At 37.6% G+C, this 144,179-nt stretch overlaps 2 protein-coding genes, 2 long non-coding RNA genes and 2 other non-coding genes across 12 annotated transcripts; 4 read left to right on the top strand and 2 right to left on the bottom strand.

The window, feature by feature from the left end:
* Positions 1-44,877: 44,877 nt before the first annotated feature.
* Positions 44,878-142,835, bottom strand: LOC127097882 (uncharacterized protein At4g29660). Of its 2 annotated transcripts, none has more exons than XM_051036372.1 (2): positions 142,537-142,835; positions 44,878-45,163 (listed from the first exon to the last, which is right to left on the bottom strand). In XM_051036372.1, the coding sequence occupies exons 1-2, from the start codon at positions 142,717-142,719 to the stop codon at positions 45,056-45,058; spliced, it is 291 nt and encodes a 96-aa protein (XP_050892329.1). In that variant the 5' UTR covers positions 142,720-142,835; the 3' UTR covers positions 44,878-45,055. The 2 variants fall into 2 exon arrangements, with proteins under 2 accessions (XP_050892329.1, XP_050892330.1); XM_051036373.1 differs by lacking the exon at positions 142,537-142,835 and adding an exon at positions 48,521-48,930.
* TRNAK-UUU (transfer RNA lysine (anticodon UUU)) lies at positions 81,176-81,244 on the top strand. Its single transcript has one exon. It is a non-coding gene; the product is annotated as a tRNA-Lys (tRNA).
* Positions 109,316-109,422, top strand: LOC127099538 (small nucleolar RNA R71). Its single transcript, XR_007794030.1, has one exon. It is a non-coding gene; the product is annotated as a small nucleolar RNA R71 (small nucleolar RNA).
* LOC127097883 (uncharacterized) lies at positions 127,939-130,726 on the top strand. Of its 6 annotated transcripts, none has more exons than XR_007793226.1 (7): positions 127,939-128,772; positions 128,847-128,946; positions 129,028-129,274; positions 129,600-129,702; positions 129,815-129,981; positions 130,133-130,391; positions 130,476-130,726. It is a non-coding gene; the product is annotated as an uncharacterized LOC127097883 (long non-coding RNA). The 6 variants fall into 6 exon arrangements; XR_007793224.1 differs by having other exon boundaries at positions 129,028-129,511; XR_007793225.1 differs by having other exon boundaries at positions 129,600-129,981.
* Positions 132,830-134,536, bottom strand: LOC127097884 (uncharacterized). Its single transcript, XR_007793227.1, has 2 exons — positions 134,323-134,536; positions 132,830-133,167 (listed from the first exon to the last, which is right to left on the bottom strand). It is a non-coding gene; the product is annotated as an uncharacterized LOC127097884 (long non-coding RNA).
* On the top strand, positions 134,410-137,748 carry LOC127097881 (uncharacterized protein At4g29660). Its single transcript, XM_051036371.1, has 2 exons — positions 134,410-135,599; positions 137,463-137,748. The coding sequence occupies exons 1-2, from the start codon at positions 135,417-135,419 to the stop codon at positions 137,568-137,570; spliced, it is 291 nt and encodes a 96-aa protein (XP_050892328.1). The 5' UTR covers positions 134,410-135,416; the 3' UTR covers positions 137,571-137,748.
* Positions 142,836-144,179: the final 1,344 nt, after the last annotated feature.

Here is a 144,179-nt window from a genome sequence, read left to right as displayed (position 1 = left end):
AGAGTGAAGGAAGTGAGAATTAGAATTCACTTGAGCACTGAAAGCAATAGAGAAAGAGGAGAGGAAAAGTAAAGAGGAGTCAGAGTTTCCATCAAATTGACAAGGTAAGGGGGGAATCCTTATTATTATGGGTTAGTATAATTGGGTCAATGGGTAGGAACATGTTTTAGGTTGAAATCCTTAATTGGCATGGTTTTGGAATTATTAGGTCTTGATAAATACTCTTGAATTGTGATGATTAAATTATTCTAAAACTGTGAATTAATATATAATTGGATAAGTCATAATTTTCTGAACGTGTAGCTTTTTACGGAATCGAAATCGGAGGTTCGGAAGTCCTCCAACGATGAAAAATATGGGGAAATCTGCATTCTGTTTCGTGTTAGCGCAGGAACAGCATTCTGTTTTGCGTTAACCGGTTAACCCAGGGTGTTAACCGGTTAACACTGTTATGATATTGAAAAAATTGCATTCTGTCTTGCGTTAACCGGTTAACCCAGGGTGTTAACCGGTTAACACTGTTAAAAATTGCCAAGAAGCGCATTCTGTTTTGCGTTAACCGATTAACCCAGGGTGTTAACCGGTTAACACTGTTTGAAAAGTGAAAAATTGATATTTAAATGTTGTGTGTGTTTTGGAATGAAATTTTTATGTGTACCTATTTGATGATTGGCCTATATTGGTGAATAATATATTGTATGAATGTTTATGTATACCCTTATTGAATTGTGAATGATTTATGGTTATGGATGTGTATATGTAATCGTAGATGATGTGTTGTGACGAATGTATATATGTACCAATTGTGAGTTATGGTGATATGTGGAATGTTAAGACGGTATAGATGGTCTTAATTGCGTATGTGTTGGTATGTGTGCATTCATTCATAGCATGGTTGACTTCATTGTGGAAGTGGTGAAACTGTGGGTTCACATGAGCAGACGTTAATCCTTAATTGGGATTAGGCGTAGTATTAAGTGGTGATCCTTCATTGGAAACAGACGTAGCAGACGTTAATCCTTAATTGGGATTAGGCGTAGTATTAAGCGGTGATCCTTCATTGGAAACAGACGTAGGGCTTTGGTCTTGTCCGGATCGGAAGCGTGGCTTGGATTCTAGATATTGAATCGGAAAGCGGTGAAACTTTGAGTTCACATTGAGGTACCACATGCATGGAGTCACATTGTCTTGCATGAAGTCGTCTATAGTTATGTGATCATTGAATGTATGTATTGATGTGTATGCGATGCACGTTTAAAATATGTGAGATGATTGTTAGTTAATATTATTGACGTGATTATACCAAGTGTGACGAATTCTTAAATTGTGTTTTAATTCATTGTGCCTTATTATGCTATTCCATAATGATTTGAATTCTCACCCTTTCTGTTTGAATGTTACCTTTTCATGGGTATCGTGCAGATACTACAGAGTAGTATTGCTGGAGTAGGTGGACGGTAGCTCGCTCAAAGTTAGCTGGAGAGTTTCCATATTTAGTTTGAAATTAGGTAATGAGTCAATGCTCTGGTCATGTAACACTGGGTAGATTAGTGGTATTGAACTCGTGACTTATTTGGATATGTTTTATGTCATTACTTGTTTATCTGAATTTGAAGTGATTATTGAGAGATGATCATGGTATGGGACATGGATCATTTTATGAAATACATGAGTATTCTTTATTTTCCGCTGCGAACGCATATTGCTTGAATATTCATGATAATTGAGATGTGTTATTTTGAATGACCAGGTGTATTGTTGGTTTTTGAAAGCTTTAACTTTTGAAAACGTCGATGTGACGCCCTTTTCTTTATATGCGTGCTTATTTACTCTGATTATATGATAAATAATTTGGGGTAGAAAAAGGGGTGTTACATTAGTGGTATCAGAGCATGGTCGACCAGTTGGTCAATAGTAGTAGGTTTTCCGTGGTATTTGATTTGTGTATCTGACACGATCGATACTATTTGTTTGAAGTTTGTGAATGGCTTGAGACATGATATCAAGAAGGCCATTGGTTACCAACAAATTACTCGTTTTATAGAATTGGTTAACAAGAGCCGGATATATGACGAGGATAGTAGGGAGAGTGCTTCTGTCTACAAGAGTCTGAAGGGGAAAAACCAAGATCGGGGGAAACCATACGATGACAAGAGGAGACAATCTAGTGTTGGCAAGAAGCCAAGTAGGGGAGTATCTTCTATTCCACTTAAGTGCTTCAAATGTGGTGTGGAAGGCCATCGTGCTACGGAGTGTAGTAGAGATTCTGGGAAGTGTTTCAATTGTGGCAGGATTGGTCACAGAGCAAACCAGTGTAGAGTTGGTTCGAACGTAACTTGTTTCAACTGTGGTGAGAAAGGTCACATTAGTTCGCAATGTGATAAGCCGAAGAAGGACCAAGTGAAGGGAAAGGTGTTTGCATTGTCTGGTACGGAAACCACTACCGATGATAGACTAATCCAAGGTACATGCTTTATTAATGGTACACCTTTGATTGCCATTATTGATACCGGTGCAACACATTCTTTCATTTCTTTGGATTACGCTAAGAGGCTGAATCTCATATTATCTGATATGCGTAGAAGTATGATTATTGATACACCTGCTATGGGTTCTGTTTCTACTTCCTATGTGTGTTTGAATTGTCCGTTGAGTATATTTGGTAGGGATTTTGGAATTGATTTAGTTTGTCTTCCGTTAGAGCAACTTGACGTGATTTTGGGTATGAATTGGTTAGAAGTTAATCGGGTGTATATCAACTGTTTCGAGAAGACGGTTATTTTTCCTAAGGTTGGTGCTAAGGAAGATTGGTGTGTGTCGGCTAAGCAAGTTGATGAATCGGTGCAAGATGGGGCCGAGTTGTTTATGTTGTTGGCAACTTTGGATATTCGGGAGAAGAGGACGATCGAAGAACTGCCAATAGTTTGTGAATTTGCGGAGGTATTTCCGGAAGATATAAGTGATTTACCGTCGGAACGAGAGGTCGAGTTTTCGATTGATTTAGTTCCTGGAACTAGTCCTGTATCGATGGCTCCCTATCGAATGTCTGCTTCTGAGTTGAAAGAGTTGAAGAGTCAACTTGAAGACTTACTCGAGAAGAAGTTTATTCGTCCTAGTGTGTCGCCGTGGGGTGCACCTGTGCTATTAGTCAAGAAGAAAGAAGGTTCTATGAGATTATGTGTTGATTATAGACAACTGAATAAAGTGACGATTAAGAATAAGTATCCACTTTCGAGGATTGACGATCTGATGGATCAGCTGGTTGGAGCTTGTGTGTTTAGCAAAATTGATTTGAGGTCTGGGTATCATCAGATTCGTGTAAAGGTTGAGGATATTCAGAAGACTGCTTTCAGGATAAGGTACGGTCACTACGAGTACTCCGTGATGTCTTTTGGGGTGTTGAATGCACCTGGTGTATTTATGGAGTATATGAATAGAATCTTTCATGATTATCTGGATAAGTTTGTAGTTGTGTTCATCGATGATATATTGATTTATTCCAAGGGCGAAGAGGAGCATGCAGAGCATTTGAAAGTTGTGTTATCGGTGTTGAAAGAGAGGAAGTTGTTTGCTAAACTCTCTAAATGTGAATTTTGGTTGAGTGAAGTAAGTTTTCTTGGACATGTGATTTCAAGCGGTGGGATTTCTGTGGATCCTACGAAGATCGAAGCTGTATCTCAGTGGGAAGCTCCTAAGTCTGTTGCTGAGATTCGAAGTTTCCTTGGTTTGGCTGGTTATTATAGGAAATTCATTGAGGGATTTTCTAAGTTGTCGTTACCGTTGACGCAGTTGACTAGGAAGGGTCAAGCTTTCATTTGGACTTCGCAGTGTGAAGCGAATTTTCAAGAGCTTAAGAGAAGATTGACTACGGCTCCTATTTTGACTTTACCGGATCCGTTAGAAACCTTCGTTGTGTATTGTGATGCTTCTTTGTTGGGTTTGGGAGGTGTTCTGATGCAAAAAGGGCAAGTGGTAGCTTATGCTTCAAGGCAACTCAAAGTTCATGAGAAGAATTATCCGACGCATGATTTAGAGTTGACCGTCGTTGTGTTTGTGTTGAAGCTTTGGAGACATTACTTGTTTGGATCGAGGTTTGATGTGTTTAGTGATCACAAGAGTTTGAAGTACTTGTTCGATCAGAAAGAATTGAATATGAGGCAAAGGAGATGGTTGGAATTCTTGAAGGATTATGATTTTGGTTTGAATTATCATCCTGGGAAGGCGAATGTTGTAGCCGATGCATTGAGTAGGAAGTCATTGCATATGTCTATGTTGATGATGCGAGAGTTTGAATTGTTGGAGCAATTTAGGGATTTGAGTTTGGTTTGTGAAGCGACGTCTTCGTGTGTTAAGCTTGGGATGCTGAAGCTTGCGTGTGGAATTCTTGACGAGATTAGAGAAGGTCAGAGGTCAGATTTGAAGTTAGTCGATGTTATAACATCGATTAACCAAGGCAAAGATGGTGACTTTCGGATTGATGAGAATGGTATCCTGAAGTGTCGTGATAGAGTGTGTGTTCCGGATGTTATGGATTTGAGAAAGAGGATTCTTGAGGAAGGGCATAGAAGTGGCCTGAGTATTCATCCTGGCGCTACTAAGATGTATCAAGACTTGAGGAAGATGTTTTTATGGCAAGGTATGAAGAAGGATGTAGCGGAATTTGTGTATTCATGTTTGACTTGTCAAAAGTCAAAGATTGAACATCAAAAGCCGTCTGGTTTGATGCAATCGTTATCTATTCCCGAGTGGAAGTGGGATAGTATCTCTATGGATTTTGTTTCGGGCTTACCAAGAACGTCGAGTAATTGTGAGGCGATTTGGGTCGTTGTGGACAGACTGACGAAGTGTGCTCATTTTATTCCGATGAAGATGGATTATTCGATGGAGAGACTTGCTAAGTTGTATATCGAGAGGATTGTGTGTTTGCATGGTATACCGTCGAGTATTGTTTCGGATAGAGATCCGAGGTTCACTTCGAGATTTTGGGAAGGTTTGCAAAGTGCTTTGGGTACGAAGTTGCGTTTGAGTTCAGCATATCATCCGCAAACTGATGGTCAAACGGAGAGGACTATTCAGTCACTTGAAGATCTTTTGAGGTCTTGTGTTTTGGAACAAGGAGGAAATTGGGATAGTTTCTTGCCTTTAATCGAGTTTACATATAATAACAGTTTCCATTCGAGTATTGGAATGGCACCGTTTGAGGCCCTTTATGGCAGAAGGTGTAGAACTCCTTTATATTGGTACGAATCGGGAGAGAGTGCTGTGGTTGGACCCGAGTTGATTCAAGAGACTACAGATAAGATTAAGATGATTCAAGGGAAGATGAAGGCTTCTCAGAGTCGTCAAAAGAGTTATCATGATAAGAGGAGGAAAGCTCTTGAGTTTGAGAAAGACGAGCATGTGTTCCTTCGAGTTACGCCAATAATGGGTGTTGGTAGAGCTTTGAAGTCGCGTAAGTTGACGCCGCGTTTCATTGGTCCTTATCACATTTCCGAGAGGATAGGTGAAGTGGCATATCGGATTGCATTACCACCATCACTTTCTAATCTTCATGATGTATTCCATGTGTCTCAATTGAGGAAGTACATTGCGGATCCATCGGATGTTGTTCCGTTAGATGATGTGCAAGTACGGGATAATTTGACGGTTGATACATCACCTATGCGGATTGAAGATCGAGAAGTGAAGAAGCTTTGTGGTAAGGAGATTACTTTGGTAAAAGTGATATGGGGCGGAGTCGCCAATGGAAATATTACGTGGGAACTCGAGGATAAAATGAGGGAATCATATCCGGAATTGTTCGTTTGAGGTAAATTTTCGAGGACGAAAATCTTTTAAGTGGGGGAGAGTTGTAACAGCCCATTTTTTTTAAGTATTTATTTATTATACTATTATTATGATATTTTAATTTAATTATGTGGAGTATTAATTAAGTAATTGGTGTATTAATTTATTATCTAGTGGATATAAGAAATAAGTAAATAATTGAATTAATTAATTAAATTGGTGTGTATAGTGAGTGGTTAATTATTTAAATTTAAATAGAGGTATTTAAATATTAGGTATTATTGGGCCTAGTGATTAAATTAGATAATTTAAGTCCAACTAGAATACTATTATAAATAGTAAGAGTGAAGGAAGTGAGAATTAGAATTCACTTGAGCACTGAAAGCAATAGAGAAAGAGGAGAGGAAAAGTAAAGAGGAGTCAGGGTTTCCATCAAATTGACAAGGTAAGGGGGGAATCCTTATTATTATGGGTTAGTATGATTGGGTCAATGGGTAGGAACATGTTTTAGGTTGAAATCCTTAATTGGCATGGTTTTGGAATTATTAGGTCTTGATAAATACTCTTGAATTGTGATGATTAAATTATTCTAAAACTGTGAATTAATATATAATTGGATGAGTCATAATTTTCTGAACGTGTAGCTTTTTACGGAATCGAAATCGGAGGTCCGGAAGTCCTCCAACGATGAAAAATGCGGGGAAATCTGCATTCTGTTTCGTGTTAGCGCAGGAACAACATTCTGTTTTGTCCGGATCGGAAGCGTGACTTGGATTCTAGATATTGAATTCTAGATATTGAATCGGAAAGCGGTGAAACTTTGAGTTCACATTGAGGTACCACATGCATGGAGTCACATTGTCTTGCATGGAGTCGTCTATAGTTATGTGATCATTGAATGTATGTATTGATGTGGATGCGATGTACGTTTAAAATATGTGAGATGATTGTTGGTTAATATTATTGACGTGATTATACCAAGTGTGACGAATTCTTAAATTGTGTTTTAATTCATTGTGCCTTATTATGCTATTCCATAATGATTTGAATTCTCACCCTTTCTGTTTGAATGTTACCTTTTCATGGGTATCGTGCAGATACTACAGAGTAGTATTGCTGGAGTAGGTGGACGGTAGCTCGCTCAAAGTTAGCTGGAGAGTTTCCATATTTAGTTTGAAATTAGGTAATGAGTCAATGCTCTGGTCATGTAACACTGGGTAGATTAGTGGTATTGAACTCGTGACTTATTTGGATATGTTTTATGTCATTACTTGTTTATCTGAATTTGAAGTGATTATTGAGAGATGATCATGGTATGGGACATGGATCATTTTATGAAATACATGAGTATTCTTTATTTTCCGCTGCAAACGCATATTGCTTGAATATTCATGATAATTGAGATGTGTTATTTTGAATGACCAGGTGTATTGTTGGTTTTTGAAAGCTTTAACTTTTGAAAACGTCGATGTGACGCCTTTTTCTTTATATGCGTGCTTATTTACTCTGATTATATGATAAATAATTTGGGGTAGAAAAAGGGGTGTTACACTAGTGGTTTGTACTCATCTTTTGAGTTTTGCGTTTCAGGTTCAAGCAATTAGCAATAATGGTTGATGTGATCTCATTCCATGAGATACAAGTTACTTTGGTTAACTAACCTTACTGTTTTGTAGGTCCTTTGAATGATGAAACAACTTGAGTTGCTTGCATCTTATGCCTTGCCTTGTGTGCATATTGGTTGTAATACTATTGACTGTTTGTCTGGTTTGTCTGAATGTGAATATTGACTTGTTTGATTTTCTTACAGGTACTTTAGTAGCTTTAACTCATTGCTTGAGTTGCTTTGCGTTGCTTGTGGTTGACATACCACCTAGGTAACCATTCTATCCTCCATGTAGTCTGGAAGACCTGTCATTTCTTTTGGCAGGCACCTGCCTGAAGCCCTCCTTAAGAGGCAATGTCTGTGATTGTTTATATTTGTGCCATGTACTTCAAGTCCTCCTAAGTGAAGAGGCAATTGGCAGATAGAAGGGATGTGCAATCCATCCCCTGCTATTCAGTTGAGTCTTTCACCTTGCTCGCACCAAGTGCTGACGCATTTTGAATAAACACCCAAAATCTTGTACATAGAGTCAGTCATGGTGGAATAGAGTTCCTCATTCTGGACTCCCACACCTTCTTTGTTTCAAGCTCACCCAGGCCGGGTTAAGAGCTATGAGGTCTAACCCTCATCTCCCATTTCATCTGCTCACCCTAACGGTCAATGTTAGTGGTTAAGAGCCCTCAGACACCCCTTTCAGTGTCGGCTTGTTTGTCGAGGTTGATATGACCCCTTGACTAAAGCCCAGCCTTGTATGAGCCTCTTGTTTGCATATAGCGTGTGTGCTTGATTGCTTGTTTACTTAGCATGTTTGTTTGTTTGTTTGTGGAGTCAGATGTAAGACCAGCGATTGGCTATCTGTTTCCTGGTTTGTGGAGTCTGATGTAAGACCAGCGATTGGCATTCGGTTTCCCGCTTGTTTCCTGTTTTGTGGAGTTGGATGTAAGCCCAGCGATTGGCATTCCATTTCCAGTTTTGTTGTTCTCTCTTGAGATTTGCTTGTTATATCCCCATAGAATTGCTAGACTCCGTGTAGTCTCTCGCTTGCATGTCAGTTAAGGTAGCACGGTTCCTTCGTCTAGGACTTCCTTTCTTGCATGAGCATCCTAAAACACAGACAAACTTCATCTTCCCTTAAGGATACGTTGACTCCTTCTACTACAGGTGAGTAAGTCTCCAAAGGTCGAGCATCCGGTAGATTGCGCAGTAACGTCGTCCACTTAAAAAAACACAAAACAAATAGAAATAGATTAGCCGAGCTACGGTGCTCTGATTCTCAATCCTTCTTGAGATACGTATGCAGCAGGGTAGGGCCTGTGCGAGCAACAACTCTTTGTTTTCCCTACTTTGATTTTCTCTCTTTTGCATTGCATATAAGACTTTTATACACACTTTAGACATAGACTAGCAATCGTGGATCCTGTGGAGTACCACAGACGTGAAGGGGTGCGATAACCTTCCCTTCACGTAACCGGCCCCCTTACCCAGATTTCTTTGGTTCGAGACTTGTTTTATCCATTCCCCCTAGGTTATGCAGTACTATCTTTCCCTCCTCTTGGGATAAAAGTACATAGTTAGCGACTCTTTTCTTTTTCTTCTTCGCCGCCTCTTTTCGCGTTTGTACCTGGATTCGGGAAATCCTAGGGAGCGACACGCTTCAAGAGCTGTCGAACGGTACCATTTATGTTAAGTTCTGGAAATTTTTGTGAAGCATGTCACCGGAGTATGGCTGGAGAAGATGACCGGAGGTACTGTTCCGGTCATCTGGTTCGTGCGTTAGGGTTCGCTGTTGAAGCGCTGGTAACCACTAAGTCATGAGTTCGAGTCCTTGGCATGAGCATTGTGAGAAATCTATTTAATTTCTCAATTGAACCTGAACGCTGCGTTTCACTTTCAAACGCGCCTATGACCTATTGCTCCAAGGTTCAATCCTTCGCTCAGCAATTTTTCCAATTAATTTTCACTTAAGCGCCTATGACTTCATGAACCAGGGTTCGAATCCAGCGCTTTACATTCTTCTTTTGTTTCATTTCAAGCGCACTTTTAACCTCATGAACCTGTGTTCAACTCCTGGCTTTTGCAGTTTCCAATTCCATTTCATATTTCATTTTTTATGTGATTCACATCATTTCCATTTATTTTCATCAACTTTCAAAAATCACTAAAAATAGCAAATAAATCCAAAATGCTCCAAATTTTTTCCTACATGATTGTATGGATGTCTATTATTTTTTGATGTCATTTTCCTGATTTTAGCATTTCTGGATTTTTGATTGAGCCTGAGTATTTGAACATGGTACAAATGTGACATGTTGTACCAATTGATTTGTGAAATGATCATTGATTATCCAATTGCCTTGAAATTTGACATGCTCATTCATGACATGTAACATGATCTTTTGGCTTTTGTTTGGAATTTTTACCATTTAATCTCACTGTTTTACACACATGGACATATGTTGCAACATTTGGTGTCACATTCTTGACCTAATACTTGTTCATTTTCATTCATATGCCATTTGTTGTCTTCTGGATTTAATTTTTGGTATGATGCTTGTTCATAACATGTTTAGTGCACATAAAAATTTTCATGATCATTGGATGCTTTTCTGTTTTAATGTGGATTTTCTTATTTGTATGTCCAATTGTTGATCACATTGTGTGCCTTTGCCTTATCTTGTTCATTTGAAGCCTTTGCCTTATGATTTGTCTTTGATCCTTTTTAGGACATGTTCTGGCTTGATTAAATGTGCTTCATGTGGAATATTAGCTTCTGTTTTGACTATTTGCTTTGCCTTTGACCCTAGTCTTGGTACTAGTGGTTTGTACTCACCTTTTGAGCTTTGTATTTCAGGTTCAAGCAATTAGCTCTAGTGGTTGATGTGATCTCATTACGTGAGATGCAAATTACTTTGTCCACTAACCTTTGTTGTGTTGTAGGTCCCTTGGTGATGAAATCACTTGAGTTGTGGCTTGTATTGTGCACATATTGAAGAACCACTGTTGATTGTCTGTTTGGTTTTCTGAATATGATATTGACTGTTTGACTTTTGTACAGGTACATTAGTCGCTTTTAGCTCTTGCTTGTGCTTTGCTTTGGTTGTGGTTGGTTTACCACCTAGGTAACCACTCTAACTCCGTGTAGTCTAGAAGCCCTGTCGTTTCTTTTGGCAGGCATTTGGCTGAAGTCCTCCTTAAGAGGCAATGACTGTGTTTGTTTATATTTGTGCTCAAGACCTCCTTGTCGAGGCATGTTACTTGTTAAGTCCTCCTAAGTGAAGAGGCAATTGACAGATAGAAGGGACTAGCAATCAGTCCCCTGTTAGTCGTTGAGTCGTTCATTATGCTCGCACTACGTGCTGATGCTCTTGAACCTAACCCAAGATCTTGTATATAGAGTCAGTCAAGTGGAGTAGGGTCCCTCATTCTGGATCCCCACGTTTTCATTGATTCAAGCTCACCCAGGCCAGGGTTAAGAGCTATGAGGTCTTATCCTCATCACCTTTCATCAGCTTCACCCTAACTCTCAATGTTAGTGGTTTAGAGCTTTTGCACACCCCTACAGTTTTGGCTTGTTTGTCGAGGTTGATATGACCCCTTGACTAAAGCCCAGCCTTGTATGAGCCGCTTGTTTGCATATAGAGTGTGTTGCTTGATTGCTTGTTTGATTATCTGTGAATCTTTCATATGTTTGCTTTCCATGCATGTTTGTTTGTTTGAGGAGTTAGATGTAAGACCATTGATTGGCTATCTGTTTCCTGTTTTGTTTATGGAGTTAGATGTAAGACCATTGATTGGCTTTCTGTTTCCCCTTTGTTTTTGGAGTTGGATGTGAGCCCATTGATTGGCATTCCATTTCCAGTTTCGTTGTTCTCTCTTGAGACTTGCTTATCGTATCCCCATAGGTTTGCTAGACTTCGTATAGTCTCTCGTTTGCATGTCAATTAAGGTAGCACGGTTCCTTCGTCTAGGACTTCCTTTCTTGCATGAGCATTCCTAAAACACAAACAAACTCTATCTTCTCTTAAGGACATGTTAACTCCTTCTACTACAGGTGAGTAAGCCTCCAAAGGTCGAGCATCCGGTAGATTGCGTAGTAGCGTCGTTCACCTAAAAAACACAAAACAAACAGAAATAGTTTAGCCGAACTACGGCAACTCTGATTCTCATGTTCAGATGAGATACGTAGGTACAAGATGCGATGTCTTGTCGAGTTTGACTGACGACTAACATTTAATCCTTGCTGGTTTTCGCCCTAGTTGCGATTCTTTTCTCTCGCCCTCGTTGCGATTGAGACCTTCCTTTGCTCTTGCCCTAGTTGCAATCGAGACCCTTCTTCCTGTTTGTGTTTATTTGTTAGGAGTTGGATGTAAGTCCATTTATTGACATTCTGTTTCCTGTTGTGCGTTTGTTTTGACGTCTCAGCGTCTGCTTAGTGTTTTGTTTCGGCATGCGTTAGTCGAGCTACGAGTGCTCTGATTCTTTCTCTGGTTAGAGAAGATATGTATGCATAGGATGCGATGTCCTAGCGAGCACGTTTCCTATTTCCCCGAACTACGTCGACTCTGATGTTTATTTCTGACAAACTACGTAGGCCCAGGATGCGACATCCTGCTGAGTCCCCTTCTTCTGTCTTCTCTCGCCTGTGTTTTATTCTAGTGTGTGTGCATTCTTTGAGCAGTTATTCAGCAACCTTTTCCTATCCTTTTGAGCGTGGATCCCGTCGAGTACGACGGACGTGAGGGGTGCTAATACCTTCCCCTTGCGTAACCGACTCCCGTACCTAGCAATCTCTGGTCGTAAGACCATTCCTTTCCCTTTTTCAGGTTTACTTCGAGCGTTTCCTTTCCCTCCTTTGGGATAAATAACGCACGGTGGCGGCTCTGTGTCTTTTCCCGCCGGTTGTTTTTCGCGTATGCGACACTTACATCACTAGAAGATAGTCTTCTTCCATGTTCTAGTCATAATCCAAGTTATATGGTCTCCGTGTGAATAATTATATCATGTCTACTCGCAGGCCTTGATCCCTTAAAGATAATGCCTACGTGAAATAATTGAGGAAGACCAAGTCATATTCTGTCAATGACCATAACAACAGTGATTTAAAAGTCTATATGAACTCTAAAATAATTCCCCAAAGAAAACTTCAAGTATAAGAGCCTGGTGTTCAAAGCACATATCCACCCCCTCCCGAAGGCCTTAACTATTACAATCAACATTGAAGAATTGACCTTGTTTTTTTAATTTTCATTGCATTTGTATATTACATAAAGTAATGCATACAAGTTTATAACAGGAAGAGGAATCTGTTGGAGAGGTTGAGGTTCATGTCTTTCAATCACTTGCCATTTTTCATGTTTTCTTTTCTTTTTTTCCATTTTTACAAACCACCATATATTATATATTTATGAAGGTAGTTATTTATCAATAATATAATTATATGGGAATGGTTGAAGTTTCATGCCTCATGTTCCCATGTCTTGGGTTCAACCCCTTGTTGTCATTTTCCCTATTTTTTCATCCTTTTTCAACCCTTATTTTTTTTTCTTTCACATTTTTTTAACCATTCAAATAGTGTTTTCTTTCTGACTTTTTGACACATACTTCTTATTTGTGACATTATCTTTACAATTTAATTTTTATTTTTATTTTTTCCATTTATTTTATCCCGATTACGGTCATTGCAAAAGTGCCCCGTGAATGTTTCTAAAAAATGTGATGCTTGTTGGATTTATCCTAGTTTTTCTTGAATCTTTTCATTGTTAACCATCGAATTTTAATCCATGGATTTGACACTTCTCATCTCGTTATTCCCCGATTATTTTATCAATACATTGATGGTATTTCGCCGTGTTATGACCCTTTATATACGACGTCTCTTATGTGGTCGATATGTACAAATTGGCTTTGAGCACATTACCTACGGTTTTGCTTACACCTCTCAATTTCATTTTTTTTGCACGTTCTTGTGTTATGTGACTTTGATTCGCATCCTTGCATCCTGATTTTAATCCGTGTACGCTTTGATTTTACTTCTTTCGATTTAATTTTTGAATGTGTTGTAAATATAACTTGTGTGTTTGCTATTTTCTTCACATGACTTACTCTTGAGCCTTCTTACATGATATCATCCTCTTGCACTTACATTTATTCATTGTTGTTTGTTGATTGGGTTTGATTTAATCGTTTCATTCTCTTGTATTCTCATTCGATAAAATGTACCCCCACTCCTATGACGTGTAATAATTTTACTGCTTTTATTTCTTTATTTGCTTGGTTGTTTATCTAGTTACTAACACAAGAATAAAATCAACCCTTTCTTAAAAAAGATCAAAAATAAAAACTCGACCCAACCTCGTGTATTTTCCCAATAACAACTCAATCCATTTCTTTCTATTCCATCTTCTTGCAAGTCATTTCATTCAAACCTTTCTCAATCGATCATCAAATGTTTGATCCAACGTCAAGTCATTTTCACAATAAAAATAAAAAACAGTTAACAGTTATTCAACACTTTTTCAATAAGAGAGATGAAAGGAACAGGGTGTAGTCGACGAGCTCCTGAGAGTTAGATTTGAGATGTAGTTCTCATCAATTCAAACTCTCATCATCCTTAAATTAATTCCGCAACGCTTAATAAACCTCGACTAGTTTCGAGTGTGCTTTCTCAAGCAAACTTCAAAAACACCTAAAAATATCAAAACTCTTTTGCAAATAAGATTTAAAAGGAATGTGGTGTAGTCCACGAATTCCTGAGAGTTAGGAACCGAGATGTAGTTCTCGTCACTCCAAACTCTCTCATCATCCCAAAATACTTCAAGCCAATCAAACTCTTTTCTCGTTGTCGTGCGATTGACCCTTAAACCATTTTCTCAAACGAAAGATATTTTGTTTCAAGACGATGTAAAACAATGTTTCGTCCACTTGAACGTGTGAGTAAGCTTGAGACATTACCCACAAATGTTGATTTGTTAGTCCATTCGGCAGTGATGCAAATGTCTCCTTCTCTACTTGTTCTAGGTAGTCCAACAATATTTTCATCGATTGACCCAAAGTAGTTTTCGCTAAAATCAACCAACAAACATTTTCTACCCAGAACTACATAAGCCTTGAGTTCTCTATTGCACCTGGAGATACGTAAGAGCAGGATTTGTAAATCTTGTCAGGCTCATTAATAAAAAAACTTAGGATTAGTCCCATTTGTTGATAAAATTTCAAAAACCTTTTCTATTTTCTTTTATTCTTTCCCCTCATAATTACTCGAGAAGTCTATCATTTATAAGCTAACACTAACGCGCACAACTAACTTAATGGTTCCTGTTGAGTACAACGGACGTGACGGGTGCTAATACCTCCCCCTTGTATAATCGACTCTTGAACCCTGATTTGGTTGTGAAGATCAATATCATTGTCGTTGTTTCTTGGGTTTAACCGATATCCCCCTTTCTTTTTTAGGAATAAATAAAGTTCGGTGGCGACTTTGTTCAATCCATCATTACGAGCGTGTGATTGCGTTTCGCTAAGTCATGTTCTCATTTTTTTTTCGAGGTGCGAAAGATGGCGACTCTGCTGGGGAATTATCATGTTCCCTAAGTGAGTCAAGCCTAGTTAGGTCATCTATGTGCCTTTTATTTGTTTACTTGTGTGGATTTTCTTTATTTGTTGCTTATGTTATCCTTATGGTCATATTGATATTATCTTTTGTATATGGTTCCATTATGTTGTGTACTTGGATACTTTGATTGCAAACCTTGTGGGGAAGACTCTCTACCCGAGTCTAGAGTGAAAACATAAGATATGACGAGGTTGAGTAGTGTGCGTCCCCGAGATGTAGTACTCGTAAGGGTGGGCACGAGAATCTCACTTAGAGTAGATCCTTTGAAAATATTATCGTCCGAGATGTAGTTGCTGACAGCTTCGATGTTTTCATGAGGATCCATGACTCTAAGGACCTTTGTAGAACATTGAACCATTTAGCCAACTAAGAATGATGGTCACGTAGTACGAATCCCCGAGATGTAGTTTATGTAAGGATCAGTACGAAGAACTCGCTCATAATAGATTCTCTTGATGGAGTTGACGTTCAGCATGCAGTTGTCGTAAGCGGCAAACATTCAAGTGAATCCATAACTCTGAGAACCATGTTTTCACATCCGCGAAAAACAACCGGCGGGCTAAAACAAAAAACAACACAGAGCCGCCACCGTGCGTTATTTATCCCAAAGAGGGAAAGGAAACGCTCGAAGTAAACCTGGGAAAAGCATGGTCTCGCGACCAAAGAGAATGGGATCGGGAGTCGGTTATGCGAAGGGAAGGTATTAGCACCCCTACGCATCCGTCGTACTCGACGGGATCCACGCTCAAAAGATAGAACAAGGTTGCTAAAACAAAACATCACACACACACACACTGAAAATAACACAGGTGGAGGAAGAGGGGAGAGGGCTCGCTAGGATATCGCATCCTATGCCTACGTATCTTATCTGGAATGAGAATCAGAGCTACCGTAGTTCGGCTCACGCACGCCGAACAAAACAAAACACAAAAAGGCAAACATGGAACCCGAACGCCAATAGCTGGACTTACATCAACTTCCGAACCAAACAAACCCACACTGGAAACCAGATGCCACTTGATGGACTTATACCGGACTCCAAGCATACAACAAGAGGATACGGAATGCCAATGGTTGGGCTTACATCCGTCTCCTAACACACACAAGAAGAAACAAGCAACAACAAGTTACTAAGGAGTCGGGAACTCGAGCCTAGCAACTGTCAAGCAAACACACACAAAAAGAAAAAGGGTGCCCGGAGAGATCTCACACGGTCTCCTGCCTACGTACCTCATCTGGTATGAGGATCAGGGCGACGTAGTTCCCCTGAACGGGAAAGAAATTCTAACCAGATACAAAGGGAGACACACTACTAGGGAGTTGTACTCGAGCCTAGATGTTATCATGCATATCATCCCTAAGTTATGGTTTCTATCCTAACTTGCACAGGCAGCAAGCTGATCCTAAACAGGCAAAGCAATCAAAGCAAACAATCACAAATAGCACACACTATATACACACCAAGTGGGGCTCAAACAAAGGTTAGGCTGCAAGAGCAAGCCAACTGTATCAGGGTGGTGTTTAGCTCTTAACCCTGACATTGAGAGTCAGGGTGAAGCAGATGAAATGGGAGTGAGGGGTGTGCCTCACAGCTCTTATCCCTGGCCAAGGAGAGCTTCAGACAAAGGAAGTGTGGGTCCAGAAAGTGGGAACCCTTCTACACTTATGACACTGACTCAACTGTACAACTGTACATGGATCTTGGGTTAGGATCCACAAGGCATCAACATGTAATGTGAGCCAAGGGAAGACACACAGAATAGCAGGAGGTGGACTACACACCTCTTGTGTCTGCCAATTGCCTTCACAAAGGTCTTTTCCTGCTTGGGGACAAAGATAAACAAGCACAAGCATTGCCTCTTAAGGAGGACTTCAGACAGGTGCCTGGCCAAGTAACATGCCAGGTCTTCCAGACTACATGGAGTTAGTGATTCTACCTCAATTGGTTAACACAACCAAGCAGCGGCACAAGCAAGTTCACAATGAACTATAGCAACTAATGTACCTGAAATCAATCTAACATAATCAGTATACCAGACAAACAAAAGTCAAACAGAAAATTACAAGTCCACAGCACAAACAGATAACAAGCATCAATGCACATAGGTGCAAGCCACAAGGCCTAAGCATAAATCTCAATGCCTACAAAACAAACTCAAGTTAGTCATAAACAAGCAATAAACCAATCCTAATTGAGTGCACATCATCAAGTATAAGCAATTGTGCTCTTGGACCTGAAACAAAGCTCAAATGTGAGAACACAAACCACTAGTACAAGACTAGGGTCAAAATAGGATCAATAAGTCATAACAGAACATGAAACTTATCCAAAATCAAAATCAATCAATTAATAATCAAATCCAATTGGTCTCATGTGCATATCATCAACCATTATCATTTCATGAGGCAAAGAGTACAAAACATGCAATTTAGAACCTCAAAGGACCAAACAGAAAGATCCAATTCAAATCAACTCACAAACATTTCAATAAATTCCCAAAAAAATTCATGTCTAAACAGTATTAACAACATGATCTACACACCAAATTTCAGGCCATTTGGACAAAGGGAAGCAAGTCAATTAAATTCATAAAGTCAAGGCATGTTCAAACAAGCTCATACAAGGAACCAAATCATGTATCCACTTCAAGCAAGCATAAAACAGAAACTACACATGATAAATGAACCAAATTAAAGCCATGACAAACTTCCAGATGTCTACAATACACATGCCAAATTTCAAGTCCATCCAATAAACCACCAGAATTTCACAAAACATATGAGATCATGACTCTCAAAAGGTTCACAATTGGACAAACAGAGGAGAAATTCTCCAACAAATAGGAAATGAATTCAAAAATTCCAGGAAAATTCACAAGACATCCTAACATCCCCAAGCATCATCATGCAAAAACTCAGCTCAATTTAAATTCAATAGGCATGGCAACAAAAATCAGGAAGTTGGACATGAAATGGTGTGACACAAATTGTCACACCTCTAAAGATCATAGCATATCTCACAATCCAGAAACTCAAAAATCACAAACCATATACAAAAATGCTCCTTAAGGTGTCTAGAATATGCATACAAAATTTCAGGAATTTCCAATTAAGCATCATCATTTCATGATCAAAATACCAAGCAATGTGCAAGAAAGAATACATGTGAACAAACCCTAGGCCATTCCAAAAACCACACGTGCACAATTTCCACAAAAATCACCAAAAAATACTAGAGCTTACAAGGATCATGGTGGAAAAAATTTCAGTCAATTTGGATTAATGGTTTGTGAGTTATGGAATTTTTCATGTTGAAGAAAAATAAAAAAACAATGAAACAAGCATGTGAAATACATGAAGCATATGAAAATAAATTGCAAAGGCCAAAGGTGGAATCTGCTGGTGGCCAGGATCGATCGCTACAGTAACCTAAATCCAGCGTGCACTAACGCCAATAATCATGTACAGTAGCGAAGTTTTGGATCTAAGCACGATTCTGGAAAATTATTTCAAGTGTTCATCATGTTCATCATACATTCATCACTCAAGAACTTTTTGTCACCAAATCACACAAACCTTATATCAATGGAAAGGTCTCACAACGTACATCAACAATATCACATTCATTAAGTCTAATTCATCCTAATTTAAGAGAATCGAATCAAAACATATTTGAGCACAAAACTTCAAATCAACATAACTTGTTCGTTTCTCAACCAAATTTAGTGGTTCAAAGTGCAGAATTACCTACTCTCAAAGATCTACAAGAAGCATCAAACAATTTCATGAATAGTTAAACTCGAAAACTCACCTCCTTTGGATGACAGTTGCAAATTTGATGTTGTTTGGCCTTGGAACACGAAAATAGATGTGCTTTGATGATGTGGAAGATGAATGGAACAAAGTTTGTTGCTCAATTACGCACGATCTAGCTCAAATCTTGAATTGCCATTGATGCACCTCTCTTTAACAGTCCATGAATTGGCTTGATAGTGATGATTCCTTGCTTCAATTAGCTTCAACAATGATTGTAGATGATGAAACAATGAAGATCTTGGCTAGGCTTGTGAAGAAATTGTAAAAAAAGTGAAGATGAAAAGTTGAGAGAATTGTGCAATTTTTGGATCTAGATCTGAGATGAATGAATGTTAATTTGATTTTCTGTTATGATTAACCATTTATATGATTCACTAATCCATTTTGTTAATCAAGTTTAGCCAAATGTGAGTGATTAGTGAAAATGCACTTTTATGCTAAATGGTAATTAGCCAATCCACCCTCACTTATGCAAATCCAATGTAACAGTGCCAATTTCTGGTTTGAGCAAGTTTCAAATGGTATTTGTGAGCTATTGCAAGTGGAATCATGTGAAAACAAGGCTTATTTCTCAAAAACATCTTTTTTCCCTCCAAATTTCAAAATTGGTTCACTTGAAAAATGGACTTTTTATGTGATGAGTTTTCATGACAGGTAATGCTTGTTTTGGATAGAGGGGATCAAAAGAATTTTTCTCAAAAAAGTCTCACTCCATTTGGCCTTGTGAATCAAAAGTTATGCAACTTTGAAATTCAACTTTTTTGGACAATGATCAATCCATAACTTGCCAACCACACATGAGAAATCCATGTTCTTGGACTTTTTGGAAAGGTGAGAGAAAGATCTTCAACTTTCATGTTGAAAAATATTTCATTTGAAGCATTTTTGGACATGTAATTTTGAGGAGAAAAACTTTCCATTTTCGGCAATTTTCAATTACAAGTCACTTTCTATTTTTGGAAAGTTTCCATCTGACTTTATTTTCTTCATTCTTGATGTTTGAAATGTCAAATGAAACTTTTTTGGACATGAATGAAGTGTCTCTAACCCTCTCCCACCTCCAAATCCATCAGTTGACCACAGTTGACTTTTTCTGACTGATAGATGAACTGGCTATGCATAGATGAAATTGAGCTTCAAACTCCTGATAAAATGGCTCAATGATGAAACCCTAGCTTCCATAAGCTCAATATAACCATATGATGATCCCCATATCCATTGAAAACCTCATCTCCTTGACAAGCCCTGATTGGCACAATGCAGATGATTAGGGTTGACCAGAGGTCAAAACCCTAATCTCAAGGTATCTGATCAAGCATAATGAATCTCTGGTGATAACAAAACCATGATGATGATGATGTATCATTTCAACCAAGATGAAGCTCAATCCCCTTGAGGAACCAAGAAACCCTAATTTGAAGCACAAACCATCAAATGGTTAGTGATCCATTCATACAACCCTCAGCTTGCATCTTAACCTCTTTACCTTCTGATCAAGACCTAGAAGGATGACTTTCTTGTTGTGGCCATATGATGTGCAAATATGAAATGCCTAATGACCTAAAAATGAAATGCAATATGCTAAGCTAGTCCCAAGAGAGGAGGGCAAATTTTGAGGTGTTACAGCTGCCCCTATTCAATCCACTGTGAACCTGTCGATATGAACAGCCTCGGCTTTCAGATGATCAGGATGAAGAGTGATTGAATACCAAGAACAGACGAACAATTTGCACTCTGATGGGAAATAATTAACAATGCCTGTCAGAATCGGCAAAGAAGCAATCTTGATAGAAGAATCCGTCTGGTACGGAGAAAGTCGGTCTGAATACCGGAACAGAAATGTCGACCGGTATACCAAAATAAATGGTAACGCAGGGATAACCATGGCCTGAACACCACATATCCGCTGGGGATTATGATCTCTTTTTGTTTTTCTTGAACCCCGAAAATTTTCTCTCTTTTCGTTTTCTTGAACCCCGAAACTTTTCTTTCGCGCGACTGATCCCGGATCACCGCATTTGAACCCCGACATCTTGTTTGCCAAAATAATGAACCCCATTCTCCATTTGAACCCCAGTCGCCTGACGATAACTTGTGATCGCCATTGTGAATCCCATTCTCCAGAAAACACCTCGTGTCTCCCTTTCTCCATTTGAACCCCGCTCTCCAGAAAAAGCCTCAACACTTCCTTTTCTCCGTTTGAACCCCGTTCTCCAAAAACTTGTGATAATTCCGCTGGCAACGTCGGAAATAACACCAAACACCACTCTGAGGGCGACATATCAGAGGGTACACCTTCACAAAAGGAAGGTAACATGTGCATCTCTTCCTCAGAAGACACCCATAACGACCTCCATTGGCCTCAGCCAAAGTCTAAGGTGACACATGAACAGAAGACAATCCTGAGGACCTCATCCCGGATATAATCTTCAACTCCAATCTCCATTTGATCCCCGCTCTCCAGAAAATGCCTCAACACTTCCTTTTCTCCAATTGAACCCCGATCTCCAGAAAATGCCGCAACACTTCCTTTTCTCTGATTGAAATGCATGTTCGCGCTGATCGCGTAACGTCCTTTGATTTTGTTTCCATCTCCGTCCGACGGAAAAATTTCCTCCAATATCGCACTACTGGGGAACATTGCTGATCTGACGTCATGATGCTAAACTCCTCAGAGTAACACCTTCAACCAGACACTGACTAATGACTGGGAAGAAACTCGACGTTTACTGGACATCGAACAATGATGTTTACTGACACCAAAGAAAACTCGACCAGACATATACTGATGACTGGGAGGAAACTCGACGTTTACTGGACATCGAACAATGATGTTTACTTGACACCAAAGAAAACTCGACCAGACATATACTGATGACTGGGAGGAAACTCGACGTTTACTAGACATCGAACAATGATGTTTACTGACACCAAAGAATACTCGACCAGACATATACTGATGACTGGGAGGAAACTCGACGTTTACTGGACATCGAACAATGATGTTTACTGACACCAAAGAATACTCGACCTTACGGGGATCGACACGACACTTACTGGTATCGCCAGGATGACATCCACATATGTCAAAACCAGGCAGACACTTGCCGGGGACTAACTGGGAAATACTGTTGCTCTAAAATCACGATGCTGAACTCCTCAGAGTGACACCTTCACCCTCCGGCGAAACCAAATCTCAAACGGTAACCACGACTCGAGTCGCGCTGATCGCGATCTTCACTTCCATCTCTGCCCGACGGAAAAGCTTCCTCCAGTATCGCATTACTGGGGAACATTGCTGACGTGACGTCATGATGCTAAACTCCTCAGAGTAACATCTTCACTGACCGGCAAAACCCATTCTTGGATGGTAACCACGGCTCGTGGTTAAGTTATGCTTGCAATGCTGATGTTGATCTTCCAACCAGCGAAACCACCTCTCAAATGGTAACCACAGCTTGAGTAACACCTTCACCCACTGGTGAAACATAAATCTCAAACGCCGACCTCGGCTTGAGACTAGCTGATGCTTGCAATGATGATGCATGATGATTTTTAGCGCAATGCTCCATAATTATGGAAATGCTACGCAGTTTATTATGCAATATGCTATGATCTCCTAAATAATGCATGCATAAAAAAGCATCCCCCTCAAGGGACTCTTCTGGGGAGCTCGAGACACTCTGCTGAGGAACTCGCCATTGCTCCATCTCCACCCTGCCGGAGAAATAGCACTACTGCTGGGAAATAGGCAACCCTTGCTGAATAATCCCCTCTGCACCCGATCCGTTTGGGGACTTCACTGGGGAAGAAATCACCAATGCATTCTGTGGGGATACAACAGTCTTTGACTTGCTGGGGATATAACAATCCTGAATCTGCTTGAGAAACCCTCACAGATACCTCCGCTGGGAATGAGCAACCTCCAGACCTGGCGACTGGGGCAACATCAATCTGAAACCTGCTGGGGATAACCATCCTGACCCTGCTAGGGAAGCCACAGACCTTGGATCTGCTGGGGAATTAGTCCTCCCGACTCTGCTTGGGAAGATGAGGAAATTCTGGTACTGAACACCCGTCGACTCGTCGAACCTTGGTATTCATATCCCACTCCCATGTCAGCTTTCCAATTTTGAGAACTCCCAGACTCGTCTGGACCTTTTCTGCTCCATCATCTTATATTCCCGATTGTTCCGCACTCGACGGAGAGTGAACTCCTTGGATTGACACATACTTTTCAATCTTCAGACTTTGAAGAGTCTTCTTGATTAACTCTCAAGGATCGTCGTACGTCTCGTCGTCGTCTCTTCACCGTTCTTCTATCCATTCGTCCCTGATTAGACTCCATGGGGACTGTTTTGTCAACAGCTTCCACATCACAACCTGCAAGTGAGTGAAAATACCTAACAGTACCTGCAAAAGAGATCGTTAGATAAAACCATGCCCCAGGCGTGTCAAGATTTCAACACTTGGGTCGCTCAACCTTCCGAATAAGATTTCAAATTTTCAATCTTATAAGCATGCATTGGAAGGGACCTGTATGTCTTAAAATGCAAGCTTCTTTATCACAATAATTGGATGTTTTTGCAATCAAAGTGGTAATGAAAAATAAAAACAAAATTATTTGACTGAATATGCATTCTATTGATTGAAAAAGTGTGGCTCAAATTGAGCAATACAAAGGAAGCAATTCTTGAAAAGAGGTAATTGCGTGCAAAAAGAAAAATCTATCCTAATGGCAATGTGAAACCCGTGATCTCACTGAGTTCCAACTTAGTTACACCCCATATGTCCTCAGACTTTCCGTGCTTTCTGCCTTCTGAACAAGACGATTCTGATTGATCCCTACCGGGTATTATCCATGTGCCTTAACCAAAGCGCAAACGATCATGCCAGACGCAGTTGTTCGTTTCAATCCCTTTTTTGCCTGGACCGCCCTTTCGGGTTTTCAGTCCACCGGGATACCCTTTTTTTCCCAAGTCGCCTTTTCAGGTTTTCGACTCGCCGGGTGTACAGTTTTTCTTTTTATCCCTAATTTTTGCCCGAACCTTTTCTTTCTGTTTTTTGGTTCGCCGGGATGCCCATTTTTGCCTGGACTATTCTATTCTTTTCGTCCAACGGGTCTCTTTATACGAAGTATTTTTTAACTGCGTCCGCATTCACAGGGGATGGAAAATCCTCGCCATCCATGGTCGTTAACAACAAGGCTCTGCCAGAGAAAACCTTCTTGACCACGAATGGGATCCATAATTGGGTGTCCACTTGCCCCTACGATCGTTTTGAGGAGGAAGGATCCTTTTCAGCACCATATCACCTACGCGATATACCCGAGGTCGTACCTTTCTGTCAAAAGCACGTTTCATCCGCTGCTGATACAACCGCCCATGACAGATGGTCGCCAGCCTCTTTTCCTCGATCAGGCTTAACTCTTCGTACCGGGTTTTTACCCATTCAGCCTCTTGCAATTTCACGTCCATCAGGACTCTCAAAGAGGGAATCTGAACCTCAACCGGTAGCACGACTTCCATTCCATATACAAGTGAGAACGGCGTTGCCCCAGTAAATGTACGCACCGAAGTTCGGTACCCAGGATACAGGCCTCATACTCAGCCACCCTTGCTGGTGCTTTCAAATGTTATCCGGGCAACAAAAGGAATATGAGGATCTCTTTGGCGTCACCAAAGCAGCACCAACTCCGTTTCCATTCATGTTAATGGCCACATCAGACATCAGAATCCGTTCGGATTCGGGGTCAGGCCCCTCCTCCGGGATCGGTTACTCTCAATCTTTCGATTTGAGCACCTCGAGATGTCCTTATCAGGGAACTCAAACTTCCTCGGTTGATAATCCTCAATAGGTTGCTGGGCGAGGTAATCAGACAATACACTCCCCTTGATGGCCTTCTGATAGCATCACAAATCAGTCAACATTCTTTTGCTCTCTCGCAACCCGTCCGGTCACTGCTGGCTTCTCAGAAATGTACTTGATCAGATCCATCTCGAAATCCACAAAGTGGTATGAACCAGCATACACTGTCTCGGTCGGCGAGCAGCCTATGCCAAAGTACATCAAGTTTTCTCGAACAGTGAATGTATTGTTTCACAGTCGGTAAACTTTTTGCTAAGGTAAATTGCATGCTCTTTTCGACAAGACTCGTTACGCTGACCCAATACACCTCATAGACCCCTCGAAGGCCGTCAAGTACAAAATTAACAATTGCTCCTTCCACAGGAGGCATCAGAATCAGAGGTTCCTGCAACTCATTCTTTTATTTCTCAATGCCCCTTGGCAATCATTATTTCACCTGACCGTTTGATCTCTTTTTCTCAACAGCTTGAGTATAGGTTCACACGTGGCTGTTAGAGGAGATGTGAACCATGACATGTAGTTCAATCTACCTAATAGACCACGAACCTCTTTTTTGTTCTCGGTTCAGGCACTTCTTGTTTTTCTTTCTATTTTTCTTTTCTTTTTTTTTAGCAGGATCAACCTCGATTCCTCTTTTACTTATAATGAACCCCAGCAGCTTACCGGACCGCACTCTGATAGTGCACTTATCTGAATTCAACCTCAGTTTGAATTGTCTCAACCAGTTGACCAACTTGGCCAGATCCACCAAATGCCCCTCTTCCGTTTGGGACTTTGCTATCATGTCATCAACATATCATTCAGTTTCATGATGAATCATATCATGAAACAAATTCACCATGGCTCTCTGATAAGTAGCACCGGCATTCGGCTTCTCTAGAGGACAGTCTTCTCTCCATGGTAGCTTATGCACAACGACATCGGTATCCGACCCTGGCTTATCCTGACACGACCAGGCGAAGGTATCCACATGCTCTTTCAACAAGGCTACCATTCTGCTTTCGACTCGCCTCTGAAGCGGCCTCAATTTTCATTTCTTTTCTGACCTCGGCAGTATACCGGTTAACAAGTTCAACTTGCTCTTCGCGCAGCTGAATCACCTTCTCCTCTTGTTTAAACAACCTGGCTAATTCCAGTAGATCACAATCTTCCTCGCCTTCTCCTCCAGCATGATAGATCGGATTGTCGAAGTCATATGAGGTGTAACAGGATTGTTATCAACGAGATCCGGGGAATGATTTTTTGAAGTTGAAACGAGACAAATCAAAAGGAAAGAAAATGAAAACAAACATTGCCATTTTTATTTGTTTTTAAAACTGCACAAATAAATGAAAAACAGGGAACGCCGCTTTTAATTGAAAAACATCCATTTATTTATGATGCAAAATGCTGCAAAATGAAACATATGAGGTGGCCCTTACAATGAACCACTACGTTTCGGGCAAAACGTACGGCTTTCATGCAAATAAAACTGAAAATAGGAAAATATTACTCTTCGAGCAGAGTGACCGTGCTGATCTTTTTTAGGCCTTCCAGGTCCCTGGTACGCACGATTTTATCCACGACTCCAGCTCGCGGTCGCTGTCAATCTCTTCACCCACTGTATAGGCGTGACCTGGATCCAGCACTCCAGCACTGACAAATGTGAACGGTGGATAACGTCTTCTGTTCTGCTCAGACGAGTCTTGGCCTTCCTGATAGCCAATCCCAAACATATCCGCCTTTACCACGATATCTATGATTTTTCCCAGCCTGGGATCCCTCCATTTCTCACCACTTCCACACCCTGTTTATAAGAAGAAATGGACGGCTTTTTCTCTTTCTCAACACCAATGGCATTTTCCACCTTGACGGTTTCAACTGCCAGACTGGGTGCTTTACATCTTGCATCGTCCATTTCTACTTTCATCATTCTCTGGATCGTTTCCCCAATCACTACACACCCCTTTGTGGCGACGGTCGCACAACAATCATCAACACTAGGGAAAGCTCCACTCTTCCTCAGATGCTTCTGAACCACAGACATTGGAATTTTTATCTGATCATCCTCAGTCACCTTTATCCCTCTCTTGTCCTTCGACATCATTTCCACTTTTACAGGACCATACCTTGTCGCGGGGTTAGCACTATCATCTGTCGTCGGTGCAAAGTTGATTGCCTTAGAATCCACCAAGTCTTGGACCACATGCTTAAAAGCTTTGCAATCCTCAATGTGATGTCCGGGCGCCCCAGCATGGAACTCACACCTGACATTCTCATCGTAACTGGCAACCCTCTGATCCGGTTTCCCTGGAACCAATATCCTCGGCTACACCAACCCAATATCCTTCAACCTTTTAAATAGCGAGGCGTAAGTCACAGGCGGCCTATTGAAATGACGGTCTGTCGTCCTTCTTCTCACTTGGCCCCCAGCTCTTTGTGTTCTCAATTGAGGTGGTGGTTGTTGCTGTTGTGCAGATTGATTACTAGTAGGGATCGTTGCCGTATCAGCATATGGGTGGTAACGATCCTTACCGCGTTCTCTTTTGGCCTGCACACCACCTGCTTCAACTTCCTTCTTAAGCTGAATACTGCCAGAAGGCTTCTTTATTACGGAGGACGGAGCCTTTCCCTGGATTTCCCCCATTCTCAGCCACTGTTCAATCCTCTCCAACCTCTCAGCGATTGCCTTCTGCCCTAAGGCGAGCCCCTGCACGACTTTGAACAACTCTCTCATCATCTCTTTCAGTTCGAGCAGGTCGGCGTTGGGCGGATTCATCATTCCTGTGTCAATCAAACATGTTAGAGACTGACACCTGCAAAATAGCAAACAGGTTAATATACATGAATGCAACGTCTATCCATACGAGGAAGCTTCTGTCTTTTGATCCTGGTTTCATCGAGACAGATAATATTTCGACAATAACATTCTAACATCAGGATGTCTCTCAACCAGAATCTTAACCGAGAATGTACCCTGAGTATGGATAGACATGAGTTAGATGTCGATGAATGCAAAATATGGATGATGCTGATGCGTGAATGCAATGCATTATGCCATCCTCCAAGTCATCTGAACATTTGTTGTGCTGAGTTACGGCCTCTGAACTGATCACCACCATCTGAGGGAATATGTAACCACAAATCCGACTTGGGGGTTCCGAAATAAACGGAACGGAATGATACATCACCATCATCATCTGACAATCTCTGAGCAGACAACCACAATAACCTTTGAATCGGCCCGGGGAATCCTGAAATAAATGGATCCCCACTGATAAATACCACGGACAGCACTCCGGCGTCTCAGAAATAAATGGACATAAATCCGACTTATAAATATGACTCTGATCAACGGAACCAAAAGTCACCATCTGAACATGCCTCTGCAAGAATCACCCTCCCCTCACAGGTAAATTCTAATCAGGTCATCCTAAGGCGGATAATAGTCTCGACAATCGGGCAGAGATACTCAATGGGTTTGCCCTTTCGGGTGTGCCATTGTAGCTCTCCTGAGATTGTCTAAACCAAAGATCTGGGAAAGATCGGTCACCGAAGTCAACAGTCCAAAAGAGGTAACTAGACCAAAGTGGAGTACTCCACAATGGAAGAGCTCTCAGATGAACCTCGTCCGGCTTGTGGTATGTCACGTTGCAACAATATGCTGATAAAGCAAATGAGGAACGTGAGACCACACTAATCCTAGGTGTATACTCGGGCCTGGGTTTTAGCCCCACTCAGAACACCCACCCCACAACAGAGGAACCACCTGTACAGAGGACAACAACATGATAGTATGATGCATGCAAGTATCTATGCAAATATATACACAATCAGAATAATAAATGCAATAAATAAAGCGGCACAAGCAACCTAAACTATCCTAGCACGCTAGGAGAGACTCGCTTAGGGAAGATGGACCAGCAATAGGTCAACTTCTATGTCCCCAGCAGAGTCGCCAGCTGTCGCATCCGCGAAAAACAACCGGCGGGCTAAAACAAAAAACAACACAGAGCCGCCACCGTGTGTTATTTATCCCAAAGAGGGAAAGGAAACGCTCGAAGTAAACCTGGGAAAAGCATGGTCTCGCGACCAAAGAGAATGGGATCGGGAGTCGGTTATGTGAAGGGAAGGTATTAGCACCCCTACGCATCCTTCGTACTCGACGGGATCCACGCTCAAAAGATAGAACAAGGTTGCTAAAACAAAACATCACACACACACACTGAAAACAACATAGGTGGAGGAAGAGGGGAGAGGGCTCGCTAGGATATCGCATCATATGCCTACGTATCTCATCTGGAATGAGAATCAGAGCTACCGTAGTTCGGCTCACGCACGCCGAACAAAACAAAACACAAAAAGGCAAACATGGAACCCGAACGCCAATAGCTGGACTTACATCAGCTTCCGAACCAAACAAACCCACACTGGAAACCAGATGCCACTTGATGGACTTATACCGGACTCCAAGCACACAACAAGAGGATACGAAATGCCAATGGCTGGGCTTACATCCGTCTCCTAACACACACAAGAAGAAACAAGCAACAACAAGTTACTAAGGAGTCGGGAACTCGAGCCTTGCAACTGTCAAGCAAACACACACAAAAAGAAAAAGGGTGCCCGGAGAGATCTCACACGGTCTCCTGCCTACGTACCTCATCTGGTATGAGGATCAGGGCGACGTAGTTCCTCTGAACGGGAAAGAAATTCTAACCAGATACAAAGGGAGACACACTACTAGGGAGCTGTACTCGAGCCTAGATGTTATCATGCATATCATCCCTAAGTTATGGTTTCTATCCTAACTTGCACAGGCAGCAAGCTGATCCTAAACAGGCAAAGCAATCAAAGCAAACAATCACAAATAGCACACACTATATACACACCAAGTGGGGCTCAAACAAAGGTTAGGCTGCAAGAGCAAGCCAACTGTATCAGGGTGGTGTTTAGCTCTTAACCCTGACATTGAGAGTCAGGATGAAGCAGATGAAATGGGAGTGAGGGGTGTGCCTCACAGCTCTTATCCCTGGCCAGGGAGAGCTTCAGACAAAGGAAGTGTGGGTCCAGAAAGTGGGAACCCTTCTACACTTATGACACTGACTCAACTGTACAACTGTACATGGATCTTGGGTTAGGATCCACAAGGCATCAACATGTAATGTGAGCCAAGGGAAGACACACAGAATAGCAGGAGGTGGACTACACACCTCTTGTGTCTGCCAATTGCCTTAACAAAGGTCTTTTCCTGCTTGGGGACAAAGATAAACAAGCACAAGCATTGCCTCTTAAGGAGGACTTCAGACAGGTGCCTGGCCAAGTAACAAGCCAGGTCTTCCAGACTACATGGAGTTAGTGATTCTACCTCAATTGGTTAACACAACCAAGCAGCGGCACAAGCAAGTTCACAATGAACTATAGCAACTAATGTACCTGAAATCAATCTAACATAATCAGTATACCAGACAAACAAAAGTCAAACAGAAAATTACAAGTCCACAGCACAAACAGATAACAAGCATCAATGCACATAGGTGCAAGCCACAAGGCCTAAGCATAAATCTCAATGCCTACAAAACAAACTCAAGTTAGTCATAAACAAGCAATAAACCAATCCTAATTGAGTGCACATCATCAAGTATAAGCAATTGTGCTCTTGGACCTGAAACAAAGCTCAAATGTGAGAACACAAACCACTAGTACAAGACTAGGGTCAAAATAGGATCAATAAGTCATAACAGAACATGAAACTTATCCAAAATCAAAATCAATCAATTAATAATCAAATCCAATTGGTCTCATGTGCATATCATCAACCATTATCATTTCATGAGGCAAAGAGTACAAAACATGCAATTTAGAACCTCAAAGGACCAAACAGAAAGATCCAATTCAAATCAACTCACAAACATTTCAATAAATTCCCAAAAAATTCATGTCTAAACAGTATTAACAACATGATCTACACACCAAATTTCAGGCCATTTGGACAAAGGGAAGCAAGTCAATTAAATTCATAAAGTCAAGGCATGTTCAAACAAGCTCATACAAGGAACCAAATCATGTATCCACTTCAAGCAAGCATAAAACAGAAACTACACATGATAAATGAACCAAATTAAAGCCATGACAAACTTCCAGATGTCTACAATACACATGCCAAATTTCAAGTCCATCCAATAAACCACCAGAATTTCACAAAACATATGAGATCATGACTCTCAAAAGGTTCACAATTGGACAAACAGAGGAGAAATTCTCCAACAAATAGGAAATGAATTCAAAAATTCCAGGAAAATTCACAAGACATCCTAACATCCCCAAGCATCATCATGCAAAAACTCAGCTCAATTTAAATTCAATAGGCATGGCAACAAAAATCAGGAAGTTGGACATGAAATGGTGTGACACAAATTGTCACACCTCTAAAGATCATAGCATATCTCACAATCCAGAAACTCAAAAATCACAAACCATATACAAAAATGCTCCTTAAGGTGTCTAGAATATGCATACAAAATTTCAGGAATTTCCAATTAAGCATCATCATTTCATGATCAAAATACCAAGCAATGTGCAAGAAAGAATACATGTGAACAAACCCTAGGCCATTCCAAAAACCACACGTGCACAATTTCCACAAAAATCACCAAAAAATACTAGAGCTTACAAGGATCATGGTGGAAAAAATTTCAGTCAATTTGGATTAATGGTTTGTGAGTTATGGAATTTTTCATGTTGAAGAAAAATAAAAAAACAATGAAACAAGCATGTGAAATACATGAAGCATATGAAAATAAATTGCAAAGGCCAAAGGTGGAATCTGCTGGTGGCCAGGATCGATCGCTACAGTAACCTAAATCCAGCGTGCACTAACGCCAATAATCATGTACAGTAGCGAAGTTTTGGATCTAAGCACGATTCTGGAAAATTATTTCAAGTGTTCATCATGTTCATCATACATTCATCACTCAAGAACTTTTTGTCACCAAATCACACAAACCTTATATCAATGGAAAGGTCTCACAACGTACATCAACAATATCACATTCATTAAGTCTAATTCATCCTAATTTAAGAGAATCGAATCAAAACATATTTGAGCACAAAACTTCAAATCAACATAACTTGTTCGTTTCTCAACCAAATTTAGTGGTTCAAAGTGCAGAATTACCTACTCTCAAAGATCTACAAGAAGCATCAAACAATTTCATGAATAGTTAAAACTCGAAAACTCACCTCCTTTGGATGACAGTTGCAAATTTGATGTTGTTTGGCCTTGGAACACGAAAATAGATGTGCTTTGATGATGTGGAAGATGAATGGAACAAAGTTTGTTGCTCAATTACGCACGATCTAGCTCAAATCTTGAATTGCCATTGATGCACCTCTCTTTAACAGTCCATGAATTGGCTTGATAGTGATGATTCCTTGCTTCAATTAGCTTCAACAATGATTGTAGATGATGAAACAATGAAGATCTTGGCTAGGCTTGTGAAGAAATTGTAAAAAAAGTGAAGATGAAAAGTTGAGAGAATTGTGCAATTTTTGGATCTAGATCTGAGATGAATGAATGTTAATTTGATTTTCTGTTATGATTAACCATTTATATGATTCACTAATCCATTTTGTTAATCAAGTTTAGCCAAATGTGAGTGATTAGTGAAAATGCACTTTTATGCTAAATGGTAATTAGCCAATCCACCCTCACTTATGCAAATCCAATGTAACAGTGCCAATTTCTGGTTTGAGCAAGTTTCAAATGGTATTTGTGAGCTATTGCAAGTGGAATCATGTGAAAACAAGGCTTATTTCTCAAAAACATCTTTTTTCCCTCCAAATTTCAAAATTGGTTCACTTGAAAAATGGACTTTTTATGTGATGAGTTTTCATGACAGGTAATGCTTGTTTTGGATAGAGGGGATCAAAAGAATTTTTCTCAAAAAAGTCTCACTCCATTTGGCCTTGTGAATCAAAAGTTATGCAACTTTGAAATTCAACTTTTTTGGACAATGATCAATCCATAACTTGCCAACCACACATGAGAAATCCATGTTCTTGGACTTTTTGGAAAGGTGAGAGAAAGATCTTCAACTTTCATGTTGAACAAAATTTCATTTGAAGCATTTTTGGACATGTAATTTTGAGGAGAAAAACTTTCCATTTTCGGCAATTTTCAATTACAAGTCACTTTCTATTTTTGGAAAGTTTCCATCTGACTTTATTTTCTTCATTCTTGATGTTTGAAATGTCAAATGAAACTTTTTTGGACATGAATGAAGTGTCTCTAACCCTCTCCCACCTCCAAATCCATCAGTTGACCACAGTTGACTTTTTCTGACTGATAGATGAACTGGCTATGCATAGATGAAATTGAGCTTCAAACTCCTGATGAAATGGCTCAATGATGAAACCCTAGCTTCCATAAGCTCAATATAACCATATGATGATCCCCATATCCATTGAAAACCTCATCTCCTTGACAAGCCCTGATTGGCACAATGCAGATGATTAGGGTTGACCAGAGGTCAAAACCCTAATCTCAAGGTATCTGATCAAGCATAATGAATCTCTGGTGATAACAAAACCATGATGATGATGATGTATCATTTCAACCAAGATGAAGCTCAATCCCCTTGAGGAACCAAGAAACCCTAATTTGAAGCACAAACCATCAGATGGTTAGTGATCCATTCATACAACCCTCAGCTTGCATCTTAACCTCTTTACCTTCTGATCAAGACCTAGAATGATGACTTTCTTGTTGTGGCCATATGATGTGCAAATATGCAATGCCTAATGACCTAAAAATGAAATGCAATATGCTAAGCTAGTCCCAAGAGAGGAGGGCAAATTTTGAGGTGTTACACATGTCTACAACCAAAGTTGACGGTTGCATAGTGAGGGTCCCCGAGATGTAGTTCTCATAAGTGTCGTTACAAAGACTTCAACCAGAATAGATTTCCTTGATGGAGTTGACGATCGACATGTAGTTTTCGTAAGCGGCAAACATTCTTGTGGATCTATGACTCTGGGTCTTTTTCCCGTTTATCAAAAGCCTTAGACCATACTCGGTGAAAACTCCGTTTTGGAAAGCAATCAGATTCATTTATACATCGGACCTTTGAACCTGTCCCAAAAAAACATTGCATTCATCCATTCATTGCATATGCATAGGAAAAAGAAAAACTCTTAATTTGTTTCACATTTGTTTCAGGAATTCAAGACTTGTTAGCAAAATGAATCCGGAGAGAAGAAGCACTTACTTATTTGAATTCAAGAAGTTGGATGTTGATAGCCTAAAAAGGTTGAGCTCAAGGTTGAATCATTCCACAATATATGACTTCGGGAAGGACCATGGAAGAATCCTAAGTCTTCTAACTGAAAAGGTGGATCAGTTTGACATTGTTACCCTAGCTCGTTTTTATGACCCTCATCTTCGTTGTTTTACTTTCACTTATTTCGAATTGGCGTCTACATTGGAAGAATTTGAAAGGATTGTGGGTCGAAGCTTGAAGAAACATAACCATTTTCCCAAGCTTAATGAAGTTGTAACTCCAAAGAAGATAGCATTGGCTTTGAGTATCGATGTCCAATTGGTGTTGAATAATTGGGATATCAAGGACCTTAAAAGGTTTTTCAAGAAGATTTATAGAAGTCCTGGCTTTGGAGTTTGAGAAGGCAGATAATTGGAAGGCCTTCAATGTTGTTCTGGCTCTTCTAATTCATGGGATTGTTCTTTTCCCTAACATTGACAATTTTATGGATTAGATAGTTGTGGAGATCTTCCTTTCTGGTAACCCGGTACCTTTCCTCCTAGCTGACATCTATTATTCCCTTCATGAGCATCACGAGAAGAAGGGGGGCACATTATTGTGTTGTACTCCTCTCTCTCATGCATGGCTCATGACACATCTGAAGGAGGAAGGTTTGATCTTGTCTAAGGATCTCAAATGGTCACAAAAGTTAGGATCTATTACCACTAGCAACATCAAGTGGTATATTAGAGATTGGGATACCGAAGACATCATCACTAGCTGTGAGGATTTCTTAATGTCCCATTATGTGTAACTAAGGGATGCATCAACCATAATCCTATTCTATCCCTCAGACAACATGGTTACCTTGTGAATAGTCCTCCATAAATTAGAGCTTTGGAACCATTCATCCTACATGACTTAGAGGTAAGTAACCCGACTATGAAAAAGGTTAGGAAAGCTTGGCTTACTTTTGTCAAAAAAGGCAAGGAGTTGGAAAAAAGGAACACCCTTGTTAAGGAACGTTATACACAATGAGTGAGAGAGAGAGAGCCCAAGAGGTCAAGCTTCCATATCTTTTTTATCCTTCCATCTTTCCTTTGGTTCCTAAACCAGAACTCATCTTGCCTGAAGATATGGAGAAACTTAATGTCGGAATTAAGGAGCTTGAAGTGGAGAATACTGAGTTGAGGACTAAGCTCAACCGAGTTACCTTGGAGAATGAAAATATGAAGGATAATCAACAAAACCAAGACAAAGAGCTTGAAGCCTCCAATAAAAGGGCTAGAGAGTATGATGAAGGAGAGAAAATTTTGGTCATGCACTCAAAGGTACCAAATCTGTATTCAAAACTAAGAACCAAGAGTTGGATCGAGTTGTACTCAAGATTCAAGAGTTGAATAAAATGGTGGAAACAACCCTTGAGATGAAGAGGGAAGTCTGGTTGATCTCTAAGATCTTCTCGTGAGCTTGAGAACACTATTCAGAGGTACAAGGATACTTTAGCTCGTGAGTAATTGTGTATCGAAGAGTCTGGAAGAGCTTGTATCTGTTTGAACTATCAGCTGGAGCAAGTTAATCTAAGGATCCAACCACTTGAGAGTATGGATCAGGATGCTGCTTATATGTTGTTGTCGAACGAGTGCAGATTGGAGAAACCTCTATAGAGGTGACCAAGGCTGAAGACATGCGTATCATTCAAGACCTCCAAGGACACTATGTTGAGTGGAAGGGCAAATTTATGAGGTTGTCCAGATTTGAAAATTACATCATCCAAGAGTTACCCGGAAAATTACAAGAAGTTTATTGGTGCATGTCTCCATAGAATACTCTGCATCAAGTTTTTAATTTCATTAAGTTCTGTAAAATGATGTTAGAATGGTTAACCACCGACCTTGATACGGTTTGGAGGGCCCGTATGCCATAGGCTTTTGTTTGTATTTGAACCTTATTTTGAATTAATGAAAAAGTTACTTTTGGATTCATTTCATTATGTTTTATTGCTTTATTGCTTTAAATACTTGCGAACAAATGTTTTAACATTGCTGAAATGAATGATTGAAGCTAACCAAGAGTTTTGCAAACAAAAAAAATGTATCCATACGTGCATTCATGCATTTTCAAGATAAAATCTCACTTCGTCCTTTCTTCCTCTAGTTCCACACTAAATCTTTAAAATCCATACAACACTCGAGCCCGAGCTAGGTAAAGGATGGTTGAACAGGAACAAGAAAGCGCTCGAGTTAGAGCCGAGCTAGACGACATCAAGGGAGGCATGTCCCATATGCGAGAAATGCTTCAAGCTCTGACTGCTTGATTTGAAGCTCCCCAAGTGACCGTGATTTCAGAGATCATGGGCCCGGTAGTTGAAGTCCAACCTCTAAGGTCCGCCTTCAACCTTAACTCCATTTGGTTTACCCTATGACTTCATCCCTCGAGCAAAGGTAGTTCCTAGGATAAGGCATTCTTTCTAACAAGTTGTGCAGTTACCAGTCTATATTGATGCATGCCCAATTATCCATATTGTTTCTCCACCAGTTGCCTATACTAGGCATGTTCCACACTCTGATGATCAACATCAGCTGTATCATACTGTTGAATCAACAATTAGCGGTGATGAAGTAAGATATGAGTATTTCAGAGAAGTGAAGGAAGACATGCAACTCCTCGAGAAGAAATTTTGAGCAATTGAGGGAGATCATGTTTTCGGCGCTGCTTCCAAGGAGATGTGCCTTGTATATGGATTGGTAATTTTGGCCAAGTTTAAAACTTTGTATTTTGTACTATAGTTATAGCTCGAAGAGCCATCTCATTATGTATTATCATAAAATGGATGCCCATGTGGAGGATGACAGGCTGATGATCCACTATTTTCAAGATAGTTTGAGTGGAGCTCCCTCTAAATGGTATTTAAGCTTGGATAGAATAGGATCAGATGTTTTCAAGACCTACCAAACGCATTCATTAAACACTATAAGTACAATATGGATATGGCATCTGATAGAAGATAGTTGCAAAGCATGTTCCAAAGAGATAAATAATCCTTCAAAGAATATGCCCAAACATGGAGAGAACTGGCTTCTCAAGTGGAACCACTTCATGCTGAGAAGGAGCTCGCTGAATTGTTCATCGATATTGTCCAACCCCAATTCTATGAGAAGATGGTTGGAAGTGTCTCTTTGGGTTTCTCTGAGCTTATTGTTGTAGGAGCCCGTGTTGAACATGGTTTGAGGAATGGTAAGCTTGTAGCTGTTGTCGGAACTTCAAATGCTAATCCGAAGAAGTTCTATGGAGGGTTTCCCAAGAAGAAGGAAGGTGAGACCAATGCAGTTTCTAGTGGCCAAGGAAGAGGTTATTCAAGAAGAAGATAGCAGCTATAGTATTCACAATAGCAATATGTTCAATAACTTATTCCTTATCAACATCCTGTGTATCTTGCTCAGTACATCCAGCAACTATACATAGCCGTTATGGATCCCGCTTTCAATCAACAGCCTGCTCAGGCTTATCAACCAGCTCTAGCTTAGCAACGTGCTTCGGCTCCTCCAGCTTATCAACAAGCACCAGCAGCTCCTTCCTATCATAGCCGAGAGCTCAAGCTCTACAAAAAATACTCATAATTAGAATAGGAGACAAGAGGATAGAGCCCACTTCAATCCAATTCCAATGTCATATACTGAGCCTTACCAATCTTTGTTGAAGAAAGGATTGATGGTTCTTAGACCTATGGTACATCCACCTGATTTTTTTCCTCCATGGTACAACCCTAGTGCACACTATCATTTCCACAAAGGTACCCCCGAGCATGATCTAGAAGGTTGGTATGCTTTGAAGCATAGAGTTTGTGAGCTGATTCATAGCAAGATCCTGTCTTTTAGGGATATGGGACCAAACATGAAGAATAATCCTCTTCTCGTCCATGGAAACTTTGCAGTGAACGTAATTCAAGATGTCTCTGATGGCTTTGTGATTAAGAAGGTTGATGATGTTAAAACTTTGTTGGCAACATTCCATGTCCGATTGGTGGAAGTTGGTTTGATTGATGTTCGTCATGACAATTGTGAAGAGTGTGTCATACATTCAAGAGGATGTCAGATGCTACGTGATAATATCCAAGACTTGATGAACCAATGAGTACTGCAAGTCTCCAATGTTGCAAGAAATGAAGATGTGTTAGTAATTGAACCTTGTTTCAATTTATCCTAGCTAGTTGAAATCCCTTACTATATAGTAGGGAGGTTATGCACTCAGATAGTCATATGTCACCTGTTATCATTTGTATGCCTATGCCGTTTCCATATGAGAACACCAAGTTTGTGCCTTGGAAATATGAGATTACTGTTGTGGATAAGGTCTTTGAAGGAAATGAATGTGGTAAAGGTTTAGAAGTTGTGAATAAAGACGTCACTAATATTGCAAGAATGAGTAGAATGACCGGTAATGGTCGAATTTATACTCCTGAATTCAACGTGACTCCTCAAGTACCAACCAAGGAAGCTATAGTCATAGCTCCTATCAAAGAACCTAAAGTGGTCCAATCTGAAGACACTGTAGAATTCTTGAAGTTGATCAAGAAAAGTGATTACAAAGTTGTGGATCAGTTGCATCAAAGACCACCTAAAATCTCTATTTTGTCTCTGCTACTGAACTCCCATGTCCATAAGGAGGCTTTGTTGAAGGTGATTTACCAAGTACATGTAACACAAAGCATAATAGTAGACCAGTTTGATGGGGTGGTTGCAAACATCACAACCTGCAATACTTTGAGCTTTAGTGCAAAGGAACTACCTGAAGAAGGGCAGAATCACAATCGTGCTCTCTACATCTCAGTAAAGTGCAAAGATAATGCATTGGCAAGTGTTTTGGTTGATACCAAATCTTCTTTGAATGTGATTCCGAAGAGGATGATTGCTAATTTGTCTTATCATGGACCAGCCATGAAGCCTAGTGTCGTGATAGTAAAAGCTTTTGATGGTTCTTGGAGAACCGTGATTTAAGAGGTAGAACTACCCATACTAATTGGCCCTCATATATTCCCGATTACTTTCCAAGTCATGGATATTAATCTGGCATAGAGTTTCTTATTGGGGCATCCCTGGATCCATGCTGCATGGGCAGTTACCTTTACTTTGCATCCAAAGATGAAGTTCGTGGTGGATAATCAACTGATCATCATTTCTGAAGAGGAGGACTTTGTGGTCAGTCACCTTTCATCCTTCAGATATATCGAAGTTGATTAAGACGCTTTGAAAACAACTTACCAACCTCTAGAAATAGCCAATGCCACTTCTGTGGAGATGAAGGACCATGTTGGGAAAGCTTGTTCATCTTTCACTTCTCTGAAAAGTGCAAAGTCTAGCATTGAAGGAGGGAGCCCTGAAGGTCGAGGTCAACTTTTTGATGTTCACGAGAAGAATGATTGCTTTGGTTTGGGATATGTGTCTTCCGCAACAAAAGGAGCCATTGTCCCTACAAAGGACAATAATTGAAGCATCCATGAAGTTTTCCTCAGTATAAGATTCATCCATGGAGGTCAAGTCAGCGTAATTGAGGACAACACCGAAGACGAAGATATGCCATGTTTGGTTTACCGATGTAAAACAACTTTGAACAATTGGAAGGCGGTTGAGATCCTTGAGATTTTTCCTTTGTCAAAGTAATAATTGTTGTTTTTCCTTTCAAAAATCCTTAGCTTTACCCAAGGCTAATGGATCATGTTGTAGGGCTCCTTTTAATTTTTAGATAATCATTATTTATGAGTGAAGGACATTTTGTTAAATTCTTATTGTTAGTTTTCTTGCTTCTCAGAAAATGGAAATCTTTTCAAAAAAAAAACTTTTTCCATTTATGAATCTTTTATTTTTACTTTTTTAAAAAATCAATCATTCAAACATGCAGAATAAGTGATAAACATGTGGAATCCAATGACTCTACTTCTCTCATAACTTTGAATCCCCTATCTACCATGCGGAAGAAGAAGGTGAGGAAGATTGTAACATCCCTGATGAATTGGTAAGGCTTCTCGAGCACGAGTCCAAAGCCCTCAAGCCATATCAAGAACTGGTGGAGACAATCAACTTTGGCAAAGAGGAAGAGAAAAAAGAAGCCAAGGTCGGAACCACACTTGAAGCAAGCATCAAAGAGAGATCGGTCAAGTTGTTACAAGAATATGTGGATGTATTCGCATGGCCATACCTGAAGCTAGCTGAAATATGCCCACCAAATGCATCGCATGCTCGAATGTATAACAGAGTCTCCATCGAACTTTACTTATCCCAAAAGAGGGGGAAGGGAAACATCGATAAAACCCAAGGGAAAATAGAGAAACGTGTAAGGAAGTCGATTATGCAAGGGGAATGTATTAGCACCCCTCACATCCATGGTACTCCATGGGAACCATTTTGAATGCTCTTGCTTGGATGGGTGTTATAATCTTCATGTACCTGCAGAAAAGAAATGGGTTAGGGAAAGAGTGCTCAAGGAGGATTGTGGCCCTCATGCCTACGTACTCTCATAGTGCAACGAGAATGTTAGAGTCTCATAGTTCACGGGACAATGACTAAAAAGGGGGGAGAGGAAAGAATGGTGGAGAAGTGTGCTCGCCAAGGATTCGCATCCTCGTGCCTACGTATCCTTATAGTGCAATAAGGAAGTCAGAGCTCCGTAGTTTGGAGGACAAAGATTGAGAAAAGAGATTATTCGGGGGGTGTTTAAATCGGAAAGAAAATGGGCTTACCAAAGCACAGGGACTGACATAGTAAGTAAGGAAAGCAGGAACCTATCAAAGCGCAGGGATTGGCATGACAAGGGTCTTACCAAAGAACTGGGTCTAACATGGTAAGGGAGAAAAACAGGAACTTGTCAAAGCACATGAATTGACATGACAAGGGTCTTACCAAAACACAGGGAATTATATGGTAAGGAAGAAAACAGAAACTTGTCAAAGCGCAGGGACTGACATGACATGGATTTTACCAAAGCACAAGGATTGATATGGTAATGAAGAAAACATGAACTTGTCCAAGCGCATGGACTGACATGACAGGGGTTTTACCAAGGCGTTGAGACTGATATGGTTATGAGGAAATCAGGAACTTGTCAAAGCATATGGATTGCTATGACAAGGGTCTTACCAAGGCGCATGGATTGATATGGTAAGGAGGAAAATAGGAACTTGTCAAAGCACATGGGTTGACATGACAAGGATCTTACCAAGGCATACTGACTTATATGGTAAGGAGGAAAACACGAACTTGTAAAAGCACAGGGGCTTACATGATAAGGATCTTACCAAGGCACAAGGACTGATACGGTAAGGAAATGTGTTTAAGCCAATAAAGGGGAATAACGATAAATGTGTCAACACCGGGAATAACCATGAAGGTGTCAACCCAAATAGAAAGGATATGGGGTTAACCATAAAATAAGTGTCCCTAAGAAAGTTGATTACAATGGTGTTAAAACCAAAATGAGAGATAAGAGAGCCATTGGGCTAGTTGCAAATTTGTTAGTGGATTAACTAGAATTGCACTAAAGTCTATGAATAGAAATGAACACTCTAAGCAACTATAGTCTACATCCTGTGCATAGAGGTACTCTAGACAAGGGTAGGGAAGATCCCATCTCATTATTTTCTATTGCTTAAGGCTCATGGCATACAAGCCTAGTCCAGGACTGTCAAGTGGTTGATGCAGATTCCCAAAGATGCTTTGAGGAAAGTTGTAGTCCACTGAGGGCCTTGAACTTGTTGGGAGGTTGAAGCTCCAAAGTGATAAAGGAAAGTCCAATCAAGTGACCAAAGGACTTATCTTCACTTGGAAAAGACAAAGGGAAATGTAACTGATGAAGGGATTTAGCTTATCAAATGGGAATTTGATCAAACCAAATTAAAGAAAAGGGTTGATGAACAAACAAGGATACATGATCATACAACACTAGCCTAAGGCCCCATTGTTAGGTAGCCCAAGAGAAAGTCATGTTTGTGCAAAGTGTATTGTCATATGTCTCATTTTTAGGTAGTCCAAGAGTAAGACATGTGTGTGAAAAAGTGTGTTAAGCCTAAGTAGATGAATGCAATAAGCAAGAAGCATAAAGCAGATGGAATAAAACACAAGCTCAAAGGCTCAAAAGGAACAAAGGCAAGTCAAAGTGTCCACAAGATCCATGGATCCAAGGTCACTCCAAGTCAAACAAGTGGCCTAAATCCTAAGTCAAAGTCCAAAGTCCAAAGAGGTCTTCAACACTCCAAGTCAAGCATAGGGTTAAGATTAAGTCCAACTCACTTTATCATGTTTTGATTCATTAAGATTAACAAGCAAATCAATCAAACAGTATAAGAAGCAACAGATGAATAAGGAAAGATGAATAGAGTATGAAATTATATTATGATTAATGGGACATGAAATTAAAATGCATTAAGTAAATGACATAAAATTAAATCACATAAACTAAAAGAGTTGATTTAAATGGCAAGAATTAAATAGCAATAATGTAAAGAACATAAAGTAATGTTATGAGTTAGTGATCAATTGATTGTGTCAGGACAATTTAGCGTTATATTAAGCAATCGTAAGTATGCTTATATAGAAGCCATACCTATCTGAGGTCGGTCAATAACAATGTATGTGTCAGACGTGTTAGAGAGTTAACACAAAGTTAATCTCCTACAACATGTAACACATTGATTAAAAAGAAGAGAAGAGATGAAATGAAAATATAAAGAATGAAGAGGGGAGTCAAGGCAATCACATAGGGATTATTCTATCCACAAATCAAAGGACTCAAAATATGACGTGTCGAGGGTTAACCTATCATTAATGCGAAGTATTGAAGATGATTCATGATCATCTATCAATAGGTTTTTTATCAAAGAAGGTTGAATCAACCTCAAATTCATCTATCAATGATTTGAGATGTGGAAGAAGTCATCAACCAAGCAACCAACTCAATTCAAAACAACAAGTGAATATCAAAAAGAAAATAAAAATGATTAATAATGATCATTAAAAGGAAAATAAAAGAGAAAATGTCAAAGAGGTATCAAAACACAAAATAAATGTCTAAGAAAAATGGAGAAGGACAACAAAATTACAAATGACTTGACCTCAAAAGTTGGTATAACCAATGTTAAAAAATGATTAAAATAAAAAATGTTAAAGGAAAATTAAATGGAAAATAAAATAAAATATGAATTAAATGCAAAAAAATGATTTTAAAAATGATTTGAGAATAAATATACATTATTGAAGATCAAAATATAGTCAAAATTACAATATTTTGAGATACAATTTTTTTAAAATATTGTAATTTTGACTATATTTTGATCTTCAATAATGTATATTTATGTTATAGAATGAACAATTCAATCTTTTAATTTATAAAAAATAAATTTAAAAAAAATTATAATATTTTTAAAAACATTTTTGTAGAATCCATTTTTAAAAATACAAAGAAAAAATTCATTTTTTTAAATACCAAAATAAACACTCAAAAATATACTATTATCACGGTTAAAACGATGACCGTGGTAAAATTAGTGTTATGAAATGTCTATTTTGTAGCCGTGAAAATTGAAATAAAAAAATTGTATTTAATTTAAACATCAAGGTTAGAACCGTGGAAGCTCTTAAATCTGAATATATATATGAAACAAAGGAAGAAAAATAAAATGAACTTTATGAAAGAAAAAAAAGTGGAAGCTAAGAAAATGGGTTACCAACTTACCATCATAGTGTTCGACTTGTTTAGTGAGCTTGGTGATGTAGACGAAGTTTTCACGTTCTTTGCAGAAGACTGTGAAAAAAGATTTTCTGAAACCGAAACAACAATTTACAAATCTTAAAATGTTTCAAATTTGACAAAGGGCTTAAATATGAAAAATACAGAAAGGAAAAGGATTAGAGTATGAAAAGTACATTTTTCTGCGCAACTAAAGGATGGGGAGCACTGAATGATAAGCAAGAGAAGATAAGTAAAAAATTGGAAATGTAAAGAGTAAAGAAGATGGGAATAAATAGAGTGTGAAAGGAAGAAGAAAAAGTTTGGTCTTCAAATACCTTGAAAGAAGAATTTGAGACTATCAGTATTAATTAGTAGAAATGGATGAAAAAATATAATTAAGATTATGAAATTAGTTCCCAACAAGTTCTATCAAATGTTAAACGGTAATTTTGATAGTAGTTTATTTTTAAAATAGATGAACTTTTTTATTTTATTTTGACACTTAGGTTACACCCTTTGTGTGTAAATAAATATTTTTTCAACTTTTTTAAATCCACAAAGTGTTTCGCCATATCATTAATTAATTAATTAATTTTATCATTAAGTAATTAATTTCTTAAAAAAATCATGTTTCATACAAATCCAGAAGAAAAAAACTCATAAACCCAATCTTTATATCTCTAATCTTCATACAAACCTAGAAAAAAATTCATAAATCCTAGAAAAAAAATTCCATAATTCATAAATCCTAGGAAAAACTTCCATTGCATATGATACAAAATCATAATCTACTATGGTGCCAGAAAAAACTTAGAAATAGTTTTAATGATAAATTCAAACCCAAAAATAACAAATTCAAATCAAATAACACAACTAAAAAACAAAATTCTAACCAAGAAACAAAATCAACCCAAAAAATTCAAATAAAAAAGACATTTCCCTCAAAATTACATAAGAATATTATCATCTCCTCATCTTCAACAAATAGAAAAACCTGTCGCAAAACACTGATGGCATTAACTCTGAACATCATCACAAGAACAAACACAATAGCAATAGTTGTATTCTGCAGAACAAGTATTGAATCAGCAGTGGGAATAGGAAGGAGAATGGGGTTTCTGATGTCGAATGTCCATTACAAACAATGCCCATTAATCGATGGGTGAAGTCTCGCTCAGTCCGAGACCCACGTGATGTATCAATGGCAGAGCATACAAAACAACTTCATGTATATTGGAATAAAATCATTTTATTTTCCAGCAAAGTCATGAGCCAGGAGAAGAGAAAACACGCTCTGGATTACATATGCAGTAGTGCATTTTCATTGACACCAAACAGTCCTTAATTATAAACAGTACTAAGATATGGTGAATCGGAGCTAAGCATGAAACATGCCTCAAGAACTTTTTACTCATATCTGGGAATCTCACCCCCCATTACCCTCCACGGACCACCATAAAACTTTGGTTTCATGAGAGGAACTGCTTTCCCAGGGTGCTCTTCCCAGTACTTTTCCTGTGAGAAAGCAAGATTCATTATAAAGATCAGAATTTCACACCAACATGATTTTGATAAAAGATAATCAGCAATTGATGGTTACACCATTTAACTTTCAAACATAAGTTCTCTTTGTCATAAGGTGATAAAAAGCAAGGTAAACAAAAAGGCTCAAAACCAAAAAGTGAAAATGTTTTCCCTTTGAATGAGATTTTAGCCTTTCCAATTTCTATACTAGTAGACTATAAGCAAACATACAATAGAGAACTAGCAATGAAAAGGTGCATAGTAATTTTTATCATTAACCGACAATAATTAACTTGAAGCAAGAACACGGAACATTTTACACACAAACCTATTTTCAAATAGAGTACGAGCATAGAAGAATACAAACAGTCTGAATTATTTTCTCCTCATCCCTATTTTGTTTGGTTGCTTGTTTATAATGATGAACCGTACGGAAGCAGATAACACAGTTAAACAAACATTATAAACAAACTAAACAGTGTCATTTATTGGTAATGTGGATTACATGTTGCACTTCAGATATAAGTCCAAAACAAATAATACTACTAGTCTAAAAATGTAGAATGATATACAACTCTTCAGATACCAAAAGAAATAAAACATGAATCCCTCTAATCCCTAATCCTTTACATCTCACGTTGGGGAACAAGCATGTGCAACCCAAGATGCTAAAAAATGCTCAAATTCACAAACCAGAAAGGAAAAAAGAGGTGAGGTTCATTGAATCATTTACAGTTCTGTTTTCTTATTGCAGATTACAAGTATGTCATTCCCTCTCTACACATTTTAGATTTAGACCTTTCACACAGAGAATGGAGTAGCACCCTTCCCAACAGCAGATAAAGTCTCCCCATGACACCTCTTTATGTTCCACAACATAATGAACTTGTATATTCTTAGAGTACTACAACGTAAACAGTGTCGACGTATCAGTGTCTGTGTTGTGTTTCCATACGGTTCTCTGTAAGGGAATTCCCTCAAATAAACAAATCCAAATCGCTCAACATAATTCAAAACTGCGGTCTTTTTTTTCTCTATTCTCAATTTCTAGTGTCAAAATACTCTACCTCTACAATTTCATGGGAATTAGAGATTTTAATTAGTACGAATAAATACCATTAAACAAAATAATGATATTAAAAAAAATGAAATGGAAATGGAAAAAGAACCTAGAGTTGTTTAGTGATGGTGGCACCGATGACTCCGGTATAGAAAGCGGCGATATAAGTAACAACAATGGGAGTGAATGATTTAGGTCTTGTATAAGGTTCAACCATGTCCCGTAGAAAGGTTTTCTCCCATTTTGTGTATAAATAATCTACATATTTTCTCAATACATAGCTTGCCATTTCAACAAATTATGAATTCAGAATCTAATGAGAAGAGTGTAAACTCAGAGAGAGATGAACAGTCATGGATTTGGATTCGATCGGAAAGAAAGCGGTTGGTTGTGGTGGTACAGAGCCGTAGGATCAGAGTGTCGTGTGTTCTCTATGGCCACTCTCCTCCACTTAAATTTATGGGCTAAAAAAATGAAAATTTAGTTTATTTTGTTAAAAAGCAATTAAATTAATTTTAACAAAGAATTGCTTGGCAAGCTTGGAATAGAAACATGCAGAAAGTGTGGTTTAACAATATGGAATCAACTTTAGCCAAACCCAATCCCCTACTACAAATTGATGATCCTGTAGGTGTGCATCTGCCAAAGAACGCGTGCACATGAGTTTTGGCCAAATTTGACTTTAGTAGTAGGAGAACTTGTTGTCAACTCTAGTGTCACTGGAAGTGTAGGATCAAATGGAAGGTGGGGTGCGACCATAGAGGGCCTCAATGTGGGTCATCTGTATTGAAAATTATTATGCCGTATTGTGCCAATACTATGCAAGAGCTAGGAAATTCACCCACATCATGGAGTATGACTTTGAAAGCATCTGAGATATGTCTCCAGTATTGCCTCCCCGTTAGTTTCTGGATGGTAGGCGCTATTGTAGGCCAACAACTCCTTTTTAACCGATGAATAGATGGACCCAATCGCTAACAATAGTTTGTGGCGTGCCATGAAATTCATAAACTTCAGTCAGAAAGAGTGAAGCTATCGTGGTTGATAAAAATGACAATATTTTGAGAGTCTGTCCACAATCACACAATTTTTTTTTCATGTGACGGCAACACATGCATAATGAAGTTCAAGAAGACGAAGATGTTGGAGATCTAACAACTAAAGAACAAGGAATCCAAGATAAATTTAAGAAACAAATGCTTGGATCTTACATCACTAGAAGATAGTCTTCTTCCATGTTCTAGTCATAATCCAAGTTATATGGTCTCCGTGTGAATAATTATATCACGCCTACTTGCAAGCCTTGATCCCTTAAATATAATGCCTACGTGAAATAATTAAGGAAGACCAAGTCATATTCTGGCAATGACCATAACAACAGTGATTTAAAAGTCTATCTGAACTCTAAAATAATTCCCCAAAGAAAACTTCAAGTATAAGAGCCTGGTGTTCAAAGCACATATCCACCCCCTCCCGAAGGCCTTAACTATTACAATCAACATTGAAGAATTGACCTTGTTTGGAGATGTTTGTCTACAAAGTCATGCCCTAGCTTCACCGATTCAGACTTGGGGGCTAGTATTTCGGTATGGGTCAACTTCCAACCCACTTGAATTCGAGTCATTCAAAGACAGTTGTTTGACATTGTCTAGAAGATACAACTTCCCTAAAGGTGCACCAGATCAATGTTACCCAACTATCATGGGTAGTTAGATAACAATGCCATATAATCTAAGTACAAATGTCTTGAAACTTAGTATAGCACTACAAAGTATAAGAGGTTAATCTCAAATCTCAACACCTAAATATAAACTCAATGAAACAGCATATAACTGAAACCTTGTATTTCCATTCGGAACCTACATTCTACATTGCAATTGCAAGTTTACACCTATCAAAATCCATATTTTGATATGTCTTATGAGAAAACATGTTAGTCAAGTGTTTCAGAATTTAACCATGAGTAAAATTCAATCAAAAGAGGAATGTTGAACCACACAACCGACAGTGACAAGTCGACACAGGTAATAATTTAAAGAAAAAATTAAATTAAATTAAAGTAGCCCTAAATCTCAATTGAACACTAAATTCCCTCAAATAAACAAATCCAACCCGCTCAACAAAATTCAAAACTGCAATCTTTTTTTTCTCTATTCTCAAACTCTAGTGTCTAAATACTCTACCTCTACAATTTCATGGGAAATGGCGATTTTAATTGGTACGAATAAATAGCATTAAACAGAATAATAACGAAAAAAAGAAAGAGAAAATTGAAATGGAAAAAGAACCTTGTAGAGTTGTTCAGTGACGGCGGCACCGATGACTCTAGTATAGAAAGCGGCGACATAAGTAACAACAACGGGAGTGAATGATTTAGGTCTTCTGTAAGGTTCAACCATGTCCCATAGAAAGGTTTTCTCACATTTTGTGTACAAATAATCTGCATATTTTCTCCATACATAACTCGCCATTGAAAAATTATGAATTCAGAATCTAATAAGAAGAGTGAAAACTCAGAAAGAGATGAACAACGTGGCGTATTTGGGCTCGATCGAAAAGAAAGCGGTTGGTTGCGGCGGAACGGAGAACCGTAGAATTAGAGTGTCGTTATTTGGGCTCGATCGGAAAGAAAGCGGTTGGATCAAGAACGAGTTCGGCGTGGTTCTTGGGGCATGGCCGACGATTCTGATTTTGTTTGCGTGATACTTGAGTGAACTGGCTGAACTTGCGTTTTTCTGGAGGCGTGCAGATGGATCTTGGTTCTTCATGGAACCTGGATTTGAGTTGGAGACTTGGGCCTTTGGCCCAAGCGATTTCAAACTCTACACCTCCCTCTGTCTTACATACCCCCAGACCCATGATCGGATTCCTTAATCCTCATTAATCCATGATCGAGGTTCTTAATTTATTTTAACTCCAATTTTAATTTCATTGATAAATCTTGATACTGATTTTTTTCTTGTTATGATATAGGGATTAGCATATTTTTGTTGGTAATTAGATTAGCATAGTTCTTTATTAATTAGATTAATTGGAAATTAGGATCTGGATTAGAGTTAGAAATTAGGTTTAATCGTTTTTAGATTAGATTTAGTTTTAGGATTTTTCAGAATTAATTCAACATTATTTTAACCATGCCATAAGTAGAATTTAGTCATTAGGTTTTGATATTTCTTTCTTGTGGATGTTTGTAGAGATTAATATGGTTAGATTTTGATTTTACCATGATTTCCCCATTAGGTTAATTCTCATTCATTTGGACTATTGTGTGATTGATTTGTATAATCATGTAGTTTAGATTCAATTCTTGAATTTGGATTGTGAATTTCACATTTGATTAATTTCGATTTTAATTCATGTTTAGGTATCCTTTTAATCCTTAGAATTAATGTTCACTTTAATTGTCTATTTAATCGATTCGTTGGTTTATGATCATTTTGAATAAATTGAAAATCCCATTTCAATTTAGGCAATGAATGTATTGTATATCTAACTTCATTTGCCATGATCATAGGATAGATCTTCGATTACTTTTCATTGATTAATCCATTACCATTCGAATTGATTCTAACCATATTGTATATGCTTACATATTGTTGCATCATTCTCATCCATTTTATTACTGCATACTAACCATTGTTGTTTCTTTGGTGGCATGTGGGTGAGAGATCCAAACCATCCAAGTTATCCCTATTATTTTACTTATTAGTTTGTATTGTTTGAAGTGTCATGCCACTTGTATGCTTTAGGCATGGCACATGAGTTATAAATTGTATTTTCCTTTCATGCCTTCATGTTGTATTGTGTGGATCCCCCCTTTATGGGTTAAATGTTCCCCCACCCCCTAGTCATGTAATAGCTTAGATTTATTTCTTTCTAGTTAGTTCATTATGCATGTTAATAACCAAGATAGAATACAAAACGATAAATAAAGCATTTCAAAAGAAATAAAAGGTACTTCATTCAATGTCAAGTTATTTTCTGAATAAAACTCACACCATTGCAATGTGAATGCTTGATCCAACGTCAAGTATTCCCCATTTATTCCATGATCCACTATTCACATATCTTCTCCATTCGCTTCTCAACCTTATTCTATTAACCTCTCCTCCATTCTTCACACACTTTTTCATAATAAATTCAACACTTGATCCAACGTCAAGTTCCTTTTTTTAAACCATTTTCATAACAAATTGGAATGCAAAATGGGGTGTACGTATTTGTACACAACATTCAAGTACTTGGGTTGTTGGTCGTACCTAGCTTGAGGACCCGACACTTTACTTTCCCCCTTAAAACATCTAATAATTAAAACAAGTTAGATCTAGGTGCTATGATGGAGAAAAAGAGTAGTTAGGACTCTATGGTCCTCTCAATTCCCAAGTACTATGATTGTTGACCGTACTTAGTCAAGGGTCAGATACTTTTCTCCCTCTAAGTTCCAATGATTAGACTTGCCAAACTCTTTTCACAATTCAAATCTCTTTTTTGGATGAAAAAAAGTGGTTAGGATAACATTGTCCTCTCAAGTCCCGAGTTCTTGGACCGTTGACTGTATCTAGCTAAGGGTTTGGTGCTTGTCTCCATACATAAAATAAACCCCAACAAATCAAATCATCTTTTACCTTAGTGCACTCATCAAAACCTTTCAATAAGAACATATTACTTTCGTTCTACAGTGAACGAAGCTTAAGCATCCACGTGCGAGTAAGTAATGTTCAACTGCTAGAGTGCGAACCAAGCATATCCACTTTACCGCAAACAAGCAAATACTTTCCGCTCCCATGACAGAGTATACAAGCAAGTGAACAGTAGCACACGAACTTCAATATTGTTCAGTAAAAACAACCAAACAAATACTCTATTTTTGAGCCAAACTACGAAGCTCTGACTTCCTTATTACACGTATGAGGATACGTAGGCACAAGGGCCCAAATCCTTGGCGAGCACACTAACTTACAACTTATTTTCTCCCCCACCTTATTCTCTCATCTCATTCCCAATAGCAAGTAACTTACAGATAAATAAACATCCATACGCATTTGATACGAGCAAGTGGTTCCCATGGAGTACCATGGATGTGAGGGGTGCTAATACCTTCCCCTTGCATAACCGACTTTCGAATCCTCTCTTGGTTGCGAGACCATTTATCTCATTTGGGGTTTTATCGCTATTTTCCCTTTCCGTTGGAATAAATATAATCCGGTGGCGACTGTAGCGGTAAATTCATGACCATTAAGCTATGGGTAAACTTAACATCGATAAAACTAGAGTCGCCACTGCGCTTTTATTTTTTCCAAAGGAAAAGGGAAAACTACAAACAAGACCCAAAGATAAGAAGTTTTCAAACCAAAACTAATAAAATGCCATAGATTACAGGTAAGGGGGTTGGTTACGCAGAGGAAAGGTGTTAGCACCCAAAGTGTCCTAGGTACTCCTAGGGAGCCCTTTTTTAGTTGTGCATGTATTTTAGTATAAAATATATTTGCAATAAATAGAGTGTGGGGATGAGAAAAGAATTCATTAATTATATTTTTATGTTTGACAAGACCTTCAGACTTGTGCCTACGTACCAACATAAAAATGAGGGATCAAAACATCGTAGTTCATGGTATCAATTTCAAAGTGAGTGAATTGCTTTTAATCAAAAGTTTAAATTTAGAGGAGGCACAAAGGGCCTAAGAGAGTTTGAAAGAGTGTTAGTTCTTTTTGTCTTTGGAAATTTTAAGTCAATATGATTAGATTCATTTACAAGTTTGATTAAGAAAAGAGTTTTAAAAATTCAATGGCATAAGGCCAAAGTTTCTAATTTGCAATAAAGAATAAGTTTAGAAATCATAAGCAAAGAATATTTTTTTTAAAAGGGGAGAGATTTTGAAATTTAAGAAAATGGGAGGAGATGAAGAGACTAATCCTAAGAATAAAATTAAAAGTTAAGAGTTGAAAAGATCTGACCGATGGGATGCAATCCAATAGACAAGAATGTCATATAGAAGCCCACTTTTCCTTTGGACTTTTAGAATCAAGCAATATCAATAAGCAAATAGCAAAATGAAGAACAAGATATCAAATAAAGATATCCACATCCAAGCAAGAAACTTCACAGTCTTCTTCTTTATCTTCCCATGTATCAGATGACATACTCCTTGATTGGCTCATAATAAGGCATTAGACACAGGTTCAAAGTAACATTTGCATCAAGACCATGTAGCAGATGAAGTCATGTGGGTCCCAATACTTGCATCATATGAAAGCTCAAATCACAATAACTTGGTTTTGGAAAGTGTTGGCATTGGCCAAGTCCTTTTGCATAGGGAATGTTGCCGAATTCTAAGTCAAAAGCTCAGATCAAATCCAATAGTCCACACAAACACTTTTTAGGTTTTTTGTTGTTTATTAAGTATTTTAAGGTCCTAAGACCACAAACACAAACAAGGTACACAAACAAATATATACAAACACAATATATGGCTCAAGTGAGCAAAGTGAAAATGACATAAACATAAACAAGTTAAATGATATGTAAAATGGAAAATGAAATGGTAAATAACTTGAATTTAAATGACATAAAGTAAATGACTTGAAATTAAAAGCAAATAATAATAACAGTTAGTCAAATGTTAGTTGATTAGATGTTAGTGAAGCTTTGCTTTTCAATTGTTTAAGTCATTCTTTGGAGAACACTCAATCCTCTATTCACAAGCATGGATCCTTGAACCAAGACATCTTCCAAAGGAAGGGAAAAAGACCATGTTTCCACATAATACCATGAAAGGGGGGAGACTTACAATCTCACTTACTAGAATGTTATGCCTTTGGATCAAAATTTAGCGCTATGTTAAGCAATCGTAATTGGACTTATGTAGAAGTCACAACTATCTGAGGTCGGGCAATATAAATTTTGGTGTTAATTCATGTTAGAGATATGGTATAATGAACCATACTCCTAAAACATACCACACACAAAAAGAAAATGATCAAAGGGATGAACCTAATCTCATCCATACTTGTATTGGTTCATCTAACACAAAATTATTGATGAACCAATTAGCCTTAGTATATTGAGACTTCATTGGTCAATGAAAGGGGTGGGATAGAATGGGATTGAAGATGAAGAGGGAGGGGAGATGAGACAAACACAAATTGGTCATGGGAGGAATTTTATCAAATTAAAATCATTCATTCATTTTGGGAGATGAAATGTACATTTCATCAATCCCCTAAATCCAATGATTTTAATCCAGCAAAAGTCAAATCAACCTTGATCAAGGCCCAAACACATAGTCAAACTTCATAAGTCAATAAAAATGGCTCAACATAATTTCTACACAGTTAATCAATTAAAAGTCAAATTAAAATGCATTTAAATTAAATTATGTTTGGTCAAAAACCTAAAACCTCTTCAAAACACCAAATAAATGGCTAGGAGATTTATCATAGGTCAAACAAGGTCAAAGGACCTTGGACAGAAAATGTCTTAATTTTTGAAAAGTCAGAAGTATTTTTAAACAATTAAAAATATGCACAAAAACAATTAAATCATGAAAAATATCAAAGTTAATCCAAAAAATAATTTTAATTCAGAAAATGAAAGATGAAAATATTAGAAAATTTTTGGTGAAAATCCCATATTTTTTAGATTAAAAATGAAATTAATATGAATTAATCAAAATAAATGGATTAAATGAAAAAACAAAAAATAAAATATAAATAAAAAAACAAGAGCCATCAGGTCTCCCTTATTAATGAGGTGGCAGATCTGATGGACAAAATGTGCGCTCCATCATGTTCCCAAGTCAATGCGTGTACACACATGGTAATCAGAAGCAAAGGCCAGGATTAGAAGATGGAGAGGAGATTTGATGGATAGGAACATGCCACCACGCCACCGGAGCTAGGGCTCCGGTTGTCTTCTCTGGTGGACCTCACCCGACTAGTCCACCACCAACCTCCACTAAAATAAAAAACAAAGACATGGATTCAAAGAAAAAATGTCCAGGAGCTCGAATCTGACCTCAATTTTGTCCAATTCCAAGTATATAAAAAGATACAGGGATTTGAATTTTGAGGATCATGAACTGGGTTGCTTCGATTTGACCTCATAGCAACTCAATCTTCTTGCCTATATTGATAGGACTTCAGACAACCAAAAATCAACAAGAATGGTGAAGACTTGAGGGAGAATCAAAGAGATGAAAATTCTGAAAATTCACCTTCAATGGAGCTTCATATTGGCACAATCTTGCTTTTAATTATGCTTGGCCTTGCTTCAGATGCTTGACGGAAGTGAAATGGAATAAGGAGAGGGATGGACTCTTGGAGTTTCAATCTTAAAATAGATGGAGAATTAAAACTCGATTTTCAAAGAAAATCCTCAAGTTTATCCTTCAATGGTGAGGGTTTATGGTTGCAGGTTCAAATCTTGGGCATGAGGTCCTTAATTCTGAGCAATGAGGGTCTTATTTATAGGCCATGAGATTGATTTTTGCACACTTCCAAATTTGGAAAATTTTGAAATTCTCCTTTGCATGGGTGTGTGCTAGGCTCATGAAATGATGTAATCTGATCCAAAAATGAGTGTGCATCATGTTGAGTTCATGTTGAATTCATGTTGGAAGGCCATGCAATTGTGTATGAGAAGTGGAGGTGGAAAACATCCAAATGGTCCTTCAACTTACACCCATGCGCAAGTCCTTCATACTTTGGCCAAATGATATGATTTTGACTTTTTAGAAAGGTGAGATCAAGGGGAACAACTTTCATGTTGAACACTTTTTCATTTGAAGCTTGAATCGTGATGAATTTTAGGGTGGAAGTTTGGGGAATCAAACATATTTGAAAATTTTCTAAGTCCCAAGTCAAATGTTCACTTCTTCCACCTTGAATAACTTTTTCTATGGACTTCAAATGAGAAAGGTTCCTTCATCAAAGTTTTAGCTCTTTCAAACACCTTCAATTTGGTCATAAATTTTACCTTATTTGGATTTGGCATGAAGGAGTTATGCATTTTAGAAGTTGAGGAAAATCACTTGTTCAATGGTATTGGCCCAAAATGACCTATAATGTTTCCTCTTGGCACATGCATTTGCAATATGAATTTTCACTTCCTCCAAACATAAAAGTTGAAGAAGATATCTTAAAATGGATCATGTAATTTGAATGGATTTCATATCATAAAAATTGAGCAAGTTATGGTCTTGGGAAGTTGACCTCCAAAGTAGGGTTCAGACAAAATGACCTATAATCGTTCACCCTAAAAAATGACTTTACAAGCAAAAATAGCTCTAGACCTAAAAATTAAAGTTGTTTGTAATGTCATTTTCAGTAACTTTTATCTTGGAATCATTTTCATATGACAAACATTGTAGGAGATAGGGTCTAGGGAACCCTAGTTTTGACTAGTTGACTTTCTTTGGTCAACCACCATGAACCATCTTGCTAGCTTGACATTATCTTGATTTTTGGGGCTCATGGAGGATCAGATATGTGTAAGATGATGTAATATGAAGTATCCCTTGAAGTATTTGATCACTTGTTGAGGAAACTTGTTGAAGAAGTTACACAAGATACCTAGATGAATTTGGGTTTCCAAGGCAAACAAAACTCCAAACTCTTGATGATTTCTTGATCAAAATGGTATGTGAAGATCATGGGGATCCATATATGATGCCTAGAACGAATGTGAACCATTTCTTGATTGCACTCCTTGCAGGGTCTTAAACCCTAGAGGTGAGCTTGATATAGCATAGGTGAGCATGCACACTACCTACAAAAGCAACAAATTATACATTGACATATTTTTGGTATTTTGGTTAGTAAACAATGAAAAACAAAGTATGATACAATCAAATGTGCTTGGTGATCTCTCCCAATGCAAACCCAATGAATGAGGGGTAAGAAGGATGCCAAGGTGTGATCCCAATGCCAATGCATATGGTGAGATAGAATAATGGATCTTATGGTCAAAATTGGGGTCTTACAGCTGCCCCTATTTAAGGACGTTCTAGCTGAGGAGATGAAGGTTAAAATCTTCGTATCGACTCAGTAGAACGGACTTAAATAACAACATATAGAAAAAAAATTGGTCCCCAAGAGACCTCATGATGCATATGATATGAATGTTAAAACTAATCTCTATGGGGGAATATGTTGCCACAAAGGAAAAGAATCTGGAGAGGCTGAAAGTCCGCAGGAGCATTCCATAAGGAAAACTCACTAGGGAGACAGAGACTCTGGGGATAAAAGGTTGTGTGCAGGCCAGGCTACGACTTAAAACTACTGGGGGACACAAGGGATTCCATGAAAATAAATCAATGGAAGGACTCATCCGTGGATAAAGAAGGAAATCTGCAGGTGAAACGGGTAGATCAAGACAAAACTGAAATACTCACTCAAACTCAACTAGGGAAGAAATGATCTTCAATGCATGAGTAACATAAGTATATTATCCATTACCAATTATTGGGTAGGAAGATAACATAATCTGACAGAGAGGACATATGTTACCAGTTAGGGTAAACATATCAAGGATGACTCGCTGAGAAAAAAAGAGAGGAGGTGTATTCATTACCAGTTACTGGGTAAGAAACAACTTGCTGGTAAAAAAACCAAATAGGATTTACAACTATCGGTTACTGGGCAGAAGACCAAAAGGAAGAGAATATCTGTCACTGGTTAAAATGAACATATAAAGGATAAACTCAAAGGGAAGAATGTCTATCATCGGTTAAGATGAACATATCAAGGATAAACTGTCGGGGGAAAGCAGGAATTACATCTATCAGTTACTGAATAGAATACTGAAAAGAGAATATCCGTCACCGGTTAGGATGAACATATCAAGGATAGACTCAGAGGGGAGAAATAGGAATTATATATATCAGTTACTAGATATAATACCAAAAAGAGAATATTTGTCACCGGTTAGGATGAACATATCAAGGATAGGCTCAGTAGGGGAAAGCAGGGTTTACAACTACCGGTTACTGGGAAGAAGACCGTAAAGAGGAGGAAACTCGTCATCGGTTAAGATGAACATATCAAGGATTAACCCTCTAGGGAATGGAATAGGGATTGCGAATACCTTTTACTGGGTAGAAAACCAAATAGAGAATATCCATCACCGGTTAGGATGAACATATCAAGGATAAACTCAACAGGAAAGAATATTCGTCATCGGTTAAGATGAACATATCAAGGATAGACTACCTAGGGAAACGTAAAACGAATCCGCTGCGGAAAAAAGAGGAAGTAGATTACTGTTACTGGGTATTAGGTAAGAGTAAAGTACTCACAAATTGAGAAGAATATTACCAATTACTGGGTAATATATTCTCAGGGGACCAAAAGCATCTATCTAGGTAAGAGCTAGAAAGAAACGGTTAATCAAAGACTCGACCCGGTGAGGATATAACTCAAGGGGATTGGTTCCATCCAGATAATCGACTGGGGAGGAAGTTAAAATAATAATCATCCACCAGGAAATAACTCAGTGGAGAATGAGAACGGTTAAATTCTTTCTGCTTAAGGGGCCGACACTCTACAATTAAGGGAGGACAGACACACCAGATCTTCATGGGGAAAAGGATACTACCATAGAAGAGGATCAGAAAGATAATGAATCACGAAGTGAAAAAATAATGCAATAATGAAATCTGTGAATGTATATGTATATGTATATGTATATATGTATATATGATGATTATGCTGACAAAACAATCACGAAGGATACAAATGTCAACTGAATCATCGTTATAACACTCAGCCAATCTCAACAGGATGGAGGCATCTACTGGAGAAAGAGATGTACATGATGAACATGAATCATTCTTCTCAAAGGCTCGACCCTACCTGGGGAAAGAGACCATATTTGCTGAGGATCTGCGCCATCAACTCTACAAGGAATTTTAGGTCGACACCACATCAAATGGGAGACAACGTCGCAGGGGATACTACCAATAATGCTTAAGAATCAGTGTTGACGGGGGATTAGGGGTGAAATCCATTGGCGACTTGAGGGGAGAAACAATCTGTACTGAACCTATGCAAACCACTGAGAAAATGTGCCTAAAACTCCAAAATAGGGAGGCAATTACAAACTCAGCTGGGGAAACCAACAAAACTCGACCAGAGATGTTGAGTTGCCGCTGGGGAGGAAAAAGTGATCAAGCCAACTGCTTGGGGGAAAACCAACAATGCTTCTCGTTTTAAGACTTACCTGTTCTCAGACTGTTGTTGATATTCCTTAATGAAATCGACTGCTCTTAAAAAGCAATTGCTTTTATTATTTTAAGAAAACATGATCTTGATTTTTTTTAATTCAATTTAAAAAATGATCATCATAAAATTATATTCTATTTGGCTGAAAAATAAATAAGAGTAGAAACAATTGGATAAAAAGAGAAGAGAAGATCCTAATAGCATTCACATCCACAAACTTGTCGATGTTGGGGAATAACACTAGCCCATAGATGAGAAGTAAAAATATGGCCTCAAAGGCGTCCTCACTCATGGCCTTCCCATACATAGTAGCTTGAGCGATGAGGAACTCAGAAGGGAGACCTTGAACTCCACCTTCGGTAGTCATATGAGCACCAACCAGAGATTCATCTATATGCAACATATCAGCTATCTCTTGAGAAGTAGGAACCCTCTCTAAGCCACTGAACGGCAACTGATCTAGGATAGGTATGCCCACAAGATAGGCATACTCCTCAAGTGTGGGCAAGAGCTGGAAATTCGGAAATGTAAAGCAACGGTACAAGGGATTATAGAACTTCACCAATACACTCATCAATCCTTCGTCCACTTGAGTAGCCAGAATAGATAGAAGCTTCCCATGACGAGCCTTGAAATCCAAGGGATCTAATACATAGGATGTCAAATTCCTTAGCTCTTTCAAGTCGGGTTGTCTGAAACTGTACTTCTTCGTATTCCTTCTTTGTTTATCCATGTCTGAAAATTTGCAAATAGACCTCTTAAGTTCCTTTGAAAATTTTCTCATTATTGATGATATGGATGCAAATGGGTGCATGAATGCATGGATGCAACAATCACACTCAAGGATCAAGCAAAGCACACCACACAAAGGTCATGGGATGGATCATGTCATCCTTAATATCAATCATCCATTTTGGTGGATTATGGTATACACCTTATCAACACCCAAGTTCCATTGATATTAAGGATGCACAAGAATGGATCAACCACGAATCAAGGGTTTGTTGCAAGTCACGAGCATGGAGTCTCGGTTAAGGACCACCCAAAGGGAGTGTACTAGGGTTAAACCTGCCAGACATGTTCTACAAGAGGTTCCCATAGTCATCATCCCATCTTTCGGATATTATCGGATAAACGACTACTCGTATTCCAAAAATATTCTCAAGAGAGACTCTTATGAGTGTAGTATCGCGTAACAATCGTATCAAATCTTACATTTGAACGACCTTCACACTACGTCCTAAGAATAGGCCAAGATGGGCTTGGTAAACTAAGGTCCTTGGCTTCTAAGGTCTATATTGGAAAGAGTAATGCCTAACCACGACTACTCGTGTGACATTATTGATCCCAACATGACCTCCACCAAGTGAATGGGCTTGCAAGTCAACTTGCTAAGGAATAACTCCACACAAGTTGACAAGACTATGCCATTCTCTTATCCTAAGTGCACTCGAGTTCGGGTATAGAACTCATCTCACAAAGATCACCAAGCATACAAAGAATTAATATTCAAGCAATTCAATCATTACATACAATAAGTAATCCCAAATTGCACAAAAATATGTCACAAAATAATATACAATATAATACAGCAAATGTGAAAAGTAGGCAAAACCCACTAGGCAAATGTCCCCAGCAGAGTCGCCACTTTTCTGTAGCGGGGTATTCGTTACCTTTAGATTTATTGACTAAATCAAAAGTAAGCCATACAAGTCAAGTCGCCACCGCACTTCTATTTATCCAAAGGAATGGTTAGAAAGCGAACAAAAACCAAATAGTTTTATCGAATCAAAAACTAGTAAAAAATGTCAGAGATCAGGGTAAGGGGGTTGGTTATGTAATGGGAAGGTTTTAAGCACCCAAAACATCCTAGGTACTCCTAGGGAGCCCTTTTCACACTTGTTGTAAGGTTGGTATTTTTGTGAAAAATTTGTTTGTGCAAACATGATTGAAGAGATGAGAAGAGAATATACAAGTTATTTACAATTTGTGTTTGGATGGATAAACCCATTGCCTACGTACCATCTTAAAAAAGATTAGGATCAAAACCTCATAGTTCGGGGTAAAAATCTCAAAAACAAGTTGGTGAATTGATTGGTCCAAAAGCCTTAAGGTCTTTTGTTATCCAAGGGAGAAAACTCAACCTAAAAACCACAAATCCACCATGTGAGGATAGCTTCAACATGCTAGTGAGGGGTTAACCCTATAATAAGCATGGGAGACTCATTGCCCATCACTAAGGATATAGGTGAGCATTATATCTACCTCAAGGATAACTCAAACCTAATAGCTAAAGGTTATGAAAGGTTTTTGATAAGAAATGGCCATTGAAACCAAAAAAGTATTTGAATGAGTTATATTTACCAATGAAAAGTATTTACAAAATATGGTCAAAGTTGACTTAAAGATCCAATTCAAAATAAGTGTTATGAAAAGAAAGTTTGAAAATCAAAAGCATAATGCTTAGGTTTCTAATGTTTGAAAACAAGTGTTAAATGTTTGCACAAAAGTTTTGGCTTGGGTTAGAGTGGAGGGAAGAAGAAGAATGGCTAAAGTCTTAATCATACAAGAGATGAAGGAGAAGAAACAAGACCATAAATGGAGTTCCTCTCTTGAGATCATATTGATGATCCAAGTAGCTCCCATCCTTTGGAATAAGCAAGCAAATAAGTGTATACTCAAGCTATCAATCAAGCAAGCAAAGCTCTTAGGAATCTTCCAATGGCTCTTGTATCTCTCACTTTGGAAGCACATGACAATGGTTCTTCAAATTGGATCAAATAGGATTCCCTAGCACAAAAGCACACACATCAAAAAGTTCCATGAAGTAAATCAAGAATGGACAAGAGTGAGTTTAGAGGTTTGGTCCTTCTAATCCATCTTCAACATTAAGACCTTTTTACTCCATTTTGCATAGGGAATGTCCTAGAATCTAAGTCCATTTGTCCATTTTTTGCATTTGGTCCACAACAATCAAAACAAAAGCACAAGCACAATAATATATACACAATTATATGCTCAAGTGAGCAAAAGGCAAATTGCATTAACATAAACATATGCTCAAATGAGCAAAGGGCAAAAGCAAATGAATAATATGTACAAGAATAGTAAATTGCATAAATGTAAAGAGCAAGAATTAAATGTTAATGGTTAATGGTTAGTGTTAGAGTTAGTGTGCCATAAGGCAATTTAGCGCTATGTTAAGCAATCGTAATTGGACTTATGTAGAAGTCACAACTATCTGAGGCCGGTCAATAATAATGTAGGCAATAACACAAGTTAGAGATTTTGATTAGTGAATCAAACTCCTACAACTTGCCATGCCAAAAAGAAGATGAGAAATGATCTTGTATTGATTTAGGTTCTTTGCTTGATTAGGAAGCAACATATCCTTAATGCAAAGTCATTCACTTGATCCATGATCAAGATGAATTAGATTTGAATCAAGGAAGGTTAGACCTCCCATACATCAAGGCTAACCACCAATCTTTAACTCATTGATCAAAAAAGAAAAAGAAGAAGAAGAAGAAAATGAATATTAAAGTTCATTAATGGAAATGAAATGAAATAATCAACAAGCATTGACCAAAGATAGAGAAGATCAAGGTCAAACAATTGTAAACAAAAGCAAGATGAAAATTAGAAGTCAAGAAACAAATAAAATATTTTTGGGATTTTCAAAATTAAAATAATACTTGAATTAAAATAATAAAGAAAGGTCAAACTTCAAACTCACTTCAAATCAACTTTGAAAAGTCCAAGTGAATTATCCTAAGTTCAACAAGGTCAAACAAAGTTTTACAAAAAAAATCAGCATTTTAGAGGTCAGAAACTATTTTTAATCAATTAAAAATGCATAAAAATAACCTAATTGAATTAAAATCTCAAATCAATTAATAAATTGATGAGAATATTTTTCATAGATCTATCATCACTCAACGAGGTTGCAAAAATATTTTTGTATTTTTTTAATATCGAAAACTATTTTAAATGAATTAAAAATAACCAGAAAAGAGAAAATTCCTAAAAAATATCAAATGATAAAATAAAAAATATTAAAAATCATTTTTAGAAACTAGAAATTAAAAGAAGAAAAATGCAATTGGTCTCACATATTTTGGACCAATAATGAAGGAGATATGAATTTTTAAAATGAAATAGAATTAAAAGAAATAAAAGAAAATTAAATTCAGAATTTCAAAATTGCAAAAAACGTGGAGCGTTGGATGCAGAGCTCATTAATTGAGCTGGCAAATCGCTTGGTCCGCACGTGTGCGCCTACCATACGCTTCAGTCAAATGAATCATACGCTGCCATTAAATAAGTCATATCATTGGACGACTATGATCAAATCTGGAAATAGAAACGCATGGCTCAGATTTAATCTGGAGACTGGACAGTGGTATGCACCACCGTCTTCTCCGGCCAACTTCCGGCACCGGTCAAATTTGCAGAGAAATAAATGTTCATGAAAAGCCACGATCCAGGTACCAAATGAAAGCTAGGGTGATGTACATCACCCCTGTGCCAACCAAATCCACTCTAGATTCCTATTGAGAGAGAAATCAGAGGTTGAATTTCATGGAGTTTAACTGAAACTTGTTGGATTTTGAAAATTCAAAGCTCAAAAAGATTGCCTCTATGAAGAGGATTTCAGACAACACAGCAACAACAAGAAACAAGCAATATATAAGTGGATTCGAAGAAAATAAAATCTGAAGTAAACCTCTGATTTGTAGAGTTTGAGAGCATGATTTCTTGGTGATTAAGCTTGCAGTGTGATCTATGGATTAAAGAGAGCAAGGCTGGGGAACTTTAGATCTAAAAATCAATCAATGAAATTGAAGTTAAGATCTGAAAAAATTGAGAGAAAATGGTGAGTTCCTTTGAGTATGGGTGAGGAATCAATCGTGCAGCATGTAAGGCGCCTTCAGGTTACTGAAATGAGGAGCATAAGGTACCTATTTATAGCAAAAGGCATGGCTGAAAGCATGATCAATTCATTGCATGGATGGAAAGGGCCTCCATGCATAGGCCTGTACAGGCGCATGGAGAACCCAATTCCGCTTGGATTTGCAAGATAATCATCAGCAGATGTAAATTGGGCGTGCAGATGGTGTATGTTTGGCTCATGCAATGCAAATTTAATTGATTTTAAAAAATGCACCAATATGTTCATGCTTTCGAAAATGCCATTTCTATAATTGAAACACAACCTTATGAGTAATGGTTGGAAATATTTTTGCATGAGGATCATTTTTTATGTTGATCAAAACTTCATTTGAAACTTAGAAATTGGTGAAAAGTGATCATGAAGTGTAGGGTGCAAAACATGTACATGTGAGAATTTCAAAAATGGCCAAACTTTAAGCACTTCTGTTTCAATGATGCAAGCTCCAAATGACAAAATCTTCAACATCAAAGTTGTAGATCTTTTCAAGGCAATAAATTTGGACTTAAATGTTGTATCATTTGGATTTTTTATGAAGACGTTATCAGCACTTGAAGTTGAACTTTTTCACATTTCAATGCCTTAGGTCCAAAGTGACCTATAATGTTTTGCATTATCACATGTATTTCTTTTAGGATTTTGAAAATTTGTTCAATATAACAATTGAATTAGACATCTTAAACTTTCCAATTAATTTTATCCCATCTCAAAATCATGAAAAATGAAGGAGTTATGTCTTTGGGAAGTTGACCCAAAATTAGGGTTTCAGTCAAAATGACCTATAATGTTTTGAAATGGATGATGACCTTCCAAGCTTCAAATCAATTTTTGATGAACATGAAAGTTGTTCATATGGCTCTTAAGAACATGTTTTCTCTTGGGGTCATCTCTCTTTGACAAACACATAAAAAGTTAGGTCTCAGTGTACTTCAAAATAGTTAGATGAATTGACTGATCAACTTCTTAAGTCCAAAACTCATATCTTGATGAATTGATGAATGAGGGCACTCAAATAAGTTCAAATATGCATGAAATGATGAATTAAAGAACTTCCCTTGATTTCATTTGATCATGGGTTGAGGTTGCTTCATGAGCAAGGCACAGTTGATGAACAGGTGAATTAGGGTTTCCTTGGGAAACAAGCCTCAAACCCTTTGATTTGCTTTGATCAAAATGATGAATTGAGACACTTGGGATGCATATTTGATGGATGAGAGATTTGGGAACCATTGCCATGCTTGCTTTCATCTTCTCTTGGCCATATCAATGCACATAGGATCTCCTAGAAGCTTTGGATCTTGTGACTGCTCAAGCTACAAACAAAAGATGTTAGTGACATATTTTTGTGCTTTTGGTTAGTGGATAAAATGAGAAAAGAAATAATATACAATTCAAGCATGCTTGGTGGTCTCAGACCAACTCACACAAGTCCCAACCCAAGGGTAAGAAACCAAGATGATATGATCCTTGAGGCAAATGCAAAGTGCAATGATATGATGCCATGAGGGATCTTAGGGTCAAAATTAGGGTCTTACACTCTGCAACTGGTGTCCGGATTCTGTTGACTCGCCGGAGAAGACGGTGGTTTCCACCACCACCACTACGTGTCTTGTCTCCTGGCCATTAGATTTGGATACCACGTTCTAATCTTGATCCTCGATTATGTTTACTTCATTTAATACATGTTGCTACACGTTTGACTTGGTTGCACCGTATTCTCCATGATCTGGACCATCTATCCATGCCACGTCAATTAATGAGTTTCATCCTGTGGCGCTGGTTTTTTCCATTTATTCTATTTTCTTTTATTTTCAGTTAATTCCTTTTATTTTCAAAAATTCATAAAAAATTCATTTGAAGTCATAAAAATATGAGACCAACTCCAAAATTCTTCTTGAGAAATCTAGTTTCATATTTTGATTTTTAATTATTTTTGTGACTTCATTTGATATTTTTCATGGATTATTTGATTTTTAATAGTTTTAATTCATTTTAAAATACTTTCTGACTTTTCAAAAATCCAAAAATATTTTCCTAGCATTTGTGGATCATGATAAATCAATGAAAAATAGACTCATCAATTTCTTATTTGATTTGAGATTTATTTGAGATTTTAATCCATTTTGTGCTATTTTTTAATTGTTTTTAATTGTTTATAAATACTTTCTGATTTCAAAAATTGATGAGAAAATTAGTCAAAGCTTGTTTGACTATGTTGAACCTATGAGAATTTAATTGGACTTTTTGAAGTTGATTTAATTGAATTTGAGGTTTGACCTTGTTTGTTTATTTTTTTATTTGCATTTTATTTTAATTCAAAAAATACCAAAAAAAAATTGTTGACTCTTTGACTTGTTATTTTCATTTCTCTTATGTTTGGTGTTGATTGATGATGATTTGATTCACATTTGATCAATTGGATTTGGTTGTGTTCTTCTTTTTCCCTCCCTTTCTTTTCATCAATGACCAATGAGTTAAAGTCTTATGGTTGGTTGATCAGTCACCATTTATGCTAGACATTCCACTATTTAACCGTAAATAAGTCAGGTAAACTGTGTAAACTGAAGCATTTTTAGTTAGATATAAGCTCAATTCTATAATATTAAGTGTGTTGTTACTTATGAGTTTCTTGAGGATATTTTACACTTTTTGGTATGTTAGCAGGTAAAAAACTAGTTTGGAAGCTCAGGGAATCAAACGTCAGATGCGAAATTAAGCCTGAGCAAGAAAACGGAAGAAAAAATCATTTTTTGGAGAACCTGTTGTCCATACGCGTATGGCCTTACATGATACGCGTATGGACCTGCCAAGTACGCGTAGCATACGCATATGACCAGAGGGATGGAAAATCAAGCAAAATAGCAAGCCTCTGGTGATACGCGTATGGGACTGGGCAGTACGCGTACCAGCCTGGGCAATACGCGTACCAGCCTGGGCAATACGCATATCAGAGGCTGTCTTACGTGCAGTACGCGTATGGGATAACTCAGTACGCGTATGGAGCACAAAATCAGGAAAAGTCCAAATGAATAGCTATTAAGAGGGCAGAACATGATTTTCCGGGGGTTGGACGATTTGGAGAGAAAAGGGACGCGTTTTGAGAGCTGGAGACTCTACGATTATCAAAGGATTCATATGTTCAAGAGTTTTCCGACGATTGAAGATTGATTCCTCACGAAATTCTGTAATGACAACAATGTTAATCTTTGTTTTTATTTCGATTATGAGTAGCTAAACCCCCCATTGCTAGGGGTGGCGGCCCTGATTCTGAATGTGACAGATTTGATGTTTATGAATGCATTGATTATTTCTTCTTTTCCATTGATTTGTTCTTATTACTGTTCTTTATGCTTTATTCGTCGGACCAACGAATGATGATTAATATGAATAGTTTAAGCTGGACAGCGATTATTCATTGATCTGGATAAGAACTTTGGATAGTAAAAATAACCTAGGACTAGGGATTTTCTATCTGACCGGTAATTCTTGATATTTGAATGCTTGAGTATGAACTTAATTATTTATGGACATAGTAATTAGGTTACATAATCAAAGGTCTTTTCACTAAGGAATTAGGAATAGATAATCTTGAGGACCGGAATTAATTGGACAGGAATATTGTCTAAACCTTCATAAATTATATCTGTTACAAGAAGTTTTATTCACCAAACCCTAGCAATCTTCTCTCATTTGTATCTCGCTCAACCTTTTTACTTGTTTTATTTATCTGCAATTGGTAGTATAATTAATCACAACACAAAAACCAAAGGCTTTTGTCTAATTGAAACAATCTATAAACTCTGTGTCGTCAAGCAGTCCTTGAGATCGACAAACGGGGAATTTCCCTTTTATTTCTACAGTGAGAAAAATAGTACACTTGCTATTTTCCCATCAAGTTTTTGGCGCCGTTGCCGGGGACTGCCAAAGATAATAGAGTTTATTAATTTATTTTCAATTAGAATTTTGTTGCTCTGCATCCAAATTTTATTTACTGCTAATTTTATTTTTTATTTTTATTGTTACTATAACTAATTTCTTTCTAATCTGTGTATGCGAGGTAAGGCCTCAGCTGATTTTCATTTTGATGCAGAACCAGAGAGAACATTGCGTGCAAAGCTCAGAGAAGCTAGAAGAAAGAAACTGGCAAACTCTGACACCGAAGAATCGGTCACACCTGGCACACCAGTCTCTGTTCACTCCGAAAAATCTGAGTCAGACACAGATTCACATCCAGACACTGTAAACATGGCTGCAGACCCACCCCCAGCGGAAAGACTTTTAGGTGACTATGGCAGACAGAATAACCCAACAGTGCGGTTGACCATTGTTAACCAACCTGTTAATGTTGCTCACTTCCAGTTACACCCCTCAACTATCCGTCAGTTAGAAAGCAAACCTTTTGCAGGAAAGATCAATGAGGATGCAAACAAGCATCTGCAGAGGTTTCTGACTATGACTACATCATTAAAAATTGATGGGCATTCTGAAGAGGCAAAGAGATTGGTCATGTTCCCATTCACGTTATCTGAGGACGCTGAGGAATGGTTCTATTCCCTACCCGCATGAAGCATTACTACTTGGCAACAAATGGAAACAACATTCTTGAACGAGTATTTTCCTGCTTCTGTGTATATCCGTAAGAGGTATGACATTGTGAATTTTAAACAGAAAGACGGAGAGACACTTGGAGATGCATACAAAAGATTCAAGAGATGTTTAGTTGCATGTTCTACACATAATCTAGATGAAACTGAACAAATGCATAATTTTGTAAACGGGCTGAAGATGAAGACTAAGCAACTCATTGATACAGCTGCTGGTGGCTCATCTAATTTTTCAACAGCAACCGGTATCAAAAAGATCATCGAAGCTATTGCAGCGAATGAGCATTTGGAATTATATGACCGTACTGTAAATCAGCCGGAGGGAAAAATTGACTTGAAATTAGCAAATCAGGTAGTGAAAATGGAAGACCAGGTTGCTGCTGAGGTTGAAAGAAGATTGAAAGCTATGAATTTAGGTACCCAGACTGTTGCTCAAGTGCAACCGGTTCCGACCATGAGTTGTGAGATTTTTAGTGGACCACACTTTACCATGCATTGTGTTGCAACCGCAGAACAGGTGCAAGCAATAAATTACCTGAGGCAGAATAATCCCTACTCAAATACTTATAATCCGGGGTGGAAAAATCATCCTAATTTCTCTTGGAAAGATCAGCAAGGTAATATTCAGAACCAAGGACCTCCACAACAACAACCACCGTACCAACAGCAACCTTATCAGCAACAAGTACCTAAGAAAGCGGATTGGGAGATTGCTATAGAGAAGATGGCAACTCAGAGTATGCAATTTCAGGAAGAAACCAGGAATAATCAGAAGAGCACCAATGCATCCATTAAAAATCTGGAGATTCAATTGGGTCAGATAGCACAACAGATAACAAATTCCTAAACACCAGGCGCATTACCTAGTGCAACAGTGACAAATCCGAGGGAGCACAATAATGTGAGTGCGGTAACAACAAGAAGCGGGAAATCTGTTGAAGATCTTAAGAAGAAGGATGAAGAATAAGATCAATTGCTTGAAGTGGACCTAGAAATCTTAGAAAACAAGACACCACCTGAGGAAGAAAGTGTGACACTACCGGTGGTACAAGAAAAGCTACCTGAACCAAAATCCATCATTAAGCTTCCATTCCCACAAAGAAACAAAAAGAAGAAGCAAGATGAGAAAAATTTTCAGAAATTCATGGAGTTGTTCAGGAAATTAGAAATCAATATTCCATTCTCTGAGGCACTCGAGCAGATGCCTATCTATGCGAAGTTCATGAAAGACATCATCTCCAAGAAGCGCACCACTGACACTGACCCTGTTATATTAACTGAAACTTGTAGTGCTATTTTGCAGGGTATGAAGATTCCAGTAAAGAAGCCAGATAGAGGTTCTGTGACCATCCCGTGTACCATTGGAGATAGGTCTTTTAAAAGGGCGCTGATTGATTTGGGGGCTAGTGTTAGCCTTATGCCTTTGTCTATTTACAAGAAGCTAGGAATTGGAAATGTTCAAGATACCAGAATGACACTTCAATTTGCTGACCACTCAGTGAAGAGACCTTTTGGGGTAGTTGAGGATGTTCTGGTCAAAGTTGATAAATTTGTTTTTCCTGTTGATTTTGTAATTTTGGAAATGCCAGAAGATGAAGAGATACCTCTGATTCTGGGCAGACCTTTCTTAGAAATAGGTAGATGCATGATAGACATTGAGGGAGGTACCTTGACCCTAAAGGTATATGATGAAGAGCTCAGAATTGATGTCCGAGATACTATGAAACATAAAGAGGATATGTGTACAAACCACTCTGTGGAAGTAATTGATCAAATGGTAACTAGCACAATGCAAAGGAAGTTTCCTGAATTACCATTGGAAAGAGTTCTTAGTCTGTCGGTCAGAGAGATTGAAGAGAATGATGATGAAAAAGAAAAGAAGTGCTTGCCATGCTGGATACACAACCTCTTTGGATGAAATCCAAACCACGCCGGTGGGAGGATCTGAGATCTTCACCAGAATCAGAAAATGAAAAGGTAAGTAAACCAGGTATAAATTTTGAATTAAAACAATTACCTGTAAATCTGAAATATGTCTTTCTAGGATCTGGAACAAATTATCCTGCTATTATCAGTTCTGAACTAAATGCAATAGATGAGGAAAAGTTGATATAGGTACTAAAGAAACATAAAAGTGCTATTGGGTGGACTATTGAGGATTTAAAAGGTATTAGCCCCACAGTATGCATGCATAAGATACTGATGGAGGATAATCAGAAACCAGTAGTACAACCACAAAGGAGGTTAAACCCAGCAATGAAAGAAGTGGTAAGGAAAGAGGTTGTAAAGTTGTTAGATTCGGGAATGATTTACCCCATTTCTGACAGCTCGTGGGTAAGTCCAGTGCACGTGGTACCAAAGAAAGGAGGAACCACAGTAATTTTAAATGAAAAGAATGAACTGATCCCAACTCGCACAGTGACAGGGTGGCGAGTATGTATCGATTACAGAAGACTGAACACAGCAACAAGAAAGGATCATTTTCCTCTCCCTTTTATTGATCAAATGTTAGAAAGACTTACAGGTCATGAGTATTATTGCTTTCTGGATGGATATTCGGGATGCAATCAAATTGCTGTAGCCCCGGAAGATCAGGAAAAAACGGCATTTACATGTCCTTATGGTATTTTTGCTTACAGACGGATGCCATTTGGGCTATGTAATGCCCCAGCTACTTTTCAGAGGTGTATGACATCTATATTCTCCGACATGCTTGAAAAGTATATGGAGGTGTTTATGGATGATTTCTCTGTGTTTGGTTCTTCTTTTGATAATTGTTTAGCTAACTTGTCTCTTATTTTGCAAAGATGTCAGGAAACTAACCTTATTCTCAATTGGGAGAAATGTCATTTCATGGTGCAGGAAGGAATTGTGCTAGGACACAAAATTTCCCACAAAGGAATTGAAGTGGACAAAGCCAAAGTGGAGGTTATAGCTAACCTCCCACCTCCGGTGAATGAAAAAGGGATAAGGAGTTTTTTGGGTCATGCAGGTTTTTATCGGAGGTTTATCAGAGACTTCTCAAAAGTTGCCAAACCATTGACTGATTTGCTAGTCAAGGACAATCAATTTAATTTTGATAAAAACTGCATGGTAGCTTTCGAAACTTTAAAGAGTAAGTTGATCAGTGCACCTGTTGTAATCGCCCCCGATTGGTCCTTGCCTTTCGAAATAATGTGTGATGCAAGTGACCTTGTTGTGGGGGCTGTCCTAGGACAGAGAAAGGACAAATTATTGCATGTGATTTATTATGCTAGTCATGTCCTTAACCCGGCCCAAATGAATTATGCAACTACCGAAAAGGAGTTGTTGGTCGTGGTTTATGCTTTTGACAAATTTCGATCATATTTGCTTGGTTCAAAAGTCATTGTGTATACTGATCATGCTGCTTTAAAGTATTTGTTTGCTAAACAGGAATCAAAGCCGAGACTTTTGAGATGGATCCTCCTCCTTCAGGAGTTTGATTTGGAAATCAAAGACAAAAAGGGGTGCGAGAACACGGTTGCGGACCACTTATCTCGCATGTCCCCAATCAAAGAAACAGAGGAAGAACATCCTATTCAGGACACATTCGCTGATGAGCAAATACTTGCTGTTCAGGAGATACCATGGTTTGCTGACTATGCGAACTATGTGGTAGGTGGGGTGATACCTGATGACTTTAATTCTCACCAAAAGAAAAAGTTTCTTTATGATTGCAGGTTATACCTATGGGATGATCCATTTCTCTATAAAAAGGGAGTGGATGGTTTGATCAGAAGATGTGTTCCAGAAAGAGAGCAAGCCGACATTCTGAAAGCTTGTCATAATTCGGAGTATGGTGGACATTTCAGTGGAGATAGAACTGCAGCAAAAGTCCTCCAATCGGGTTTGTATTGGTCGTCGCTCTTCAAGGATGCAAATTCTATAGTCCGAGAATGTGATAGGTGCCAACGAATAGGTAACATTACAAAGCGGAATCAGATGCCGCAAAACTCCATGCTAGAAGTGGAGCTGTTTGATGTTTGGGGTATTGATTTTATGGGACCGTTTCCGCCATCATCTGGTAAGAATTACATATTGGTTGCGGTCGATTATGTGTCAAAGTGGGTAGAGGCTGTGGCTTTACCAACAAATGATGCTAAAGTGGTGGTGAAGTTCTTGAGGCATAACATCTTCTTTAGGTTTGGGGTACCACGGGCTTTAATTAGTGACCAAGGTACGCATTTTATAAATAAACTCTTGGAGAATCTATTGAAGAAGTATAATGTCAAACATAAGATAGCCACACCATATCACCCCCAGACGAGTGGGCAAGTGGAAGTATCCAACCGTCAAATAAAGCAGATCTTAGAAAAGACGGTAAGTGCTTCTCGGAAAGATTGGTCAGTAAAGCTGGATGATGCATTATGGGCATACATGACTGCATTTAAAACACCAATAGGTATGTCCCCCTATCAATTAGTTTACGGTAAGGCTTGTCATTTACCACTCGAACTCGAGCACAGAGCCTTCTGGGCCTCCAAATTCCTTAACTGTGATCTTTTCAAAGCTGGTGAATCCCGAATTCTTCAACTTCATGAGTTGGAAGAATTCAGGAATCAAGCTTATGAAAATGCCAAAATTTACAAAGAACAAACAAAAAAGTGGCATGATCAAAAGATCCAGAAGAGGGAATTTTGGGAGGGACAACTTGTACTGTTGTTTAATTCCAAGTTGAAGCTGTTCCAAGGGAAATTGAGGTCAAGATGGTCTGGACCGTTTGTCATTAACAAAGTACTTCCTTATGGAGCAATAGAGCTTAAAAATGAGAAGAATGGCGACACCTTCAAAATTAATGGTCATAGGTTGAAACCATACAATCCCGGTGAAGGGGGACCAATTGAAACTGTTAAACTCATCTGAGTATGAGGTGTCCCGTCGAGCCATGCGACGTTAAACGAAGCGCTGCTTGGGAGGCAACCCAAGGGAGGTTTGATTGGTTTTGTCATTTTATTTTTTGCTTGAGTCAGTTTTTTTTTAAGAAAAGAAATTTTTTTATTAAAATAGAAAAAAAAAATTTGAAAATGAAAAAGGGAAACTGCCAATACGCGTATGGATCTCATGATACGCGTATTGGACAACAAAAATGCGCTCCTCTGGTGAAACGCGTATGATACGCGTAAAAGAGAAGAATACGCGTATGATACGCGTAAGGGACCAGGCCATACGCGTATCACATTCTGATACGTGATCTGTTACGCAGATCACTTTTTGCACTGGTTTAAGCAACGTATCATACGCGTATGACAGATTCATACGCGTATGGTACGCGTATGGGAGCCAGATACGCGTATTGGCTGCGTATCATACGCGTATCATTTTGTGGGCATGCTTATACAGTTTTTGTCCATACGGACTTCATTTTCTCACTGTTTTCGTTACGTGTTTTGTGCGTATTGCTTTGATTTTTTCTCTGCTTTCTTCTCTTTCATTCAGTCTGCAGATCCATATCATGTCTCAATCACCAAACGATGTCAACCCATTCCGTACCACATACCATGAAGATAGATATGAGCAAATCAAGAGTCGAAGCATGGTCGAAGAAAAACACTGGATGTATCAGAATGATACGTTTCCAGAGGTCACTAATATTCTCAAAAAGCAGAAGTTAATCTACTTCAATGACAAAATCCAACCGGTTTCACTGGATCTGATCTGGGAGTTCTACGCTAATGCACTAAGGGTAACATCTGATGAAGAAGACCCCACAGGGAATGCAGCGTTCGTTTCATGGGTAAGGGGCAAAGTGATCAAATATGATGGGAAGACGATTAACAGTGTGCTGAAATGCAAATTCTATGATTCCGTTTGCCCGTTTACCGAAATGAAACGGTCTGACAAGAACTACTGGCCATACACTGATATGAAAAACTCACTGATTAGGCCAGGTCACGATTGGGCACCCACTTCAAAAATCTCTCCGACGAAGATTATGGTAGTTGATCTAGCTCCGATTCCTAAGGCATTGGCGTATTTCATTCGTCATAATTTGAGCACTAATCGGAGCGGGTCGGAATTGATATCAGAGCGTGCCCTACTTCTTCATCATATCCTGCATCAGAAACAAGTGAATATTGGACAGATCATCGCTGCTGATATGGATGACATCGCTCAGTCGCCAAAGAAATCCTTAGGCCATGCGACTGTGATTTACCTGCTGTGCAAGAAAGCTGGTGTTCCGGATTTCTCTGATTCACTGATGTTGCGACCGGCTGCACCGCTGAACGCCCATTGGATGAAGGAGAGGACGGTCTCAGATGATCCGCCCCGACCTCTGAGGCGACCACGAGACAGGGAGGGAAGCACCAGTGCTCCGCACCAGGAGGCTCAGCCGACTGCAGCAGAGACACAACCTCCTCAGCCTCCTCCGATTGATGAGAACCCCAGAGAGTACCGGATGCAGATGTCACAATTTTGTGTTATGCAGGACTTCTGCTTTCAGTATGGACTGTTAGGGAGAGTTCTTACTCATCAGACAGATCTGTGGGAGGAGGCACAGCGCTTTAGAGATAGATTCTCCGGACCGCCTCCAGCACCTCACTTTGGCCAGTTCACCTTTCCTTGGTGGAACCAGCCAGTTCAGATAGGGGGAGAGATTCCGCAGAAGCCACCGCACCAGACACCACCTCAGCAGCAGCATACTCCGTCGGGTCACACAGAGACGTTGACGCCTATCTCTGCCTTCGCACGAGGGCACACTATGTTGGATCCGACAGATGAGATTGACTTTGATACCCATATGCAGGACGGTGGACTGGGTGATTGACTTTGATTATGTTTTTTTTGTACTTTTGGTTTTCTTTGTGTAATTTTTGTTTTTTTTATTTATTCAGTTTTTAATTTCTGTTGCTTTGATGTAATCACCTATTATGGGTTGCCTTATTCTAATGAATTTGATTTGGTTTACCTTCATTTTCCTGTTTATTTCGTTAGATACGTGATTATGTCTGGCTATTGGTTTTCTTGATCACTTACACCAACTACTTGGGCGTCCTCTCTTTCAGTCCCCTGACTATAGATACTGTTGTTTATGATTGGACGCACTGGTTAAGATTAACATCAGAACCACGAGCATGAGCTTTGAACTCAGAGGTATGATCGAACAAGTCAGCTTAACCCGTCCTGGTGAGATCCTAAAAAGCCAAACACTTATCATCATATGAGAGATATCAGGTATGTCTTTATCAATCTTGGTTTACGTATGTTCTTTTGTTAGTATTAGTTGTACGAATACACACATTGAGGCATGTTTTTTTTGTTTATCACCTAGAGCCTTTCTAGCCATCCCATTATTATTGTTATCCATTGTTTTACCCTGTTGAGCCTGTTAATCATTTATTTTTGATATACCCGTTTTTTTTCTAAAGCCATGACCTTGTACCTATCCTACCCTGTTCAGAGTATGTGAGAATTGATTTCATCTCTACGTTTCTATCTAAGTTTGGGGTTGCTGTTGGAATAGCAACCTTTAAGTTTGGGGTAGCTTTGCAGTACATGAATAGTAAGTGAATGTCGTATAAAAGAAGAAAAAAAAGGAGAAAAAAGAAAAAAAAAAAAACAACAACATGAAAAAGAAAAGAGAAAAGCGAAAAACAATAAAAGAACAGCTTTTGAAAGATGCTACATTCACTATAGATAAAAGGAAAAGAGATTGCATAACCCTACAGGAATAATAGAAAAGAAACGTAGTGAGAGAATGATTTCATGTACTCTGAACCAAAAACCTTTGTTCAAATTTCATAGCCTACCTAAACCGAAACCCTGTTACAACCCAAAAAAAAAAAAAAAAAAACCTTGTTCCAATTTCATACCCTACCTAAACCAAAGCCCCGTTACAACCCTAAAAGACCTCAAATAGTGTGTGTGATTGTACATGTTGATAGGATGAGAGAATTTATTCAAACTTCTGATTTGATATTGCATATTGTGATTTGAGAGTGATAACACTTTAACCCAGAGAGACTTGGTGAGAGTGTGATATAAGCTGACAGGTAAAGTCATATCTCTGAGGGAAAGAGTTTCTATCTCGTTGGCTATGTGGAAGAATCAGAAAACCTGAAAAACATCGAGAGGTCCAGTGCGAAAGATTTCAGCAGTATTGTGGTAAGAACTGTTTTACAGTAAGTTTTGGGTGACATGATCTTTGATGGTAATAAAATGTTACTTGAGGATAAGCAACAAGCTAAGTTTGGGGTTGTGATCAGTCACCATTTATGCTAGACATTCCACTATTTAACCGTAAATAAGTCAGGTAAACTATGTAAACTGAAGCATTTTTAGTTAGATATAAGCTCAATTCTATAATATTAAGTGTGTTGTTACTTATGAGTTTCTTGAGGATATTTTACACTTTTTGGTATGTTAGCAGGTAAAAAACTAGTTTGGAAGCTCAGGGAATCAAACGTCAGATGCGAAATTAAGCCCGAGCAAGAAAACGGAAGAAAAAATCATTTTTTGGAGAACCTGCTGTCCATACGCGTATGGCCTTACATGATACGCGTATGGACCTGCCCAGTACGCGTAGCATACGCATATGACCAGAGGGATGGAAAATCAAGCAAAATAGCAAGCCTCTGGTGATACGCGTATGGGACTGGGCAGTACGCGTACCAGCCTGGGCAATACGCGTACCAGCCTGGGCAATACGCGTATCAGAGGCTGTCTTCGTGCAGTACGCGTATGGGACAGCTCAGTACGCGTATGGAGCACAAAATCAGGAAAAGTCCAACTGAATAGCTATTAAGAGGGCAGAACACGATTTTCCGGGGGTTGGACGATTTGGAGAGAAAAGACGCGTTTTGAGAGCTGGAGACTCTACGATTATCAAAGGATTCATATGTTCAAGAGTTTTCCGACGATTGAAGATTGATTCCTCACGAAATTCTGTAATGACAACAATGTTAATCTTTGTTTTTATTTCGATTATGAGTAGCTAAACCCCCCATTGCTAGGGGGGTGACCCTGATTCTGAATGTGACAGATTTGATGTTTATGAATGCATTGATTATTTCTTCTTTTCCATTGATTTGTTCTTATTACTGTTCTTTATGCTTTATTCGTCGGACCAACGAATGATGATTAATATGAATAGTTTAAGCTGGACAGCGATTATTCATTGATCTGGATAAGAACTTTGGATAGTAAAAATAACCTAGGACTAGGGATTTTCTATCTGACCGGTAATTCTTGATATTTGAATGCTTGAGTATGAACTTAATTATTTATGGACATAGTAATTAGGTTACATAATCAAAGGTCTTTTCACTAAGGAATTAGGAATAGATAATCTTGAGGACCGGAATTAATTGGACAGGAATATTGTCTAAACCTTCATAAATTATATCTGTTACAAGAAGTTTCATTCACCAAACCCTAGCAATCTTCTCTCATTTGTATCTCGCTCAACCTTTTTACTTGTTTTATTTATCTGCAATTGGTAGTATAATTAATCACAACACAAAAACCAAAGGCTTTTATCTAATTGAAACAATCTATAAACTCTGTGTCGTCAAGCAGTCCTTGAGATCGACAAACCGGGAATTTCCCTTTTATTTCTACAGTGAGAAAAATAGTACACTTGCTATTTTCCCATCATTGGTCTTGACAAATGAGAGGTTTAACCTTCTTTGATCCAAACCAAACTCAACTTGATCCATGATCAAGTGAGTTGTTTTGTGTCCAAGATAGGTTGCTTCTTGGTCAAGCAAGAAACTTAAAGTCAATACAAGGCCCTTCCCCTTTTGTTTGGCATGACAAGTTTATGGAGCTTGACTTACTAGTCATGATATCTAACTTGTGTTCTTTGCCTATATTTTTATTGACCGGCCTCAGATAGGTGTGACTACTACATTAGTCCACTTACGATTGCTTAACATAGCGCTACATTGTCTTATGACAAGCTAACATAACCTCACTAATTACTAACTTTAATTTGGGCATTTAATTTCTTGTCATTTACTTTTAATGCCATTTATTTCTTGCTCATTATTCATATTGATTTTCCCTTTGTTCACTTGAACACATATTTTATGTTTATGTTATTTTTCTTTTGCTCATTTGAGCCCATTATTGTATATAAATATATTGTTATCTTGTGTTTGCTTTGTGTTTGTTTTGTGTGAACCAAATGCAAAAGGATAAAGGACTTAGAATTAGGACTTACCTATGCTTAAAGGAGTTCAAGAGCAACTAGGCCTCATGCCTTTAGAATGCAAAAACTTGTTGAAGAGCAACTAGGCCTCATGCCTTTAGAATGCTAAAACTCAAAGTTGACCTCAAAGGACTTCTCCATCAAACTTATTCTTTGTCCATTCCCTTTGTTGTGTTGTGAACTTATTGATGTTTGCTTTTGTGTGATAGGGATCCCACCTTGAGATTGTGAAAAGAGGACCATTGTCATGAATAGCCAAGTTAAGAGATAAGTCAAATGGAGATCCTAGGAGATTGAATTCAATTGTTTGATTGCTTGTTTGTTTTCTAAGTCCAAAGGAAATGAGCATCTTGAGTCATCTCTATGACTTCAAGAAAAGGAACTCCAAGGGTTTATCTTTCCCCTCTTATCTTTGTATTCTTTAGGACTAGCCCTTCTCTTCTTCTCCCCACTCTAACCAAGCCAAAAATCTTTTTCTTCAAACTTTGACTTTGTTTCAAATTAGAAACCTAGGCCTTAAGCCTTTGACTTTTCAAAACCATTTTCATCAATACTCATTGTGAATAAATCTTAATCCAACTTTGACTTTATTTTGTAAATAAATTTAACTTGTAAATACAACTCACTTCAAGTTGTTTTGTGGTTCCAATGGCCACTTTGTTAAAACCTTTTCATAAACATTAGTCATAGGTTTGAGTTATCATAGTGGTTGATGTAAATCTCACCTCATTCTTAGTGGTTGGATTATAAGTCTTCCATGCTTATTATAGGGTTAACCCCTCACTAGCATGTTGAAGCCTTCCTCACATGGTGGATTGCTGGTTTAGGTTGAGTTTTCTCCCTCTGATAACAAAAGACCTTAAGGCTTTTGATCAAATCAATTCACCAATCTTTGAGATTTTTACCCCGAACTACGAGGTTTTGATCCTCCTTTGTGATGGTACGTAGGCAATGGGTTCATCCATTCAAACAAAAAAATTTGTAAATATAATCTATTCTCTTCTCATCCCTCCAATCTTTTGCTCAAATATTTTCACAAATACCAACCTACAACACATATTTACAAAAAGGGTTCCCTTAGAGTACTAAGGATGTTTTGGGTGCGTAAAACCTTCCCATTTCATAACCAACCCCCTTACCTAGATCTCTGACATTTTTATTAGTTTTTTATTTGAAAAACTTCTTACCTTGGCTTTTGTTCGCTTTTTAGTCTTTCCTTTGGACAAATAAAAGTGCGTGGTGACTCGAATTGTATGTTGACTTTTGGTTTAGTCAATAAACCTAAAGGTAACGAAAACCCCGCTACACATATCCAATAATTTTCTCATTCACAAAGGTTTCTGTTGAGTTTTACTATCAATAAAGAGTTCTTATACATCAATTTTTTTATATTGATACTTATATTTTTATTCCTTATAACAAAAATATTGTTATGATATGAACAGCGAGAACATTTGATGTAGGTGACATAGCACAACATGTCTTCATGAATGAGGTGTAGGAGATCAACTCTTTGATTAGGCATAACTAGTCTCTTATGGTACATATTATAGTTCTTGCCTTTAGGTCTACATGGTAACATTGTCTTGTATTGATGTTAAACCTTGTTTACTTGAGCACATATGACAATTTCCTTCCTTCTTGTTTAGATTATTCTTTCTTCTATTTGAGGTAAAATGATCGGATTTTAAGTTTCGTTGAATCTGGTGTAGATCATAATATGTCTTCCTCTATGGAGATATGATCATTTCTTTGTCGCGGGGCATTTGACCTTTTAGAATTGAGGTATATATGGTAAAACTTGTTGACTAAGGCATAAATGATCATTTCTTCTATAGATGATCAAGTCTTTATTTTTTTGTAGATGTTTACAAATATTATATATGCAAAAACAAAAACATTCAAATATTAATTTTTCACAATTATATTTTTCTCATTGAAAGTCTACAAATTAAAGTCATTGTTCTTCATAACAAATCTGGTTCAACATTTAAAATTAGTACATATTAAGTTATTTAACATTTAAAAATTTTCTTCCAAATAAATAACTATTCTAATTTTAGTAATTACATATATAAAAATTAGGATGCCCCTCTAATTACTCAATCATCCCATTTTTATTGACTTTGCTATCAAATGTATGACTGATACCTTTAATATGAGATCACAAACATTATAGTTACGTGTTTTTAAACAGTTATATAAATGTATAATTATGAATGTTTGTGAACTTAATAGGTGTAAAAAAATTGTGCTAAAGATTTTGGAAAGATTTGAAATGTTCATTGTAAAAATAAATTTGCGGTTGGATATATTTCATCAATGTTTCACTTCTCATGATATAATGCTATAAATGTGTTTTTGTAACAAAAATCAATCCTTGAAGTTTGGTGGATTAAATTATTTGTTAATGTAATAAGCCACTACCTATGTTTTTTATTATAAGTCATTTTGCAAAAATATTTTGTACCACAATATAAGTCGTTTTATAATATTAATGAATCATTAATGTTATTTTTCCTATTATACCCTTAAATATTTATTATTCTCCCTCCTTTCAATTATGTCAATTTTTTTCCAATATAGTTAATGAAGGACAATTTTGTAAAATACTTCATAATTTCTATTTTTCATACTATAATTATTACATTTCTTAATATGTGCGAAAAGTAAAAAACGGCTTATAATAAAAAACGGGGGGAGTATTAATTATAGTGTTATGAAATAAATGTTTTAAGATTTTTATAACGTATATGACAAGTTTCTAAAATTGGTTTTGTAGAGATAAGATTTAAATTATTCCTAAAATGCATGAAACTTTTATGGTTTAAGTTATACTATATTTGTTTATTTTGATTATGCTTTATATGTAAGTTAAGGCGCTACAAATTTTCTACAACTATATATAATAAATATCATATAAATTTTATGATTTAAATTTTATTGATACAAAACTAAGTCATAATTCCATTTTTTTAATAAACCATAAAAATTAGCCGACTTAGCTCAGTGGTAGAGCGCGTGGCTTTTAACCACGTGGTCATGGGTTTGATCCCCACATTCTATTATTCAATAATAGTCTCGTTTGGAAAGGTTTATTTTGAGGTTTACTATCAATAAAGAGTTCTGAAGGTGAGAAAAACAAGAAAGGGGGGGTTTGAATTGTTTGAAAAATAAGCGCTTTTGCAAAATGAAAATCACACAATGATTTTATACTGGTTCGCTTATAACACAAAGCTACTCCAGATGAAAATCACACAATGATTTTATACTGGTTCGCTTATAACACAAAGCTACTCCAGTCCACCCGGCCAAGGTGATTTCGCCTTCAACAAGGACTTAATCCACTAATCTTGAAAGATTACAAACAACCCCTAAGAGAGAAGAAAATCTCTTAGTCCTCTCAAGTCTACAGACTACAAAGAGTCACTTGAGGAAATCAAATAAAAATTAGATACAAGATGTGTAATCTAGAGTGCTTCTAAGAAAGCAAATATTACAAACTTAAGAACAAATTTTTCACTTGATAAGCAAAAGCTTAGTGAAATTCTTTGAAGAACAAAGATGTTTTTCTTGAGCGTGATATAATTTCAGTATAGTTTTGGCTAGTGATTTCTTATTACTGAATGTTGATTTCTTCTCTATTTATAGGAGTTGAAGTAGAGTTGAAGTAGCGTTGAATCTGTTGGATATTGAGATGTAGTTACGCCATTCCATTAATAGCTTCTGCAGTAGACTTTTTCTCTTAGAAGTGACTACTTACCACAATTAGTATCTTTTCTCTTGGAAGTGGAGATTAACGTCTCTTTCTAATTGAGGAAATCCATTTGCAGAACTTTAACTTGGCTTAAACGTTACTTCATCATGATTAACAATTCTGATTAGAGTCTTTGTGTATCTGGAGAAACTGGCTTCTGATGTTATCTCTTGAAAGTTCAGATGGCGCTGATAACTTCAGAATTTACAGAGGGCATTTGTTCAGAGTCAGAGCTTCTAGACTTTACTTCATGTTCAGATGCTTCTGATACTTTGTAGTTTTGTCCAGAGTCAGAGCTTCTTGAAACGAGATTCCTCTTTAGATGCTTCTGATACTTGATAATTTGTATCTGATCTTGTTGTGCATCTGATGACATCATCAGATTTATTTCTTCTTTCTTTAGAACCCTGCACACTTAGAAACTTTTCGTTAGGGTGCCATTTTTGGTTTCATCCTTTGTTATCATCAAAATCATGGAGTCTGTTGTAGAACACTTTTTGTTCTTACAATCTCCCCCTTTTTGATGATGACAAAACAAATAAAATTATCAGATGAAACATGAAAAATATTAGATCAGATAGACAAAAGCTCCCCCTGAGTTAGTACTAGGGAGTTCAGAAGTTCTTACCAGAGCTTTCCAAGTAATTAAGTTTCTGAAAACTTTCTGCAATTTCTTAATTTTAATGTTAGAGTTATTTAATCAGAGCTATTTATATCAGAACTATTTCTATAATTGTTGCAGAATGCTTAAGGTTTTAGACATAATTTTCATCAGAGCTATTTAATAATTTCTCCCCCTTTTTGGCATAATCAAAAAGGCATAAAAAATAAAAGAGTAATAAAGAAAAAACAATTCATTAAAAAGCACAAAGGCAAACACAGTCACAACATCAGATTCAAAGACGAATATCAGAGCTAAAAAGAAGACAGAAGCAAAAACATTAGGCAAGCAAACAAAATAAATCCTAAGTGCCTAAGGGTTTGGAGGTTGAGGAAGTCTCTGAAGCAACATGGCAAACATGTTCTGGATGTTTTCATTCAAAGCATCTTGCTTGTCCATCCTGGCACGAAGCTCATTCTGATCTTTCTTGATCTCTTGCTGATCTTGCTTTATCTCTTTCAGAGTGTTAAGAATCAGAGGGATCGCAGAGGAAGACTCCCCCTGAATCAGGGCTTGCTGAGCTTCAGCTTCAGCAGCAGCTTGGGCTTCTGCATCTGCCTGAGCCTTGGCTTCAGCTTCCTTAATCCTTAGAAGTTCTGCTTCCTTTGTCAGTCGTTCTTCTTCCAACCTCTTTGCTTCTTCAGCTTCTTTTGCCAATCTTTCCTCCTCTAATCTTCTGGCCTCAGCTTCTCTAGCCAGTCTCTCTTGGAGTCTTTCCTCAGAGTCTCTGATATAGCCATTTCTGACTTGTTCAGAGATACTCTTCAGCCTATAAGACTCAGAGGTCATCCAACTAATGACTCTGTTCCAGTGTGTCCTAACAGATTTAGGATCATCACTAACTTCAGAGTTTTTAGCCAGAGACTTGATCTTCTGGACTGAAGCTTCTGCAACCTGTATAATGGCCTCCTCAAGGGTAGGTATGGTAAGTTCAGGTTCAGGTTCAGGTGAATGAGGTGGAGAGTTTTGAGGGCTGAGATTTAGAGAGGGAGGTTCAGTTTGTTGAGGTTCAGATTCTGCTTGAAGTTCAGAATCTGCGTCTGGTTGAAGACTAGGAGATGAAGCATATAATGGATTTAGGTCTAAAGGGTCAGAGTCTGGTCCAGGTACAGCGGGAATAAATGGTGGAGTGATATTAGAGGTGAAGGGATCAGATGGTTGAGTTTCAGAGGGTAAGGTTGTTGTTTGTTATGGTGGAAGTGAAGTTTGGAGGGGAGAGGTTACTTCAGATTGTCGTGTGGGTTGTGGAGCGAAATTTTTAGCATAAATTTCAGCTATTGTTGGGGAGTTAGGGTCAGAGTGTTCTTGGTCAGAGGACTCTTGTTCAGAGAACTCTTGGTCAGAAGAAGGGGAAAGGTAAGGGGGTGATTCATATTCAGAGGATGAGGAAGAGCTGTGGTGATATAGTTGATTAGGGTCAGAGGTTGTTGTGAAATTACGAGCAATTTTTAGAACAGGTGGAGGTTGAGAGGTTCTGATGGTTGAAGGAGGGATTTCAGAGGTTGTAAATGTGGGAGGTGTTGGGAGAGGAGTAGAAGAGGCCATCATAGGTATTACAGAAGTAACAGGAGGAATAGACTTACCAGAAGAAGAGATTTTCAGAGGAGCTTTGGTTCCAGAAGATTCTCCAAGTCTGGGTTTCTTTGCCTTCCTTGCTTCCTCAGCTATCTTCTTCTCAGAAAGACCTCTTTTGTATCTGACCAAATCTTCTACAGAGTCCAGACAGTCTTCAAGGCGGAAATCAGAAATATCAATGCCTTCATCCAGACGATCCTGAAGGTAGATAGCAATGGCATCTCTGGGTTCATTCTTGAAGAACCTTTCAAGGCCATGAGGCATCTTCCTCTGATCTTTCAGAGCTTCCCAGGTCACATCCATAGTGGGCTTGACTCTAATGTCTTTGATGATTCCCATGCTCCTCAGGTTTTTGGCATTCAGAGGCTTTCCAACGTCAATTGCCAGATCATCCATACATCTGGTCTTCTCCAGAGCATCTACCAAGCCATGCTCAATGAAGACATCAGAGAGCAATCTTCCCAGAGGAATGTAGGATCTGGGCTTCATATTATTCCTGGTTTCTCTGACTGAATCCCTCAGATATCTGAAGAGGAGAACAGGGAGGTTGATCTGGATACCCTTCTGAATACAGTAAAGGATGCATTTCTGATCAGCATTTATGTAATCTGAAGAGTTGGAGGCTGGACGATGATGGATTGTTCCCAGAATAATCTTCAGCCAAACTCGGAGGTTCTGATGAAGCTCCTTGTTCTTAGAGGGATTTCCCTCAGCGTTTGCTTTGAAGATTGTAGGGTTAATGACTTCTGTGATGCGCTTGGACCTTGGAGGAATATTGTAAATCCTTTTACCTCCAGCTTTCTCCATGTTTAGCAAGGAAGCAATTGATGCTTCAGTGATGACAATCTTCACACCCAGAACAAACGAGACAATGAACTGGTCATCAGCATCTGCACATCTCCAGAACTCCTTCACCAGAAGAGGATAGATTGGACCATACAATCTGTTGAAGTAGTTTTCCCAACCTTGCTTGCGAAGATCTTCAGTGAGATCAACGCCATTTCTTCTTAAATTCTCAAAATCTACCAGCGATTCACACAGTACATCTAAATCTTCAAAGGGAGTTGAAAGGTTTATGTGTTGTTCACGTTCAAGAATGTGAGGTTCTTTGTAGACTGGGGTTGTGGTGACGTCTATAACCATGGGTGTTTGAGTGTTTGAGGTTTGGGGATTAGAAGCGGCTTCCATTTGTTGGGAGAAGTTAAAAACTTCTTGCTCTTGAGGATTCATGAAGAAAATTGATGAAGAAGATGAAGAACTGAAGGAGTTGCAGAGAAAACTTCGAGAGAGGGTTTAGGGTTTAAGAGTGAGTGAAAGTGATAAGTGTGTGAAATGTGAGAAAAGTGTTTATATACCTAAGTAAAAACACATGTAAAACGACACACATACCAGCGTTAGCACAAAAACCAAAATAGCACGTTTGGGGGAAAAATGATTACAGCTCATTAATGAATGTCTAATCCCAACAGTAAGCACACTGCTCGAGGAGATTTCAAGCGTTCTGACCTTTGATTTCTTTTGACAGCTGTCTAGAAGTTCTAGGGTTAGACGCATGTTCCCCACGTGTTGATGTATCTGATCTTCAGGAATACCAAAGGATTTCTGAAGATTTCTAACTCAGATATCTTCTTAACTTGGTAGAAGTATCAGAGTCAGAGGCAGAAGTGTATTTGTTTTTATCAGAGTCTCATTTTACATGTTCAGAGCCAAATTTTACTCAGGGCACTTTTTAATGTTCAGATTTTCTAAGATAAAAAGAAATCTATCTTCAGCTAGAGGCTTAGTAAAGATATCTGCCCATTGATGTTCTGTATCAATGAACTTCAGCGTTACTATCCCTTTCTGAACATAGTCTCTAATAAAATGATGTTTTATTTCTATGTGTTTGGCTCTGGAATGTAGAATGGGATTCTTACTTAAACAAATAGCAGCAGTATTATCACAAAAGATAGGAATGTTACTCTCAAATATCTGAAGATCTTCTAGCTGATGCTTCATCCAGAGCATCTGAGTTGTGCACAGTGACGCTGAGATGTATTCTGCTTCTGCAGTTGATAGAGCGATAGTTGACTGTCTTTTGCTAGCCCAGGAGATTAGATTGTTTCCCAGAAGCTGGCAATTTCCAGATGTGCTTTTTCGTTCTATTCTATCTCCTGCATAATCTGCATCACAATAACCAGAAAGCCTATACTCTGATGTTTTCTCATACATCAGGCCCAGGTTAGGAGTTCCTTTCAGATACTTAAGAATTCTCTTAACAGCTGTTAAATGAGATTCTCTAGGATCTGATTGGAATCTGGCACAAAGACAGACACTAAAGAGAATATCAGGACGAGTAGCAGTCAGATAGAGAAGAGAGCCTATCATACCTCGATAGAGCTTCTGACAAACCTTGTTGCTTACCTCTTCCTTCTCCAGAATGCAAGTTGGGTGCATAGGAGTCCTTGCAGAGTTGCATTCAGTCATGTCAAACTTCTTCAGAACATCTTTAATGTACTTGCTTTGATGAATGTACGTGACTTCTGGAGTTTGATTGATTTGAATTCCCAGAAAGAACTTTAGTTCTTGCATTAGACTCATTTCAAATTCTGCCTGCATTAGCTTAGAAAATTCTTGGCAAACAGAGATATTAGCAGAACCAAAAATAATATCATCAACATAAATTTGGCATATCATGAGATCATTATTAATGTTTTTACAGAAGAGTGTAGAATCAACTTTCCCTCTGATAAAATTTTGTTCCAGAAGAAAATTGCTCAGACGTTCATACCAAGCTCTGGGGCTTGTTTTAGTCCATATAAAGTTTTTTAAGTTTGAAAACATGTTCTGGAAAGTTTGAATTTTCAAAACCAGGAGGTTGATTAACATACACTTCTTCTGAAATATAACCATTAAGAAATGCACTCTTGACATCCATTTGGTATAATTTGATAGAATGATTAATAGCAAAAGATACAAGGAGACGAATAGACTCTAACCTTGCGACTGGAGCAAAAGTTTCATTATAATCAATACCTTCTTGTTGACTATAACCTTGAGCTACCAGTCGTGCTTTGTTTCTGACAACTTCTCCTTTCTCGTTCAGTTTGTTTCTGAAAACCCATCTGGTTCCAATGACATGAGTGCCTCTGGGTTTAGGAACGAGATCCCAGACATCATTCTTGGAGAATTGATCTAACTCTTCTTGCATAGCTGCCACCCAATCGTTATCTTGAAGAGCTTCATCACAGGACGTAGGCTCAATCAGAGACACTAGTCCCAGAGGAATATCTTCAGAAGTTCTGAAGGTAGATCTGGTTCTAACAGGTTCATCTTTGTTTCCCAAAATCAAATCTTCAGATACGTTGCTACGACTCTTGACTTTCCTTGGAATTTCTGGAGATTTAATTTCTTCAGAGTCTGGAGTGACAGTTGCTTCTGGAGTTTTCTCAGATTCTACCAGAGTGATCTCTAAATCTGCAAACTTTTCAACTAGCTTTGACTTTTCAGGGTCAAGCTTATCATCAAATCTAACATGAATTGATTCCTCCACAATTTTGGTTTCTGTGTTGTATACTCTGTAGCCTTTAGAGCGTTCTGAGTATCCTAACATAATACCTTTCTGTGCTTTGGAATCAAACTTGTTCAGATGTTCTTTAGTATTTAATATAAAGCAAATGCATCCAAAAGGATGAAAATATGAAATGTTGGGTTTTCTTCCCTTACACAGTTCATAGGGAGTCTTATCCAGAATAGGTCTAATAGAGATTCTATTCTGAATGTAACACGCTGTATTTACAGCTTCTGCCCAAAAGTGCTTTGCTACATTTGTTTCATTGATCATGGTTCTGGCCATTTCTTGGAGTGTCCTATTCTTCCTCTCTACAACTCCATTTTGTTGTGGAGTTCTAGGGCAGGAGAAATCATGGGATATTCCATTAGAATCAAATAATTCTTCAAAATCTTTATTTTCAAATTCTCCACCATGATCACTTCTGACTCTAACAATTTTAGAGTCAAATTCTTTTTGCACTTTAGAACAGAAACTGGTGAATACAGAGTGAGACTCACTCTTGTGCCTTAGGAATTTTACCCATGTCCAGCGGCTGTAATCATCAACGATTACAAGTCCATACTTCTTTCCATTGACTGATGCTGTTTTCACAGGACCAAATAAGTCAATGTGAAGAAGCTCCAGAGGCTTGGAGGTAGAAACAACATTTTTCTTTTTAAAAGATGTTTTTGAAAACTTTCCTTTCTGACAAGCTTCACACAGAGCATCTGAAGAAAACTTCAGTTTAGGTAAGCCTCTGACTAACTCAAGTTTAGTTAGCTGAGAAAGTCTTCTCATGCTAATGTGGCCTAAGCGTCTATGCCATACCCATTGCTCTTTGTGAACTGACATTAAACATTTAACATTTTGATCTTTTAAATCAGAAAGATTTATTTTATAAATGTTGTTTTTCCTCTTGCCTGTGAAAAGGACAGAGCCATCGTTCTGACTAATGGCTTTACACGTTTTTTGATTAAAGATTACATCATAACCGTTATCACTTAATTGACTTATGGATAACAAGTTATGCATTAATCCTTCTACATAAAGAACATCAGATATAGAGGGAAGAGTACCGTTACCAATAGTTCCGGAGCCTCTGATCCTTCCTTTCTGATCTCCTCCAAAGCCTACGAAGCCAGCGTCTTTAAGTTCCAGGCTTTGGAACATAGACTTTCTTCCCGTCATATGTCGCGAGCATCCAGAGTCCAGGTACCATGACTGGTGTCTGAACTTTGCTGCATAGGATATCTGCAACATAGATGATCTTATCTTTCGGTACCCAGAATCTCTTGGGTCCTTTCAGATTAGTTTTCCCAGAGTTTCTTACAACTTTGGATCTTCTAGCATTTTTAAATTTGTGTTCTTGTGTGTGTGTGTAGTGGTATGAAAAAGGCGATTTAATTTGGTTACTGGTAGAAGTTTTATCAGAATCAGAATCATACCCAATTCCCCTTTTATTATTCTGACCTACTCCATAAATCATGGATGCCATAATACTCCTATTTATCCCATTCTTCAGAAATTGTTGAAAGGCTTCTTCATATTTATAAATAATTTCATTTGAAGTTTGTGGTGCTTGAGACAACACTTCTTCTAATTCTAAGCTTTTCGTTTTAGCTTCATCTCTTTCTAACGTTAAAGATATGATTGTATCATTTCTTGTTAGAATTGTTGTCTCAAGTTTACTACACTCTTCAGATTTTGCTTTAAGAAGACCTTTAATGTTTTTAACTTTTTGTTTTAATTTCTGAAGAGAGGTAAGAGTTTCTGATAAACATGATTCTAAGTCAGATCTAGAAAGTTCAGAAAATACCTCTTCAGATTCTTCATCTGAGCTGCTGGATGTGGTAGCCATAAGAGCTACGTTGGCCTGTTCATCAGCAAGTCAGATTCTGATGATTCGGATTCACTATCGTCCCAGGTGGCCATTAATCCCTTCTTTGTTCTGAAGGCATTTTTCTTGAAGCTTTCTTTCTTAGAGTTATCTTTCTTCAGCTTGGGGCATTCATTTCTATAATGACCTGTTTCTTTACATTCAAAACAGGTAATATCTTTATTAGGTTTACCTTTTGAAGTTGACTCTGATCTATCCCCTCTGGGTCTTGATCTTCTGAAGTTGTTGTTGTTCCTTCTTTTCCAGAGTTGCTTAACTCTTCTGGTTAGTAAGGACAGTTCTTCTTCATCATCAGAGTCTTCAGGTTCAGAGTCGTCAGTATCTGCAGTTTCTGCCTGGAGAGCTTTGGTTCTGTCTGACTTCCGTCTTTCAGGTCTGGACTTCAGCGCCACTGACTTGTTCCTTTTCTGAGGCTCATCCTCCTCTAGTTCTATCTCATGGCTTCTGAGAGAACTAACAAGTTCTTCAAGGCTGATATTGTTCAGATCCTTTGATAACTTCAGAGCAGTAACCATTGGTCTCCATTTCTTTGGCAGACTTCTGACTATCTTCTTAACATGATCTGCAGTCGTGTATCCTTTGTCTAGCACTTTAAGACCTGCAATAAGAGTTTGGAATCTGGAAAACATAGCTTCTATAGCTTCGTCATCTTCCATCTTGAAGGCTTCATATTTCTGGATCAACGCCAGAGCCTTCGTCTCCTTGACTTGGGAGTTTCCTTCATGGGTCATCTTCAGAGAGTCAAGTATATCTTTAGCCGTCTCTCTGTTGGTGATCTTTTCGTATTCGTTGTATGATATAGCATTTAGAAGTATTGTTCTGGCCTTGTGATGATTTTTGAACTCACGTTTCTGATCTTCTGACATTTTGCTTCTGGGAACTTCAGCTCCATTTAAGGTTGGAGGTTTGTATCCATCTGTGACAATGTCCCAGAGGTCAGCATCATAACCCAGAAAGAAACTTTCGATTCTATCTTTCCAGTAATCAAACTTTTCTCCATCAAAAACAGGAGGCTTGGCATTGTAAGAATCTTTCTCATTTGAGTGGGCCATTTGTTTTTCTCGCACTGGATCTCTCTACACGGTTAAGTGTTTGATTTGAAAATCAATAACAGAGCCGGAGCTCTGATACCAATTGAAGGTGAGAAAAACAAGAAAGGGGGGGTTTGAATTGTTTGAAAAATAAGCGCTTTTGCAAAATGAAATCACACAATGATTTTATACTGGTTCGCTTATAACACAAAGCTACTCCAGTCCACCCGGCCAAGGTGATTTCGCCTTCAACAAGGACTTAATCCACTAATCTTGAAAGATTACAAACAACCCCTAAGAGAGAAGAAAATCTCTTAGTCCTCTCAAGTCTACAGACTACAAAGAGTCACTTGAGGAAATCAAATAAAATTAGATACAAGATGTGTAATCTAGAGTGCTTCTAAGAAAGCAAATATTACAAACTTAAGAACAAATTTTTCACTTGATAAGCAAAAGCTTAGTGAAATTCTTTGAAGAACAAAGATGTTTTTCTTGAGCGTGATATAATTTCAGTATAGTTTTGGCTAGTGATTTCTTATTACTGAATGTTGATTTCTTCTCTATTTATAGGAGTTGAAGTAGAGTTGAAGTAGCGTTGAATCTGTTGGATATTGAGATGTAGTTACGCCATTCCATTAATAGCTTCTGCAGTAGACTTTTTCTCTTAGAAGTGACTACTTACCACAATTAGTATCTTTTCTCTTGGAAGTGGAGATTAACGTCTCTTTCTAATTGAGGAAATCCATTTGCAGAACTTTAACTTGGCTTAAACGTTACTTCATCATGATTAACAATTCTGATTAGAGTCTTTGTGTATCTGGAGAAACTGGCTTCTGATGTTATCTCTTGAAAGTTCAGATGGCGCTGATAACTTCAGAATTTACAGAGGGCATTTGTTCAGAGTCAGAGCTTCTAGACTTTACTTCATGTTCAGATGCTTCTGATACTTTGTAGTTTTGTCCAGAGTCAGAGCTTCTTGAAACGAGATTCCTCTTTAGATGCTTCTGATACTTGATAATTTGTATCTGATCTTGTTGTGCATCTGATGACATCATCAGATTTATTTCTTCTTTCTTTAGAACCCTGCACACTTAGAAACTTTTCGTTAGGGTGCCATTTTTGGTTTCATCCTTTGTTATCATCAAAATCATGGAGTCTGTTGTAGAACACTTTTTGTTCTTACAAGTTCTTATACATTACTTTTTTTATATTGATACTTATATTTCTATTCCTTATAATAAATATATTGTTATAATATGAACAACGAGAATATTTGATGTAGGTGACATAGCACAATATGTCTTTATGAATGAGGGGTAGGAGATCAACTCTTTGATTAGGCAAAACTAGTTACTTACATTGAGTATGTATAATCATGTCTCTTAGGGTACATATTATCATTCTTGCCTTTAGGTGTACATGGTAACACTATCTTGTAGTGATGTTAAACCTTGTTTACTAGAGCACATATGACAATTTCTTTCCTTCTTGTTTAGATTATTCTTTCTTCTAGTTGAGGTAAAATGATCAGATTTTAAGTTTCGTTGAATCTTGTGTAGATGACAATTTTTTCTTCCTATAGGGAGATATGATCATTTCTTTGTTGCGGTGCATTTGACCATTTAGAATTGAGGTCTAGATGGTAAAACGTGTCGACTAAGGCATAGATGATCATTTCTTGTATAGATGATCAAGTCTTTATTTTTTTGTAGATGTTTACAAATATTCTATATGCAAAAACAAAAACATTCAAATATTAATTTTTCATAATTATATTTTTCTTATTGAAACTCTACAAATTAAAGTTATTGTTCTTCATAACAAATCTGGTTCAACACATTCTAATCATGCAACTACTATACTAGTCTTTCCTTATTATTAGTCAATTGGTACTGGAAGATAAAATATCAATTGAGATATTTTCATTACTACTTGATATTATATATATTATATATGTATATTGTGTGGTGAGGATTAAAAAGAAAGAAGAAGTGGATAGGAATGAAAGATAGAAAGAAAGAGTCGGTAGGAGAGGTAAAGAGTTATCAAAAAGGAAGAAAAGAAAGGAAATAGGAAGAGAAGATAAAAGAGGAAGAGAAAGAATGGGAAAAAGAAGAACTATCGAGAATTCTCTCAATCAATCGATTGACATGAATTAATTCCTTGATAAATTAAAATATGTCACCAATGGGGGTAGAACCCGAGACCTCCTTAGTATGGTACAAGCCTTACCATTAGGCCAAGGATTTTATTCTTGTATACTTATGCAATGAATAAATGTTAACCTAAATCTTGATTAGGATAAATTGATGAATTAATTGAGTGTAATAACTTGACTACGTTTACTGTACCATGTTATAATTACTTTGTGTATACCTTATGAATATTATGAATCATATTATGATATATACTAAGTACTGTTATTGTGTGTGTGCATCAATGGTTAAAAACATATGATGATTAGTGAGGAAACCTTAGGAGTATAACTTAATTAATAACTTAGAAAGATAACCTAGGTTATGGAAATGAGTATACGGTGATGCTTGGAAGCAACGGTACTTAGGTGTGCATCATGGACAAGTATTCACTTGGTAAACCAATCAATATGCTTTGTATGAAACATGTGTGATTTATGTATGAGAATGGATCATGTTATGATTGAAGGAGAAGGACGATTCAAAACGCATTGGAATTTACAAAAATTCTCCTTTAGTGATCCTTACGAATGGGCATGATCAGTGATAAAATCGTTACCTCTTGTGGCGATTGAAACCTTTGATGCAGATCTACGGAGCGATCACGAACGTTAAATGGTGACAACGCCTCTACTCAGTCCACACGAACGGATTCCTTCAATCTTAGTGCTAGCTGCTACGAATGAAGGCTTTGTGTGTGTGTGTGTGTGTGTGTATGTGTGTGTGTGTGTGTATGTGTGTGTGTGTGTGTGTGTGAGAGAGAGAGAGAGAGAGAGAAATGAAATTACAACTACACAAATGCTTTTGCACAAGGGTTATATTTATAGAACCACTTGTGTGGGCTGCAAGCTAAAAAGCCCACTTAAGTGCATGTGGCCCATATCTTATGATATGCCAAAATCACTTAAGTGTGTGGTACCTTACCATATTTCGTATTCTACTTAAGTACACCGTACCTTACGATGTTCTACAATTCACTTAAGTGCGTCGTACCTTATGGTGTTCCTTAGTTACTCCATCTCTCATCAATCCATCCTTTTGTGTGTGACCCTGTAGGTTTTCGCGACATTAGCAATTATATTAAATCACGTAATTAACATAATAAACAGTGAGCGGTATCTAGCAACACATCACTGCTACCCAAGACACGAAAATGTCATGTGATCTGACAAATCCTTTTGTGATAATACTTATGTGTATAATTACCCTTTTGCCCTTATGTCTATATTGAACACAAGGCATAGACCGTGTCATCCTTGTCCAGTTCAATATTGGGCCCGTAGACATATATCCTGTTACGCAGGATGGGCAAATTCCATCTAGGTCACTCATGTCCCTCAGCATGCTTCGTGGAGTACCCATCAACTGTCTTTATGGTCATCCAGTTACGGACAACGTTTGATCAGCAATAAGGCACTCGACTCTACATATAAGGTACATATTGGTTTCAGGTCAAAGGATGGTATACACCATTATTACCATGAGAATAACTTATTAGCATAACATTATATATAGTATTCTCATAGCGGGTCAATCACGTATAAATATTAATCTCAATATTCATACTTATGTTTAAGACTTGATAACTCCTTATCCATGATCCATGAGATGTGATCATCAGTCTATATACATAATAGTCTTAATGCTTTAATGTTATCCCACTTCGCAACAAAGCTCGACTATGGATACTTTAAGAATAGTTTCCTTATGTTTAATGGGATCTCATGATTAAGTCACACTTGATACATTAAATGGACTAGCTATTCTAGGGACTTTATTAAACAAACGTAATAAAGAAAAATCCTTTTATTATTAATAAATAATTTGATACAAGTACCAAAAGTATTGGCCTCTAGGGCTTACACCAACAATCTCCCACTAGCACTAGAGCCAATCAAGCATACCCCTAATGCCCATAGATCTAGTATGGCCATCATGCTTCTGCTGCGCAAGAGGCTTTGTCAGTGGGTCAGCAATATTTTCAAGTGTAGGTACTCTGCATATTTTCACATCTCCTATATCTAATATCTCTCGAATGAGGTGATAACGCCTAAGTATGTGTGTGGATCGTTACTGAGATCTATGCTCCTTAGCTTGTGCGATAGCACCATTGTTATCACAATAGAGACCAATGGGATCCACAATGCTAGGAACTATGCCAAGTTCACTAATGAACTTTTTGATCCAAACAGCTTCCTTTGCTTCACTTGAGGCAGCAACATACTCGGCCTCAGTTGTAGAATCAACAGCTGTATCTTGCTTTGAACTTTTCTAGCTCACAGCGCCACTGTATAAGAAAAACACATAACCAGATTGTGATCTAAAGTCATCCTTATCTGTCTGGAAGCTAGCAATGGTGTATCCAATTACAGCAAGCTCTTCCTGACCTCCATATATCAAGAATGAGTCCTTAGTCCTTCTCAAATACTTAAGGATATTCTTGACGGCTACCTAATGAGCATCACCAGGATCAGATCGGTACCTACTCGTTGCACTTAAAGCATACGAGATATCTGGTCGAGTACATCACATGGCATACATGATAGATCCTATTGCAGATGCATATGGAATCTTATTCATGCGATCCCTTTCTTCCTTAGATGAAGGGGAATGTGTTTTTGATAGACACATGCCATGTTGCATAGGTATGAATCCTTTCTTGGAATCATGCATATTAAAGCATATCAGCACTTTGTCTATGTATGTACTCTGACTTAGGCCAAACAGTTTTTGTGATCTATCTCTATAGATCCTGATGCCTAATATATAGGCTGCTTCACCTAGGTCCTTCAAAGAAAAGCATTTCCCCAATCAATACTTTACTTGTTGTAGGGTAGGGATATCGTTTCCAATGAGTAATATGTCATCTACATATAATACCAGGAAAACGATCATGCTCCCACTAACCTTCTTGTAGACACAAGGCTCATCTTCTTTCTTGATGAATCCATATTGTTTTACTGTTTCATCAAAACGAAGATTCTAGCTTCTGGAAGCTTACTTCAATCCATAGATTGATCTTTGTAACTTATATATCTTTTGGGCTTTTTCTGGTATGTCAAATCCTTCAGGCTGTGTCATGTACACATCCTCAAGAAGATTCCCATTAAGGAAAGCAGTTTTGACATCCATCTGCCATATTTCATAATCATGATATGCAGCTATAGCAAGTAAAATCCGAACAGATTTAAGCATTGCAACTGGTGAAAAGGTTTTATCATAGTCAACCCCATGAATCTGCTTATATCCTTTTGCAACCAGTCTTGCCTTATAGGTATGTACCTTACCATCCATGACAGTCTTCCTTTTGAAGACCCACTTGCATCCTATAGGGTTAACTCCTACAGGAGGCTCTACCAAGGTCCAAACTTGGTTTGTGTACATGGAATCCATTTCAGATTTCATGGCTTCTATCCACTTCTCATACTCGGGACCAGTTATGGCCTCTTGGTAGGTCACAAGCTCATCTTGATCCATGATTAATACATCACCTTGATCAGTTATGAGATATCCATATCTTTCAGGTAGGTGACGTATCCTGCTTGACCTATGTTGGTCTTATTCTACTTGAGCAGGTTGCTCTTCCACAACTACTTGTGTTTCCTGCTCTAATTCCTCTATAGGTGTATCAATGCTTTGTGATTCTTGAATTTCTTCAAGCTCTACTTTCCTCCCAGTGATTCCTTTGGAAATAAAATCTTTTTCTAGGAAAACTCCAGTTCAAGCGACAAACACTTTGCCCTTAGAAGGATTATAGAAGTAATACCCTCTTGTTTCTTTAGGATACCCCACAAATAAGCATTTGTCAGATTTGGGCTCAAGCTTTGTTGAAATTTGTCGTTTCACATAAACTTCACAACCCCAAATCTTCATGTAAGACATATGTGGTTTCTTACCACTCCATATCTCATATGGTGTCTTTTGAACCTTTTTGGATGGAACACAGTTAAGTGTGTAAGCTGCTGTCAATAGTGCATGTCCCCAAAAGGAGTTTGGAAGGCGTGACTCATCATGGATCAGGCCATGTCTAACAAGGTTCGATTTCTTCTCTCAGATACACCGTTCCATTGGGGTGTTCCAGGAGGAGTAAGTTGGGATAGGATCCCACACTCTTTCAGATGGTCATCAAACTCTAGGCTTAAATACTCACCACCTCGATCTGATCGAAGAGTTTTAATATTCTTACCTAGTTGGTTTTGTACTTCATTCTTGGATTCCTTGAACTTTTCAAAGGACTCTGATTGTGTTTCATTAAATACACATAACCATATCTACTGAAATCATCAGTAAATGTGATGAAGTACTGAAAACCTCATCTGGCTGGTATGTTTAGTGGTCCACATACATCAGTATGTATGAGGGCCAAAAGATCATTAGCTCTTTCACCTTTTCCTGTGAATGGAGACTTTGTCATCTTTCCAATAAAACAAGATTTGCATGTCTCATATGATTCATAATCAAAAGAGTCCAAGAGTCCATCTTTATGGAGTTTGGAAATGTGTTTCTCATTTATGTGGCCTAATCGACAATACCAAAGGTAAGTTGGATTTAACTCATTAGGTTTCATCCTTTTAGTATTAATGTTATAAATTGGCATTTCAAGATCAAGGACATATAGTCCATTGTTCATTTGTGCAGTAGCATAGAATATATCATTCAAATAAATGGAGCAACAATTGTTCTTTATTATAAATGAAAAACCAAACTTGTTGTAAACAAGAAACGGAAATAATATTCCTACTAATTGCAGGTACATAATAACAGTTCTCTAACTGAATTATTAAACCACTAGGTAAAGTTAATACATAAGTTCATACGGCTAAAGCAGCAACATTTGCTCCATTGGCAACTCGTAGGTCAACTTCACCTTTTGCCAAACCTTTACTCCTTTTTAGCCCCTGCACATTGGTACAAATGTGAGAACCGCATCCAGTATCTAATACCCATGATGCAGAAGTAGATAAATTAATTTCAATAACAAAAATACCTGAAGTTGAAGTCTCTACTCCATTCTTCTTATCTTCCAGGTACTTTGGGTAGTTTCTCTTCCAGTGTCCGGTCTTACCGCAATGGAAGCAGGTGCCTTCCTTTGTTATGCCTCCACTAGGCTTCAAAGTAGCAACAGTGGGTTTGGCAACTTCCTTACCTTTCCCTTTATCATCCTGCTTGGTGGGTCTTTTGTTCTGTCTCTTTCCATTTCCGATCATCAGAATGGACTTCTCTTTTGACTTCAGATTCTGCTCAGCAGTTCTTAACATGGCTAGCAGTTCAGGAAGAGATTTGTCCATATCATTCATATTGAAATTAATGACAAATTGACTGAATCTATCTGGCAACGATTGCAAGATCAAATAAAAGTCCCCGGCAACGGCGCCAAAAACTTGATCGCGACTTTATAAGTCTATTGGGGTACTAACTGCAAGTGCACAGTTCTATCGCGTAGTTTTAAAAGATGTCGATCCCATAGGGACTTATGAATCGATATACCGTTTTTCTAAGGTTACTTCGTAAAGCTAAGGCGGGTGATACTTTTGATGATTAGGGGGAAAAGTAAAACTAAAATTGGATCTAATTTAAATATCAATTAAGCGGATATCGGTATGTAGTTCATCGTAATTAGGGAATCAAATCTTCGTTGGTTTCTTGGTTTTTAAAATAAATCTTTTCAGTAGACACTATTGATTTAAAAGTCTTATCTCAAACTCTCGCTCTGTTAAATAGACTATGACTTTATGTTAACGTAGCTGTCACTTATTAGTTAAGTCCAAAATCACTTTTTGAAAACAACAGAATCTATAGAAACTCTTTTCATTAAAATAATAACCGTTTAAACACCCTCGTCTCAAACTCTCGCTCTATTTACTTAGATTATATAATTAAACCTAAATGCTTAACTCTCGTCCTCACATTTAACCTTTAAAAATACTTTTTGAAAAAGATTAGAATTTAATTAACTCTAAAAATTGCTTTCGCCCTGATTTAGAATTAATGTCCAATTTACACTGTCCAGTTAAAAACTCAAACCGTCGTTCTATTGATTTTAACTTCTTTATGTCTTTTACTTTCGTACAAAACCTTGGTATTAACTCTGTAAATTGAGACCATAAAAAGAGTGACTTTAATTTTAAATAAAATTAAACCAACTTAGTTTTGATTCCTTATTCCGCTTACTTTACATACCGATATCTAAATTAATTAGCCGGACATGCTAAACAGGTCTGAACAATTATCATGCTTAAATAAAACCATATCAGGCAAACAATATAAATAAACAGTAATGCAGAGCATATATAAATTAAAACAATAAATTAAAGAACCTGAATAATTAATAGGAATCTTGAACACTCCACCACAGACCGGTTGGATTTGTTCTTGCAATTTTCAATCGGACAGGAAAATAAAAGCAAAGGAATAAAATACTATGATCTAACGTAAAGTTAGATCCAGTAAAAGATACACAATAATTTCCGGTGTAGAAACTATTGTGTGAAAAATTAATTAAGTGCTCTGAAAATTGACTGGAAAAGAAAAGGAAATAAAAATTGCTAATAATAGAAAGCTGTAGAAAATTAATGCTGTAAATGCTTGCACGGCGGAAAAAGAAGCGAGACCGAGAGAGGGAGCTGTAGGGTTGGATCTTTGGCTCTATTTATATTACTCTCATTTGTAACCGTTTCCAAAAGTGCATTCCGTAAGTAACTTGCACGCTTCAACGAGTCAAGCGGAAGAATAGGCTTCAACGTGCCTCTGTTGCGCGTTAAAAGCCAAAAATATAGGAGTGGGGTGTGACGTTCGTCACACCATGTGTTACGCTCGTAACACAAAGTAGCAGGGCGTGACGCTCGTCACACCTTGTGTGGCGGTCGTCACAGCTTCAACGCTCCTGGCTTGTAATTGTGGGCTGGGCTTTAGTGGAATTTGCTTTCATCCTCTTTTTCACCCCCCTTTTCTTCCTTTTTCACTTATGCTTCAAATAAGTTACCTGAGACAAATAGAAGGGAAAATACCACGTAATATCGAATAATATGAAATAAATTGAAACAAATAATAATATAATTTAATTAAATCGAGTCCAAAAATGTGATATTATTTCATGTTATCAAACTCCCCCATACTTAGACCTTTGCTTGTCCTCAAGCAAGATACAGTATATAAATCGTTTTAAAATTTTGGCCAGATGAAATTTCAAAACACACATCAATTCGTACTAGGTTGCATGTAAACCTTGTTTAGAAGTAACTTGAGTTTAATCTTGACATCAACAACCACCGTCACAACCTCAGATAACCCCACCTTATGCAAACCAGTTCGAGTAATGCTATTATAGCTATCCTAGTTCCTTTACTCTTATTTCACCCGTTTTTATTCTAGCGAAATCACATTAAGCCCTTTATCTTTTCGCGCGCATAGTGGAGTAACCGGTTAGTGATTCTGATCCCCTTTTTAGCTTGAAGTTCTGGTATATAAGTTGGATAACTTCGTTATTTAGTCCATTGCAGATTGCGGGGGATCGGACCGTAGTCCGCCCTACCAAGTTCAGCACCAGATACCTGCTGAACCAACTCATAATGGATCTTTCGTATTATGCTTTTGTATGATCTGCAACCTTTAGATTAAATGATCTGGTAAGTATCACCTAACTTAATTAGTGCATTTCCTGATATATATATTTTTTTGTTATTTTGGGAATCATTCACTTATATTCATCGGCTCTCCACGTAGTTTGCTATTAAGATGGTGCTGACTTCTTGTATAAACTACTCGGGGTTACTATAAAACTAAAAGTTCAAGGGATTGGTATAATAGGTACTTTTCTGATCTAACATGTTGAGGTTTGTTTAGAGCATTGGTATGGTAATAATTTTGTCTTGATTTCACTCAAGTTTGATAAAATAAGCAACCTTTATATTTACTGAGTGTGTTGAATTTTTGTTATGGCTCAAGAAAATTGAGGGGAATAGATAATAGAAATTTTTCACACTAGGGACTTAACTTAAAATAAATATATATTATAATAATTTTTATTTTTTTTTTCATAATAAGGAAGGGAAATAACAATGAAAGGGAAAATAACATACTTGAAAAGGGAAGGTTGAAAGAACAAGGTTTTCCCCCCCACACTTAAATGAAACATTGTCCCCAATGTTTTAAAGAAAACAAAAGAAGTAGAAAAAAGAAAAAGAAACTAAAGTCAATGCTGCCTGCCGCCTCTTGTTCTTGGACCTGGTGATCGTTGACGTACTCCTAAGTCGTCAAACCTGCTGAGCAACTCAGTGAACCGCTGGTCGGTTATTGCATTCCTCGCTTCCTGTTGTTGTTGCATCTGGCGCATCATTTGCATCACTTCGAGATTCTGCGCTTGCATACCATCAATAGCATCCATGATGTCTTCGTTGGTTGCTGGCCTTCTTCGTCGACGATGTCGTGAGGATGGACCAGTTGCATTATCGGAAGGGTTGAGCGGGATTGATTGTTGCTCAGGACCTTGATCACCTTGCTCCATTTCTTCAAACTCATCTGGAGGCGGGTTTGCGTGTGTAGGCTCTGTAGCTTCGGGAGCATTAAGGTCGTAGATGAAGCGATTGGGGTTGGTGACATCTGTGAGGGCAATGTTGGGTAAAACAACGCTTGGGACTTCGTGGTTATTCACCATAAGATAATACCTTCCGCCTACCCTGTTTTTGATTAGGCGGCTGGACCGACAATAGCTTATATCCATAAATAGGGGTGGGAGAGCTTGTAAATTTTGAAGTCGGTCCCCTAGATTCAAACCAAGTGCTATGGAGGTTATTAATCCTCCAATCACGAAAGGTTGGCGGCCTCTAGCACATAGGGTGCGGATATGATAAAATAAGAAAGAAGCAGCGTTTACCTTTGTATCCATTTCAAAGACGCAGTGGAGGAAGAATAATTCCTTGGCGTTGACTTTGCTGTTGTTCGGTCTTCCAAAAACTGTGTTTTGCAGGATGCGGATAAAATACCGGATGGTTGGGTTATGTATATGGGAAGCAAGTAGTGCATCCCAATTATCAGTTTCCACACCGGATATTTTTCTAAAGAGGTCGAAGGCGTGTATGTGCCACTGGGAGTTCGGAGGGATTCTTGGGTGGACTCGGTCTCCTACAGGGAACTGTAGCATGGCACTCAACTGATCCTGGGATAGTGAGTATTCGGTGTTGAACATGTGGAAGGTTGCAGTACCGGTTAAGTACTCGTCTTCACCGGTAGGAGTGTTGTACGAATAAGAACTTAAAAATTCTAAGGTGAGAGATGGGTAGGTAGGTTGATTGTGTGTGCACAGAAAAGTTAAATCAGCAAGGCGGAGCATCCATTGTATACCCTGAAGTAATCCTAATTCTTGTAAACAATTTAAATCAGGATACCTGGTAGATACGACACCTCGCTGTTGGAAACGCTCGAACTGCTCCCTTTGATAATTATCATCTTCGGATCGGAAGATGATATTTCCGAATTGTTGGTTTCCTGCCATACTGATAAGTGGGTTGAAAGGAGGAGAAGGGATGAAAAAGGATTTTGTATGGAGAAATGTATGTTGGGATGATGTAGAAAGAAAGGTATGGTGGGTATTTATAGGAAAAGTTTTGGAAGTTGGAAAGGGAGTGGGTGAAAAATAATTAAATGTGGGTAAATGTGAGTAAATGGGTAAGTGAATGGGGAATGTAAAAAGTGGGGTGGTGTAACAGTCGTGTCCCCAACGGTTACTAACGTTCACCTAGTCTGAAGGTGTCACGCTCGTGACAGGGGTGTTACGGGCATCACAGGCACTTGGTGTGACGACCGTGATGGCGTGTGTGACGCTCGTCACACAGTCAGCTTGCAACGGTCACTTGCGTGGGTGCTTCATAATTTGTTTTTATTATTATATTTTATTTTTGTTATTTTGTTTTGCTTATGCTTATTTTATTTTGCTATTGTAATGCTTTTAAATTGCCTTGCATGCTATTCTACTACCATAATATATGTATTTCTTTAACAGGCATAGTAATTATTAACATATAGTGGATATCATTACTTGTAATTATAGAAATTGCATAGATCAAAATAAAATAAACCAATAATGCAATAGCTTCATAAAATAATCATAATGTAACATTGGAAAACAAAAGCAAACATGCGAAAGAAAAACAAATACTAATATTAAAAATAATGTGAAACAAAACTAATAAATAGCCTAAACTAAAACTAAGTAACTAAGAAAAACAACTTCTAGCCACTTGCAGGATCTCTGGCCGGAGGAGCGAATGAGTTAACACGGTTTAGCAACTCGTGAAATTGATTTGTCATGCTGCTCATGTATCCCAGAAATTCTTGTCCCATATTAGCTAACTCTTCTCTGAGGGCGTCTTGTTCTGACATCAAAGCTTGAATGGTGGTGTTATAATTAGCTCCGGGCATATGATGTCTAAGATCTGGTATTGCCGACTCTTCGGTCGGGATAGGTTGAGGTGGAGGGTCAATATCATAATAACCAGATGGTGTCTAAGGGTCAGACTCAGCATAAGGAATCTGGTCGTCACAAATCTCATAGTCCTGGATGGATTCAGTAGATCTAGCAGGAGAAGGTGTTCCGTTCAGGTTGTAGAGCCAGTTATTGCGGTTATGAACACTAGTCCTCGGACTAGGCAAGGTGAATAGGCAAAGAACTTGGTTGTCAATTATTAGTTCGAACTCTTCAGGCCCGAGGTTTGCTATAAACATAATATTGAAAAGGAAGGGTATACTCATAGTCGCAATGCCACAAAAAGGGCTTAGGTCAAGCATAGGTTGACGTAATCCGATAGCATTACCAATCATGGTTATCAATCCGCCTATTTGAATCGGTGCTCGTTCATCTTGGATAAGGCGGTCAAAGTTCGCCAACATAAAAGTGGCACCATTCACTGGACGGTTCTGGGAAGCACAAAATATGATGAAGAGTTCATCACGTGATACTGTAGTAGTATTTGACTTCTTCCCAAAAAGGGTGTGGGCCAGGATCTTATGGAAATAATGAAAGGTCAGGTTATGTATGTTTCCAGAAAGAAACTCATGTTCCTCGGGGTCGTCATTTCCAGTCAAACTTCCCCAAAAATGTTCAAGTTCTCTATATTCAAAAAGGTCTTCTTGGCTCACTGTGAATGTATCAAAAGAGGTAGGGAAACCTAAAAGGTTAGTAAAGTCTTGAATGTTAAATTGATACTCCATGTTGAACATTCTGAATTGAATGAAATCTCTGCTTATTCCTTTTCCATGACTTGGTAGATAGATCAGAGAGCTAAGGAATTCTAGAGTCAGTCTCCAGTAAGTGACGAATTGTCTTCGAATAGGAGTGGTTTCCCACCCTATTTGACTCAGCAAATACATGAAACTTTCTCTTAGTCCAAGGGCAGTCATTGCCCAGTCATCAGCATACAAGCTAGGTAGCATCTCTCTCTACTAGTTCCTCAAACTTTTGTTTCTGAGCTTTCCCTCTGAATTTGATACCCATATGATCAATTTGTCCCATCAGGTTAGTGTTAGCTAGAGAAAAGAAAAACAAGAGTTTTAGTCAGGATTTGGCCAAATGCCGAAAGAAGAAAAGAAGAAATTTTTTATAAATTAAAATAAATGAAGAATGAATACTAAATAAAATTTAAAAGAATAGTCAAAGAAGAAATAAAAATAAAAAATATTTGTGGGTTGTCTCCCACGAAGCGCTTTGTTTAATGTCGCAAGCTCGACATAAAAACTATCAAATATAATCTATAAATTCTGGAGGCATTACGTCTAAGTGCAGGACTTGCGAATCTTCATTGTTCTTAGCATAATGATAATGTTTTAGACGCTGCCCATTTACGATAAATGGTTCAATAGATTTTCCTTTAATTTCCATCGCTCCACTTGGAAAGACATTGGTGATTTGGAAAGGGCCTGACCATCTAGAACGTAGTTTTCCTGGGAATAACTTAAGTCTAGAGTTGAACAAAAGAACTATATCGCCTTGTTTTAAGATTTTTTTTTATATACGTTTATCATGCCATTTTTTCGTTCTTTCTTTGTAGATTCTGGCATTTTCGTAGGCGTCTTGTCGAAGTTCCTCTAATTCGTTTATATCAAGAATTCGCTTTTCACCAGCGGCCTTATAGTTTAAATTTAGATTTTTAATAGCCCAGTAGGCCTTATGTTCTAATTCTACCGGGAGGTGGCAAGATTTTCCATAAATAAGCTTAAATGGGGTTGTTCCTATGGGAGTTTTGTGGGCGGTTCGATATGCCCATAAAGCTTCGGATAGTTTTGATGACCAGTATTTCCTTGAGGTGGCGACTGTTTTTTCTAATATTTGTTTAATTTCTCTGTTAGACACTTCCACTTGTCCACTGGTTTGAGGATGGTAAGGTGTTGCTACTCGATGCTTTACACCATACTTAAACAGTAGTTTTTCGAGTACCTTAGATATGAAATGCGATCCTCCATCACTGACTACTATTCTTGGGACACCAAGTCTTGGGAAAATTATATTCTTAAAGAGTCTAGTTACTACTCGTGTGTCGTTTGTTGGAGAAGCTATAGCTTCAATCCATTTTGATACGTAGTCAACTGCTACGAGTATGTACTTGTTACCAAAAGAAGGCGGAAAAGGTCCCATGAAATCTATTCCCCACACGTCGAAAATCTCTACTTCCAAAATGCCCTTTTGTGGTATCTCGTCACGTCTAGATATGTTTCCTGTGCGTTGACATCTATCACATTTCTTGATGGCATTATGTACATCTTTCCATATGTTTGGCCAATAAAGACCGGCTTGTAGGATTTTAGAACAGGTCTTGGATGTACTTGCATGTCCACCATAAGGAGCGGAGTGACAGTGTTGGATTATATTTTCTATCTCTTCTTCAGGTATACACCGACGGAAAATACCATCGGGGCCTCTTTTGAAAAGTAAAGGGTCATCCCAGTAATAATGTTTTATGTCATGGAAGAATCGTTTCTTTTGTTGGTAAGATAGATTAGGTGGAACTATTCCGGCAGCTAAATAATTGACGAGATTGGCGTACCATGGTGTAACACATATAGTTAGGGTGGTCTCTACCTGTTTATCAACTTTATTTTCTTCCAAAGTAGCTATAAGTTTATCTTACGAGAAATCATCGTTGATCGATGTTCTTTCCGGTTCCAGGTTTTCAAGTCTAGAGAGGTGATCTGCTACTACGTTTTCAGTTCCTTTCTTATCTTTGATATCCAAATCGAATTCTTGTAGCAACAAAATCCATCTTAGGAGTCTAGGTTTAGCGTCCTTTTTTGTTAAGAGGTACTTAATGGCGGCGTGGTCAGTGTAAACGATTATTTTAGCTCCGACCAAGTAAGAACGAAATTTATCTAGTGCAAATACTACTGCTAAAAGTTCTTTCTCGGTCGTGGCGTAATTCATTTGTGCTTCGTCTAGGGTTCTACTTGCGTAATATATGACGTGAAGCTTTTTATCCTTTCGTTGTCCTAAAACAGCGCCTACGGCGTAGTCACTTGCGTCACACATTATTTCGAATGGTTCATTCCAATCTGGAGCCTGCATTATGGGCGCGGAGATCAATGCTTGTTTAAGCGTTTGAAATGCTTCTAAACATTTATTGTCGAAGATGAATTCAACAAATTTCATCAATAATCCGGTTAAAGGTTTAGTTATTTTAGAGAAATCTTTAATGAATCGTCGGTAAAAACCGGCATGTCCTAAGAAGCTTCGTACTTCTCTCACAATTTTCGGAGGTTGAAGGTTTTCGATTACTTCTATTTTGGCTTTGTCTACTTCAATTCCTCTATTTGATATGATGTGTCCTAAAACAATTCCTTCTTGTACCATAAAGTGACATTTTTCCCAATTAAGTACTAGGTTTACTTTTATACATCGTTCTAGAACTCTTTCTAGGTTTTCAAGACATTCTTCAAAGCTTTGTCCGCATACGGAAAAATCATCCATAAATACTTCCATGATGTTTTTGAGAAAATCGACGAATATTGCCATCATGCACCTTTGGAAGGTTGCAGGAGCATTGCACAAGCCGAACGGCATTCGTCGATAAGCGAAGGTACCAAAAGGACATGTGAATGTTGTCTTTTCTTGGTCATCAGGATGAATTGGTATTTTAAAGAAGCCTGAGTATCCGTCTAGATAGCAGAAATGAGAATGTTTTGCTAATCGTTCTAACATCTGGTCAATGAATGGTAAAGGGAAATGATCTTTTCGGGTTGCTTTGTTTAGTTTCCTATAGTCAATGCATATTCTCCATCCCGATTCGATTCGTTTGGTTATAGTTTCTCCTTTTTCATTTTCAATAACTGTTATACCTCCTTTCTTTGGTACTACGTGTACAGGACTAACCCATTTGCTATCAGATATAGGATATAGGATACCTGCCTCTAATAACTTTGTTACTTCCTTTTTCACTACCTCACTCAGGATCGGGTTTAGTCTCCTCTAATGTTCCCTAGAAGTTTTACAGTCTTCTTCTAGCATGATGCGGTGCATACAAATAGAAGGACTTATCCCTTTAAGATCGGTGATGTTGTATCCTAGTGCGGTTGGGTATTTTCTTAAGATATGTAGGAGTTTTTCGGTTTCGAGTTTTCCTAGGTCTGCATTAACTATCACTGGTCGTTCAAGTTCTAAGTCTAGGAATTCATATCTCAGATTTTTGGGAAGTGTTTTCAGGTCGAGGTTTGGTTTCTTAAGGCATTGCGTAGGATCCGATGTCATTGCTAAACATTGGTTAAGTCTGTCTTCTACACGATAGTCAGACAATTTGTCATTTTCTAACTTTGTTTCTTTTATGCATTCATCAATGATATCCATGAAGTAACATGTGTCGTCTATTGCAGGTGCTTTCAAAAATTGGGAAAGAATGAACTCAATTTTCTCTTCTCCTACTTCGAAAGTGAGTCGTCCTCGTTTTACGTCTATGATAGCACCAGCGGTTGCTAAGAATGGTCTTCCCAATATAATGGGTGTAACTTCATCTTCTCTTATGTCCATAATTATAAAATCGGTTGGAATGTAGAATTGACCTATGCACACGGGAACCTTTTCAAGAATTCCTATAGGATATCTAACGGAACGATCTGCTAATTGCACAGACATTTTAGTTGGTCTTAATTCTCCCATTTCCAGTTTCTTGCATATGGATAAAGGCATAACACTGATACCGGCTCCTAAATCGCATAGAGCTTTGTCTATGACAAATTTTCCTATGTGACAGGGTATAGAGAAACTACCAGGATCTTTAAGTTTAGGAGGCATATTCTGGATTATAGCGCTGCATTCAGCAGTGAGTGTAACGGTTTCGCTCTCTTCAAGTTTCCTTTTATTAGAAAGAATTTCTTTTAAGAACTTAGCATATGAGGGCATATGCGTAATAGCTTCTGTAAAAGGAATTGTGACGTTTAATTGTTTCAGTAAGTCAACAAATTTTTTAAATTGGCTCGCATCTTTGGTTTTAATAAGCCTTTGAGGGTAAGGAATAGGTGGTTTATAAGGTGGTGGAGGTACATAAGGTTCTTTCTTTTCTACGGTTTCCTTATTACTCTCCTCCTTTTCCTTAGATTTATTTTCTTCCTCAGTTGACTTTTTAGAGTTTTGGTTTTCAATTCTTGGATCAGACGGTCCTTCTACCTCTGTTCCACTTCTCAATATGATTGCATGAGCGTGGCTTTTCGGATTAGGTTGGGGCTGTCCAGGAAATGTACCAGTTGGGACAGCGTTAGGCGCTTGTTGTTGAGCTACTTGTGATATTTGTGTTTCCAGCATTTTGTTATAGGTAGCCAGGGCATCTACTTTACGTGCTAGTTGTTTAATTTGTTCGCTAGTGTGTACATTCTGGTTTAAGAAATCTTTATTGGTTTGCTGTTGAGAAGCTATGAAGTTCTCCATCATGATTTCCAAGTTGGATTTCCTAGGAACATTATTGTTAGGTGTAGATGGGGTCGGCTTTTGATATCCAGGGGGTATAGCTGGGGCTTGACTGGGAGCTTGTCCTGGTGCGTATAAAGCATTATTGCTCTTATATGAAAAATTAGGATGGTTCTTCCAGTTTGAGTTATAGGTATGCGAGTAGGGATTTCCTTGAGCATAATTCACTTGCTCTGCTTGGATTCCTGTTAGGAGTTGACAATCTACAGGAGTATGACCTTGGATTCCACAGACTTCACAATTTTGAGCTGCGGCAACCACGGTGGCTGGAGGTGATACATTTAAACTTTCAATTTTCTGGGCCAGAGCATCCACTTTTGCATTAACATGATCAAGGCTACTTATCTCGTACATGCCACTTTTCGTTTGAGGTTTTTCTACCATTGTTCGGTCACTTCCCCACATATAATGGTTTTGGGCCATGCTCTCGATAAGTTGATAAGCATCGGAATAAGGTTTACCCATAAGCGCACCACCTGCGGCGGCGTCTATTGTTAACCTTGTGTTGTATAAGAGACCATTATAGAAGGTATGAATTACTAACCAGTCCTCTAAACCATGGTGTGGACAAAGTCTCATCATGTCTTTGTATCTTTCCCATGCTTCGAAAAGGGACTCGTTATCTTTCTGTTTAAATCCATTTATCTGGGCTCTCAACATAGCTGTTTTGCTTGGAGGAAAATATCGGGCAAGAAAGACTTTCTTCAACTCATTCCATGTGGTGACCGAGTTGGAAGGAAGAGACTGAAGCCATCTTCTAGCTTTATCTCTTAACGAGAAGGGAAAAAGACGAAGTCGAATCGCCTCTAAAGTGACACCATTAGCTTTAACAGTATCAGCGTATTGGACAAATACGGATAAATGAAGGTTTGGATCCTCGGTAGGATTTCCAGAGAATTGATTTTGTTGCACTGCTTGTAACAACGAAGGTTTAAGTTCGAAGTTGTTTGCTTCGATTGCGGGTGGAGCAATACTCGAATGCGGCTCATCTTGCGATGGAGCGGCGTAATCTCGAAGAGCACGAGCTGGTTCTGCTATCTCGGGTATCGGCGAAGGAAGAAGATTTTTGAGGTCGGGCACTTCGATAGGAGGGAGATTGTTTGCAGCACGATATTCCCGAATTCGTCGTAAGACTCGGAGATATAGTTCAATGTCGTTGATTCGTAAGTAAAACGGCTCGCCTTGTGAGCGAGTGCGTGGCATACAAATCAACAAAAGAAAGAAAGAAAAAAAATGCCTTAGTCTCTACAGCGTAACAGAAGGGTTACGACATCAACTAAATAAAAGTCCCCGGCAACGGCGCCAAAAACTTGATCGCGACTTTATAAGTATATTGGGGTACTAACTGCAAGTGCACAGTTCTATCGCGTAGTTTTAAAAGATGTCGATCCCACAGGGACTTATGAATCGATATACCGTTTTTCTAAGGTTACTTCGTAAAGCTAAGGCAGGTGATACTTTTGATGATTAGGGGGAAAAGTAAAACTAAAATTGGATCTAATTTAAATATCAATTAAGCGGATATCGGTATGTAGTTCATCGTAATTAGGGAATCAAATCTTCGTTGGTTTCTTGGTTTTTAAAATAAATCTTTTCAGTAGACACTATTGATTTAAAAGTCTTATCTCAAACTCTCGCTCTGTTGAATAGACTATGACTTTATGTTAACGTAGCTGTCACTTATTAGTTAAGTCCAAAATCACTTTTTGAAAACAACAGAATCTATAGAAACTCTTTTCATTAAAATAATAACCGTTTAAACACCCTCGTCTCAAACTCTCGCTCTATTTACTTAGATTATATAATTAAACCTAAATGCTTAACTCTCGTCCTCACATTTAACCTTTAAAAATACTTTTTGAAAAAGATTAGAATTTAATTAACTCTAAAAATTGCTTTCGCCCTGATTTAGAATTAATGTCCAATTTACACTGTCCAGTTAAAAACTCAAACCGTCGTTCTATTGATTTTAACTTCTTTATGTCTTTTACTTTCGTACAAAAACCTTGGTATTAACTCTGTAAATTGAGACCATAAAAAGAGTGACTTTAATTTTAAATAAAATTAAACCAACTTAGTTTTGATTCCTTATTCCACTTACTTTACATACCGATATCTAAATTAATTAGCCGGACATGCTAAACAGGTCTGAACAATTATCATGCTTAAATAAAACCATATCAGGCAAACAATATAAATAAACAGTAATGCAAAGCATATATAAATCAAAATAATAAATTAAAGAACCTGAATAATTAATAGGAATCTTGAACATTCCACCACAGACCGGTTGGATTTGTTCTTGCAATTTTCAATCGGACAGGAAAATAAAAGCAAAGGAATAAAATACTATGATCTAACGTAAGGTTAGATCCAGTAAAAGATACACAATAATTTCTGGTGTAGAAACTATTGTGTGAAAAATTAATTAAGTGCTCTGAAAATTGACTGGAAAAGAAAAGGAAATAAAAATTGCTAATAATAGAAAGATGTAGAAAATTAATGCTGTAAATGCTTGCACGGCGGAAAAAGAAGCGAGACCGAGAGATGGAGCTGCAGGGTTGGATCTTTGACTTTATTTATATTACTCTCATTTGTAACCGTTTCCAAAAGTGCATTCCGTAAGTAACTTGCACGCTTCAACGAGTCAAGCGGAAGAATAGACTTCAACGTGCCTCTGTTGCGCGTTAAAAGCCAAAAATATAGGAGTGGGGTGTGACGTTCATCACACCATGTGTTACGCTCGTAACACAAAGTAGCAGGGCGTGACGCTCGTCACACCTTGTGTGGCGGTCGTCACAGCTTCAGCGCTCCTGGCTTGTAATTGTGGGTTGGGCTTTAGTGGAATTTGCTTTCATCCTCTTTTTCACCCCCCCTTTTCTTCCTTTTTCACTTATGCTTCAAATAAGTTACCTGAGACAAATAGAAGGGAAAATACCACGTAATATCGAATAATATAAAATAAATTGAAACAAATAATAATATAATTTAATTAAATCGAGTCCAAAAATGTGATATTATTTCATGTTATCATCCTCCTTTGATATTGTATTCTTCTCTTTCTTCATAACATTACATTACATAAAAGAAACTCGTTTTACATACGAGGGAGTGAGATGAGAAAATAAGTTACATTAAGAGATTAAAAGAGAGACACGACATGCAAGTCGTATTTTAAAATCCCAAAACAAAATAAAGGAAAACTAAGGTCATAACCGATCACCACAAAACAATAATAATAAACACATTATTATTATTAATTTAAATTATGTTAATTAATTAAAACCAAATTAAATTTCAGCGACCGATCACACTACGCAGAGTTAGCCGGGGGTTCCGAAGCATTCATTTGAAATCGACGTCGTTTTTTGCATTAACATTTGATACTTTAAAGCACAACTCTTGCGCAGTCACAACCCTAATCCGCATAAATCTTTGACATCACAACCCTTGTGCCGTCATTAACCCTAACGCACCAATTTCATACTGTCAAACACACCTCAATTGTTAATTCAATATAATTGATCAACACGTCATTGCTTCACCATACTAATGTCAGATCAAGAAGCAAATGACCATTGATCATTCAAAGGAAAACAACCATTAAGTGTTTGAATGAACGAAACAGAAACAGTATATCATATAAACTGTATTTTGCATCAGGATTACTTATATCATATATATAACTTTATCAATCTCAATTGTGTAACCTATGGACGATCGATGTATCGTTGCTTCACCATACTAACATCGGATTCCGAAGCATAGTCAACATCAATCATCCAAATCGTACACACATGATGCCAGATTTAATTACTCGATTATTCTTTGATTCATTCTGTCTTTTAATCGTATTAATACAGAAAATAAATGAAAATAAAAAACTATCAGATGCATGGTTTCGTAAGAGGCTCTAGTACCACTGAAGGAGAAGGGAGATCCAAAATGCAGTGGAATTTAAAAACTTTCTCCTTTAGTGATCCTTACGAATGGGCATGATCAGTGATAGAATCGTTACCGCTTGTGGTGATTGAAACCTTTGATGCAGATCTACGGAGCGATCACGAACGTTGAATGGTGACAACGCCTTTACTCAGTCCACACGAACGAATTCCTTCAATCTCAGTGCAAGTTGCTACGAATGAAGGCTTTGAGTGAGAGAGAGAGAGAGAGAAACGAAATTGCAACTACACAAATGCTTCTGCATAAGGGTTCTATTTATAGAACCACTTGTGTGGGCTGCAAGCTAAAAAAAGCCTACTTAAGTGTATGTGGCCCATATCTTATGATATGCCAAAATCACTTAAGCGTGTGGTACCTTACCATATTTCGTATTCTACTTAAGTACACCGTACCTTACGATGTTCTACAATTCACTTAAGTGCACGGTACCTTACGATGTTCCTTAGTTACTCTATCTCTCATCAATCCGTCCTTTTGTGTGTGACCCTGTAGGTTTTTACGACATTAGCAATTATATTAAATCATGTATTTAACATAATAAATAGTGAGCGGTATCTAGCAACACATCACTGCTACCCAAGACACGAAAATGTCATGTGATCTGACAAATCCTTTTGTGATAATACTTATGTGTATAATTACCCTTTTGCCCTTATGTCTATATTGAACACAAGGCATAGACCGTGTCATCCTTGTCCATTTCAATATTGGGCCCGTAGACATTTATCATGTTACGCAGGATGGGCAAATTCCATCTAGGTCACTCATGTCCCTCAGCATGCTTCGTGGAGTACCCATCAACTGTCTTTATGGCCATCCAGTTATGGACAACGTTTGATCAGCAATAAGGCACTCGACTTTACATCTAGGGTACATAGTGGTTTCAGGTCAAAGGGTGGTATACATCATTATCACCATGAGGATAACTTATGACACTTAGCATAACACTCTATATAGTATTCTCATAGCGGATCAATCCAGTATAAATATTACTCTCAATATTCATACTTATGTTTAAGACTTGATAACTCCTTATCCATGATCCATGAGATGTGATCATCAGTCTATATACATAATAGTCTTAATGTTTTAATGTTATCCCACTTCACAACAAAGTTCGACTACGGATACTTTAAGAATGGTGTCCTTATGTTTAATGGGATCTCATGATTAAGTCACACTTGATACATTAAACGGACTAGCTATTCTAGGGACTTTATTAAACAAACATAATAAATAAAAAGCCTTTTATTATTAATAAATAATTCGATACAAGTACCAAAAGTATTGGCCTCTAGGGCTTACACCAACAATGATGCCATGAGAATTTATTTGATATTTTTGGTGAGGAACTTTTGTTCCAAAAGCCCTACTTTGGTGAGGAGCGTTGCTCCAAAAGTCCTATTTGTTATTGTGAATTAATCATGTATTTGGAATTAGTTTTGATGGTGCATATACCACTTCAAAGGCTTAGGTAAAGTGGTAAGTGGGGATGTGGCACCAATGATTCGTTCCTCAATTGGGTTTGAGCCCCAACCATGGCGGACATGGGGGAAAGGTGGACACCTAAGTGGGTTAGAGTCACATATGGTGAAAGATACCCTAAGTGGGTTAGAGTCCCATACGGGTGACGGTCGCTTGAAATGAGTTTGGAACTCATAGAGGATCCGTTATACACCGTGAAAGTCGAATCATACGAGCATGCGTGAGTCGGGTCTGGCTTAGACGTAAGTCCGCTCGGGGATAGATGTTTTGTGAATATGAATAGTGATTTGTTGAGTGAATGCACTCAAGTGACATGTTTTCATACATTGTGAATATCCCTTATATACTGAGTCTTAGTTATCTTGTGTGCATGATACATAAGTAACGAGAGATGAAGACTCGAGTTAGGATTTGATTAGAAAACCATGTAGAGTCGAGTGGACCCATAGGATAGGAGAACTCAATGAGATTATTATCACATCCCTTTATTGTTGTTATTTTCAGGTATTCCTTGCAGGTTGAATCCAAGAGAAGTTGTCTATGGATGTTTCAAGGGATGCAGTTATTTTGATCTTCCGTTGTGGAGTTGTGTACAATGAAGACGTTCTACATAGTTATTAGATATTTTATATTTAGGCACTATTGTATAACATGTTCCATTGATGTTTTTAGTTTGGACATGTGTATATACTGATGCCATTAGGCACTTATGTTGGATCAATACCAATTAATAACACATGTATGATATTATTCTAGATATATATTATACGGTTTATTACAGTTGGTATGAGAGCTGGTCGATTCTCGACCTAGCCTTGAAACATCATAAGTAAATCTAGTCCTGCCTCATATGTGTGTTTACCCAACATGATTCTTAATATCACTGTATGTAGTGTTGGGGCTGATCAACCTAAAGCTATGTGCGTGGTAGGTAGGATCATGGTTGAGTGACCACGAGGACTCCAAAGTGTTGGTAGAACTTGTGCTTTGAGGGTAGGCTCAAGACAAGAGTTAGAAAGTAAGGCGTACCAGATGGCTCAGTTAAAGTTTCAGTAGGACTTGTGATTCGGGTAATGTTGAATTGAAGAGTAGTGTATGGTTTAAGCAATCTTGTAGTGCTAATGGAGTCGAGAAGTTAAGGATTTATATTGGATAAATTGTTAGAGCTTTGAGAAAGATGTGAATTTGATAGTGGAATAAGATATACCCACTGATATGAAATAAGCATTATAAGAAATTCCATATGGTGAAGGAGAAAGTATGGACATGTTGCTTGTATGTCATAAGGTCTAGAAGTGAGATAGTGCGTCGGCGTTTCAATTTATAAGGTCACTAGAGTATCTTGAAAGAATGAGAGTACTTCGTGGAGTATATGTGGAATGGTACCTTGCAAGTGGTTAAGAACTTGAGAGATATGGATGTTCAGTTTTGTTGGGAGCCTAAGCTAATGGTAAAGTCTAAGGAGACTCTAAAGGACATGGATGCCTATTCAAAGTGAAATAGGTATGCACCAAATGAAGGTTAGAAGATAAATCAAGTATATTCAATCTTAGAAGGGAGATCGGATTCAGAATAGTTCGTCGGGGATTCAGTGTTAGTAAGAGACCATTATGGAATGTTGAGTTACCTAAGGATCAACTAAAATTTTATGTTGGAGAGAGAACACACATTATATAGTAATGGAAGCTCTAGTCAGTTTTGGTTGTAGAAGATCTGGTAGAGGAAAATAGGAAGTAAGTTGGATTTAAGGAATTCTAGTTGAATGGTTATGTAATTGGAGTAAAGACATAGACCTCAGTTGGTCTCTATCAGGCGCCATATCAACATTGTACTTGTACTGCTTGACAAAGGCCTCGCCCAAGTCGTTGAAAGTACAAACGCTTGCACTGTCCAAACCCATATACCACCTTAAAGCAGCTCTAGTCAAATTGTGTTGGAAATAGTGAATTAGAAACTGGTCATTATCAGTCTGAGTAGACATTTTTCTGGCATACATCACAAGATGGCTCAACGAACAAGTATTCCCTTTGTACTTTTCAAAGTCGGGGACCTTGAACTTCATCAGAATTTTAACATTGGGGACCAGGCAGAGCTCAGCAACACTCTTCCCAAACAATTTTTTTCCTTTTAAAGTCTTCAACTCTTTGCGCAGCTCGAGGATCTAATCTTTCATCTCATCCATTTTCTCATATACGTTTGGGCCCTTAAACGACTCAGAATGGTAGATAGTGTCCTTAACACGAGGCATAATATGAACAACAGGAGGTGGCACTGACATGACCGGGCTAGATGTCGGCAGAGAGATAAAGGGGGTGCATATCCTTCTGGCATAAAGTTGGATGGCATCCCCCAAGGGAATTCAGCAGGCATGGAAGGACCGGATTAGCTGGTAGCAGCAAGGGGAATAGTTGAGGTAGCAACCTCAGAAATAGCAGTCCTCTAGGGAGGAGTTGCGGGAGTTGGTGAAGACTGATTCTATGTAGCAATGACAAATTCCATCAACGTCGTTAACCTGACAATCTCGTCCTTCAGCTCTCTGTTCTCTTGCTCTAGATGCTCCATGATCCTTTGTTGCTTAGCACGAGTGTTATAACGGTGAGTCAGCTTGGCTGAAGCACAGAAGAAGAACTGATAAGACATCTGGCGGAAGAAAACCTGCTATGCAAATGATGCATGGAATGCAATGTTTTTGGTTGTTTAATTTCAAGGAACATATGAAGTTTTATTTGCAAATATATAATAATAATAATAACAATTTAACAATAAAATCTCTTTTTATTCATGAAACTCTGAAGGATTACACTGAGTACAATTTCAGAAACCAAAGTACAAATACAAGACAAAAGGAAACTATCATTTTAAGGATCCCTTAGCAACTGTATCAGATGATCGGGTTGTGGGCGCGTACTTCCTTCGGATGCGTCGAATCTCGGACTCAAAGGATGCCTTCATCTGAGCCTTCTCAAGAACTAGCTGATCAATAATCTTCTTCCAAGCACCAGAAGGCTAAGGCATACTAGAGGAAGGTAGACCCTCTTGCTCTCTCTGTCTCTTCACTGCTCGGTCTTCAAGAATCTCAATAAGCGCATCCTTGTCTTTCGACTCAAGCTACAATTCTTCATGCTTTCGGCTCAAAGCATGGAACTTCTCTTTCCACATATCTCTCTCTTGCTTCATCTTGACGAGTGTGTCTTCCAACTCCTCTATATCTTGGTTAGGGAGAGTTGGTGGCTCATCCATAACCAAAGGCATAGGTTTTTCACAAGCATACGGCATCTTCAACTCCAAAGCTCTCTTTTTCACCCAAATAGTGTACGCTTCCAAAGCTACACAGTTGCATAGACCGAGCTCAGATCTTCCTTTCCTATGCACATTATTTCAAGCATGTATTATCTTCTGCTTTAAATGTTGGGAATCTTTACCCTCTTGATAGAAAAGACCTTCTAACTGAGTGTTATTAGGTTTATCTCTCAAGGGGAACCCAAGTCGACGACGAGCCAAAGCATGGTTGTAGTTTATTCCTCCTTGTGTACCAATAGAGGCATATTAGAGGATTCACCACAACTATCAACAATATCCACATCACTCAATGCAGAGTCATACCAAATAATATCATCATTAGTGAGAGACATAAGTCTCTGAGACCACCGTAGACATTGCTTGTTCTCCAAGAAAGCAGGTGTCTGAGGCAAGTACGAAATAAACCACTTGTACAAAAGAGGAACGCAACACACAATAGTCCCACCACCTTTAGAGTTCCTTAAATGCAAAGATAAATACATGTCACCCAACATAGTAGGAACAAGATTCCTAATTAAGAAGATTCTAATGGCGTTAACATCAACAAAACCGTCAATGTTAGGGAACAAAGCTAAACCATAGATGAGCAATACAAAGATGACTTCAAAAGCATTTATACTACCGACTTGAGCAAATACAATAGCTTTACCAATGAGGAACTCAGAAGTCAACCCAAGAATACCTCATTTCTTCACTAAATGAGTATCAACCTCAGATTTCTTCAGATGTAGAGCTTCAGTTATGATATAAGATCTGGGAATCTCCTCCAATCCACTAAAAGGTACCTTGTCAGATACAGGTATTCCCAAGAGATGGGCATACTTCTCTAACGTAGGAACAAGCTGATAATCAGGAAAAGTGAAGCACCGGTAGAGAGGGTCATAGAACTGAACCAAAACACTCAGAAGTCCTTCAACCACATCAGTAGATAACACAGTCAAAAGTTTCCCATGACTTTGCTTGAAGTCCAAGGGATCTAATACAAAGAATGATGACTTCCCTAGCTCTTTCAAATCAGGACATCTGAAATTTTAGTTCTTAGTGTTCCTTTGTCCATAATCCAAGGTATGAAAATATTTGCAAACAAGACCTCAGTTCCTTGAAATTTATTTTTCTATGATGAATGTTATAATGTGCATGTATGCATGAATGCAATAATCACAAACAAGGGATTACACACAAGGCAAACACAAACAAAGGTCAAGGGATGGATCCAGTCATCATCAATATTAATCATCCATTTTGGTGGATTATGGTTTTCACCTTATCAACACCCAAGTTCCATTGATATTGACAAGACTTGATCGGATCAACCACCAAAGGGTTTGTTGTGAGTCACGAGCATGGAGTCAGGTTAAGAACCATCCCAAAGAAGTGCACTAAGGATAAAAACTTATAGATCATGTTCTAAGAAGTTCCGAGAGTCTTAATCCCATCTATCGGATATTATATGTTAGGATGACTGACTCATCAACCCATAATATTCTCAAGAGAAACTCGTCTGAGTGTAGTATCGTGTAACAACTATTATCAGGTCTACACCTGAACAGCCTCCGCACTACATCCTAAATAGGCCAAAGTTGGGTTAAATGTTCTACTGTCCTCAGCTTCTCGGACCCCAAATTAGAGAAAGTAATGCCTAACCACAAATAACTTGTGTGACATTAGTAACTCCAAAAGGGTCTCCACTTAGTAGATGGGTCTCAAGCCAACTTGTTAAGGACTACTTCACGCAAGTTGAACATGACTATATCATCCTCTTATCTTAATTGCACTCAAATTCGGGTTAGAACTTACCTCACCACTCAGAGATCACCATACACAACAGACAGAGTATATCACAAACAAATGCACAAACATCAAATATACAAATATATACACATAAAAAAGTAGGCTAAACCCACTGAGGACTACTCCCCAGCAGAGTTGCCACTTAATTTATGTAGTGGTAAATTCATGACCATCAAGTTATGGATAAGCTTAACATCAATAAAACTAGATTCGCCACCGCACATTTATTGTTTCCAAAGGAAAAGGGAAAAGTACGAACAAAACCCAAAGATAAGAAGTTTTCAAATCAAAACTAATAAAATGCCAGAGATTACAGATAAGGGGGTTGGTTACACAGAGGGAAGGTGTTAGCACCCAAAGTGTCTTAGGTACTCCTAGGGAGCCCTTTTTTATATGTGTATGTGTTTTTGGTATAAATGATGTTTGAGAAAAATATAGTGTGGGGATGATAAAAGAATTCATTTATTATATTTATGTGTTTGACAAGACCTTCGGACTTGTGCCTACGTACCAACATAAAAATGAGGGATCAAAACCTCGTAGTTCGTGGTAACAATTTCAAATTTGGTGAATTGCTTTTAACAAAAGTTTAATAAGAAATAGGCACAAAAGGCCCCAAAATTTTGAATGGAGTTGTTAGTTCTTTTTGTCTTTTGAAATTTAAGTCAATATGATTAAGTTTATTTATAAATTTGATTTAAGAAAAAGTTTGAAAATCCATTAGCATAAGGCCAAAGTTTCTATTAAAATAAGGTCTAAGTTTGAAATCACAAGCAAAGAAAGTTTTTTGAAAAGGGGGAGAGATTTTGAAATTTAAGAAGTGGGAGGAGATGAAGAGGCTATCCTAAGCATAAAAATTAAAAGTTGAGAGTTGAAAAAAATCTGACCAATGGGATGCAATCCAACAGACAAGAATGTCATATAGAAAACCCACTTTCCATTTGGACTTTAAATCAAGCAATAATAAACAAGCAATTAGTAATATCCAAACACTATTAAGATCAAGGCACCAAATAAAGATAGCCACATCCAAGCAAGCAATCCCCATAGCTAGTAGTTTTCTTTGCCTTCTCATGTATCAGATGATATACTCCTTGATCAACTCAGAACAAAGCATCAGACACAAGATCAAAATAACAATTAGCACCAAGACAAAGTAGCAGATGAATTTAAACAAAGTCCAAGGCTTGCATCAGATGAAGGCTCAGTTCACAATAACTTGATCTCAAAATGTTGGCATTGGCAAAGTCTTTTTTGCACAGGGAATGTTGCTTAATCCTAAGTCCAATAGTTCAGATCAAGATCAACAGTCCACCAAACATTTTTTAGGGTTTTTGTTATTATTAAGTATTTTTAGGTCCTAAGACCACAAACAAAATCAAAATGCACAAATAATATATATAATCATAAGACATGGCTCAAATGAGCAAAGTGAAAATGACATAAACATAAATAAGTTAAATGGAATGTAAATGGAAATGAATGATAAATGACTAAAATTTAAATTGCATAAAGTAAATGACTTGAAAGTAAAGCAATATTAACAAGAATTAGTCAAATGTTAGTCAATGGTTAGTCAAGTGTTAGTGGTTTTTTTTAATTGATTAAGTCATTCTTTGGAGAACGCTCAACCATTCTTTCACAAGTATGAATCCTTAAACCAAGACATCTTCCATGAGAAGGGCTCCAACTTGGATAATTCAACAAGTATGCCACTAGCTCTCATGAAAGGAAAAAAGGTCAAGTTTCCACACAATACCATGAAGAATGGGAGACTTACAATCTCACTTACTAGAATGATATGCCTTTAGGGTCAAATTTAGATCTACGTTAAGCAATCGTAATTGGACGTATGTAAAAGTCACAACTATCTGAGGCCGGACAATAAAAATTTAGGTGTTAATGCATGTTAGAGATTTGGTATGAAGAACCAAACTCCTAAAATATACCACACACTAAAAGAGAAGATCAAGAGGGATGGACCTATCTCATTCATACTTGTATTGATTCATCTGACACAAGGTCATTGATGAACCAATTAGCCTTAAGACATTAGAGATTTCATTGGTCAAATGAGGGAATGAGGGAAGAATAGGGATGAAGGTGAAGAGGGACGGGGAGATAGATACACAAATTGACCAAGGGATAAATTTCATCAAATCAAAACCATCCATTCATTTTGGGAGATGAAATGTACATTTCATCAATCCCCTAAATCCAATGGTTTTGATCCAACAAAAGTCAAATCAACCTTGACCAAGGCCTAAACAGAAACTCAAACATCACAAGACAATAAAAATGGCTCAACATAATTTTTACACATTTAATCAATTAAAAATCAATTTAAAAATGAATTAAAATACATTTTAATTTGGTTAAAACCTAAAATCTCTTCAAAACACCAAATAAATGGCCAAGAGATATATCCTAGGTCAAACAAGGTTAAAGGACCTTAGATAAAAAAAATCATGATTTTTGAAAAGTCAGAAGTATTTTTAAACAATCAAAAATATGCAGAAAAACATTTAATTCATGAAAAATATCAAAATCAATCCAAAAAACAATTTTAATTCATAAAATGTAAGATAAAAATATTTAAAGATTTTTGGTGAAAGTCCCATATTTTATAAAAATGAAATTAATATGAATTAAACAAAATAAAAGGATTAAACATAAAATCAGAAATAAAAATAAAAATAGAAAAAACAAGGGCCATCAGTTATCCCTCATTAGCTGAGGTGGCAGATCTGATGGCCACATGCGCGTGTTCCGTGGTGGTCTTGAGTCAAAGAGATGTACGCGTAGTAATCAAAAGCAATAGTCTAGATTATAACATCCAATCATGATGAGATGGCCAGGAGGTGTGCCAACACACCACCGGAGCTAGGGCTTCGGTCATCCTCTCCAGTGACCTCCACCGGACTGGTCCAACTTCATCTCAATGGAAAATGAAAAACAAGGAAACTATTTCAAAGAGAAAATGCTCAGGATCACAAATCTGACCTCAATTTTCTCCAATTCCAAGTATATAAAAATATACAGGGATTTGAATTTTGAGGATCATGAACTGAGTTGCTTCAATTTTACCTCAAAGAAACTCAATCTTGTTGCCTACATTGGTAGGACCTCAGCCAACCAAAAATCACAAATAATAGTGAGGAATTCAGAGAGAATCGAAGAGATGAAAATTCTGGAAAATCACCTTCGAGGGAGCTTGAAACTTGGTTGATCTTGCTTCCAATTGGCCTTGGCTTGACTTTAGAAGCTTGTAGAAGTTGAATTGGATCAAGGAAAGGCTTGGATTCTTGGAGTTTCAATCTCAAAACAGAAGGAGATTTGAAACTCGATTTTCAAAAGAAAACCTTCAAGATTGTCCTCTAATGGTGAGGGTTTGGATTGCAGGTTCAAAGCTTAGGCAAGGTATCCTTAATTCCTAGCAATGAGGGTCTTATTTATAGGCAAGGCAATTGCTTTCCACATATTTCAAAAATTGGCCAAAAATAGCAATTTCTCTTGAATGCTTTGCATAGGCGTGTGATAGGCCCGTGAAATGATGCAATCAGGTCCAAAATTCTTCATATGCAATGCTGAAAGCATGTCATGTGATCATGCAATGGAAATTGAAATGTGAATGTGAATTTCATCCAAATTAACCCTTGAAGAGAAACCATGCGCAAGTCCTCCAATTATTGGCCAAATGAGATGATCTTGGACTTTGTGAAAAGGTGAGACCAAGGAGAAAAACTTTCATGTTGAACACTTTTGCATTTGAAGCTTGGATCATTATGAATTTTGAGGTGGAAGTTTGTGAAATCAAACATATTTGAAAATTTTCTAAGTACCAAGTCAAATGTTCACTTCTTCCACCTTGAATAACTTTTGCTATGGGCTTCAAATGGGAAACGTTCCGTCATAAAAGTTGTATCTTTTTCAAATATATTCAAGTTAGTCACAAATTTGACCTCATTTGGATTTGGCATGAAGGAGTTATGCATTCTAGAAGTTGAGAAAAATCACCTGTTCAATGGTAATGGCCCAAAATGACCTATAATTATTCCTCTTGGCACATGCCCTTGCAAATTGAATTTCAATTTATTCCAAGAATAAAAGTTGAATAGGACATCTTGAATTTGATCATGAAACTTGAATGTCTTTTATCTCATAAAAAATTGAGCAAGTTATGGTCCTTGGAAGTTGACCTCCTAACTAGGGTTCAAACAAAATGACATATAATCTTTCACCATAAGAAATGACCTTAAAAGAAAAACTAGATCTTGTATTCAACATGAAAGTTGTTTGGAGTGTCATAAAGAGTAGTTTTTCTCTTTGGATCATTTTCATATGACAAAAATTGTAGGAGATAGGGTCCAAGGAACCCCAGTTTTGACCAGTTGGCTTTCTCTGGTCAACCACCATGAACCAACTCGAAAACTTGAAATTATCTTGATCTCTTGGACTCATGGAGGATCATATATGCATAAGATGATGTAATATTAAGTATCCCTTGCAATATTTGATCAAATGGGGAAGAAACTTGTTGAGGAAGTCACACAAGATACCTAGATGAATTAGGGCTTCCAAGGCAAACAAGCTTCAAACTCTTGATGATTTCTTGATAAAAATGATATGTGAAGACCATGGGGATCCATATATGATGTCTAGAGTCGATGTGAACCATCTCTTGATTAGTCTCCTTGTATTGAGGGTCCCAAACCCTAGATGTGAGCTTGATGGGGCATGGGTATTTAGGGAACACACACACTACCTACAAAGGAAGTAAACTACACATTGACATATTTTTGGTATTTTGGTTAGTAAACAATGGAAAACAAATTATGATACAATCAAATATGCTTGGTGACCTCTCCCAATGCAAACCCAATGAATGCGGGGTACGGAGGATGCCAAGGTGTGATCCCAAAGCTAATGCATATGATGAGATAGCATGAGGGATCTTAGGGACAAAATTGGTGTCTTACAAATAGGATTGTTCACGAGATAACCTCTTTTGAGGATTTCAATTCTAGATTTCCCACCTGATTTTCTTTTGTTTTCATCTTGTAAGGTCAATCGACCATTTTTGTAGCGCCTTTCTAGACCACTTAAAAAATTAATGAATTTCATCATGTTTGGATTTGGATTTCTTGTATCATAGGTTTATATTTCATTATATATTTCCCATTTACTCTCAAAACCCTTTGATACATACTGAGTTCTTGGATCTCATAAGCGTTGTTGGTAAATGTTCAAATTATCTGAAATGGTCTCTCCCATTTTGGAGACCATTTTCCTAAGTTCGATCTCTTCGATCCATAGGCAAGATCACTTTCCAAACATAATCATCCACCACGAAGGTTATTGTTTTTACCTTTCTATTGTATACTTAAGCCACATGTTCTTTCTGTCGTGCCAGTGTTTCCATCGCAACCAATCTTTCTTCGTCCAAATTAACCAGTTCATCAAACATCATCTCCCAATACCGTTCCGACTGAAGATAGTTCTGGTGTTGCACTCTGACTGACTGCAAACAAATTTCTACTGGTAATATGCCATCGTGCCTAAATCTTAGTCGAAAAGGCGTCGAATTTTTTGCCTCTTTTGGGGACGTTCGACAAGCCCATATGGTTTGGTACAAAGTCTTGTGCCAATTTTTTGGCTTTTTAGAAACATGTTTTCTAATTAGACTTATTATTACTTTGTTGGCCGCTTCGACCTGGCCATTTGCTTGTGCATGATAAAGTATGGAAGTGACTAACCTGAAACCCGTTTCGGCGGCAAACTCTTGCATCTTTTGTCCCGTAAAAATCGAACCCTTATCTGTGGTAATGGTTTATGGGATTCTGAATCGATATATAATATGTTTCTGGATGAACTCGATCACCGCCCCCTAATCTACTTTTAACAGAGGGGCAACTTCGATCCACTTAGTAAATTAGTCTATCCCGACTAGGATGAACTTTTGTTGTTTCGATGAGGTCGGTTGAATCTCACCAATGACATCTAACGCCCACCTGTCGCATCTCGAAAAATACGATTCCTCGCGATGGACGCGGAAAAAATTATGTTCGAACAGAGTCGCCATTGAACTTTATTTATCCCAATGAAAGAATAGGAAAATATCGATAAAACCTTTGAAAAATAGAATAATGGTCATCGCAACCATATTCGGGTTCGGGAGTCGATTACGCAAGGGGAAGGTATTAGCACCCCTCACGTCTGTTGTACTCAACGGGAACCTTTTAGTCTAATTTGCTATTTGAATGTTAGTTAAATATTATTTGCTTTCTTCGAGTAATTAGAGTTGATGATAGATATGGATGAAGACCTCAGGAGGGAAAATGGGAGGTTTTTTATTAGTGTGCTCGCGAAGATACAACAATCTTCTGCCTACGTATCCTTATGGTGCAATAAGGAAATCAGAGCATTCGTAGTTCGGGCTACTACGAATATTTGGTTTGTTTTGTTTGATGAACGACTGTGTAGGTCAGCGTTCTAACAGCTAAACGCTGGCTTGTCTACTATCGGGGGAGGCTTAAGCACTGGTTTATTGTGCGCATTAGAAAGGATTAACAGTGTTCTTTTTGGTCACGCGGGGGTGACAAGTTGATTTGATGTGTTTGGGTGTTTTTGTCGATTGGCTTCGATCGCACGGGGGCGGGAAGTTAGTTTGATTTGTTTGAGATGTTTTTGAAGAACGAAGAAACATTGAGCAATGTGGTGTACACCAATCGTTCAATTCTTTCGAGGAATAATAAGGCGAACGCCTTCTACTCCCTTTTTGTTTGAATTATTTTGAAAGTTCGTTTGCGGATGTCGAATATGCACGGTAGTGAGGCGTACGCCTCCTACTTGCTTATTCAAGGAATAATAAGGCGTACGCCACTTATTCCTTTATCCAAGTTTATTTAGAATGTATTAATCGGAAGTCGATGATTCGTGCAATATGGCGAGCGCCAATTATTCAAACAATCGAGAGATGGTGAGGCGAACGCCTCCCATCTTTTATCATCCGAAGTTTAATTTAAAAAGAAATGTTTTTAAATGTTGTATTTGATATAAAAGATGATTTGAATGTACTCGATCGTGTTTTAATTTTGATGACGAAGATTCGAGCAATGTGGCGTACGCCAATTATTCGAATAATCGAAAGATAATGAGGCGAACACCTCCTATCCTTAATTATCGGAAATTTAGACTTAGAAGATTTTGGAATTTGTAGTTGATTTAAAAGAAATGATTCGGAATGTTATGATTTGATGTTTTAATCGGACGACAAGAACTCGAGCAATATGGCGTACGCCATTATTCGAGAAATTGAGAAATAGCGAAGCGTACGCTTCCTATATTCTTTTTCATCCCAAGTTTATAAAAGAATATATTTTGAGTATTACCTTAATTTAGAAAGATGATTTGTATTTTGTATGATTATTAGGGTTTTAATTGAATGACGAAAATCCGAGCAATATGGCGTACGCCAATTATTCGAATAGTCGAGAGATAGTGAAGCGGAGGCTTACTATTCTCCTTTTCATTCAAAATTAATTATTAAAATAAAGCTTTTGGGATTTATAATTAATTTGAGGTAGTGATTTTAATTTTATAGAGTTTTTAGGATTTTAATTGAATGACGAAAATCCGAGCAATATGGCGTACGCCAATTATTCGAATAGTCGAGAGATAGTGAAGCGAAGGCTTACTAATCCCCTTTTCATTCAAAATTAGTTTAGATAATGAAACTTTTAGGATTTATAATTAACTTGAGGAAGTGATTTTAATTTTATAGAGTTTTTAGGGTTTTAATTGAATGACAAAAATCCGAGCAATATGGCGTACGTCAATTATTCGAATAGTCGAGAGATAGTGAAGCGGAGACTCACTATTCTCCTTTTCATCCAAAAAAATGATTTAAAAATGAAGGAGTAAATTGATTAGATATTCTGTATTTTGATGTGAAAGGATTCGAGAAAAGTTGCTTGGTGTTGGACCAAGACTAGATTCATCTTAGGAATATGGATCATTTGCTAACCTTAGCAATTATTGTCCTATTTTATTATGATGCATAAATGAAATAAATAAATAAAATGCGAATTGAAGTAATAATCCAAATTAGGTTAATAAGTATTTCTACTATTACTACTAATAGTTATTGTCTCAATATTTAATAAGAAGTAAATAAATCAAACAATATAAAGCAGAGTGTGAGAAATAAAAAGGTGAAAACCCAAAAAAAAACAATAGGAAACGAAGCAGGCCCTAAAGTTCACAATCCTCTCCTAAGTACCCAGTTCAACAACATAGTAATAATTGAATGGGCAGCTGTACAGCTACCCTAGGTGTGCGTCCGTAAATGGCTTTCAGCTTTTCCTCGGAGAAATGTGGCAGTGAATCAAGCAAGTAGCCATGGGGCACTTAGGGAAACGATAGAGAAAGAACAAATGCAGTATTCGAAATATCATCACTTATCTCCATCAATGCTAATCAATTCCACTTTCAATTAAAATAATACCCAGAACCCAACATGTACCAAGCCAAACGTCTTTCTATTTATCGTATTATTTATTATCATTAATTACGCCTGAACCAAGGCTGATATAGGGTCAGTTTATTTTAACTTTAAAAAAATGAATTTTTTCTTTGTGTTTTTGAAAATGGATTTTACAAAAATGTTTTTCAAAATATTACAAGTTTTTCTAAATTTATTTTTTATATATTAAAAGATTGAATTGTTCATTGTTAACATAAATATATATTATTGAAGATCAAAACATAGTCAAAATCACAATTTTAAAAAAAAAATTGTATCTCAAAAATGATTTTTAAAAAAAATTATTTGAAATATCTTCAAAATTAAGTGATTTTTTAAAATTTTGATATCCAAAAAAAGTTTCGATAAAATAATAAAGTATCTGAAATAACATTTTAAGAATAACTATTTAAATAAAATTTTCATTTGAAGCTTTTATAAAAAATTTCTTTGTATATTTTTTTTACACTAAAATATATAACACCATAAAAATCATTTTTAAAAAAAACCAAAACAAACTGCCCCATAATCACCTGCACGCTTTTCTCTCCCTATCTTCTCCTCAATCAAAGCCCTCGTCTCTACTCTCCAAAACAACACCAACACATTTCTAAGCACGATCCTAAAAAAAACAACAGTCTCATTCACCTATGAGCTTCAAAGCCAAACATGCCTCAGCGGCCACCGATCATACCCTATTTCCCCAAATTAAAACAACTCAACCAAATCGTACACAGACCGATAAACCTAAAATGCAAAGAGTTCAGGAAAATAACCTAAACAACAATCGGGATATGCACTCGCACAACAATTATCAAGTCATTAAACACCATGGTAGAAATCGAAATCAACTCAACCTTGCACAACTACGACTATGTTAAAGGTTTTAGCAAGAAAAGAGTAGATGTGAAGAAGTACCGACAACAAGGAGATTTGCTCTGATTCAAGTATTCATCTGTTATTCTTCCTTTTCTTCGTGTCCTACTTGTATGTATATTTATCGTTGATCTATTTTGTGCAGTGGGATTTTGTTCAAGTTTGTGGAAATTCGAAGTAAAAAAACCCCAACAATCTTAACAACCTCTGGAGCTTTAGTCAGTGTTCAGATGGTCTTCTTCAAGGTAACGGCGTCTCCTCTTTTGATTTGCCATAATCCGCGTGTAGGCTTGCTTACCGTCACGAGTTTGCTGGGTTTCACGCAGGGTAACGGTACCGGAAATCCTCCCTTTTTCAGTGATTGATGTGCTCCTTATATAGGACGAAAACCGTTCATCTCCAAATCATGAGCTGGCAGAGGTTTGCAAAATCAATCTGTTAATAATGCAATCTTTCCTCGATTTTGTGGGGACCGATTGTAAATCCTCTATTCATTGAAAACCTATCCACTTTTGCCTTTTGTCCGTAGTGATGTATTTGGATTCATTCGAAACTCAGGTGGTCCCCCTTTTGGTATGACCTCATCGTTCAAATTTATCCTTTGTATGTGGATCTGCTTATGTGTTTTATTTTGTTCACGTATCCTATTTCATAAATGGTATATCTGTAGATTCGGTTTTGGTAAACTGATATGACAGGGTAATATTTTATTGGTGGTGTCCTGTCATAGTCTCCCTGTTCTCTACTCGGCTTGCATTTCGAATTGTTTAGAGACGAGAGTATGAGCCTCTGAGAAGTGTAAAAGCGATGGTGGATGTTTAGTATTCGTCAGCTTCACAAGGCTTTGCTTTGTTCTTTAAAAGAATTCTGTTTGTAACTCACTCTTGCCTCAATGCAGGATGGTCCTTGTTGACTGATACATCAGGGTGATTTCGGCAATCCTGTTTGTGATTTCTCTGTGGAAAGCTTCTTCGTTAGGAACATTCGTCTTGCCTGCTCTGGTTCTTCCTAACTTTTATTTGCGTCGTGTATTTGTCTGTATGATCCTAACATATGTTCATTCGATTCAAATTGGTGGTTTGGGTAATAGGCTTCTGTCATGGTTCATCTCAGGTTTTTCGACATGGTTTGGTTTCCTGCTACAAGAGGGTTATGGAAAATATGCAGCATAGCCGTTTGGGAGCTCCTGTAATGGATTTATGGTTATCTTATAATGCCAATGGTTCGTTTTTTCTTGCAGGTTATCTACATGTCAGTTTGGTTATGCGGTTAGAGAAATGGTAAGTGACTTGCACACTCGGAAATGGCTTCAATGCATTGTTTGTTACTGCTAATACATATTGCTGAACTTGTTGTTAACGGTGACACTACATTTGGTGCGAAGCTTATTGCCATTGCAACTAATTATTGCTGGTTATTGTGATGTTGCAGCGACACGTTGTGACCGCTTGACTGTGTACTAAGACAGATCCCATCTCCTTGACACCTCGAGCTCGAATGACCGGAGTTAATGGGGACTTAAATAAGCCATGTCATTGTGAACTGTCATTTTCCAAACTAGGAATAACACTGCCAGATACTTTACCGTATGGGATTCTGCAGGATGCTCATAATGCAGAAAAACAACATTCGATGTTAGTACACGGAGTTATGTATTTGTCCTTATTAGCTTCCTTTTATGAAACTGCAGGTATTTGGCGTGCGTTTGTAGGTTTGGTTTGATACTAGCTGAATATGTTGCTCATGCTGCAGTTTGACGATCATCGTTTTGCAGGACATGGGATTTACGTTGTGGAAGGCCATGGATAATGCATATTGGTATTTGGCGTGCTGCAAGTATAATGCATTTGGCTTGGATGGTGATGTAGACTGCTGTGCTTATCTGGACATGGCTTGATGCTTATTAGATTTTTTTTTGAAGTGTATTTCTTTCATTTGGCTCTGTGGTAATAGATACAGTGAATTCCATGTAAATGATGAAATATGTTATGCTTTCTCATAATGGAATTGGAACAAATACGGTTATTAATCAGAGTTTATTTATGAAAACCAAAGTAAATGATTCACGATGCATGAGATTATACGGACTGGCCCCGTTATTATTCCTGGATTATTTACTGAAAAAATGGACTCTTATCCATAAACTAATAAACTTTTCATGTTCCTTCTCAAATGACTTTAAACAGGACGGATGTAAACGGAATGCCATGAATCTATCTTAAATAATTCATCATCAGCTTATTGACCTTGGTCTACTTAAGTGGGAAAAATTTTAATTCAAATATGGAATGCTTCAAAAATGAGATGTTAACGAAAGAAGAAAACAAAAAAACCGATGAAACTTATAAATGATGCCAACCAACTAGACTTGTATTTACACTCTGCCATTATGAATTATACCATGTTTTTAGATGACCTTTAGTCCATGAAATCACGGGGACAAATGAAAAGGTTTCCACCGAATAATCAATCAATGTACTTGATATCAAACTTCAGCCAAGTACACACTCATGTGATCACTAAGGGAACGTGCAATGAGACTTTCACTTAGAAGATCTTGGTGAACCCTAAACCCCAGGTGCAAACTGGTAAAATTCCAAAATGCGAAGAGATAAGGGAATTAAAGTTATGATGACTAGAAATGCATGTGTTGTGGCATCCATGAGAAAAATAAAACGGGACAAAATTGGGGTATGACACCACCCCCTAAAAGTCCTGTCATACCCTAAAATTAATCCTACCCTTCACAAATTTCATCTAGGTCACTAACCCTAATCATATGCACAACCTTACATACATTTCAATTCACCTGCATAGTCATTGGTCTCATACAAGAGGTTAAATATCGTGGATTCAAAGCTTTGTGCTTGGACCTAGTGGAATCTAGGGTTTCTCTGCAACTAAAGGTGACAATCAAACCCTAATTGGAGGTAGCTCTCGAGGCTTATGCATGTTATTAGCATTGGTGATTCAACTTTGACTTCTTGGTGTAGCAAATCCCTAATCTTGGGACCCCCATTTAATCAATCCATCCCGCAACCTTTTGTTCATGGCCATTCTTGTTGGTTCTTGTTGGTTCCTTGGTGTTGATCCCACCCGTTCATCATGTATTTGTATCCTTTGGTTTGTTCCTATTGACATGTCACCTAGTCATCCTCACGCCTATCTATAATCATTGCTTTGCTTAGCCTATTTGCATTGGGTCATTATTCATTTCACCTGTTGTTATGCCCTGGTTTCGGGGCCATGCTTGGTCATGCTTGTCATTGATCTTTTCAGTCATTGTTATGTACTTTGATTTGCTTTTAATGGTTCATTCATGGATCCGTGCTTCGATTCCAATCCCTCACAAACTTTGGTTCAATCCATTGTTAAGTCATATTCAATTCTTGCCAAGTTGGTTCCATCTGTGGATTCCATTCATACTTAAATCATGTTCATTTCAAGTCATGTCAAGTTGTTTCATTTCAATTTAATTTCAAACATGTTCATGAGTTATAATGTTCAAGTTCATTACAATATCAAATCATACAAGATCATTCAAGGAATCAATACCATTCATTACATGAAGAAAAAACTACAATTCTAGTTATGTTGACTTTGGTCAACAGTTGACTTTTTCATCGACTTTGACCAAAGTCAACCATGTAACCAATGTCACTTTCCAAGTCCTAACTCATTTTCATGTTCACTTTTAACCATGTTCATTACAAAGTCCATTCTTTTATCGTGTTCATGTTCATTTTTGACCATGTTTAAACCATAGTAGTTTTAAACCATTTTTCCACTTTTATACAATCAAGACCTAAACCATTTCCAAATTACACTTCATGTTCGTGTTTTCATGAAGATAATCATTTCATGCATCAACAAATATCATTCGTATTCAAATGTCTAAAAACCTTTAGAACCACTCTTTAATACATGTTACCATTCAATTCACATTCACAATTCTATGAACCTAAATCAATTCAACCTTACACTTATTTTCAAATCCATTCACCAATAAACTTCATTACAATATGTCAAGCTTAACCATACATTACATTTCCATAAGCCACAAATTCATGCTACAACCATTTCTAAACATACCCATAACCATAAACCATTTCATGTTCAATGGCACCATTCAAAATACCATAATAACTTTCATTCATTAACATTCCAATTACAATATTTCAATTTCAAAGTTACAACATAGGCCATTACCTAATTTCATATTCATTTCCAACGAACTTTTACAACCATTCATTCCATTTAAATACATACATTTACATTCATTTCCAACTTTACAATCATTTCAAATTCATGACATAAGTCGTTACAATAATGTCCCACAAGGCCGTAGCATTCCGTAGAAATCTAATCCAAGCAAGTCAACGCAATGGTCCATAACCATCCTTTCCCAAGCATGACTCCAAGCTCAATCCCATAGCATTGGTCCAAACAATGACAACCTATATAACCTGCACAAACAAGAAACAGATGGAACTCAGATCATTTATTCTTTTTTCATTTCAAGCATAGCAAAATCATGAAGCCATAACCCATTCATCAAAACATTTCAAGCACTTCAGCCTACCAACTAACATTCAACCAACATATTATGCTAATAGAATTTCATTCAACCATACGCATTCACACCATAATACAAAAAACAATGCAAACATACTTCAAGTATTAACATTAACAATCAAGATTCATCATGAATTCACTTCATAGTTCACATATCAACATAGCTATCCCAAACATTTGTTATAACATCCAGTGCATATCAGCGTCAACACATCAATATCAATAGGATTCCATCTTAATGAACTAACTACAAACAGGAAAAAATTGACAGCAGAAAATAACTCAAATAACAACTTGTAACCACCTGTAACAAATTCCAAAACAGAATCGTAACAGAACAATTTCTAAAAACTTGCATCAAATCCTTTAACTCTCCAATGACCAATTGAACATAACTTTTTTCCCATTTCCAATTCAATAAAAATCAGAACTCAATTCACTTCACCCGACATTTTCCTAACAACTAACTGGTTTTCTCTTCATACCCTGCTAACAACCTCCAATCACCTTGCTAACAGCTTACGCCCAATAACCGCTTCAAGCTTCACTCTCTAACTTCAATCTCAACAAACTTCAAAAACTTACGGCATAACTTCTGAACCAACTCGGAAAATTCTCATAACAACTTAACAGACTCCAACTGCTAGACAAAACTGTAACCATTTCTAACCGAAATTTTGTAGGAAACTAATCCTAACCGAATCCAACAAACCTCCAACTGAATTCAGAACTGATAACTAACCCTGAACCCTACAGAACAGAATCATCTCCAGACTTCTTCAACCCAACTAGCTCATCACCCTCTTCTTCACCCTCGTCGAAGCACCATCCTCCAACCATTCCTTCACAACCCTCTTCAAGAGCCAACTTCTCAAAAGGATAACCCTCAACTACCTTCAAACACCGGTCATTCTCGCCCCCTCAAACCACACAACGGAAACAGAAGAATTGGAAACAACAGAAGAAATAAAACAGAGACACATGCACAATATTGAGAGAAAGCAGAATCGGGAAGAAGAAGATTGAAAGGGAGAAGGATCAAGAACCTGAATACCGCACCAGAACATTGGAAGTCGACGCGGAGAGAAGGTTATCTTTCAATCTTCACTCTTCTTTGCTAACGTACATGAATCGCTAACACGCAGAACCTTATCTCCATTCTTCATCATCAAGAACGTGAAGCTCTGTCTTCATCGTCCATCCTCAAAGAAACACGATCTGAAAAACGGGGTCATCACCAACACGAGGTTTTTCATCACGAATCAACATCATCAACGACGCGAACACAAGTGTTTGCTTGCACGAGTTTGTTGCATTAGGAGCTGACGTCTTTGTGGGTAAGAACCGGTTTTGGCCGATTTGAGTTTCGCCACCAGATTTCTAGATTTTGTTGTCGTTGTTTTGTACTTTGAACATGGCTTCGACACTCAAGTGAATTTGTTCAATTTATTCAAAATGATCATAACCCAACTAATAGATTAAATAGACAATTAAAGTGAACATTAATTCTAAGGATTAAAAGGATACCTAAACATGAATTAGAATCGAAATTAATCAAATGTGAAATTCACAATCCAAATTCAAGAATTGAATCTAAACTACATGATTATACAAATCAATCACACAATAGTCCAATTGAATGAGAATTAACCTAATGGGGAAATCATGGTAAAATCAAAATCTAACCATATTAATCTCAACAAACATCCACAAGAAAGAAATATCAAAACCTAATGACTAAATCTCAACAAACGGGATCTGGGGGTATGTAAGACAGAGGGAGGTGTAGAGTTTGAAATCGCTTGGGCCAAAGGCCCAAGTCTCCAACTCAAATCCAGGTTCCATGAAGAACCAAGATCCATCTGCACGCCTCCAGAAAAACGCGAGTTCAGCCAGTTCACTCAAGTATCACGCAAACGAAATCAGAATCGCCGGCCATGCCCCAAGAACCACGCCGAACTCGTTCTTGATCCAACCGCTTTCTTTCCGATCGAGCCCAAATAACGACACTCTGATTCTACGGTTCTCCGTTCCGCCGCAACCAACCGCTTTCTTTCCGATCGAGCCCAAATACGCCACGCTGTTCATCTCTTTCTGAGTTTTCACTCTTATTATTAGATTCTGAATTCATAATTTTTCAATGGCGAGTTATGTATGGAGAAAATATGCAGATTATTTGTACACAAAATGGGAGAAAACCTTTCTATGGGACATGGTTGAATCTTACAGAAGACCTAAATCATTCACTCCCGTTGTTGTTACTTATGTCGCCGCTTTCTATACCGGAGTCATCGGCGCCGCCGTCACTGAACAACTCTACAAGGTTCTTTTTCCATTTCAATTTTCTCTTTCGTTATTATTCTGTTTAATGCTATTTATTCGTACCAATTAAAATCGCCATTTCCCATGAAATTGTAGAGGTAGAGTATTTAGACACTAGAGTTTGAGAATAGAGAGAAAAAAGATTGCAGTTTTGAATTTTGTTGAGCGAGTTGGATTTGTAGTAGGGGATTGGGTTTGGCTAAAGCTGATTCCATATTGTTAAACCACACTTTCTGCATGTTTCTATTCCAAGCTTGCCAAGCAATTTTTTGTTAAAATTAATTTAATTGCTTTTTAATAAAATAAACTAAATTTTCATTTTTTAGCCCATAAATTTAAGTGGAGGAGAGTGGCCATAGAGAACACACGACACTCTGATCCTACGACTCTGTACCACCACGACCAACCGTTTTCTTTCCGATCGAATCCAAATCCACGATTGTTCATCTCTCTCTGAGTTTACACTCTTCTCATTAGATTCTGAATTCATAATTTGTTGAAATGGCGAGCTATGTATTGAGAAAATATGTAGATTATTTATACATAAAATGGGAGAAAACCTTTCTACGGGACATGGTTGAACCTTACACAAGACCTAAATCATTCACTCTCGTTGTTGTTACTTATATCGCCGCTTTCTATACCGGAGTCATCGGTGCCACCATCACTGAACAACTCTAGGTTCTTTTTCCATTTCCATTTCGTTTTTCTTTTTTTTTAATATCATTATTCTGTTTAATGGTATTTATTCGTACTAATTAAAATCGCTAATTCCCATGAAATTGTAGAGGTAGAGTACTTTGACACTAGAAATTGAGAATAGAGAAAAAAAAGACCGCAGTTTTGAATTATGTTGAGCGATATGGATTTGTGTATTTGAGGGAATTCCCTTATAGAGAACCGTATGGAAACACAACACAGACACTGATACGTCGACACTATTTACGTTGTAGTACTCTAAGAATATACAAGTTCATTATGTCGTGGAACATAAAGAGGTGTCATGGGGGGACTTTATCTGCTGTTGGGAAGGGTGCTACTCCATTCTCTGTGAAAGGTCTAAATCTAAAATGTGCAGAGAGGGAATGACATACTTGTAATCTGCAATGCGAAAACAGAACTGTAAATGATTCAATGAACCTCACCTCTTTTTTTCTTTCTTGTTTGTGAATTTGAGCATTTTTTAGCATCTTGGGTTGCACATGCTTGTTCCCCAACGTGAGATGTAAAGGATTAGGGATTAGAGGGATTCATGTTTTATTTCTTTTGGTATCTGAAGAGTTGTGTATCATTCTACATTTTTAGACTAGTAGTATTATCTGTTTTGGACTTATTTCTGAAGTGCAACATGTAATCCACATTACCAATAAATGACACTGTTTAGTTTGTTTATAATGCTTGTTTAACTGTGTTATCTGCTTCCGTACGGTTCATCATTATAAACAAGCAACCAAACAAAATAGGGATGAGGAGAAAATAATTTAGACTGTTTGTATTCTTCTATGCTCGTACTCTATTTGAAAATAGGTTTGTGTGTAAAATGTTCCGGGTTCTTGCTTCAAGTTAATTATTGTCGGTTAATGATAAAAATTACTATGCACCTTTTCATTGCTAGTTCTCTATTGTATATTTGCTTATAGTCTACTAGTATAGAAATTGGAAAGGCTAAAATCTCATTCAAAGGGAAAACATTTTCACTTTTTGGTTTTGAGCCTTTTTGTTTACCTTGCTTTTTATCACCTTGTGACAAAGAGAATTTATGTTTGAAAGTTAAATGGTGTAACCATCAATTGCTGATTATCTTTTATCAAAATCATGTTGGTGTGAAATTCTGATCTTTATAATGAATCTTGCTTTATCACAGGAAAAGTACTGGGAAGAGCACCCTGGGAAAGCAGTTCCTCTCATGAAACCAAAGTTTTATGGTGGTCCGTGGAGGGTAATGGGGGGTGAGATTCCCATATATGAGTAAAAAGTTCTTGAGGCATGTTTCATGCTTAGCTCCGATTCACCGTATCTTAGTACTGTTTATAATTAAGGACTGTTTGGTGTCAATGAAAATGCACTACTGCATATGTAATCCAGAGCGTGTTTTCTCTTCTCCTGGCTCATGACTTTGCTGGAAAATAAAATGATTTTATTCCAATATACATGAAGTTGTTTTGTATGCTCTGCCATTGATACATCACGTGGGTCTCGGACTGAGCGAGACTTCACCCATCGATTAATGGGTATTGTTTGTAATGGACATTCGACAACAGAAACCCCATTCTCCTTCCTATTCCCACTGCTGATTCAATACTTGTTCTGCAGAATACAACTATTGCTATTGTGTTTGTTCTTGTGATGATGTTTAGAGTTAATGCCATCAGTGTTTTGCGACAGGTTTTTCTATTTGTTGAAGATGAGGAGATGATAATATTCTTATGTAATTTTGAGGGAAATGTCTTTTTTATTTGAATTTTTTGGGTTGATTTTGTTTCTTGGTTAGAATTTTGTTTTTTAGTTGTGTTATTTGATTTGAATTTGTTATTTTTGGGTTTGAATTTATCATTAAAACTATTTCTAAGTTTTTTCTGGCACCATAGTAGATTATGATTTTGTATCATATGCAATGGAAGTTTTTCGTAGGATTTATGAATTATGGAATTTTTTTCTAGGATTTATGAATTTTTTTTCTAGGTTTGTATGAAGATTAGAGATATAAAGATTGGGTTTATGAGTTTTTTTCTTCTGGATTTGTATGAAACATGATTTTTTTTAAAAATTAATTACTTGATGATAAAATTAATTAATTAATTAATGATATGGCGAAACACTTTGTGGATTTACAAAAGTTGAAAAAATATTTATTTACACACAAAGGGTGTTACCTAAGTGTCAAAATAAAATAAAAAAGTTCATCTATTTTAAAAATAAACTACTATCAAAATTACCGTTTAACATTTGATAGAACTTGTTGGGAACTAATTTCATAATCTTAATTATAATTTTTCATCCATTTCTACTAATTAATACTGATAGTCTCAAATGCTTCTTTCAAGGTATTTGAAGACCAAACTTTTTCTTCTTCCTTTCACACTCTATTTATTCTCATCTTCTTTACTCTTTACATTTCCAATTTTTTTACTTATCTTCCCTTGCTTATCATTCAGTGCTCCCCATCCTTTAGTTGCACAGAAAAATGTACTTTTCATACTCTAATCCCTTTCCTTTCTCTATTTTTCATATTTACGCCCTTTGTCAAATTTGAAACTTTTTAAGATTTGTAAATTGTTGTTTTCGATTTTAGAAAATCTTTTTTCACAGTCTTCTACAAAGAACGTGAAAACTTCGTCTACATCGCCAAGTTCACTAAACAAGTCGAACACTATGATGGTAAGTTGGTAACCCATTTTCTTAGCTTCCACTTTTTTTTCTTTCATAAAGTTCATTTTATTTTTCTTCCTTTGTTTCATATATATATTCAGATTTAAGAGCTTCCACGGTTCTAACCTTGATGTTTAAATTAAATACAATTTTTTTATTTCAATTTTCACGGCTACAAAATAGACATTTCATAACACCAATTTTACCACGATCATCGTTTTAACCGTGATAATAAAGATCAGAATTTCACACCAACATGATTTTGATAAAAGATAATCAGCAATTGATGGTTACACCATTTAACTTTCAAACATAAATTCTCTTTGTCACAAGGTGATAAAAAGCAAGGTAAACAAAAAGGCTCAAAACCAAAAAGTGAAATTTTTTTCCTTTTGAATGAGATTTTAGCCTTTCCAATTTCTATACTAGTAGACTATAAGCAAACATACAATAGAGAACTAGCAATGAAAAGGTGCATAGTAACTTTTATCATTAACCGACAATAATTAACTTGAAGCAAGAACACGAAACATTTTACACACAAACCTATTTTCGAATAGAGTACGAGCATAGAAGAATACAAACAGTCTGAATTATTTTCTCCTCATCCCTATTTTGTTTGGTTGCTTGTTTATAATGATGAACCGTACGGAAGCAGATAACACAGTTAAACAAGCATTATAAACAAACTAAACAGTGTCATTTATTGGTAATGTGGATTACATGTTGCACTTCAGAAATAAGTCCAAAACAGATAATACTACTAGTCTAAAAATGTAGAATGATATACAACTCTTCAGATACCAAAAGAAATAAAACATGAATCCCTCTAATCCCTAATCCTTTACATCTCACGTTGGGGAACAGGCATATGCAAACCAAGATGCTAAAAAATGCTCAAATTCACAAACAAGAAAGAAAAAAAGAGGTGAGGTTCATTGAATCATTTACAGTTCTGTTTTCGCATTGCAGATTACAAGTATGTCATTCCCTCTCTGCACATTTTAGATTTAGACCTTTCACACAGAGAATGGAGTAGCACCCTTCCCAACAGCAGATAAAGTCCCCCCATGACACCTCTTTATGTTCCACAACATAATGAACTTGTATATTCTTAGAGTACTACAACGTAAACAGTGTCGACGTATCAGTGTCTGTGTTGTGTTTCCATACGGTTCTCTATAAGGGAATTCCCTCAAATACACAAATCCAAATCGCTCAACATAATTCAAAACTGCGGTCTTTTTTTTCTCTATTCTCAATTTCTAGTGTCAAAGTACTCTACCTCTACAATTTCATGGGAATTAGCGATTTTAATTAGTACGAATAAATACCATTAAACGGAATAATGATATTAAAAAAAAGAAAAACGAAATGGAAATGGAAAAGAACCTAGAGTTGTTCAGTGATGGTGGCACCGATGACTCCGGTATAGAAAGCAGCGATATAAGTAACAACAACGGGAGTGAATGATTTAGGTCTTGTGTAAGGTTCAACCATGTCCCGTAGAAAGGTTTTCTCCCATTTTGTGTATAAATAATCTACATATTTTCTCAATACATAGCTCGCCATTTCAACAAATTATGAATTCAGAATCTAATGAGAAGAGTGTAAACTCAGAGAGAGATGAACAATCGTGGATTTGGATTCGATCGGAAAGAAAGCGGTTGGTTGTGGTGGTACAGAGCCGTAGGATCAGAGTGTCGTGTGTTCTCTATGGCCACTCTCCTCCACTTAAATTTATGGGCTAAAAAATGAAAATTTAGTTTATTTTGTTAAAAAGCAATTAAATTAATTTTAACAAAGAATTGCTTGGCAAGCTTGGAATAGAAACATGCAGAAAGTGTGGTTTAACAATATGGATTCAGCTTTAGCCAAACCCAATCCCCTACTACAAATTGATGATCCTGTAGGTGTGCATCTGCCAAAGAACGCATGCACATGAGTTTTGGCCAAATTTGACTTTAGTAGTAAGAGAACTTGTTGTCAACTCTAGTGTCACTGGAAGTGTAGGATCAAATGGAAGGTGGGGTGCGACCATAGAGGGCCTCAATGTGGGTCATCTGTATTGAAAATTATTATGCCGTATTGTGCCAATACTATGCAAGAGCTAGGAAATTCACCCACATCATGGAGTATGACTTTGAAAGCATCTGAGATATGTCTCCAGTATTGCCTCCCCGTTAGTTTCTGGATGGTAGGCGCTATTGTAGGCCAACAACTCCTTTTTAACCGATGAATAAATGGACCCAATCGCTAACAATAGTTTGTGGCGTGCCATGAAATTCATAAACTTCAGTCAGAAAGAGTGAAGCTATCGTGGTTGATAAAAATGACAATATTTGGAGAGTCTGTCCACAATCACACATTTTTTTTTCATGGGACGGCAACACATGCATAATGAAGTTCAAGAAAACGAAGATGTTGGAGATCTAACAACTAGAGAACAAGGAATCCAAGATAACTTTAAGAAACAAATGCTTGGATCTTACATCACTAGAAGATAGTCTTCTTCCATGTTCTAGTCATAATCCAAGTTATATGGTCTCCGTGTGAATAATCATATCACGCCTACTCGCAGGCCTTGATCCATTAAAGATAATGCCTACGTGAAATAATTAAGGAAGACCAAGTCATATTCTGGCAATGACCATAACAACAGTGATTTAAAAGTCTATCTGAACTCTAAAATAATTCCTCAAAGAAAACTTCAAGTATAAGAGCCTGGTGTTCAAAGCACATATCCACCCCCTCCCGAAGGCCTTAACTATTACAATCAACATTGAAGAATTGACCTTGTTTGGAGATGTTTGTCTACAAAGTCATGCCCTAACTTCACCGATTCAGACTTGGGGGCTAGTATTTCGGTATGGGTCAACTTCCAACCCACTTGAATTCGAGTCATTCAAAGACAGTTGTTTGACATTGTCTAGAAGATACAACTTCCCTAAAGGTGCACCAGATCAATGTTACCCAACTATCATGGGTAGTTAGATAACAATGCCATATAATCTGAGTACAAATGTCTTGAAACTTAGTCTAGCACTACAAAGTATAAGAGGTTAATCTCAAATCTCAACACCTAAATATAAACTCAATGAAACAACATATAACCGAAACCTTGTATTTCCATTCGGAATCTACATTCTACATTGCAATTGCAAGTTTACACCTATCAAAATCCATATTTTGATATGTCTTATGAGCAAACATGTTAGTCAAGTGTTTCGGAATTTAACCATGAGTAAAATTCAATCAAAAGAGGAATGTTGAACCACACAACCGATAGTGACAAGTCGACACAGGTAATAATTTAAAGAAAAAATTAAATTAAATTAAAGTAGCCCTAAATCTCAATTGAACACTAAATTCCCTCAAATAAACAAATCCAACCCGCTCAACAAAATTCAAAACTGCAATCTTTTTTCTCTCTATTCTCAAACTCTAGTGTCTAAATACTCTACCTCTACAATTTCATGGGAAATGGCGATTTTAATTGGTACGAATAAATAGCATTAAACAAAATAATAACGAAAAAAAGAAAGAGAAAATTGAAATGGAAAAAGAACCTTGTAGAGTTGTTCAGTGACGGCGGCACCGATGACTCCGGTATAGAAAGCGGCGACATAAGTAACAACAACGGGAGTGAATGATTTAGGTCTTTTGTAAGGTTCAACCATGTCCCATAGAAAGGTTTTCTCCCATTTTGTGTACAAATAATCTGCATATTTTCTCCATATATAACTCGCCATTGAAAAATTATGAATTCAGAATCTAATAAGAAGAGTGAAAACTCAGAATGAGATGAACAGCGTGGCGTATTTGGGCTCGATCGGAAAGAAAGCGGTTGGTTGCGGCGGAACGGAGAACCGTAGAATGATTTTACAAATATTAGATAGTCGTTATTTTCTCTCCTTTGTTAATTATACATGTGTGCTTAATTTTGGTAGAATATTTTTTCTTCAAATTTCATAATATCTCCCAATTATGAACAACATTAAGATATATACATATTCTATGAGATAGTATCACTCGAAGAGTAAAACATATGTATGTTGAGCTATGTATTACCTTGTTGTTTTTATGTTTTATTCTTGAATTGATTCTTCTTCATATTAGTTAAAGCAAATGTACTAGATCCAAAGATCTCGTTAACAACATTATTAAAATGTTCTAATCCAATTCCAATTCCAATGCGGTGACAAGACTGTCCTTGGATTGGTGAGAAGACTATCCTTGGATTTTAATAGCAGGTGCACCAATATCATAAGAATACAAGTTTTTTTCCAATTAGAATGTGGAATTTGAAGCGTGGAATACTGAGTTTATCCTCATGGATCAAATATTTCAAGCCTACTAATATAAAGAACATTATTGAAAAGATGAACACAACCTCTACAAGAATAAGTTCGACTTCTGTCCAAATTTTCCTTGGAAATTGTAGTCCTAAGAAAAAAATTCATTTCTACGAAAATGTCATAGAATAATATCTTAAATTTATAGATATTAACTGTTAATTTAGAGGTGTATATAAATGCGGTTGACCTGAGTTGAATCCTAGACCAATAATTTATACCTATTTAACTTTTTTATTTTTGTCTAGAGTTGCATCGTGGACCAACAACTCTCACTCACTGTCACATCTCGATTTTGACCATGAATCACTCATTCAATACATTCATTATAGTTATTATATCTCTATATATCATAACATGCATTCCATATTGCATAGTGCCTAAAATATCAGTTGAAACAACCACGCGATACATCCTTATCCAAACTGCCATCAACCACCGTCTTTCAGCTTTCCGTCAAACAACTTGGCAAGCACGAACAACAACAACTCAGCAAGAAGAGCAACTCGATAACATCACTAAGTTAGCATCACAATCGATCGACAGTGGGTAATCTCTTTGATCCATTTTGTGAGATGTTGCATTTGTTGTGTTTATGTTTGTTTGATTCATTTGCTCTTGATACTTTTGCATTTGGTTTGAATTCGAGGTTTCGATTTCAACTGCGTCTTAGTTTGTGTACCTATTTCATTTATAGCTTTTGAACTCGTGAATTGGTGTTGGTTTTTTTACTACTACTAAAATTTCAAGCCACGTTATTGCTATTGCTGTTAATGAGCATAAGCTGCTACCAGGGACGGAGCTAGAAAATTTGTGTAGTGGGGGCAATAATATATAAAAAATTGTGATTTCTTTTC

The sequence above is a fragment of the Lathyrus oleraceus genome, chromosome 6 (assembly GCF_024323335.1).
Source record: "Lathyrus oleraceus cultivar Zhongwan6 chromosome 6, CAAS_Psat_ZW6_1.0, whole genome shotgun sequence".
NCBI lineage: Eukaryota > Viridiplantae > Streptophyta > Magnoliopsida > Fabales > Fabaceae > Lathyrus > Lathyrus oleraceus.
Note: the sequence above shows the minus strand (reverse complement) of the source record. Positions and strands in the feature narration are given on the sequence as shown.

Excerpts from the sequence above, each read along its gene's own strand:
- LOC127097881 (XM_051036371.1), top strand. The coding sequence starts at position 135,417 with ATGGCGAGTTATGTATGGAGAAAATATGCAGATTATTTGTACACAAAA. Across the intron at positions 135,600-137,462 it reads TCACTGAACAACTCTACAAG|GAAAAGTACTGGGAAGAGCA; the intron begins GTTCTTTTTCCA and ends GCTTTATCACAG.
- LOC127097882 (XM_051036372.1), bottom strand. The coding sequence starts at position 142,719 with ATGGCGAGTTATATATGGAGAAAATATGCAGATTATTTGTACACAAAA. Across the intron at positions 45,164-142,536 it reads TCACTGAACAACTCTACAAG|GAAAAGTACTGGGAAGAGCA; the intron begins GTTCTTTTTCCA and ends GCTTTCTCACAG.